General features: G+C 41.5%; 2 protein-coding genes across 4 annotated transcripts; both read right to left on the bottom strand.

Moving 5' to 3' along the window:
* Positions 1-4,325: 4,325 nt before the first annotated feature.
* meox1 (mesenchyme homeobox 1) lies at positions 4,326-86,092 on the bottom strand. 3 transcript variants are annotated; one of them, XM_039787757.1, is made up of 8 exons: positions 85,745-86,092; positions 16,977-17,010; positions 16,533-16,620; positions 14,745-14,857; positions 14,241-14,304; positions 12,223-13,231; positions 7,750-7,922; positions 4,326-4,491 (listed from the first exon to the last, which is right to left on the bottom strand). In XM_039787757.1, the coding sequence occupies exons 6-8, from the start codon at positions 12,710-12,712 to the stop codon at positions 4,369-4,371; spliced, it is 786 nt and encodes a 261-aa protein (XP_039643691.1). In that variant the 5' UTR covers positions 12,713-13,231; positions 14,241-14,304; positions 14,745-14,857; positions 16,533-16,620; positions 16,977-17,010; positions 85,745-86,092; the 3' UTR covers positions 4,326-4,368. The 3 variants fall into 3 exon arrangements, with proteins under 3 accessions (XP_039643691.1, XP_039643692.1, XP_039643693.1); XM_039787758.1 differs by lacking the exons at positions 14,745-14,857; positions 16,533-16,620; positions 16,977-17,010; XM_039787759.1 differs by lacking the exons at positions 14,241-14,304; positions 14,745-14,857; positions 16,533-16,620; positions 16,977-17,010; positions 85,745-86,092 and having other exon boundaries at positions 12,223-13,722.
* A 22,321-nt stretch (positions 86,093-108,413) lies between these two features.
* On the bottom strand, positions 108,414-113,757 carry sost (sclerostin). Its single transcript, XM_039787760.1, has 2 exons — positions 113,269-113,757; positions 108,414-110,448 (listed from the first exon to the last, which is right to left on the bottom strand). The coding sequence occupies exons 1-2, from the start codon at positions 113,540-113,542 to the stop codon at positions 110,051-110,053; spliced, it is 672 nt and encodes a 223-aa protein (XP_039643694.1). The 5' UTR covers positions 113,543-113,757; the 3' UTR covers positions 108,414-110,050.
* Between the last annotated feature and the right edge of the window lie 30,422 nt (positions 113,758-144,179).

Below are 144,179 nucleotides of genomic sequence, written 5' to 3' on the forward strand. Positions count from 1 at the left end.
GGACTAAGACTGTGGAGTGCACTCATAAAAATAAAGTACATAACAATTTAAACTAATGATTAAAAGCTCTGCAAAAGTTCTGAATGTGACAATAACTGATTTATGACATTTTAACTGAATTATTTGATCAAAAAATAAATAAAGGAGGAAATAAGTTGCAATTGTTGGGATGTCCACTCACGCATTTTCTTGGATTTTCACGCATTTTCAAAAATGTCCTCTCCTTCTTTTCACAGTCACATCTCAAATCCATTAGAGCAGTGATGCAAATAGGATCTGCTGTACTAACTTTTCATGGTGCATTTTCAACAAAATATAAAGACACAGAGGCTAAAATACAACTAACCCACATACTCACGCGGCAACATTATTCTTACTGTTATCACGGTGAGAATAATGCTGCAATGTATCACTCGAAGCATGATGAGAACCCTAGTGGGAAAAAAACTCAACGTTTACCCCAAAAGGAAAGTGACACAATACATAAAAAGTTGCTTTTTTAGTTGTTGCTGTTTTTAAACTACAAGTTTATTTATGTCCCATCAACATAGTTATTATACAGGAAGCCTTAAACAATGATATTCCTTCAACAACAGTGTATATATGCAGGCAAAAATCATATAATAATATGTAATAATATGTAAAGTACACTGCACATGTGAAATGACAGCTTTGCCGAGTGTTTCTTAGTGTCTAATAAAGTCACTGTGACTGCAAATGCAATGTTTAAAAGTGAACCTGTTGTGTTAATGATACATTTGGGTCATATGAGCTTTTATATTGTGAAATGAATCATAACAACCGATATATAGACTGTATTGTCAACTAAAATAAGTTTGAATGCTTTGAGGTTAACTGTAGGCACACCAACTTTTTTATTATTACTGTTCCATCCAGATGAATGATTCACATTGAAAATGCTTTAAAAATGGAAATGGTGTAGCGCAGCTGCTCATGTAATGTCCACAAATGCACCATTTTTAGCATTGTGCCGGTGACGTGGTCTGCTTGAGAGCCTGCTCGCTTAAATCGAGCATTTGGCTGAATTCTCTGGTAGTCTGTGCTTTTAGTGGCAATACCTTCCGTATGGTGAAAGCTTTTTTATTTTTTATTTTTTTAAAGAATATTCCTGTTGAGTGCTGAGAGTGAAGTCACCGACTGCTTCCAACTCTGACGAATGTTTTCTTATTGCTCTTCGCCCACAGAGAAGGTTGCATTCAAAGACGAGGAGTTATTTCAAGAATGTTTCCTGCAGCTGAATTTATAATCACAGCTCGGGAGATTTTACTGGGACTACATCCATCCTTACTTTCGGTCGCTGCCACAGAAATGTGTTCAACTTCAACTTGTACTTCTCTGTCTAAATCAATTCATCCAAAATCAATAAAAATAGAACAAGGTGTTCACAGCTTATGGTGGGGTAAGAAAAGTGAAAGGGAAACCTACGTTCTCTTGGGTGTTTTGGCATGGTCCAACATCCCACAATCACAATACCACCAATTAAATCTAATCCTGAAATTTGGCCACCCCCGTGCCTTAAAAAGGAACCTCTATGGTGGAAGAACAACATTCCAGTTTCATTAGTTTACACTGCTGATATTAATACTATCATTACAGTTGGACATGGTTTATTTTGACTACTATTACCACTAATACAATAATAGACCCTAATAGAGGCTGAGCGAGGGGGGGGAAATGGGCACAGGATCGACTTGGAGTTATTCCACCTCCAGCAGCTGCAGCAGGGGCCCAGAGAGGTCAGACGTACAGTAACACTTGACCCCGACTCTGTGTGTGTGCGTGGAACAACCACCCCACCCTCCCGCCAACTCGGGTCCCTGCAGACCAGCAGAAAAGGGCAGTAACCTCTGAAGGCTTTGTTTGGTTGGCCGGAGTCTGAGCATAGGCCCACCATTGTAAGTCTGGGGACTCCTATGCTCAAGCTCTTGTTTTCTTTGGGAAGCAGGAAATTGGATGACTGGCTACCTGCTACAACAACATCCTGTACTTGAGAAGCCGTCTTTTCACCCATACCCACCTATTATTTCCCTTTTCTATCATACGCAAGTGGTCAGCCAGCAAGCTTCTCCCCCCCCCCCACCCCCCCTTCTTCTTCCACGGGTCCTGGGGGCCCTGTGCGTGGGTTTGTCTAGGTTCCACTCAGGTTGAGATCAAATTGGCCCCATCCAGATGCTTCCGTTGAAAATAGTGTGCGGGGGCCAAATACTTTAGCTTTTTGGAGCCCGACTCCACCTTGTCAGGTTAATGGCCCTTTGTGGGCTGACAGTGGTGGCAAAAATGAATGTTCCTATTCAAACGCGCGCACACACACACACACACACACACACACACACACACACACACACACACACACACACACACACACACACACACACACACACTCAAATCTACTTATAGCTCTGTCAGTGCCTGTCAGGTCACTTCAGACCAATGAGAGTGATCTGCAGGAGACCACTTGCCATTGCGAAAACATCCTTAAGGATTATGGTGCTACAGACAGGATCTGGTTGGACGTTGATGAGTTCTGATTCCGATCTGACCTCGGGGACACCGGACCGCCATGTGAGATATTAATGGAAATAATCATGGCATCATCGGAAAGGGATTTTGTGTGAAGCTTGCTCTGTCGCAGGGGCTCTCGCTCAACACCCACATTACACATTAGGGCTGCGTAATCCCTCCTGATAAGATTTTGTTGCTGCGACCCCCAGACAGGAAGATTTCACTGAAGCGTGTGACCTGGGACAATGTAGCTTTTAGCCTAACCAGACAGAAGTGCTGTTAGGGTTTCACGTTATTATTATTCAGTCTGACATGATGTTCATGTTAACGTCTGATATTTGTACAGAGGGGGTAGTTATGTTGCCCTAGCCAATCAGACGCACTCGTGTCATTTTCAGTCAACACGGAAGCTAAAGCGATAGCGGTTGCTACGGGCAGTTACCATAAAGATATATGTTACATTTCTGCATTAAAAGGTCTAAAAATGACTACACCTTTGTTATATATTTTGTTGAGTTGTGTACTTACATTATCACACACACACACACACACACACACACACACACACACACACACACACACACACACACACACACACACACACACACACACACACACACACACACACACACACACACACACACACACACACACCCTGGAGACGCAGCGTTCAGTTTTAAACAAACTCCCAGATAATTGCAGGTCTGCTGCAACTCTGTTCTTTTAAAGAAAGAAAAAGAGCTTTCAGTTTCTGTTTCCTTTAATGTGATCAAATAATTCTCACTTTCTTACACTGCACTCTAACTTTTATTCTTGGATTTTATACCTGTCTTAGTCTCAATTCTCTTGGCTCTTTCTTTAGGTTTCAATTGTATTTAAAATGGCTTTTTGTGGATGTTTGTATCAATGCATTTAGTTTAGTTTTATGTAAAGCGCTTTGAATTGCCTTGTTGCTGAAATGTGTTATATAAGTAAACTCGCCTTGCCTTACCTTTCGATGTCCGCTGCCAACATCGAAAGCAAATGGGAGCAAACTTCTCCTCAGTTATCGTTTTCTAAGCAATTCTAATGTCTGACCGAAAGATCTGGACGTGATGAAACCATCAGCCAAGAGCAGATACACTACCTATACTGTCCAATATTAACTCATTTGTAGCGGGTGGAAGAAATTATCAAGATATTTTTCCCATTTTGCAGCAGATGATTTATTCTATTTGCAGAAACAGGTAACATCTGTGTTTTATCAATAACATTCAACACGTATAAAAAAGAATAGTAAAAAAAAAGTTGCTTGACGGATAAAAAAAAAAAAAAAAAAGGAAGTATTTTTTTGGGAAAAAGAAACTGACATTATGAAAAAAAAATCATCTGATTCGGAGGCACTTATGGCTTGGCAACTCTTGTGCAGTCTGAGTTTTCCCAGGTGGTTGTAGTCAAGCGTCAAAGGCCATGATTACGATACTGGAACCAACGGGGATGCACTCAAACACAATCACATCACGCTCGTGTGTCATCACTGGCCTGAGCGCTTCTGTCTGGACTTTGTCACTGATCTACAATGACCAGAAGTATCACCTCTAATATTTCAGTCAATGCAACAAGAGATTTATCAATATTGTATCAAAATGCAGTTCATTATGGACATATATCAACTATTTACAACAGCAAAGTAGATTGCTCGCTTTCTTGATTTCTTCCTGGGTATTTAAAAAAATAAAAAATAAAAAATGTCTTGTTTGATTCCTGCAGCTTTCCAAAGAAACGAGTGAAGTTGCATTGTGCTGCATTGGTGTCCAGTTGACCCCCCCCCCCCCAGTCTCTGTGTGTCGTCTGCTTTTCTTTTGTTCATTCAGAGCTGGGCGAGGCCGCCGAGTCTATGTCGTCATTTTCCAGGTCGTTGGGCGAAGACGACTGTCCTCCCTTCACTCTCTTCCACTTCATCCTCCTGTTCTGAAACCACACTTTCACCTGTTGTACAGGAAAAAAAAAAGCTTCATAAGAATAAGCATCAAATTAAAAGCGTGTTTAATAAAAGGTCTTGATGTCATCTGCATTACATGGACATCACTGTTGAGGTAAATGTGCCTCAGCCATTTGCCTCTTGGTGTTCTCCCTCTGCAATAGTTCAAGATTAATATTGTTGATTTATTTATTACTGGATCAACAGAAAATGTATCTGCAGCTACTTTAATAATTTACTTAGTAAGTTAAGATAAGAAAATGTGATTGATTGTTGCAGCAGCAGAAAGGAAAGAAAAAAGTATGGATAAATAGAGTAAAAAAATAAGCATAACTATACAAGATCAATTAAAAACAAGATTACAAGGCAGAAGTGACAGTAGCAGCAAAAGTAGACTTATATATATATATATTAAGTAAGTTTGTCTGTTTGTCTGTAATTATAGTCCTGAAATGAAAATCATTAGTTGCAGCCCTACTAGTAAATAACAATGCATACTAGTAATTAGGTACTCCGTATAAGGAGTTAAAACAATTAGTATACTTGATAACCCTCACAGACAGTGCAGAATGCATTTTTTCCACCGAATTTGAAGTTGTAACAGGATCGCTGTGGTTTCTCTCTCCGTTTTGACATTTGTTTTTGCAAAATGTTACAACACGGTCAGCAGAAAAATAGACAAATAATCCCCCACAAATCTCCCAGCGCAGTGTATATACATTGGCTCAGTTTGCATTGGCCTTGCAAGGAGCACGAGTTGTCAGTACAAAGCTCTCAGTTCTGGCTCAAAATCCTCCGTGAACGCAGGCGGAGAGTATCGTATAGACACTGGGTCAAAAGAGTCAACTATCAGGATGTCGGCCTACGCAGGATGTGAGTTTACAGTGTGGCTAGTGCTCATCTGTATCATTGCACTGCTCTGAAAATGATATCATGCTTCGACTGTCCGGCCACGAATAGAGGCAACAACATACACTTCCTGAAATTACAGGGAAAACACAGCAACAACAACTGAGGGGTGAACACTTGTTAAGCCTGTGATTAAGAACATTCATTCAACATTCAGAAGCTCATAAAATATGCTTACAGATACCTGAACTGTTTATAACACCAGGACAAGCCAGTCCAAATAGACATGATTCATTAATACAATACTGATTCAATGTCAAATTAAATCTGGGATAGTCGAGCCATTTTTTGATATAGCGGATGAAGTGATACGACTGTTTTATTAACTGAGAATTAATTGGTTGTTTATGGGTTGACACGATTAGGCGGGTGTTATTCTATATTTTTCTTATTGTCAACAAATCCCCAAAAAACCAATCCAACTTAGTATGTCTGTGGTTTATCAGTCTATTCGTTCCTAAAGACTTGAATCTTTAAAATGGGTCACTGATATATAGTTTAATTTAAAAAAAGAACAGCTGGTCACTGTAGTTTTTAGCAAACGTTACAAAAACTGGAGTGCATCTGTTGGGGACTATTTTCAGCTGCGGATTAATACACATTTGGTGCTCTTGTAAGTATTTACAGCAGCAGGTTGTTGTACGTGGTATTAACTCAAAATAAAATAGTACCAATGTTCGTCATAGTGAAGGAACTATGTGCAACAGTGTGGCTGGTTGATGTGTTTTTAATAGTTTTTGGACAACAAATGGAGCTCTAAGGCAGAGAGGAATAAGATATACCAGTCTTTAGACACACAGGTTGTTAATAGGTTGTTAGTATGATGTTGTTGGTTTTGGTCACTTTTTTATATTAATACCACCCATTAAAACCAGTTGGATAATGTCAAAATGCTGCGACACTGAGCTCCAACCTCTTTTCCTCAGTTCAGGAAACCATTTTCATGAACTCATGAAGTCATGCTTTTCGCAGGACATGAGGACGATAGATTTAAAACTAAGATCATGCAAAGTGTTGAACTAAATCCAAATTTGGAGACGACTGTAGCAGCTCAAGGAATGAGAATGTTTTAGGTGACCTCTGCACATCCCACACAGCATTCCCACCTGCAACCCTGGGATTCAAATGAATCTGTTCCCACATCCTGCAGCTTCTTCCTCTCCGAGTTCCTCTGCTTATCGAGGCTGATTGAAAGGACGGCGAAAGGCCAAAGCATGTAGGATGAGATGGAAAAAAAGCCGACGAGCAGGACCAGCGGGAGCTCCGAGTGAAGATGGAACCCCGGCTGTGTGTGTGTCTGTCTGTACAAGTGTGTGTGTGTGTGTGTTGCAGAGGTCTGGGAAATAGATTTAGGGAGCAGACGGCAGTATGTGTGGTCACTGTGGCACTGTGGCCTCATTAGGAGGAGCTGGAACACTGGGCCTGACAGGCAGACTGGGGTTTTCATTCAGCAGCATTGACACATGTTCGCCCGATTTCATCGAGTCTGGAGCTGCCGCCCACTTATTAAAGCTGCATGTCATTCTGCGAGAACCACAGGATGAAAAAAAAATGTGTGGAAAAACCGTTTCATTATAATCTAAATGCATCTATGTGTGTGCATTATTATTATCGTTACAGAGTGGAAGGAGACATTTAGAATACCGTGGATGCCGTCCACTTTGAATTAAGTGATGATGACCTTTTTAGATGTATTTGTTTGATTTATTTTGTATTGCATGCCTCTGGAAACCAAGCTATTTGAGTTATTGGTGTTTTATTTTTCTGTTCTTCTTTCTGGTTAAAACCTTTCGGGAATTTTGCAATTGGAAAAGCATAACCGTAAGAATAGAAAAACAATTGTTAGCCGGTCTTTCTGCCCAAATACATTTACTGGTAGAAACAAATTTCTTACCATTTCTTTCAGTATTTGTAACATAAACCTTTCTGCTAGATTTTGTATTTAGTTTTTTTGCGGGGCGATTCAGAGGATTCTTTTAATAAAGGTCCAAAGTCCAAAATCAGAGATTTGTCTTTACGTAAGTGAGTCACATTTAACTCTGCAGAAATAAGAATGAAAACAAAACTCTCACTTGTTCATTTTTAAGATATTTGAATAATGAATGATACAGATTGATCAGGGGCGTCGGACTGGGGGGAAAAAGGGGACTGAGTACCCAGGGCCCTCATGTGAGGAGGGCCCAAAAATATGCTAGAATGAATAGCTGTGGATGTGGGGAGGGGCCCATAGAAAATGCCTTTCTACAGGGCCCAGAATTCTGTGCTACGCCCCTGAGAGTGATGATAATAGAATTATTCTATATTTTCTTTTTTTTGCTCTACTTGGAATCAATCCAGTGTGAGGGAGAGGGGCCTACCTGTCTCTCTGTGAGGTCCAGGTTGACGGCGATCTCGTAGCGGCGGAGCCGGGTCAGGTAGTTGTGGTGGGTGAACTCAGCTTCCAGTTCTCTCAGCTGCTCCTTGGTGAACGCTGTGCGCTCTTTCCGGGCCTTGCAGCTGGAGTCCACCTTAAAACTGGAATCCTGGATATCTGGAGGGAATCAGAAAGGAAATGCATTTCGTGCAGTTTGAGGCGTGTGTTTTGCTCGCTCATGTATGCTGACAAACGAACATATTCTTAGCATTATTTTAGAGGGCCTACTTTTCTCATCACATTGGTTTAACTAGGGGTGAAATAATAATAATGTGTATTAGATATGATACATTTTCATCTTTTATCCCTCTATTTTTTCTACATAAAGGGTTAGGAACCCAGTTAGTCCGACATGACGTGATTCTACCAACACAGCCTTCTACTTTCATTTCATTCACGGTTAATCCTCATTTTTGTGACCAGCCTCTAGCTGACTATTAACCAGGACTTAAGGACCTTTCCAACCAACAAACCACAACTCCAAAGACCCTTTAGTGGGAGGCCCCTTATATAGTAAACACCAAAACCAGCACTGTCAAAAAAGACCACCCTGACCTGAGCATACGAGTCCTGTTCACCTGCAGCGTGTGTGCAGTGAGTACGCACGTACATTTCTGTGTGCTTGCATGTGTAGTTTTTTTTGTTGTTGCATGCCTTCTGCCTTTATTTGTTCGTTCACGCGTTTAAGTACAAATTCATGCTTTTGAACATTGATTCATGGTGTGTGAGTGGGCATATCGGCAGAGGGCAGGGCCCACCAAACCAGCCACAGAGGGACTGAGTTAGGAGAGGAATGCAGCGGAACATCGTTAAAGCCTCTAACAAAAGAACAAAGGTGCGGATGTGTCCAGGTCTGACTGCTACGTGTGTGTGTGTGTGTGTGTGTGTGTGTGTGTGTGTGTCAGGAGATTTCCCTCTGGAGCACTCAGTGGGGAGATTCACATTAACTCATCTCAACATGACAGCAAAATACATCAGGAAAAAGCCTGAGATATCTCTATGAATGTGGCGGTCAGTTGTGAGGGCTGACCAGTACATTTGAATTTCAACTACACTGACATCAGTTTCTGTGATTATCCAAACTTTCACGAGACAAAAGTCGCAGTTTATTGCAAAGATTTATAGATGGGAAATGGTTGAATTTCAACCCTCATTTACCAGGATAAATACACATGAAAGCTGATTGATTTAACTTTCAGTACAATGTATGAAAGGGAAAGAGTTTGGGGTAATATTTGTGCATTGGTAGCGACACTAGCAGCTGATGTAATCTCTAGAAAATGGTTCCAATTTGTCAAAGTGAGAAGTTTTGCTCGGTGTTTGCCAGAGCAGCGGGCCAGAATGTGAAATGGACTGCTGTACCCGGGCCAGATGTGACTGGGCAGACCAGGACATGTGTATGTGTGTGTGTGTGTTTGTGTGCGTGTGCACACGTGTAGTCTGTGCATGTGTGTGCAAACGCCCGATGTGTGTGCTGGAGGGCCAGCGTGACGTGCCAAAAAGCCTTCTTATTGTTGTTTAAGTGTCATTAATGACGCGCTGCCCTGAGTGTGCCGACGCTGCCTGGCCTCGGCAGGTCTGGTCTGGAGCTGTGTCAAGCAGGTTTCGTTAGACTGAACACCTGGCAGGGCACATACCGGCTCTCACTAAACAGGCCCCCAATAAATATCTTGCACAGCCAGAGACCGTAAACTTGCAGGGAGAAGGCTTCTGCACCCAGCAGGGTCCCAAAGACAAACAGCATTTGGTGGCTTTTTGGGTGGATGGCGCAAAAGTAGTTTGTCTTCATCAGGACTGAATTAAAGCGCTTAGTGATTGTTTTTAAATAAATAAAAACCCAGGTGGAAATTACAGGTGTGACTGCTCACATAATTTGTGTGTGAAAGTAGGAGTATTTGTAAGCAGATATAAGAATATTTTAAGAGTTTAGAAGAGTGAATAGGCAGTTAATGTATGCTTGATAACATAAATTACTGTATTTCTGTTTTGTTCATATGTGTAACCATGCATGCATGTTACTATACTATACTCATAATTAGTAACAAATACATTAATAAACATTTACAAATGTCTGTAGCCAAAGAATCTGAATTTTAAAAAGTCCTAATAATTGCTATGTTTATTATAGTGAGTTAGAAACCATTTTCTTAGTGTTTATATTCAGCTAATAAATAATATATAATAATAAAAAAAATTAAGTGTAACTGTTGTGATTTTATAATGAAACATAACTGAAACGTTTTAGTCCTCAGATTTTTAGCCAGTGTTTACATCAATGTTCCATGTCTATGTTACATATTGTGACGTATTATAAACATAACTATTGGTCTAACTTTGTATTTAAGTCATATCAGATGCCAGCTTGAGTTTACGGTTTTGGAAAAGTGCGCCATATCTGTAGAAACACACACAGACTGTATCGCAGCTCTGTGTGTAACGCGAAAGCCTTCAGGCCATTTTCCTAATATATGCTCTTCTACCAGATCGTCAATACAAGACTGAATGGCTCTTTTCTAAAAACCAAGAACTGATGTAGTGGTCAGACATGTTGCATGCACTCAGTGGGAGATTGTGTTACGGCTTAACGACAGGAAAATGTCAATGGATAAGAATGTAAAAAGTGGGCTCGCAGGGAAAGTGATTTTACCAGACGTGGTCTGGCATGTTTTCAGTGTAGTGAGTGGAGGTTACAATAAGGTAAGAAAGGGAGGGGGTGATGGGGTCTGTACTCCCCCACCATTCCCTTCAATTGGGCTGTTGCAGACATTGGACATGTATTTTTTTTTTTTTTTATAATTATTCATGCTCTTTATAATCAGATATGGTATGTTTGGACAAAAAAGATAATCACAACGAAGCAGTTGATGACAGTATCTTGAAGTGTGACTGTATGATGGAGCCAACTCCACCCAAAGTGGATTAAAATAAACATTAATCACCATAGCCAAATCTCAATCACAATATGTACAAAAAAAAAAACTCTCTTTAAGCTCAGTTACACTAGAAGCTACTTGATTTTCTTTTATAAAAATGTCCAGTATTTCTTATTAGGTGTAGAGGGCAAATTTCCAGTCTCATTGCATGCATCATCTTTGTGATGAAAACAAAGTAAACCGGCTGAAATTCTTCAGTTTAGAAAACGGTTTTCACAGATTGAAATGTGAACGTTTCAGATGTGTTGGACGTGGTGTTATTTTCATTCAGCACTTCAGCACATTCAAACTTTTACACCTTCAGATTCAGTTTAAATATACGTAAACATTTACTTAAGTTTGTCGCTCTCGTTGTTAATGTTACGCGTGAAACTTTTGGGAATTAGTTCGTCATGGATATCAGTTACTTTTGTTTCCTTTTAGCAAGTGTGGAATCTGATAGGGGGAATAAATTGCACTATAATTTAAAAGCATACGATGATACTATTTCAATGCTTACAACACAACTCTAAGTATATATACAGTATGAGGATACATGAACTCATTCTTTTGTGGCAAAGAGTTCTTTAAGCAGAGGGCATTACTGGGAATAGAGTAATATGAATATTATCTTCTTATTTTGGCTCACTAGAGTTTGGGAAAGTTTTTTTACATGATCGCTTTTTTCCTCTTCGATAATTTTAGTTGAAAAAGTTCTGAATTTAACGATAATTTGCCGATTCCCAAAAACCTACAGCAGGATTGCGTATCAATTAATTTCACTAATTCACATTTGAGACTTATGAATCTATAATTAACAGTAAACAAAACAGTCTGAAGCACCTGTGACGCCTAAACCACTTCTTCTCCACAGAAGCCTGATGTCATATTTTAATCATCATCTTGAACGTGGACATGCTGTTCTAAAACAATGGTCTATTTCCCACGGATACAGGGAGCAACGTTCACGTCCCATTAATCGTTTCAGCCTTTTGAACAATAAGAGGATGCAACTGCTACTTAAAGTGTGTGTCTTGAACACAAAAGTCTTGTCACCTTCTCACCTTTCACATAGCGATCTGGTGAGAGTGCTGCTTTGAGATGGGTTAGGTGAGGAAATAAAGGGAGGATTTGTGGTCACTGCCAGCTGTGATACAGGGCAGTGAAGAAATCCCTAACCTTGACATACTCACCAATTGCTACACTTTAAATGGAGCAACAATGGCATGACTTTTTTTTACACCTGTGTGCAGAGGTTTGGAAAAATGATCATGGGGTTACCATAAATCTTTCATTTTTGCTGCTTCCCTGGCACACTTCCATGTTTCCACCACCATATGCACCAGTGTACAGTAGAAAAAGAGGAATGTGGACTATAATTTTTAATGCTCCCAAATGTGCATTTAATTTTTTTCTAAGCCTCCTGCGATTAGTTTTCGGATGCTCTTATTTCCCTTTAAAACCCAGCACGCCCCAGCTGACTACCATCTATCCCGCTGACTTACCTGTGACATCTCTCTTCCTCTTATTGGAGCTCTTCTTGTCTGAGTCGGCCGACGCCACGCTCTGGGGCGAGTATTCTCCCTCCAGGCACCCGGGCACGGCCCCTGGAAGCCTGTCTCCCGCCGCACTGTCCAGCTCAGGCCCTCCACCTACTGCTACGGGGGCGACGACGGGCAGGCAGGCCTCGGGCGCTCTTACCCGTGTCTCACAGGGGTTGAACTGCCAGTCAGCTCTCTGGTATGCCCCCTGGCTCTCTTGGTACAGTCTGTCGTCGCGGGGGTAGACTGCGTGCGGCGCAGTGGGCACCAGGCAGGAGCTGGAGAAGTCTGTGTAGGCCAGGAAGTCGGGCTTCTGGTGGAGGGAGAAAGAGGCCTGCTGGTAGGGCGACTGCAGATTGGCTCCCGGGACCCCTGAGTGAGGGTTCCTCATGCAACCCCAGATCGGGCTGCTGGGGTGGGCGCTCCGCATGCAGCTGCTGGCTGGCTGATCCATAGTGACGCAAAAACACTTCACACAGTCTTGATTAATGTCTTTTTACAAGGGTTTTCCTTGTAGAGGAGTTGGAAACCCCTTCCCCCCTCCCTCAAAAAACAAATTAGGACTGGAAATTTGTGTCTCTGTCAGTCTTGAGAAACATCCACCGCAGCTGACTAAATGCACATCATCTTCTCACTGCATCCACTCGCCCAGGAATACTCACTTCTGTCAGAGGCTGCTGACTCTTCCACAGGCCACAGCGCGCGAGGATAGACGCCTTCCTGTGACAGCGCGTTTCCCTTTCTCTCTCTCTCTCTCTCTCTCTGGTGTGCGTGACGTCCTCTGGAGCCTCTGGTCCTGACACACTCTCGCACACTTTCCCCGTGTCTTGCTCTCACACACCCTCTCTCCCGGACTGATCTGACTGGCTTGTGGCTCGGCGGGAGAGCTGCATCCGCAACTGCATGACTCCCCTTCTCGGGCTGGCTGTTTTCACAACTCTTCTAAGGCATTCTTGACAAGTGAGCCCTCCTCCTTTTTAAACATATAGGTGGGAAAGAGTGGCAAGTTTATGGAGTGTAACGTGAAACTGCAGAGGAGGAGCCCTGCCGGCCACATGTTGGTAGTACCCTCCAACCAACCCTGCCTCATCAACTATTAATCACGGGGGAAATTTTATATGCACATCTAATGGGCTTTCCAGACATGGGGCTTTTTAAAGGGACATTGTCTGTCGAATATAAAGCGAGCACCCACCCACGTGAGAGCTGGGGACCCTGACTTATTTCAGCTCTTTAGCAATATCTGACACCCAATTTGGTTCCTTTTTTGACACCCTTTAGAGGAAAGTTAACCCTAACCCTTTCCCTCTGCACCCTTGATCCCCGCCTGTCCTCTCCAATCTGAGAAGTCTTTTTTTCTTTCCCTGTTTTTATGAGTGTGTGTGTGTGTGTGTGTGTGTGTGTACATTCATTCTACACACCCAAATCCACCTGGCTGTACTTTCTTTAACGTTGAGGTGATAGAGGGACTGGATTTGATATTAGCTACGCAGGCTCCCACACCTCTTGAGGTTTTCTCACTTTAGTGAAAACACAATATGAAATTTCAGAGCCATATTTCAATAAACACAAGCTAATATTTTCTCTTCAAAAAACACTGTGACTGAGGGATTGGGCTAATTTTTTGTGTATGGTCTCTGTGTGGAGCCCTTCTTGCTTATTATGTCTGAGATATTGAGCACTTGTGTGTGACAGCAATCGCACGCAGATTAACCACATTTCAACGTACAGAGATGTGATTATTCAATTTTCTGATCACTGACTTTCAATCTGTGCAGGCTACTCATAACGGAAGCCACTTCCTCATGAAGTAATGTCTGTAATACCATTAAACCCTTTTGACTAAACCAAAATTTGGACTCAATTTCAGCGTATCCGTTACCCAATAAACCTACTGAACCACACTTTACAAAAATGCACAGTTGTTCTTCAATACTGCTCATATTTGTGAGCTGAGGTTTGCCTTCCTTGTGTGTCCTCACTTTGCTCCTGACCTCTCAGACAGGGGGAGGTGGATCAGACCTCCATCCAGAGGAGAGATAGAAGCTGTAAGAGAAGAAAGAACAACGGAGATAAAGAGTTCACCTCAGAGAAAATGAGAACTTTTTTTGTACTTCTGCTGGTGACTATTTCATAGCCAGAAAGAGAAACAGAAAAATGGGCTGAAAAGAAAGCTTAAATGACCCTGTACCGCTATCGCTCTCTGGATGCTACGATATAATCGGACCCTCTTTTGTACACAATGCACTCAGTTGCAACCAAAGAGAAAGAGAGATGGAACGAAACTCTAGAAAGAAAAGAAAGAAACAAGTAAAAAAAAAAAAGAAAGATCTGAATATCCACTGCCCCGAATGTGAAGGAAAGAAAGAAAAAAAAAAAAGCCAGCAAAAGTAGGAGTGGACGAAACGAAAGAAAAAAAGTCAGATCGAGAAAGAGAGTCACAGAGGAGAGTGTCTGAGGTCACACACCAAAACCTTTCCATTTACCCAGCAAATTGTTGAGCCATGAAGCATCCCCTCGCTTTTACTGGCAGTCTGAGCTCTGGCCGCACCGCAGGGAGCAGAGGTTACACTGCATTTGTGGTCAGAGCAGGGGCCATCTGTGTGTCAGTATAAATTAGAGTGTGTGTGTGTGTGTGTGTGTGTGTGCGCTGTGAAAATATACGTCACTGAGAGTGTGTGTGTGTGTGTGTCCACGTGTCTCACTGAAAGAGATATAGGGTGTTTACGTGTATTTCTGTGAATGTAAAAGAAAGTCCCAAACAAGCTTTTGGACATTATTAAAAGGATAAAGGCACAGCAAAAATCAATCTACAGGTCTTTGCAAAATATTTTGTTCTTGAGTTATGTTGACATAGTGACTACGTTCAGGGCTGGTTGGTACTGTAGCTGGCAGGATAACTGTCACACGCTAGCCAGCAACAATAGCTCTCCAACCTTTCTATTTTCCCTGGCATTTTGTTCTCATGATTGCACATTATGTCATTCAATAAAGAGTTTAATTTAGGACGGGGAAAAGTATACAGAGCCAACAAGCTTGTTAACAGACAGTTAGCAAACTAGCTTGGTCACTAACAGGACAATGAGTTCACTCAGTTAATTATACCATAGACTCCTTTCTCTTATAATGATTTACTTTGCCCCCCGCAAGCAAATCCCCCAACCACAGTGATTCCATTGCAATTAATTGATTTCGGCGGGAAATGTTGCCGTTTTAAATGCTGATGAGACCGGGTCTTAAGGCCGTTGATATTAATTTTTTTCATATTGTCAAAAATTCCCCCCCAAAAAAGACCAAAACTACAGTAATAGGAGTGTAACGGTACACGAAATTCAGTATGTACCACGATTTTGGGGTTACGGTTCGGTATATTTTTGGTAAGACGGAAAATTGGCCGTAATTAATGCTAACAGTTAAGGCCATCGAAACAAAAGGGCACTAAAATACCGGAATATTGTCAATAAGAAAAAATAATTAACACAAATGTCAGTAATGCACCATCATAAGACTCTGACCTGTTGATAATTCCTGTCCTGGGCTGCAGCTTGTGCTCGTTTATACAGGACAGAACACAGACAGAACACTGTAGCCGGGCTCAAGCACTGGCCTGGTCCGAATCTGCAGTGGAAAGCTTCCAGTCTGTTTTTGTTTCGTTCTGCTAATCAACCCATTCGGGTGATGCCGTCGTAAATTAAATGTTTGAAGTGTTTCCACAGTCAGACCCGTCTTCAGCTGAACAATGTCGGCATACAGTTTAGAACAAATCATTGTCCAATGAGCCTGACTAGTAGAACCAACTGTGGACTAGCATGCTACAGCTGATCCCTGGGTCAGCGACTGAGTTCCTGGCAAATACACGGTTTACTCCAATTTCAGTTAACATTTGGTAAAAACTACAGTGCCCAGCTGTTTTATGACATTACGGAGCCTTTCATAAACATTAAGCTATATATTTGTGACTGTTTTTTTTTTTTTTTCAAGGATTATGTTCTCAGTAGTAACAAATGGGCTTCTGGCTGAGCGCCACAAACAGGGTGGAGAAGTCAGAAAGCCTTGAGAGACGGACTACAACACTAGGTTTTGGTCTTTTCTTATCCTCTAAGAAGCAGTGATGACAAACTTTTTAGATCTTTCTCAGTACGTTGCTAAATGTTTCACACGATGGTAGTAATGAGTGTGTGTGAGCATTTCTGCTACCCCCGTGTTTGTAAAACTGTAAGAGTGTTTGCTTAAGAAACTCGGGAGTATGTGAACTCTCACTCAGTCATACACACCATGGATTGCAGATAAATGAGCTGGACATGAGTCACATCTCCCCTCACCCTGCAGACAACCTGTTTCTGTCAGTCTAGCACTATGTGTCTATGTGTGTGTGTGTGTGTGTGTGTGTGTGTGTGTGAGAGAGAGAGAGAGAGAGAGAAAGTGGAAGTTTGAAATAAGGAAAAACAAAGTAAGATATTGCATTTACTGTATGTGCATATGTGTAAGTTTTGTACACGGTTTCTCTGTTATATGTTCATGTTTTCACGCTTCCCAATATATTTGAGCATGAATGTGCGTGACCGTGTGTGAATGTAAGTGTGTGTGTGTGTGTGTGTGTGTGTGTGTGTGTTTTCATCTGATCCATCTTCGTGACACTGGCAGGATTAGGGCCCTCCATCAGTCTTTTGTGTCTGACAGCGTGACCCCCTGTGACCCCACGTTCACCTGGTTCTTACCGGACAGTGGGAGCCCCTTATCTCTGCTACTGTCCTGGGGATGAGCCGGGGATGGATATGAGAAGGAGGGATGGGGAAAAAGAGAGCGGCAAAAAGAAGGACAGAGAACCAATGAAGCTTTTTTTTTATTAAATGCAGCATTATAGGCAAATGTTAATTTCTAAGATTCAGTGAAATCCATCTAAGATCTCTGTAGCCTCATGTTAAGTTAATTCAATCCACATTTGTGTACCCAACAGTGCCACTGAGATGGTATCTGCTGCCAAGATGACAGACAGACAGGAGCCAATAAACAAGACTACTGGTTTAACTCCTGCTGGTGCAGCCAAGAACCAAATCACAGCGACTTCTGTGCAACCAGAGGATGCAAAAGTACCACTCAGCTCCTTTACTTGAGAATCAGAAGATAAATTATACCGCATTAACAGTTAACCCACAGCATTCAATATGTTGCTCAGTTAAAGTTCGGGATGTTAATAATTGACCGAGACGCACGCAACACGCAACCACACGTGCCTTTCATTGGAGTATCGTTAGCTCATTAGTGAGCTTTTTAGTTACACAAGCAAGTTTGCTATTTAAGTTCTTTTTTTTTCCCTGCAAAGTTCATGGCTCTCAGGACCAACTGCTGAACGGCGCTCACAAAGGAGAGCTACGTGACACAAGTTAAATCAGCCTTCTACTAACACAGGGTATGCCAGGCAGACACGCAGCTGACACCCTCACAGCTAAACTAGCGGTGGAGACATTGAGACGTGGCTGCACGTGTCCACGACAATGCACACATCGTCACTGTGCGACCGGTAAAAGTCTGCAGCTTAGTCGCCCGGATAGCTCAGTTGGTAGAACAGGCGCCCATATATAGAGGTTTACTCCTCGACGCAGCAGGCCCGGGTTCGATTCCGACCTGCGGCTCTTTGCTGCATGTCATTTCTTCATGTTCGGTCATTAAAGGCCTAAAAATGCCCCAAAAAATAGGAAAGTATGTCTGAGCCTCCCACACAGGTAAGCTGGGACTTTGCTTGTTAATTAACAATTAATGATCGGTTTGCATCCCTATATAGTTAAAGTACATGCAGTAAAAATAATAACGCATTAAAGTACTCATTCTGAGAGCAGTTCCTTTTAATAGTTTTATAAATGCATAATGTCTCACACTATCAGCGTCTTAATGTTGTAGCTGGTCTAAAAATGCTAGCTAGTTTATACTCGTCATCATTCTCATTATAGGTTGGGCATGTAAAACCTTACAGGAGCCACAGATTGCATCAATATAAATACAAAACTATCATTTACAGCTTGTAATTATATAAAATGAAATGTGTGATGTTTTTGTGAACCATATTCATTATGTTCTGTCTTTTATGAGGTCTACTGAAAAGAAAGAACACTGAGGAATAGCTGGAAGTGGTTATTCATGCCCAACCTGTTTCAATAATAGTTTATAACACACAAGAGACTGTATAAAGAGCTTCAGGCATTGAGAGATGTGGGTGAAATGGTGTGTACTGTATTCTTTAGTTTGCCAACACTATAACTTAAAAGTCATTAGCAGTGTTGGCTAAGTGATGGACTGCTGGTCTGACAAATGGACTGGATTTTGAGCCTGCTTAGCCAAAAGAGAAAGGTGTACCAGCACTTCTGACTGTGAAAACTGTGTTTATATCCTCTGCGTGAAAAAGTCAGCCATCATGTTGGACAAGCCATTGGTGTTAATTGATTAACAAATGGTGGATATACACCAAAAAAACAGCACCAAACAATGAGAATTCTCTGAAGCAATGTAATGCCTGGCCACAACAGTGCAGCTCTCAGCATTTTTACCAATGGGTCTGTTGCAAAGACTTGGCTCAGAGATTTATATAAATTCTCTGGATGTCTGACTGACTGACTGATCCATCATAGCAACTATTTGTGTTCCAATATTATACCAATACTAGGAATAATATCTGCTGATTGTGCTTGAAAACGTATTGTCTGCTAATATTACAGCATTCTAAGTGTGTGTGTGTGAGAAGGTGCAAGAGAGGGGGTGGGCGGGGGGCACACACGTGCTAATAATCACATATGATCACATATGATTGGAATCAGGTGTTGGCAACAGTTTCTTGCTATTGTGAGGTAATAATATAGCTCTCTAAGGCTTTGTCCTCTCATCATCTCCCATTGTAAAGTTATTAACCATTTTTCAACGGTTCGATTTTCAGAGACTATCCTACAAAGTTAAAGCCAGTTTATACCACAGTATAGCGGTCATGAAATCCTAGGGTTTAGATCAAGTTTAAAAGTCACTAGAGAGAGCATGGAGGTCTAACAAAGGCAATGTTGGTCAGCTGGTCAGTTTAAATGGCTTCTGTCTGTTTAGATGTAAGGCAGTGGTGTTTCTAGGATCACGGCTCTGCTCTTGCGAAGAAGAGTGAACTAAAACATTTATTTTTCCCAGACTAAACTTGCAAAAACTAACTTTGTGGCCACTTTACTGAGTGGGTTTTTAGGGCTTTTCTGCCAGCTGCGGCCGAATTCGACACTACGAGAGCGATGAGAGAACACCAAAACAGTAAATTTTCAGGCCGTTAAAAGGAAACCACGAGCTAAAAGACACTAAAACGCTCCGTAGATCTGAGAGGAGTTGCAGAGTTTGGTTATAATTCTCTGCGGGTTCATCATTATGAGCAACACCTATCATATAAAAGTAGTCATGCAATCCATTGTTATTATAAAAGTATTGATTATAGCAGCTGCTATGCAAATTTATAGTGGAGAATATGATGAAACCAAGCTCCCATGTCTCTAACCCCACTTTCAGTCCTTTAGGAAAAGGTGTGAAACATACGCCCGTTTTCTTTTAGTAAAAACAAACATCAAAATGGTCTTTCACTGATCATCACAAGATATTTATGATTGAAAGAAAGGGAGATACTGTATTTGTTTTTATAGTGAAACTTTTACCTGAGTTAGTGCAAAGTATGAATTAAAAGTCCACTCAGATAACAAATTAAAACATTTCTCCTGAGGTTTGTTTATACAATAGCTGGGAAGGTATTCTTTTTTTATGGCAAATGTTTTAAAATGAAACAAATATGTGAAATACTTGAATTGAGAGTGAACTCTGACAAAATGTGGTGGTTCTAAGATCAAACTGTTCTTCTTGTACACCACTAAATAAGTTCAACTTCTCAATTCTCAGTGAACTGACCCCAAACATGTCGTCTAGTCTCATATTATAGCTTCCATGTTGTCATGTTTCAACAATGAAAACAGCTAATCTTTACCTCACCGACACTACACCACAAAAACTAATTTCCCTGCTGCCACAATACTACCGCATACTGTATAATATGAGCAGGGCCAGGCTGGCCCTCACTGTGGAAGCCACGCTACTGATTTCATTGGCAACAACATCAGACTTTAGTTCCAGCCACATTCTGACTCAGCTGTGGGCCACAGCATGAGTTAATACTTTGTCCATGGAAAATCGATTGAAGACTGCTCTCTAGTGGCTTTCAGTTGGAACAGCTGATATACGCCCAAACCTTCACTCACTGAAGAGTCAGTTCATCTCCTGAAGGACACACTGTCAGACAGTGATTGGATTATTGGCTTTTATAATTCCCATATAAATGTATTTAATACAGAAGCACATGCTTTTTTTTTTACCTTGAATCCTGGTTGTTTGTATTATTCATCAATAAAAAGCCAGTCATCAATCTTTTTCTGAAGGGTAGGGCTTGTGTGCAACAGCTTAGCAGCAGGATGTCACATTACTGCCATGAATAACAATCAGATATATACACTTTCTTCCAATAATGTGCTAATGTGTGTCCAACTGATGTGCTTTTGTACTTCTTTGGCCAGAGACAAATAAATCAATCTGGCTCCAAACAGTAACCTCCCATCCATCATGTCTGAGTGCATACCAAACTTCAGGTTATTTTAGAAGGTAAGAAGCTGGCCACAGGGCTGCGTGCTGCTATTGTGGCAAAGCTGCTTTCAGCGGTGACCTTTAAGAGTATTTGCACGCACACACACAAAAAGCTGCTCTACAGGAAACCAGAATCATCTACCCCGAGCTGTTGGTGATCACCTTGGCTATTTAACAGCATGAAACACAAGATAAATCAAGCTAAATGTCTGTGGGGTTCAAGGAATACCCCTGCTTTTGTGGGTGTCAGGAGGCACTGATCGGATATGCTTGTGTGCTTGTGTGTGTGTGTGTTCCTGTGTGGACAGTAGCACTATTGCGTATTCATGGCTATTACTTTCTTTTTTGTGTGCCTCTTTTTTTTTTTCCACCCCCCCCGGGCTCGCTTTTTTTTTTTGGGGGCGCGTTTTCTTTAAGGCCCCCCCCCCCCCCCCCCTCCTGTGTTTTTTTTCGCCTTCCTTTTCCCACCACACACCCCCCAAAAAACCCCCCCCCCCCCCCCCCCCCCCTTTTCTCCAACCCCCCCTCCCCTTTTTTTTTTTTTCCCCCCCCCCCCCCCCCCCCCCCCCCCACCCAACCCAATGTAGATAGTTCCAGCTGTGCAGAGGAATGGAGCTGTTCACACGCAAGCAAGATGACAGCAAGAACACATGTGCGCACATACTACCTGAAGCATAGACTTTAAGCATGTAAAATAACCTTTTCATACCTCTATGCAAGAACACACAAACACACACACACACACACACACACAAACACAAACACACACACACACACACACACACACACACAAAAGAACCACACTCTCATGTGTGGGTAAAATGAATCTAAAGACATAAACACAATAAAAGGGAAGGGAACGTCCCTTTAATTTACAGCAAGGCACACATTCATAATTTCCCTGCACTTCCCTTTAGCTGCAGTGATGTATTTCACCAATGTTGTGATTTGTGTTTACATTTTTTTTAATCTTTCCTCAGTTATTCCTTTAAAAAGGAGGGAGGCAGGAGGATGACAGAGGGGGAGTAGGGTCTGAACTGCAGCATTCTGTTTGCCCTTTTAAGGAGTGTTTTGTTTAATGTGTGTACAGTGTTGTATGTGACTGTGTGTGTATGTGTGTTGAAATGATTGATGCTGCAGGTTAAATGCTGCACCTGTGCAGGTCCGTTTTATATTTGTATCCATATGGCTGGGTCTCTGGGTTTTATATTTGTATATATATTTCTCCGTCTGTTTGTCTCTGAGTATGGATGGACACACATTACTTTTTCTGTATCATTCATATTCCCTGGAAGAAAGGTGACAATATATAACTGTTGCACATACAAAAAAAAAAAAAAATGAAATAAGGACATGCAACAACTGTCTGGATTCAAACCAGCAACATACTGTAACAATTACACTGTCAGCATCTTAAACCCCTAGGCCCGATGCCTGGCACAAATATATTTTATACACTACAGAACTAGGAATTTTGAGTTTCATGCTCTTTGCAGTAGTTCACAGCAGACCAAAGAAAATTCACCAATCAAATAACTTTCCAGATTACCACCTTAAAAGTCATTGTTTTAGCAACATAATCCATTTGATTACACAAATTCAGTGGTATTATTGGTAACTGTGTCTTCAAAATCTATATAATATGCAATTAAAAAATAATCACTTTGAAATGAATTTGCATTGCTTGTGAAATTATAATAATCTACAACCAATACCAAGCAAGAAAGTAAATTATGTTCAAAAGAATGTCAAATTAGATCACTTTTATTAAACTGCTTCTAACTGGGATTATTTTAACAGATCTGACAAGGCCATTTCAGAACAAAGAAAAACTTCAACCATATCAATGTGTAGTAGTTACAGTCATGAACAGCCAAGGGTACAAAATTAGCACCATCCACAGGCCAAATGCTGGTAAAATATGCAAGTGGCTGGCAGATTGTCTTCACTCACCAGCCAAAAAAGCAATTGTAATCGATTGAGTGGCTGATCAAATTTGAAAGTTCGCTAGCCATTTGGCTGGTGGACAAAAATAATAATTTGCACCCTGGTCGTGAACAGTACTGTACTTAGATAAGTATCTTCGATTACACCTTCACCATATAGGACAAAAAGAAATGAAGTCAAACTCCAATTCACAGAAGCAAGAAAGGTGGAAGACACCTTCATTTTGTGAGTTATGAGATGTATTTAAGTACTGAACTATAGGTCGGATCACTGCAGTGGAAATAATTAGAGCAGCATATATAGCTGAGACAAGCCAAAGCATATTATGGATTGCCACTGACATTATCCACTCTATAATGACAATGTGCAAGCGCTAAATTTCTTTGGGGTTTCAGTCAGAGTAATGTTAGGGTTAATGCCCCTGTCTGCCCTGTCAAAGCCACAGCAGACGAGGGTATGATAAGACACAAAGTATCTACGATGTGAGATTAATTGCCAGTGACAGCCTCCATTATGATAATTACCCTGTGTGTACATATATAAGTGAAACCCTATAGGGGTTCAGTGTGCAGTCAAGCCAATAGCAGAGTAGGGCATGATATCATGTGTGGTAAAATATGCAGTGCCAGAACAGGCACAAGAAAACAAATGTCTATATTTAGCTGGCTGACGCTTTTACGATGATGGATACTGTACCGAGTGAGTCAGCCCTCAATCAAAAAAGGGGGAAAAAAGGAAGAAGAGGAGGAAGAAAATAAAAAAGGAAAGGGAGGAAAGAAATTCCAGATGTCAACAGTAAAGTTTGTCCAGCTCCGGTTTGTGGCCACTGGAGCTTTGTGTACCTGCCCCTGCTAAAGCCATTACCTCCGGCTGCTGCGCCGGGGAAGCTGCACAACAAAGCCAGAGAATTCTCGGAAGCCCTTCAATCGAGCTCTCCAACATCATCCACGCACTGCTCCCTCTCCCAAGAACACACTGTTAATTTGACAGGGTGGAAAGGAGGAGGACGATGAAGGTGTGTGCCCTTATCCTGCCGTATTGTGTAATGTGTGAGCGTGTCCCTACAGTACCTCGTCAGATAACTAGAGTGCGTTTCATGCATTTGTGTATGTGAGTGGAATGTACTGTGCTGTACTGTAGTACAAACTTAGGTACTTTACTATTTCATGCAACTTTAACCTCTACTTCACTACATTTATGATGTACCCTTTACTGCACTACACTCTTTTCATAGTTCCGGCTACTAATTTCCTGCAGATGAAGATTTTACATGAAAAACTCATGATGACCTTATGAAATACATGATATGGATAAAAGTATGTAGACACCCGCACATTACACCCATATGTGATAGTAAGGTCTGGCACTATGCAGGCCAGTCAGGTTTTTCCACAACAAACTGGGAAAACCATTTCTTTATGAACCTGGCTGGCTTTGTGCACGGGGCGTTGTCATGTTGAAAGAGGAAAGGAACAAACGCAAACTGTTGCCACAAAGTTGGAAGCCCACTTTGTCTAAAATATCGACGGTAAGATGTTAAAGGTGCTGTAGGTAGGATTGTGAAGATCCAGGACTTAGCCCAAAAATTTGAAAATTCACAACTTCTCAGTCCCTCCCCCCTTTCTGCTAAAGCCCATGAGCAGTGATTGACACGCAGTTAGCACTGTTTCCTTTAGGATTTTTTTTAGCAGTGGGGGCAGGTCCGAACACCCCCGCCCCCCCGCTTTTCTGCCGAGTGACCGCGCTATTCTCGGACATGCACTCTAACAATACAGCCCTATTTCTGATACCGTGGGCGGCAGAAATGTTGCCGTGGGGGGCCGCCATGGTCAAATCAACATAGAGGAAACACTGAGTTAGACACCAACCCTGGCCCTGATTGGTGCATCTGAACAGGGAGCGGAGGATTTTTGCAAATCACACTACAGGCTGTAGGTGGTGCCAGAGGAGCCAGATTTTTTTTTTTTTTTTATTACCTGCTTCATGTAGTTCTACTGGAACATAGGGTCAGTTTCAGCAAATATGACAGAAAGTTGGTTTTATAAGGCTTACCTACTGAACCTTTAACATTATGATTTCTCCTAACTGGAACTAAGGGGCTGAGCACAAACCATAAAAAACAGCTCCAGACCAAAAGTACACCAACGTGTGTCATGGTGGCCATATAGTGTATAATGCAGTATAGACCCAATCGTGATGTTTGTTTAAAATAACTTCTGGGTAGAAAACTAATGGTCCAATACATACAATTTAACGGCGCTTACTTAACAGGGACAACTGGACATACTCTCATCTCATTTATCTAAAATGCATGTTTAATGCTTTCGAATATCAACACTTTGAGTGACATTAGGGTTGGAGATAGTGCTGCACGATATGAGGAAAATATGCGATATGCGATACCGTTGTTGAATGTCGTATTATAATTACGACATTGAATAAACATTATTATTACTTGCAATGAATAAACAGATATTAAAGTGTTCCCAGTTCTGCTGCTTTCAGTTTTCTGCTAAAATACAACAGATTGCTTGTTGAATTTAAAACAAATGAAATAATTTCTAACTTTTTTTTATTGAACAAATGTAACATTCTGAGATTCAATATAAAAGGCACCACCAAAAAATAATTAAAATGAATTTACATTGCAGTTTTCTGCTGATATTTTCTTTCAACTAACAAAAAATCCTGAGTGTCTTTTGCAATGTCGCAGCTAGGGGTGGTACGGTTCACAAAACCCACGGTTTGTTTCGTATCACGGTTTTAGCGTCACGATTTTCGGTTCTGTACGGTTCTTGTTATTTTTTCTTTTAATCTTTAACACTCAGCATATGGTATATAGCTTAATTATCCACAATGTAGGATACAGTATTAAATAATTATATAGTTATATCATGTAGCCTAATCATGCACAAACTGAATTTGACTTGACTTTAACCACATTATTGGGACCATCTCTGAGGAAAGCGAGGTGAGATTTTGATACAGCAAGAGGGAAGACATGGATGATTTCAACAAGCTTTACATTTATTTGGCAAAAAAAAGGGAGAATGTGTATTGGCATCTACAGGAACTTATGTGCCTTTTAGCACATGAAGATTGAAATATTACAGAATATCAATTGAAATAACTTGCTTTTATCAAACTGCCAACTTCAGTGTAGCTCTGGCAAAAATGTATCCTTTAAAAGAAAAAGAGAGGAACTCTTAAAGCTCCGTCTTTTGAATAAGTCAGAATACGTTAAACATTAGTTAGTTACCAACACACGTTAGTTAATTTCCTGTCCTGGCCTGGGCTGGGACACACATAAAGTTTGATAAAGTACTTCTTGGACTTATCATTGCACTTACAATAACGAGCGTAGCTGTCAGGCCCTCCTGTATACGTCTCATCTCAGTTTTTTTCCTGCATCCACCGTATGTGTTTGTGTATGTGCTTGTGTGTGTCCGCGCGTCAGTCGCGGGGAGAACTGAGCAGCCCGGCCCGCTGCAGAGACCCGACAGGATCTAAACTGCAGCCGCTTCAGCGAGTGAAAAAACGTTACAGTACATTGATGTTAAAAAGTATTCAGGTTGGCATGACGGCCTGAAATGTCTTTCGCTGTACGTTTTGTTGGTATCTTGTCCACCCCTCTTCTTTCGCGTGAAAGGTAAACACACTCTGAGGTCACATACGGGGCACCTGACGGGCACGAGGCCACCTTGTGCATGCGTCGAACCGTGCGGCACACACACGTTCCGAACCGAGACAAGCGGACCGAGCGGTTCGGATGTTTTTTAATGAACCGTACCACCCCTAGTCGCAGCCTTTCGCCAGTTGATATAGCGATGACGATAAAAAAAACAATATATTGTGCAGCCCTAGTTGGAGAACTAATTTAACAGTTGGGCCACAGACAAAAAAAAAGAAATGACACCACCCAAACTAGCAGTTAGATTTGTTTATCAAAGACGCCAGCAAAGCAACAAGGTGCAAAAAATAAGCACAGCAGAAACGTCAGGTCGGACCACAGTGATTAACTATAAATCTTTAAAAGGTCTTATGACATGCTGCTTTTTGGATGCTTTTATATAGGCCTTAGTGGTCCCTAATACTGTATCTGAAGTCTCTTTTATATAGACCTTAGTGGTCCCCTAATACTGTATCTGAAGTCTCTTTTATATAGGCCTTAGTGGTCCCCTAATACTGTATCTGAAGTCTCTTTTATATAGACCTTAGTGGTCCCTAATACTGTATCTGAAGTCTCTTTCCCGAAATTCAGCCTTGGTGCAGAATTACAGCCACTAGAGCCAATCCCACAATGAGCTTTACTTAGTATGTGCCATTTCTGTCTGTAGCTATTGAGGAGGAGAGAGGGAGGGGTGGGGGGGAAGGTGGAGGGTGGGGGTGTGGCCTTGACCAACTGCCATGCTTCGCTCGTTTCGAGCCATGATGTCTCTCTCTTTCTCATGGGCGGGCCACATTCTTGGGTGGGCAAAGCAGAGAAAGGGGAGGTAACCTTTCCCCTTATGACCTCATAAGGATCAAGATTCCAGATCGGCCCATCTGAGCTTTCATTTTCTCAAAGGCAGAGCAGGATACCCAGTGCTCGGTTTACACCTATCGCCATTTCTAGCCACTGGGGGACCATAGGCAGGCTGGGGGAACTCATATTAATGTTAAAAAAACAGTCATAGTGAAATTTTCATGTCATGGGACCTTTAAACGTTACAGTTACGGCTGAAAATGACAACAGAAGTAAACAAGCCTGCCAATTTTACATAGCTCCACAATTCAAATCAACTGCCATTTGTCTAGCAAGTGATTTTTGTGTAAGCGAGACGTCACGGTGATTCAGTCTATATAAGGTAGTTTAATAGTTCACCAGTTCCAACAGTAACATTTTTCTTACGGGTTGGTACATTATAACTGTTTGGTAGATCATGATATCATTAAAAGTGTTCTGGACAAATGTCTGCAAAATCAAAAATCAAATAATCCAATTGATGTTTATGTAATGAACTGTGCTCCGCTGTTATAAATGACATCAGATGGAATTAACACACATGTAAATCAAGAAATTCATGTTGGTGGTTTATAATTAAACTTTCTGAGAATCCTTAATTTTGTAAACCGTATGTTCCTATAATCACAATTGAAAAAAAAACAATATCGCCAAGCTCTACTCAATTATAATTCTGTTATTATTTTACACTCTGAAAAAGGTCATTTTGCATAATAGGTACTTTTACTTTTGATACTTACACTTAGATATATTTAGCAGATAATACTTTTATGTACAGGGGCGTAGCACAAAATTCTGGGCCCTGTAGAAAGGCATTTTCTAGGGCCCCTCCCCGCATCCACAGCTATTAATTCTAGTATCTTTTTGGGCCCTCCTCACATGAGGGCCCTGAGTACTCAGTCCCCTTTTTCCCCCCAGTCTGAAGCCACTGTTTTTCTATGTTAAATGCAGGACTTTTACAGTAAAGTACTTCTTTACATTGTGGTATTGCTACTTTTAATTCAGAAAAATTATCTGAATACTTCCACCACTGATGATTTGTATTACAGTGTAACTAATTAAAAATAATTTAAAGTAATTTTTTATTATTATTTATTTTTCTTTGTCTTTGTGACCATGTGTGTGGTTGTCATACATAACAGATTTGGGGGTTTTCAGATTGTGGTTTCCAAAATCATCATCCTGTCCTCCAAAGTCCTGCTCAGTTTGCTCGTCACCTCTGTGCATGGACATGCTTAATTTCCAAGATTTTTCCATGTTCTTCTTCCCATGGCCGCGCTTTAACCACAATCAACCCCCCCTCTACCACCACCACCACCACCACCACCACCCCCCTACTCCTCCATACAACTTCACTCCTGGTCCCCATCACTTTCACTTTGAATTGAGCTGAACCAGACGTTGCGCGCCGAGTGTTGTATAATGTGATGATGAAGCCTGGGTGGCTCTCTCATGTATCTAATCTAACCACGGGCTCCCTCGGGGGGTTTCTCTGAGATGTTTTGCAACCACGAAATAAGAGACAACTGCCAAACAAGCCCGTGGAAATATGATGCTTCATACATTGCTTGTTACAGCACTGACTGCCAAAGACATTAGTGGTAATCATCTTCACTGTTTTTGTTTCTTTAACTTACCCTTGTGCATACAAATGTTACTTAATGACATGATGGTCTATTAAAGCTGGGATAGGCAGTTTTCAGGAAAAAGCAAAAAAAAAGAAAAAAGAAAAGAAAAAAAGACAGAATTTGTAAATCCAGCCCTCCTTCTGCATAGGGCTGCACGATATGAGGAAAATATCTAAATGCGATCATTTGGGCTGATATTCCGATATGATTCACAATATTGGAGGGAGTGATCCTTTTTGTATCATTATTCTCATTGTCATTGAAATTATTAAAATGCTAAGAAATTAAAATGATTATAGTGTGATTTTTGCGAGGATCTATACCAAACAAAGATTTTTTTCTTTAGTCTGTAGGATAAGATTTGTAGGCAGGGATGTCTCTGCAGCACCACAATACATAATTCAGAATGGTTTGACACATATTCGGCCATTAAAAAATATTGGGCTCGCCCCCGTGATTTGGATATTGCACTAGTCCACATTGCGATTTCGATACATTTGCGATTAATTGTGCAGCCCTACTTCTGCAGCTCTCCACTCTGTCCTCAGCCCCTCCCTTCCTTCAGTAACCTGTTCGAGGACTAGTAATTCATTTCAATCATCCTCAACGTCATTTTGATCCCGATGCCATTATATAGCAGCAATTATGTGAGCATGGCTGTACTGTTTTCTCTGTAAAGCCCTCTGAGATGACATACTGTGATTCGAGGCCCTAGGTTCTTCATAAACATGAACTTGAATTAGCCGCAGCCGCGAGCCTTTGGCTACGGTTAGCAGAAGGCTAAACTTTTAGCAACACCTTCTCTCCATCTCTGAAATGCCAATATTGACATGTTTTATGGCATTTATTGTCAGACTCTTTTAGACACTTTTTGAGAAGTCTGACTTCCTTTTCTTTGGGTTGGTTTGCAGTGTTGACAGTTGTTGCCAATGCTGGAATAGCAACTTTTTCTGCAGGATTTTCTTCCATTCCGCCACCGTCTGAAAGGATGTGCACATGCATCTGCATTTGTAGAACAGTCAATAGGAATGGGCTCTCTCTGAAATTACCTTTGATTGGCCAAAGTCTCTTGTCACAGGCTAGATTTTCTAAAGCCTGTAAAGAGAACCAAAAGGAGGTGCAGAAGTCTAGTTTTCTCTCAGATTAGAAAATATATTGTCCGTGGTCACTACCAAACTTCACGTTAGATTATTTCTCAGGTTAAAATGCCTGAAATCATGCTTATTTAATCAGCAGTGTACTGTATACATTCAGGGTTTTCCCTGCCATTATAAGGTATAGGTGCAGTCCCTGAGCCATTTTGGGCAGCACCTAAGCCAGATGTCACTAAAAGAGTTTTCTCAGGTCTAATGACTGTAGTTGATGGTAGTAGTACTTCTTAAGCAAGTTTTGTCTTTTTGAGTGTTATTTATTTATGGTCTGCTCTAGCTTTTCCAACATTTTAGACACAGATACACTAGTAATAAAAAAAATTCCCAAATGATGTGAAAGAGACGCAAAACTACCACAAAGGGACACAAACCAACTACAAAGAGACGGCAAATGACCACAGAGACCCAAAACAACCCCAAAGAGAACAAAAATTACCAAAAAGAGACGCAACATGACTACAAAGATACGCAAAGCTCACAAAGAGACACAAAATGTATGGGGAAATTGAATTTTTTTTAAATTGAAAAACAACATTCCCTTGAGGAAGGATGCCTAAATCCCTGCCAAATACGCGCACCTATCTTCCAAAAAGCTAGGGAAAACAGTGTCATTTACCTTATAATAAAATTGTTTGTAAATGTAATTAGCTTTTCCCTTTTTCGCTCAAGGTTACACTTATATATACAATTTCACATCCCCTTCAATCTACATTTCAGATCATTTGTTGCCGATTTACACACATGCATAACTTTAGCTTTATCGCCAACCTGTTTTCTCCATGTGTTCTTATTTAAGAGCATCTATGGACATTATTGGTCTAATGGAAAAATCTGATGGCTAATTTTATAGTCACTCTTGTTATATATAAATCTAAACGTGATAAAGGCCAGTTTGAACCTTAATGACAGCTCAAGGACCAGTGGAGGAGAATACCAATACATTTACAGACGAGTGCCTCATCATGGCTTTTACACAAGCTTTGATACAACACTGCCCTCTAGCTTACGTTGAAAGAGATTCAACGGTGTGTGGGAGAGCATCTTTGACTTTGCTCTCACTCGGCACAATATGGCTTTTTTTTTACAATAACGGACTTGAAATAAAAGATCCACTGATAAAATGTAGTCTTGTAATAGTATACTGCAGTTCAAGTGTGTTCTATTTGTGGCATGGATGTCACTTCATTTACAAGCATTGTAGGATCATTTTGAGGTTGAAGCCTCAGACACGTTTGTGTGACTGCTGAGAGATAATTTAGGCACAATGCATTTCTTTATACACTATAAAGCATATTATACATTTTCAGAACCATGTTCTTAAATAGTAAGCAGCTGTTTAAAGTCCAACAGACTGAATTAAATGTCAGTCACAAAGAATTCAAAATGTGTCTTCCTTTATGTCAAATCTGCTGCTTAACATGGCTGTAAAGATACATTTTATAATAACAATGTGACAATGTGAAAGGGGTCACTCGTAGTGATGGACCTACACAAGTTGTCGCCAAAATGTGCAGCTCCCCTTATCTTTGTGGAGCTTTATTGTGAGTTCTTAGCTCATTACTGCAATGTTACTGTTTTGGTTCACTCTCAAAGCAGGCAGCTGTTTTCAGCAAAAAAAAATCCCAGCTGGATTACTAAGATTTTGGAAGGGCTACGAAGACACCGAATGACTCTATAGAAAGGTCTAGCTCTTGGCTAACAAGCTAGAGCTACGGCGAGACAATTGGTCCAAAGGTCGCAAAGCAAATGGAACATACACAATTTGATTTTTGGATCCATAATTAGGATTTATTCATGTTACAAAGACACCGTAATTCCGTGATGGATTAAAAAAGCTTTTGAATGGTCTACAACTGTCAAAGGACCTCATTGAAACGGCACATTTCTCTGCTTCTAAACAACAACAAAAAGTAAGTCTCTACACTGCACTGATCTGGAGATATTAAATAAGACATATAAAGTCTTATAACGTTACTGTTTTGGTTCACTCTCACAGCAGGCAGCTGTTTTTAGCAAAAATAGCCCTGAAAACCCACTGTACACTACCTGCTCAGCACCAAACAGCAAATAAGCACAGTTAGCTGGTAAACTAGTGGAGCATTTAGCAGCGGAAGAGACATATATTCCCCTCGGGAGTTGTTAAAAACCAAAGGTAAACAAGAGTGAATGTAGGACATACAGTATATTCATTAGCAGGGGCATTTCTAGGACTTGAGGACGTTCGGGGCTTAGCCCAGACCCATTTAAACAAACTGAATGTAATGCACGCAGAGCAGATCACAAAAACGGCGTTTGGCTTGCCCAGCTTGTTAATAGCCAGTAAATGTTCATTTCAGCTGCCCAGTTTGTAGATGTTAGTTAGATGACACCAACATTTGGCCTAATCACATCTGGCCTGTCAACTCAAAAGGCCAAGGTTTTGTTTCCAGATTTGTGGGGCCACATGTGAGGCGGGGGGTTTTGAGCATTAAACACTTAATTGTCTGCATTCTGGTGAGTTTGTATGCACCTATTTCTACCTTCTTCTGAATCAATTTATGCAGGAAAAATCTTTATTTATGTAAAGGGAAACATTGGTGACAATTCAAACAGGGCTGCTCCTTCTTAGTCGATTAGTCGACTAATCGGTCGTTTTGGTCTCAGTCAACTTAGATTTCTTTAGTCGATTAGTCGTGTTTTATTTATTTTTTTTCATGCTGAATGACTTATTTCGAAGAAACGTACGAGCACATCTCTGGTAAACACAAGAGGCGCTTTTGCATAACTCTTTGCGGAGAAACTCAGATTTACAGATCTGTCGATTAAATCAACTAATCGATTAGTCGATACAATTGAACGAGTGTTAGTCGACTAAGGATTTCTTCAATCGAGCACAGCCCTAAATTCTAAAATATAAAAACATAATGATATATAATGCAGTAAGGCTCTCAGGCATTCTGTATTTCTTTTCAAATATTATTTCTCCTGTAGATCAACTTCTCATTTAATTAGTAGAGTCAACACACACGTACAGTAGGCAAGATCTACTCCTCCCTCCTCTTTTGCATCTGTTGTTGATGAAGTAACCTCTTTAAATGTGCATGTGGCACTTTTTCATGTGAATGATAAAGTGATGATGATGAGTAGTTATAAAAATAGAGTCACAATATTTCAGGAAATAACCCACCTGCACCATAGTCTGCTGCACATTGCGTTATTGCTCCACTGATATGGTAGATCTCAAACACAGAGCCCCCGTTTGAGATTGAATGAGACAAAGTTTAGGGAAGCGGCTGAACGCTGCTCTACATCGGAGGTGGATAACCGAAACTATGGCAGAAAAACACAGAGCAGAAGTGCGACACGTCTGCCGCAGCATGTCCACAGCAGAGCGCGTCCATTATGATTACCTGAAGCTGCAGAGACCACGGAAGCCGCACTGCTCACCTCTATTTTTACAGAGAGAGTGGACACAAAGCAACGCACGCGTCTGCTCCGTGTGTTTGAGCCTGAACCAGAGACTGTTTCAAACAAGATGTAGCAATATTTTTGCGCATTGTGTTCACAACTTTTTTCAGCTGCCCCCCCCAAGTTGCCAACAAATATTAAAAAAATCTGTTATTGCAGGTTTAAGTTTAAAAAGGCTATACAATATTTACAAGCAACTTTTGGAGGGAAATGTTGTACAATCCATTGTAAGGAAGCAATCCTGTCCAAGAACAAGAAATAATAATGCACACCCGTAAGGCCACACCGGCTTCAACATGTTCAGTACATTAAATGTAATAACCATTGTTCAGAAAGGTATGGAATTGGATGCATTTATATTGAATCACCTTGCAACTTTGCAGCAAATTCAGCAATAATTGACCCTTTGGCACAAAAAGTAGACTTCTTTCCAGTGAACTCTTCATTTTAATGAAACAAAAAGATTGTTAAAGTTTGTGGGACACTGGGGACATCGGTCCTGTCCAGTGCTTTGAGTTGTTCTTGCCAGGTAATTTCACAAGCCCCTGTGAAGACAGATCTGACAGGAGAGAAGGGGGACGAGAGAGCATGGGAGAGTATAAGGAAGAGAGAGATGATAGAGCGCCTTAACATGTGCCAGAGAGAATAGGAGTTCTTCTGGAGGCCAGAACTGCATGTTGCTAAACCTGAGCCAGAATAAAGGCTTCGCTGTGACCTTTCTGCTCCCCGCAGGGAGCGCGAGTGATGGCTGGATGTCAAAAAGAGAAAAAAAATGAGTAGTTAAACCTAGAACTCCTTCTCCAACTCCTGCAGGTCAGGTGCAATGTGGGGCCTGGGGTATGTAGATTCATAGGTTGAGCCTGAATTGCGCAGAGGCTTCTTGTTCTGCCAGACTTCTGTTGACATGCTCGTCCATGCCAATAGAAACATTTAAGGCTCTTTTTTACTGACCCCATGATCAGTGACCCATGAAGTTTTTTTTGTTCCAAAAAAGCATATAAAGCAAAGCAGCGTAAACAGAAAAAGGAAAAGCCACCGACAATTCTTTCCGGCCAACTGAAAAGAGCTCTATCGTGGATCGCCAATTCTCGTTCCGCAGCTGGATGCTGAAACCTTGTTCTGATTGTAATTGAAACTGGCAGAGGTAATCATGCATCACCTTTTGAGAAACTCCTCAGTATGAATGGAGTTTGAAGCTTTTTGGAAATAAAATAATACCTTCTTGCAGTATGCAATAGAAATGATAGATTAATAAGACAGAATGAATGATGGTTTACTATACAGTATATCATACCCTCAAAAATACAGATGCGATATAACAATATATATGCTGTCATGCTACGCTAACCTCTTTAGGAGCCGCCATTGTTGTTTTGAACGAACACTCGCCCAGCACAAACACGCCAGCAGCTCATCCCAGGCCACTGATTGGCCAGACGACTCTGATCTGGACACAAATGCATTACTTGAAGTCTGACAAGATGGAATTTTGTGTGATATGTGATATCGTGAGAATCCAGCTGCCGTGCAAGGTAACTCGCTGTAAACACAACATTGGCACTACCTCTGCCAAAGTGGTTACCTTTTTGATGTGGTTCATCTGTCTATGTTTGTTTGATTGTCTGTCAGCAGGATGATAGAAAAACTACTGGCCCGATCTCCATTAAACTTGCTGAAAGGGTGTAGCATGGGCCAAGAAAGGGTGATCATTCTCAATTTCGAGCGATAGCTTTCAACATCACATGTAGTCATTTCACCTATAAAAAATATCTAATTGCGATTATTTTGACTGATGTTGCGATTGCGATATGATTCACGATATTGGAGGGAATGATCGTTTTTGTATCATTATTCTCATTTTCATTGAAAATTATTAACATTGAAAGAAATTAAAATGATTATAGTGTGATTTTTGCGAGGATCTGCACCAAACAAAGATTTTTTTCTTTAGTCTGTAGGATATGATTTGTAGGCCGGGACATCAATGCAATACTTAATTCAGAATGGTTTGACACATATTTATAACATAAACATAACAATATTGTTTTATGCATCTTTAGATTCATATTTTGTACAAGCTAAAACGTGTGTCTGCATTTTAAAAGGTCCCATGGCATGAAAATTTCCCTTTATGAGGTTTTTTAACATTAATATGCGTTCCCCCAGCCTGCCTATGGTCCCCCAGTGGCTAGAAATGGTGATAGGTGTAAACCGAGCCCTGGGTATCCTGCTCTGCCTTTGAGAAAATGAAAGCTCAGATGGGCCAATCAGGAATCTTCTCCTTATGAGGTCATAAGGAGCAAGGTCACCTCCCCTTTCTCTGCTTTGCCCGCTCAGAGAATTTGGCCCACCCATGAGAGAGAGACATCATGGCTTTCAAACGAGCAAAGTGACAGTTGGTCAAGGCTACACCCCCACCTTGCCCCCCCCTCTCTCCTCCTCAATAGCTACAGACACAGAAATGGCACATACTAAGGAAAGCTCATTGTGGGACTGGCTCTAGTGGCTCTAATTCTGCACCAAGGCTGAATTTCGGGAAAAAAAATTCTGATACAGTATTAGGGGACCACTAAGGTCTATATAAAAGAGACTTCAGATACAGTATTAGGGGACCACTAAGGTCTATATAAAAGAGACTTCAGATACAGTATTAGGGGACCACTAAGGCCTATATAAAAGCATCCAAAGAGCACCATGTCATGGGACCTCTAAGAAGGCAAAAAAACGGTTAACACAGTGTATCCTCCTGCAGTAACGCCTTCTATTTATTGAATATTTTGTTATGGACCCCAAATTTGGCAACATTTCCATTCAGATTTGTATAAAATATGTTACTATATTTTCAGTCGTCAAGAGTTCTAAGTAGCTGACGTATAACAAGTGGTTCATCAAAGTGTAAGTCATTTGTTCTTGTGAATAATGTCCAACATTCCAACAAAAAATTGTTCCCGACATGCTAGAAAGCAGACAAGATGAGCTCTCTTGTGATGAGGCTCACCACATTGTGAGAACATGAAGTCATGCTGTAACATTCAGAGAGTCCAACCAACACAGGCGAGTGCAAATATAATGCATAAAGGTTTATGGTGTACAGAGATCATTTATCACCTATCATTATCATTCCATCTGTTTACACTCACCCTACGGTCTCATTAACCACATCCACATCTGTTAGGCAGGTGCTGGCATGTTAAATGCTATTATTAGTACAACTGCTTGGTGTCTTATTCATGAAAAATCAGAAAACGAGCACTTTCAAAAGGCAGTGAAGTCATGGCTGTCGCTGACCCCTGGCCTGTACATATCAAACATGAAATCTTAGAAACGGTCTAAACATTGGGCAAAAAACTAAGTCCTTATTTATGATATGGTTTATGATGGTATGCTTCCAGCAAAATTGTGAACTTAGTTTATTTAGCCTATTTGTATTTTTATTTTACTCCATAAAAGACATCCTCTGAATATACGTAAAGCTGTTGTATGGTATGGCAAAATGTGTATTTCTGTGTTTGAAGGCAGCTCAAGCTTCCTTCTTTTTCTTTCATTGTAATTCTGATGTTGATGTTTTGTGTTTTTATACAGCAGCAGTATTTAGTATTTAGTATGTATTATTTTCTATGTGGCATATATTGATGTATCTCTTATTTCCCTAATAAAAAGACAAATAAAAGTGCACACCATAAAAGTTAGTACTAACCCAAGGTATATATATATACACACTGTATAAATGTACACCTTTCAGTTGAGTTTACAATTTTAACTCAAAGGAAAGAAACTGTCTAGTCTCAGTCCGGACCTCAATGTGTTCTTTAAAAGCTGCTCTAAGCGATGTCACGCGTTTTTTAGGCTACAACATTTTTTGTCACATACAGCAAACATCTCCTCACAATCCGCGAGCTGCCGGTCACCTGAACACACTGTAAAAAAAACGCGGTCTCTGTAGACAGCCTAGGGTCCACACACGCCAAGAAAAACAAAGTGGTCCAACCTGGACGATATGACACAGAAGGGAGGGAACAGGATGAGGAGGAGCGAGCTAGTCTTCGTTTTGTTATACTTTGAACGTCAACAAGATGCAACGTCACCCAACATCGCTTAGAGCACCTTTAAGACCTAATATTCCCTGTTGTTGTCAATGGGCCTCATTCACCAATATCTTCCTAAGTTTTCTCTTAAAGGTCCCATGACATGGTGCTCTTTGGATGCTTTTATATAGACCTTAGTGGTCCCCTAATACTGTATCCCGAAATTCAGCCTTGGTGCAGAATTACAGCCACTACGAGCCAGTCCCACAATGAGCTTTCCTTAGTATGCCATTTGTGTGTCTGTAGCTATTGAGGTGGAGTGTGGGGGTGTGGCCTTGACCAACTGCTCCTTATGACCTCATAAGGAGAAGATTCCTGATTGGCCCATCTGAGCTTTCATTTTCTCAAAGGCAGAGCAGGATACCCAGGGCTCGGTTTACACCTATCACCATTTCTAGCAACTGGGGGACCATAGGCAGGCTGGGGGATGCATATTATGTTAAAAAACCTCAAAGTGAAATTTTCATACCACGGGACCTTTAAATATGTTCTTTAGAAAGTCCCTAAGAAAAGTCTATGTCTGATTCATGACGTGTTCTTAAATAGCAGAATTGTTCACAGGTCCGTTGATGAATCCCAATGTCTTCGTAAATTGAAAGCTCGTGCCCGTTGCTCCTATTTAGCATAGGTACACGCCCCGTTGATTCCCATAAAAGGGCACGAGATGGCAGGGCCGTGTCGTCTGCACACTTAGAGAAATGTCCAAAAGACATGGCGAAGACGGTGGAGGCCTCGACTCCAAAGGAAAGAAAAACTGAAGTGTAGGTACTGCTGCAAGAAGATAACGAAAAATGATCGTCGACGATGATCAATGAATCATATTTAGTAGCGTCAGCAGCGCATACTAAGCAGCAAACCAAACCGATGCACGTAATGCTGTTACTCATGTAGTGAACGCTGTATCCGGAGAAGGACGCAGAACCGATGAAGTAGAAAAGAAATGGTTTGATCTGAAATCTGAGGCAACATTTTTTTTATTTCAAAACATAGAAGATACTCTTGGCGTATAAATAGCGTGATCAATCACTTATTATTGGATGGCCGGGTTCACCATTAACATAATTGATGTGAACTGAAGGGAAAGCAAGGCAAGTTTATTTATATAGGCCTAGCACAATTCATACACAATGGCTATTCAAAGTGCTTCACAAATGAGCAGTAGTTTGTATTTATTAAAACGAACAAACTAAAATAATGAAAATAGTTTCAAAATGGAGAGAAATGTTCCATTTTAAATTAGAACGGACGAAAACCTTATAGCTACTTGTTTTGCGCAAACATGTCAGCTCTAAATTGTGCGTAAGAGTGCTCTTGAGTGTGCGTAGATTCTGTTCTTACTCAAGAACAAATGCCAAATAAGAAAACATTGGTGAATGCCAGAATCTTTGTGAAAACTGCGTAAGTGTGGTTTAACAACACATTTGTTCTTAAGAAGGTTTGGTGAATGAGGCCCACTGGGAGCAGCCACGGTGACGGGCCACGGGATGCTCCGAGAAGACCCCTCTGTTTGCATTTGCTTGTCTCTCCCCATGTCAGGTTGACCCAGATTGCGCCACCCATGCTTTGCTTTCTCTCCCACATCTGTCTCCAATCGACCGCAAACCAACCGAGACCGTGACCACTCATTATTCATAAACGAGTTACTTTCGTGCTTTACGCCAGCCCAGTTAGGTCACATTTGTTTATGCTGTTTGACAACGAGCCGCTGTCGACTAAGAAGGCCACATTGTGAAACATTTCTTGAGGTTTATTTCCCAAAATGGGCTCCCTCTTGAGTTAGGTTGTCATGATTTACAAGGAAGTAATGGCAAGTGTGATTTCGTTAGATCACTTTCATTTGTTGTGGAGTTTGTTGTGCTGAGGGGCAACAGTGGGTTTACTGCATCTCTGAGGGCCTGTCATCTGGACAGAGAAGGCTATATTCTGTCTAACCACAAGTGGGAGCTGTGTGACTGCGTACTCCACTTCATGGTCAGCCATCTCACCTGAACCACCTTTACTCTTATCTACAGAGAAGAAAAAAAAATAGAAATGATATTTTCTGGCAAAACCCAGCTCATTAATCATGTATTTCCACAGATGTCAAAGATAACTAAGTGCATTAACAGAATCCAACCATGTTAAAGACAGAATGAATATATATTCACTATTTGAAAAACAAACCTGCTTCACAGGTGCCTTCTGGACTTCTGTAAAAATATAAATCCACTGAATTTCATAGAGAACTTCGGCGGGCCTTTTTTCACATCACAGTGCACAGATGGATTGCTGTAGCTCTTGGACAAGAAGACGCTTGAATCGATCTAGAGAAAGGACTGTGGCGGGGCCTGGTCAAGCTCTTACAGGACCGTCCCCAGAGTGGACTTGGACTTGTGTTTGGATATGTTTCACACGAGGTGCAGTCTGTTTTAACACTTGAGAACCGCGGTGCTCCTCGCTGGAGGACAATTTAACATCCGACTCGATAAACAGGAGTCACTGGTGTGTTTGCACGTGCGTGCAGAAGTGCATATGTAATTGAGGAGCGGGAAGTGTGCGTAATGTGCGAGTCTGACAGCTTTGTGCGCTTGTGCAGTGTTTCCTCTGTGTTGATTTGGAAATGGTGGCCCGCCACGCCAAAATATCTGCCGCCAGGGTATTAGAAATAGGGCAGACGCACAATGTAGTTGCGTTTGCATTTTAAGTTATCCTGCCTGTTGGAAAGCCCGTCCACGCCCCCCCGCAGGTGGACGGCGATACTGCAGTCTGATGTCGGTTGAGTGAGCGGCACTGCACTTTGATGTCTGTTTTAGAGAGGCGACGGACTTTAATTTATTCCTTTTCTTCATTCGGTCTGGTCTGTGCGTTAGTGAGGAAAACGTGAGTATTGTACATGTGGAGTTTGTTGTGTGACACCATACAAATATATCTGTATAGTTTAACTATTTAGATCGAAGTTAGGACAGGAGTTGCCATGAAAGCCTTATTTTCCTTTCTCCACGGCACACTCGTTAGTCTACTTAGCTAATCATCGCCGTTAATATAATGGCGGCTTATATCACACTCTGTGTGCGCTCTGAGTGTTTATATGTTAAAGCAACATGGCATCGTGACTATGCGTAAACATACACGCCACTTTCCTAAAGCCAAATGGCGTGTTATCTGTACGCATTTTGAGCTATCCACGTGTATGTCTACGCTGTATACAGCGGATGTAAACATACATATCGCGAGAACGTGCGGTACTATCGCGAGAACAACGCGTAACTGTAAAAAAGGTTGGGTTTAGGAAAAGAACATTGGGAAAGGCTTTAGTAACACAAAAAAAACACGACAAAAAACACAATGGTGATCAACGTCACACGCTTAGGAAAACAAACGCTTGGGTTTAGAAAGAAACATTGGGGAAGGCTTAAAAAATAATAATAATAAAAAAATTTAAAAAAACGGTTGAAAAACTCCACACGGTTGAAAGTCCTGTGTTTTACCAATTCATCACCCCAACCAACCTCCCTCCGCGGACTTACGTCCTTTCATACTACTCGCTACGGCGAAAATTCACACGTAACGTAGGTCAATGGCGGCCGAACGGCGTTGATAAATACGCAAAAAAGCGATTATGCGTCTTGATAACACGCCAAAATGGCCTACGAATTGGCGTGTCGTACATACGCCACTTTATGAGATCTGTTTAAAGTTAACTTTTATAATATAGTGTAGGAGGTTATTGTGAAGTGAATCTCAGTGTCTGTGCTCTGTAGGATATGTGCATTCAACCACCTCGTGGTTTATTCAGCGCTCCATGTCTGTAGCCTCCTTGTAACATTGCTAACAGCTACAGCTAATAGCATTGTGCACTGTAAGTTTATAGCTGCTGCTTCTAGTTCACTTAGGTCAAACCCCTCCATTTCACTGCCGACATAATGCACTCCCCGTCGTTTGTGTTGCAGTCAAGTGTCAGTTCTGTTTCATACGTAAAACATTTGGCGGGGGTGGATGTTGTTTGATGTTGACAGACCTGCCCACACTGCTAAAAAAAAAATCCTAAAGGAAACACTGGCTTGTGTCATATGAGGGACGGTGCACAGTTCAAGCCCTAGAGCATATCTTGTTTAGTTAAGCATCACAGTGTCTCTGTGCTGCTATTGTGACTCTCCCTCCCTCCCTCCCTGCTGCTCATCACTCCGCCGCTGCTATCAGGGGAGAAATAAAACTGACTGAGACGCCCACACACACCAATCACACTGGCAACCACACTGTACTTACAGTTTATATACACACACACACACACACACACACACACACACACACACACACACACACACACACATACACACAGTCTGTCATGACAGCTCCCCCAGCTAAATCATTATCCTCTACGCTATTGAATGGCAGTCAGAGTATCTAAACAATTCTCAATGTAACGCATCCGTTTGTCCTGAATCGGACTAATTCTGCAGATATGGTACTCTGCCCTGATACTGTATGATTGATTAAAAAAAAAGAACAATTGCATTCATGTCAGAATCACAATGTTGCCTTTTTTCGAAGCCTCAATCCTGCATATGCATTGTGACTTTCTTGCCATATTATTTTATATGAATGATCTACAGCTTAGCTCCAATAAACAGAAAAGGGTGAAGTCAATAGTGCCATTTACAGTGCAATTTGGTAGGTGAGTCTAGCTTTGCCCTTGCCCTTTCTCTACCCTACCTACTTTCCATTTGCTTGCAAAATAAACACACCACACCACAGGAATGTTATCCCCAACCTACTAATTTGCCTTGATTACATTAATATTTTTTTTGGTTGAAATTGCCCTTTTCCCCTTCCTATTGCCGTTGTTTATTTTCTCCCCCCCAACCCCCCCTCCCGCTGTGCTCCTCCTTTCCCCTCCACATGCATTGCTTTCACTATTAGCACACAATTAAGGGTGATTAGTTGTCAGACGGATGCCCTGTATTTCCTGTGTGTTGGGGTATTTATAGCGTTGTCTGTTTATGTAATCATGCAACGAAAGTAAAGAGGCAAACATGGGCTGATCATATAGGATCTACTCATGAGGTTGAGGAAAGGAGCGAGCAGGAGAAAATTGAGAACTCTTGCGTGCGCCAGACATAGTTATACTTTTACTAGGTGATTTACACAGTACTGTGTATACAGTATTGAACCTATATGCACTGTACAAAATAGATAAGATATTTACATCACACGTTCACTCTCTACAACTCGCTTTGTTTATGTACAAATCTTTACGGGACTTAAGACTTGTTTTGAGGCGGAAACTTATTGCCCTTAGTTGCTATTTATTGATGTTTGTACATATAATGAATCCTCATCTCAAAATCAAAGATAAGAGCTTCTGATCCCAGCTTGTTGGCCCTCATATAACCCATTGCTCATAGATGGAAAGGCAGAGATAAGATGGAAAAAGAAACATCAGTTGGGGAAAGCACCACATCGAAAACATCTCTGATCTAAATTTATTTCCGCGTGTGGGAGGTGTGTCTCACAGTACAATATACTCTTTAATGGCAAAAATCCAGCGTATATTACCACAGAGTGCGGACCCAAATCCATGACAGTGATGGAAGCGCAACAAAGCCCACATGGATCTGCAGAGAAGCAGCAGAAGGTGCCTGGACGTATTAACAGCCTCTGCCGGCTGTAAAGAAATGACGGCCCAATCATGTTTCAGATACTCCGATGTCAGCTCGACATGCGTCATGATTTTGCGAGGCCGTGAATCCCTTTATTGCTATTTGTGTGCAATGAAAAGCCTCCGCTGGCTCGCGGAAGATATTAACAGGTGTTTGTCTGTTTTGTGAATCTGTTGCAGCTGCGTCGTGTCAGAACACTTCTTTACATTTCCACTCTGGTCGTAACACTGCTGCTTTTCAGCATCGCTTGAAAACATATGGTGTTCACAGCCTTGACCGATACCTTATATACTCGAGTAGTCCTAATTTTCCCGATGATTATTTATACAGATTCAGGATCACGACTGCTGCTCTTGGTGAAACCAGACAGTCCATAACTCACTGGGCCTGAGAATCAAGCTTTTAGTAGGTTTTTTTTTTTTTTTCTTCCTCTTATCGTAATCCCATTGAAATTCACATTGATTTATTGTGTTTTGAATTATGCTTTGCTTGTCAGTTATGTCATTGCTCAGAGGAAAATGGCAAACGGTTTCAAAGCGTGTCTGTGTTCCTCACTTGCACACTTGCTGGCCAAAATACAAGGACAGAGCTCATCATAAAAAGCCGATCAGAACCTCGACCTCAGTAAAAGACGAGAAACAATGAAATGGTGGATTAGTTAAGAAGCAACTTTGCGACACTGGGGTCAGAAAGTGAATATAAAGACAGCAACTCCGGTTTGTTTGCACGCTGTTGAAGAGCAAGAGGCTTCTTTTGCATAGGGGCTCGGAGACATTCTTGCCTTTGATGAAGGGGGTGGCATTCGAGGCAGAGAAATAAGAAGAAAGGAGAGAGGGAGAGCAGAAGAAGAAGAAGAGCGAGAAATTAAGTGTGTGGTTATTCTGGCAGAGAGCAGAGGCAGGACGCCAACAGAAACTCTGCACAAAAACTTCTACGCACGCATGCACGCACGCACGCACGCACGCACGCACGCGCGCACACACACAACACACACACACACACACACCTCTCTAATTGTGCAACTGTTTGTTCATAGAAATGTCTTAATAAATAATAGACAACGTAATACAAATTATTTAATACACAAGCCTAAATATTTGGAAAAATCAATATGGCACCTTTACAAAACTAACAGTGTTGTACAATAGGTTAGGTCGTTTCACCAGTCCTAACAATATTATGTTAAGAAGCGATTAATATCAAAAATAATGTTTAAACAATTGAAGAGACATTTAAAACAAGCTTCAAGATTAAAATCAGACTTCCCAGTCGAGTTATGTTTGCAATTGAAACACCCATAAACAGCCCTTCCTGAGTATGTCTGTATTTGTACAGCAAACAATTACAAAGAAAAATGGCATTTTACCCATTATGGTAGGATTTTTATGACTTCACTGTAGCCCACAGCATACAATGTTTTGTTTGAAAAAAAACAATCCGTGATGAGTAGGCCTACAGGCAGTCATTTTAACCGATCGAGGTAGCAGTAGACAAGTAACTCTAGTGTTCTGTGAGGTAACGTTACTGTTTTTAATTACCTGCTGTCCTAAACTGGGGGCCTGTCGACCACCATCTACTGTAGGTGATACAATGACTATGGATAAGTACCTCATACAACCCCACTTCAAAAAATCTGAACTATCCCTTTAATAAACAAATGAATCATCCCACACTAATAACTGGATTTTGTTGAGGTCGTAATCTATGGTACCAGCAGGAGTCACTACTGCAGCTACAAGAACATGATCCCTCACCGGCCTCCCATCAGCAAACTAATTTGGTTTGTTGGACCTAGAGCTGCAGAGATTAATCGATTAATCGATTAGTTGTCAACTCTTAAATTAATCGCCAACTATTTTGATAATCGATTAGTCGGTTTGAGTAATTTTTTTAAGACAAAAAAAGTAAAAAAAGCTTGTTAAATGTGAATAATTTCTAGTTTCTTCTCTTCTCTGCGACAGTAAACTGAATATCTTTGAGTTGCGGACAAAACAAGACGTCTTGGGCTTTTGGGAAACACTGATCCACATTTTTCACCATCATTTATAGACCAAACAACTAATCGAGAAAATAATCAACAGATTAATCGACTATGAAAATAATCGTTAGTTGCAGCCCTAGTTGGACCACATGACCAAATTGGAAGTTGCCATTTTTAGCGCTTACTTAGTCTGCGGTGGTTTTAATAAGAGTTCCTGCTGCGTAAGCCATGCTATTTAGGGAATATGTGAATCCAGCATGATCTCTCTCTGAGTGAAAGAATGCTGGGAGACAGGACTTGTTTCTGTTTATGTAGTCTGCGTGTGCTGTGCGTGTGGAGTTGCATTCACAGAAGCCTACGGGGGATTTGCTTATTGGGCTAAATCGTGGCACTCTTATCCCTCCCGTTTCGTTATCTCCAACATGGTAATTGCTGACTTCCAATCACGCTTTTCCTTCTTAGCAGTAAGTTTGCTCCGACTTCCCTTCTGAACTTAGAGCGGCCCCACCTCCCCACTGACACACAAGGAAACCCACAGGAACACATGAACACGCATAGACAGAGACAGACACATTCCCGTATGTCCTCTCTGTTCATGCCAAGTCTGAGGGAGAAATCATTGACTTCTACTGAACCCATTATAGGACACCGTATGTCCCACGGCGACTGCAGATTGCTCATTATAGTCGGTACTGTAAGTGAAAAATATTGCACCCTTCACAGTATCAGCAGGAGGCTTGCATTTCTTGCATAAAAACATCATTAAAGGGGATGTAATCTGGTTCAGCTTCATCTTTGGTTAAAGCCAAATGGTGATGCAAACACATAGCAGTGATAGTGTATATTTATGTGTGGCTCTTTGTCAGCATCTTTAAAGGAATTCCTCATCCTTAAAAACAGAAACTTGTTCTTGTCTTGTGTACAAGCGGATCGCATTGTTTGCTTACCATGACCTTGATACAGAAATCACCACATACACACCCTCTGTGAAACATCAGCCAGTATGTCAGCATTTCTTTTCCTCCTCTTTCTCCCAGGAACACACAGCCACAGCCCTGCGGTCCTTGGCTTCCCTGTGCTGAAGGGGGACTGCGCCACATGTTGTGTCGCGGTTAACCGAGGGCCGACCACTTTAAAAGAGCCCAAATTGATGCAAACCATCTTGAACTAATCCTCTGGTTGAGGATGAGAGAAGGGGTATAACCTGGTGGATTACCCACTTCACCATATATATGATCTTTGTAACCTGGGCTGGTAACATGGCGGTAGACCGCAATGATCAGACGCCACTTGTGTATCGTAATCGGTGGTATCTGTTGGAAGCGGTTTGGTTTCTGACAACTTTGTTCTGTTAGAAAAGGCAGACTTGACAATTAAGGCCAAACAAATGCACTTAAAGAGCTAGACATTTGACACTTGAAAATCAAGCAACAGGACAATGTCCACGGTTAAATATAGGGCTGTCGTCTACATCGCAGGATGTACGATGTTAACACTACAACTTTTTTGCTGCTTGATAGAAAACTAAACTTTCACCGTTCTCCTTTTACATGATTGTTACCGGCCGACCCTTTCCCTTTAAAGGAACACGCCGACTTATTGGGAATTTAGCTTATTCACCGTAACCCCCAGAGTAAGACAAGTCGGTACATACCCTTCTCATCTCTGTGCGTGCTGTAACGCTGTCTGACGGCTCCAGCATTAGCTTAGCCCAGCACAGATCCTGCAGGTAACTGGTTCCAACTAGCCTACTGCTCCGGTAAATGGTTCCAACTAGCCTACTGCTCCGAATTGTGACAAAAGTGACAAAATAACGCCAACATGTTCCTATTTACATGTTGTGATTTGTAGAGTCACAGCGTGTACAAAAAACAAAGTAGCATGAGACATAATAAGCTAAATTCCCAATAAGTAAAAATAAAATAAAAATTCTGCGTGTTCCTTTAAGACAGGTAGCCATGTGGGCAATGTGTGTGTGTGAGGTAACGGGGTTTGTCACGGGAAGTGAGGCTCTCCCAGGTGTAGAAAAGTAACGTTACCGTAAGCGGCAGCTGGCGCAGACACAGTGGTGCACATGCTTTTCCAAGGGCAGCGAACATACAGTAGTCAGTGTTTTATTTATGTTATCACGACGTCTCCCGGTCATTTTTCACCGCAGTTGCCAGAAAGCTGCCAACAGCCACGCTAAAGCTAATAAAGTTCGAGGGGGGTCTGTCCCAACTAACGTTACGGTTCGGAGCCGCGAAGCTGGAAACATAACACTAATCTACAACAGTCTGATATAACGTAATTTACATTGATTTAAGTGTTTTTGGATACACAGTTTTTTGCTAGTGTGTGCCCTCTTGATGCTCCAAAATGGACGTTAGAGGCAACAGAAACATGGCTGCATGGGACGCTAGTTAACACTAACTGTAGACTACACTTGGCAGCAGGTAACGTTGATGTTAGCCCACTGTTAGCAAGTAGCTGGATAAAACATGGTTAAAATGCTGACAGCTTAACGGAGTAAAGGTGTGACTGTATTTCACTGTAGAGGATTCCAACACCGTGCAACAGTCTGCAGCTAAAGCTATGAGCTAAAAGACACAAACTAGCACTATGGTCACTGCTGAAAAACAACACAGACGGGGCTAATGTTGCGTTTACTTAAAACTGGTAAACCTCGTGATGCATTCATAGTTATTGTAAAATACCCTTTTCTCATCTGTTTTTGTCGTTTAACAGCAATCTACTGGTGAAAGAAGTTACTATTGTCAAAAGTTATTACATTTTAAATAAACCATTTAAATTGCCCACCTTTTTTTCTGCTGATCCGAAAATGTAACTGATCCGTGACACAAAACCTTGATCTGAACCGTGAGATTTGTGATCCGTTGCACCCCTAGTTCTTTCATTCATTCATTCAAACCTTTATTTAACCAGGAAAAAACTCCTTGAGATTACAAATCTCTTTTACAAGAGGGTCCTGGCAAGTGGCAGCAATGTTCACATGTATTTTTTGTTATAGTTATTTTTAGTTTAAGTTATATTGAGATGACTTTTTTTTATATATTAAGTTCTTGGTCTTATATTGTTTTGTGCACTTTTTGGGTAAATAAAAACCCACTTTTTCTAACAAACTCCTGTTATCCTAATTGTCTTACTGCTTGGTCCCTGACAATTGGTTCTGTTAAGATTAAGAATTTGTCGTCTCGACTTTTCACCCAATAAAAGGAAAAGTATCGATGACGGAATCAATAAAGACTTGGATCGTTAAGCAGATACTCTTGGTATCGATGGCAGGGCTGGTTTTTTTCCTAAGACGCGGAAGAAGAAAGAAGGTGGTGCAGTGGCGATGGAGATGGGAATTTGGCCACGCCACTGGAACACTTGAGTTCACAGAGAACAGTGCCTGAGTGTGATTAGCTGAGCGGCAGTGAAGCCAGTTCTCATCTGTGTGTGAGAAAAAAAAAAAAAAAAAAAAAAAAAAAAAAAAAAAAAAAAAAAAAAAGAGGAGAGTGAGAGTTTGAAAATAAAGGAAATATATAGGAAAAATAAAGATATATAATGTATGTGCACATGTGTACATTTTGTACATGGTTTCTCTGTTGTTATATGTGCATGTCTTCACGCTTCCCAATATAATTGTGCATGAATGTGTTTGACCGTGTGTGATTGTGTATGAGAACAGTGCCTGAGTGTGATTAGCTGAGCGACAGTGAAGCCAGTTCTCATCTGTGTGTGTGTGTGTGTGTGTGTGTGTGTGTGTGTGTGTGTGTGTGTGTGTGTGTGTGTGTGTGTGTGTGTGTGTGTGTGAAAAAAAAAGCAACAGACTCCGAAACAATAAGACCAGAGAAAAAGAGAAGGGACATACTGTAGGACAACTATACAGGATTGGTATGTCTGACTGCCATTTGAAAGTGAAGCGATGTGTGGCCCGGCACCATGGTTTCAGAGTTACACCCAATACAAATAAACAAAGGGGTTTGGGCAGCGTGTGTGTCTGTGTGTGTGTGTGTATGTGTGAGAGATTTGCAACCTCCGTGAAGCTCACTGTGGCACACACGTGCACACACACGCACAAACACACGCGTATGTGTAATGGATGGATCTGCCTCTTAAGGTAGCGATGACACACGGCTTAGAGAAATCTTGTGGCGTTACAGTTCGTTAGGAACCTCATGGAAACGCGTTCATCACATTCCTAACACTCAACGTCAACGTGTCACTGCTTCCACTGGCTGTGACGCAAATATAGCATCTGACATGATTGTGTCTAATGTTTTGGAAACTCAGGTACAAAGTCGCCAAGGGAGGGGTGTATATAGTCGCGAAAGCACACAAGGGTGTCAAATTGATGCCAGAGTCTGTTTATAATGTCCCTTTGATCAAATTAATTTGATCAAATTAATTTGATCATTTGTGTATATAGTTTCTGTGTTGGCACTTGCGTGAAGTATACAAGCAGTGTACGTATAGGGTTATTGTTTTCCCTTTATTTATTTATTTTTGTTTGCTTCTCTATTTATGCTGGGGCTGGGCACTGGGACTTCTTCATCCTCTCCAGATTTTTCGTCAGCTAAGGTTTCGGGGGTTAGCTCATATGGAAAGCTGATTCCAGAGCTTGCTTCATCTCACATGGTTTTAATCACCTTTTCCTGACGACCTCGCAGGTTCTAAAAGGCAGACCTTCGCTCCAGGACTCCTCGACCTGGACCAGGCCGGGCACTGGGGAGCAAGGAAATGAGGAGGAATGTAGAAAAGAAGGCAGAGGAAACAAGGAGGGAGGAGGAGAAAAAAGGAAAATGAGTTTTCACACTAGTGATAGACCGATTTCATCGGCAGGCCGATATTTGCATTTTTACGTGTATCGGCCGATACGCAGCTGCTGTGTTCACCGATAGTTTTTTCCCGGCATTATTTACAGACCGGGATCCACAGGCAGCGCTGTGTAGCTGGAGACGCTGCAGTTCACGTGCAGACCATGCATGGAAGGCTTCCAGCACCATCAAATCAAGCACTTTATTCCAATGGCTACTTTTCAGGTTTATGGTTTTCTTAAATTATTTAAATGTGTTGACAAAGGACATTTTGTGATGACCTGATTATATCTGTCTTATAATATGTCAGCAAGCAATGCATCATCAAGGCTGTGTTGTAGATGTTGATGAAAGCCTTTTACCCTTGCACAGTTATTACTCATATGCAGTGCACTCATCCGTATGATGCACATTGCACACATCATTTGGGTGATATGAATGTAAGAGGATTGCAGAAGTGACACTGATCTGTGTTTTTGTTTATTATTTTTAAAGAAATGGCAGAGCAGATTCTGAAAACAAATCCAGTGTGGCAGGGTTTACGTTTTTAGGATGTAAATTGAGGGAGCAAAAGCGGTATCGGCTACAAATATCGGCTCAAGAAAATCGGTCATCGGCTAAGGCTGATGAAAAACAAAAATGAAAAAAAAATCTGTATCGGCACTAAAAGAATCCATATCTGTCGATCCATATTTCACACCTCTGTGCTCCTTTTCTTTCTTCTCATCTAGACTCATCTCCTCAAGTCTCGTCTTCTTTTGTCTCATCTTGTCTCCTATTGTTTCCTCTCATTCAGTCTCTTCCTAGAACATCTCCTCGTCTTGTCTCTTCTCATCATGTCTCATATCCTATGGTCTCTCCTCGCTTTGTCCTCGTTTCTCCTGTCTCGTCTCATATCCTATTTTCCGTTCTAGTCTTATCTCTATTTGTTTATCTCCTCTTCTTTTCATTTGTCTCCTCTCTTCTCATTTTCTCTTTTTGATCTGGTCTCGTGTCACTTTTTCTCCTCTCATATTTTCTGCAGGTCTGTCTCCTCACCTCTCATCTTGTCTCTTCTCCTCTCACCTCAGTTCTTCTCATCTCCACTCCTCTCACCTATCCTCTCATCTTGTCTCTAGTTGTCATATCTCATTTTTTTTAATATCTATCCTCTCTATCAGATTACGATTGAAGCTGACTCATCTGCTGAAATATCTGCTTTCACTCTCTATTTTATTGTTGCACTGGATGCTTTATTAAGGGGTTTCACCGTTACGTTGGATCTGTATTGTTGAAGGCAGACAGTTCCAAACTCGCTAGATAGACGGGACAAGGGCAGGAAAAGGGACGCCAGTCCTCGTGTGTTTTCTTTGTCTTCCCAAAGTAGCAGCCCAAGAGGAAGTAGGCTTGCGCTGGCGAGAGAAGCACATGAATGCAACCGAGACAAAATTAAACAAACGAAAAAAAAGGCATTTCTTTCTCCTCTCAATTTGCTGGAACTTGCTCTACTACGAAGAGGTTTCCCTCAACACCGCTCTTTGTGTCATCGGCAGGATTCACGGAGGCAGAGTGTGATCCTGTGGCGAGGAGGGGCAGCCAGGGGTCACCTCAGGTCACTGGCAAGCACCGCGGGAGGATGTGACTCTGCAGCCTAACAAGGGTCTGCTGATGCGGGCCTACACATCCCATCTGTCAGTGCAGCTATTCCTCCTCACTGGCAGGAGTAAGCTACATGCAACAGTAAAGATATGAGGGAGAGGCAGGGGCGGCTTCCTGAGGGAGGAAAACGGCGTGATGGCCAACGAGGAACTGCGCCGAGATTCCTCCTCCTAGTCATGTTTTCATTCTCGTCGGGGTCGGAAGTGTTATTTGGGTTAGTATTCAGAGTGCTGGTTTATAAACATGACTTCTGTTTGATGGGAACTAAGAGTCTGGTTGACACATTTTTGCCCTTTCTCTGTCTTTTTCTTCTTAATTCATTGTGGATGTCAGAGTATATAAGTACTGTACTACGACAGCCGGTCCTGCCGGTTTAAAAAAAAATAAAAATTTAAATGATCTTGGCATTTAGCTTGTCTTTGTCATTTGGCTTTCAGTTTAACAAATATGATCTAATCACACTTGGGAAAAGCAGCTCTGCATTAAAGACATAATACATCACTTAAACCGCAGTCTTTCTTGCCAGGTGTAAACATGTTTAATAAATTTGTCTCGAGAGAAAGAACCATTTAAGTTCACTTTAAAGGAAAATTCCAGTTGATTACAATTTGGATGTTCTTTTTTATAGTGTTGGCCATTGTTTCTGTTGCTAATAATAACACTGTACTTGCCAAGTTAATCGCTGGGATCTGGGAACGCAGCAGCAGTGCTAAAAACAAGTGGCGGTTTGGATTACATGGACCTAAGTGGCACATTCAAAGAATCAAGCGATGTTACAGGTTATGTATTTTCATATTTTAAGAATGCTCCCGGTTGCGTTTTGCAATAATATATAACATTTACAGTCCAAACTAAGTCAAATGGCTACGTCAAACCTTTCAAAACATAATTTTTCAGGGAAAGACCTCTCTGGTTAAACATTGGTTACAAAATGCAAGCCTAAAAAAGGAGAATTCCGGTCGATTTCAACACGTAGGGCCTAGCTCTGTTGTTTGTAAATTTGGAGTGCTGTCAGTAGCGAGAAAAACGAATAACGATCGGTGCTGCCTACACCGTGTTATCCTCCTGCTAGCGTTAGCACCCAGGAGGCTGAAACCGGGCAAGTTTTAAACGTGCTTTTAGCCTCTTAACATGTTCGAAATGTCATTACAAGGGCCTACCCATGTGAAGTGATTCCTTCTGAGTGAACACAGTGAATCTGACTGCAGTAGATGTGAAAGAAATGCATACAATTTGTGTTTATTCAGCTCTGTTTAGTTCCGGTGTTGAGAGGGCAAGACGAGTGCTTAGGGACCGCCTACAAACTACAATAGGCATATGCTTATTTTTTGTGCTGTAGTACAACTAGCAGGAGACAAGTTATAAGTGAGGTAAAACTACCTTATTTAATCATTAAATTAATAAATATTTTTGTATCTCTTTTCGGTGTTGTAGTTTGTAGACGGTCCCTAATCACTCGCTGAATAAACACAACTTTTATGCATTTCTTTCACATCTACTGCAGTCAGATTCACTGTGTTCACTCAGAAGGAATCACTTCACATGGGTAGGCCCTTGTAATGACATTTCGAACATGTTAAGTAGGGCTGGGTACTGAACGTCGATACTATTATGGCACCGAAAAAAATACTCCTACGAGTATCGAAAAATGATTTATCTTTCGGTGCCAAATTTCGGTTCCAAAAGCGTCTGAGCGCGTAAGCTCAAGCAATCTGTCCTCTCTGCATATTGACACAGAGCGGAGCTCCGACCGACACACACACACACACACACACACACACACACACACACACACACACACACACACACACACACACACACACACACACAGAGGTGTGGACGGAGTAAACTGTCTGCAGTTTTGTTGAAGTCACAGAGAGTCACGGTTGGTTTCAAGTGTAGTTACAGTTTTTTAAACTTCACGCAGACAGCGTTTGCTGCGATGTGATATTAATGGCGAGCCAAAAGCGGTCGCGGTGCTGTTGAGGTTACGCTTCCTCTTAGACAAGCAGTCACAACGGTGGTTTCTCTGCCCTGATGACTGACTGACAGGCTGAGCTTGCAAGGCAAGGCACTTTTATTAATGTTACTCTGAGTGAGCAGTGTTACCAGAATTTTTTAATTTTGATAACTGTTTTGATTCACAATTAAGGTGGAAAATAAAAGCTTTGTGTTTAATGGATTTTTGTTGATGTTGAAATGGATTTTAAAACATATGGTATCGAAAAAAAGTATCGTTAGGAACCGGCATCGAAACTGAGGTATCGAAATTGGCACCGGAGCGAAAGATTTTGAACGATACCCAGCCCTAATGTTAAGAGGCTAAAAGCACGTTTAAAACTTGCCCGGTTTCAGCCTCCTGGGTGCTAACGCTAGCAGGAGGATAACACGGTGTAGGCAGCACAGATTATTTTTCATTTTTCTCGCTACTGACAGTACTCCAAATTTACAAACAACAGAGCTACGTGTTGAAATCGACCGGAATTCTCCTTTAAAAAAAAAAATAAAAAAGTCTGCACTCGGTTTTACTGTCTGCATGGGCCAGACAGGTCAGTTGGCCACGCCGATAAAGATCTGCAGTGGAGCTGCATTCTACAACAAACAAGTGCCCCGATAAATGACAGGACGGGGTGGGGGTTTACCCGAGGCAGCAGACATAAACACAGCAACACTCACGGATGGAGGGAGGTCATTTAGATATACCACCACCATTAGCCCAATTAGGGTTCAATGCCTATGAATCCACAGGGCTTTCCCTGTTCGCCAGAGACACAAAAGGGGAAAAGTACACCACAATTACATGTGTTCAACAAAAATGGCAACAGGGGAGGAAATGAGAGAGGAAGCCAAGGTGAAGTCTGAGCAGCGGCGCTTCTCCTCAGCTGTCTGTAAGTCGGCCATCGAGGTAGGGTTGCATCGGGACTCGCCAGGGGGCTTTGGTGGAGCGTGCTGGCATTTTTGACACCGATCCTCAACCGACTTAACAGAGATAAGACATCTGGTCCACTCCCTCTCCGGGTCATATGAGCAAACTTTTTCTTTTTTTTTTTAAGTTCAGTCTGATTGAATATCACTTTGTCTTTGACAGTGGATGACGACTCGTATGCTCTTATAATCCTTGATACGCAAGGTTAGTTTGAACAGATTTAAGGTCTGCTGGCTCTTTTTTGCTCTTTTAATTTGAGATATTCTAGATCTTTTATGAACTTTATGAACTGTCAGGCACTTTGTGCAAGTTGATCCCAAATTATCCAGCAGCTTTGACTTTTCGTCACACCTCTAAAATTCTAATAATTCGAGATTTCCATTTATTGAGATTACATTTTTTTTCTGTCCACTGGATTTTATCAGTTGTTTTACAGAAAACAGACAACTGGGGTAAACTGGTCGTCATGTTCAAATGTTGCGGCTGTGAACCAGTAAGTCCTCAGGCTGCTTTGGCGTCTGATGGAGTTGATCCTTGAAGGAGCCAGCCCCGATTTTAAAGGACTGCCCCGGCCCCAAATCTGCCATGACTCGACGCAACCATACAATGGGAACAAATGAGGGAGAGGGCGAGGGAGGGGGCAGTGGAATTGTAGAGGCCATGCCATCATGCAGCAGAGCGATTTTCCTCCAAGCTCGCTACTCACTTGGATAGATTGTATCAAAGACTTGAGCATAATAATAGCCTGTATTTGTCGAAGTGGAGTGGAGCTCAGCGAGAGTACAAAAAGAGTACAAAACGGTTTGAAATAATTTTGATAAATAACATCCCGGTCAAAGGTCACAATTGGGATAATTCAGAACCAACATACTGAATCGCTCAACACGATAATGGTTATGGTGTATGTCACGCGTTGTAATTACATGCACCGAGGTGTAATATAAATGTTTAGCAAAAAAGTGACATCTTATTAATTTATCTGCGTAAAACAAAGCGGACACTCGGGTTGAACTTCAAGGAGCCTCTCTTCTTTCTCCTCTCCTCTCGTTCTCTCTTTTCTGTGAAGATGCTTATCCTGTGGCCTCATTATGAGAGCAGGAAAAGGCCGTGGCCCTGTTCCTTGTATCACATTTTCGGGGGGTTTTAAGGGGTTGTTATGGTTTGCAGATGTCACCCTGCATAGCATTTGGAGAGAGTCATTCGCTGGTGCTGTCAGGCAGGGACCCTCCTTTGCTCTCTTGTCTTCTCTCCTGGGTGCGGCGTCAGGGAGGGGTCTGTGCAGAGAAACCCCACAGGGTGGATACGAAAGGGTAAAAAAAAAAAAAACGCTCACAAACGCACAGTACTTGCACACGCTTATTCTTGTGTAAGCATACCTGAATGCAAAGAAACATGATGACAACCATTCTTGTGATTGCAGAGATTGCACGCGTTTGATAATGAAACCCTGGCAGGCTTTCAAATTCATGAGGCATCGGTCTGATTTCTATCAAATTCTCATTTTCTGCAGGCGTTCTTGTCACTGTTATGTCTCATGTAAACATTTATGTAGGGGAATCATGGTACCGTAGGGGATGTAGTGGTCGTTAACTCATCTAACCCTCCATCCCTGCCTTAAAAAAAACATGTTTTGCACAAAAACGGATGCTAAAGCATGTGTAAACGATGCAAAAATTTGAGGGAAAAGTCTCCCTCCTGTCAGCCCACTCAACCAAAACTTCACACCCAGCAGAGGCCCTCATGTCTCCCACACCTTCCCCCTCATCGGTCACAATTTTGGTTTGACCGAAGGACCCATTGGTCCCTCCACTGCGGTTGACAAAAATGTAAAAGATGAAGGGAGGAGTGAAAAAAAAAAAAGACATTGCTTCTTCATATAAGTATTTCCAGCGTTAAAGCCACAGTACAAGTTTTATTTTGAGTCGAAGAAATGCACAAACGTTTTATGTGGTTTTACGCTGGGAAATGAGCTCCTGCAATCTTCAGCTTCCAGTGGTAATTGAAAACAAAGACATGTCTTATCCCTGGGTTTGTAAATAGCTCCAAAATGCAAGTTAAAAGCAAAGTCTGGGTCAGTCATTCAGTCAAAGAATGTCTTTAGCAAAATGACGTATGCTATAACAAAGCCGGCAGGGTGATTTTAATGATGCCGTTTCGATTCCAGCTTGGGCCTTTAAGGGAAAGCAAATGTTCATGCACCACTGCATTATAAATGGATTTGATTTTGAGAAGTACTTAGGCACAGGACCAAACTAGGCTGAAAGGCCCAGGGACTGTAAACTAATATTGGTTTACAACACATGGTCCAGATTTCATAACCGACATTAAGACTCAATCCTGGAGGACACTCCTGTGGAAAAAGGATGATTGATGAGTGTAACGCAAGGTGTGTGTGTGTGTGTGTGTGTGTGTGTGTATGTGTGTGTGTGTGTGTGTGTATGTGTGTGTGTGTGTGTGTGCGTGTACAATGTGTGCGTTACTGTGTGAGCACAGTTGGATAGTTGGATGCTAGCAGGTTAGTAAGAACTGATCTAAAAGCTCCTTCTGTGCACTGAAAACTGCTGTGGTAGCACATTGTTGTTTCGAGAAGTGCCAAACTTGGCCGGTTGGCCGTGCATTAAAAGGAATAGTAGGACATTTTAGGAAATACATGTGTTCAACTTTCTTGCCTGAGAGGTACATTCTATCAATCTTCTCATCTACCTTTCAGCAAGAAAGCGAATAATGTTAATATTATTATTTCCCTTGTCCCCGAAAATGAAAAGCAGATCTACCCATCTTTGATTGTACTACCTGTCCCTTATGCAAGGATGCTTCATGTCCTCATGGCCTAGCACACACCTAGGGCTGGGTACAGAAATCAATACTTTTTAGGCACCGATCGAAATGCATGTGCGCACAGAGACGGGGATCACGTAGTAGGAGCTGAAAATAAATACATTTGGTCCGTAATGTTGTAATTGTAAATTTGGTATTGAAAAAAAGTATTGTTTAGGAACCAGTATCGAAGTCACGGTATTGGTATCTGGTTTATTATATTGTATTGGTTCGTTGGGTAGATATTAGGTTTTCAATTTTGGGATTTGGATATTCGTTTTGTTTTTTTGCTGAATGTAGGCGATCAATAAAGGCGAACTACAAAATACATTTTGTAAGCACATTCTTGTACTACATTTATACTTTATAATTGCACTGTCAAAATATGGAAATATATACACCATCTCATGTTGGGCGCCTGAAATTCCTTTAATTCATCTTAGCTGTTAAAGGGAAGACAAAATGCTGCACCGCTACGCAGTCCATCTCCGCAACATGGCATCATGACTTTGCGTAAACATACACGCCACTTTCCTAAAGCCAAATGGCGTGTCATCTGTCATTTTGAGCTTTCCACGTGTATGTCTACGCTATATACAGCAGATGTAAATATACCCACCACGTGGCGTCGCCACGTTGCGTGTTATCGCGAGAACGTCACGTACTATCGTGAGAACAACGTCACACGTGTGTAAACGGTTGGGTTTAGGATAAAAACATTGGGGAAGGCTTAAAAAATAAATAAAAATAAAACACGCAGGACGTGATCCTGGCTCTCCTGGGTGAAAGTCCTGGGTTTTACCCATCCGCCACCCCAACCAACCTCCTTTTCTACTACTCGCTACGGCGAAAATTCATTCGTAATGTAGGTCAATGGCGGGCGAATTGCGTTGATAAACACACTAAAAAGCGATTATGCGTCTTGATAACACACCAAAATGGCATACGAATTTGCGTGTCATACATACGCCACTTTATGAGATCAGTCTGATCTCCGCCGAGAACGGACAAATGCCCGGCCGAGTCCTTTCCCGAGTCATGCTTCAAAAGCTGCAAAAATTGAGTTCCTCCTCCCTCTTTCCTATTGCCTTGCGAGCCAGACAGCACCACTATTTCTAAGTCACGCTGCATGCCTGTGCACCCAGTAAAAACTCAGACTTGGCCGTGTTCCAGGCTCTGGCGATGGGTATCAGCATGAGACATTATAGTAGTTCTGTAAATAGCAACCCATCTAAAAAGAAAAAAAGATCTCAGATCAAATCAGAACACAAGTATGTCTCTCAAACTGCGTCCCAAACCAGAGCACACACACACGCACACACAACCACACGAATAATGAATGTGTGCACACACATTACAGGCATCAGATTTTTTGAATGCCTCTTCTTTTGAGGATTAAAGGGCTGCTGAGATGCTAGTCTTTGTCCACGACATTCAACCTCTGGGATTGCTCAGTTGCCGACGGAAATTCCACAACAGCTAGCTAGGTAAATCTGTCCAATCTGAGTTTTCTGTTGCACGACTAAAACAACTTTTGTACGTACACATGTTCCACCAAAACAAGTTCTTTCCCGAGGCTATTTTGCAGCGGCACCGTGGCTCTGCCCGGTGCTTAGTGCCGCCCGTGACGATTGCAATTGGTTTAAAGAAATGCCAATAAACCAGAGCACGTTTTCTCCCTTTCCTAACTGCCATGTGGACTAGCCAGACCCTCTTCCGCAGCGCTGTGGAGTAGGGTCTGGCAAAGCGAGACCACACCTTTGCTAGGATCATGTTAACAAGTACATCTTATCAAACTGTTGCCACACTGCTTTATTGCCAGTTGAAGGAGAATCACAGTGGCCTCTGTTGACGTGTCCTATTCACATATTTTGATTTAGATTCTACACCGGATGACCAGTGCTGTGGCACTACTCTGTATTCCCCGCAGTCGATATGTTTCGCTCAGATTACAGACTTTCCGCTATGTGAGCTCAGCATGTCAGAGCACAAAAATGAAGAAGTGATCAGTGGGGTCTCCTCTGGAAAGGCTCCCACGAAATGAGTTGAGATACTACAATAACTTCACAACACACTTCCCCCGGGCCCAGAGGCTACATCCAGACTACAGTGTTGCTGTTAATCTTGATGACACAGGATACAATGGCTCCGCTAAGGCTGCACTGCTGACTCAAATCACTTTTTCCCCCTCCATTTAGGTGACATGCATGTGAGATTTCATTTGTTGTCTTAACTAGGGTTTATTTACCTAGGTCCAAACTTTTAGATTTTTAAACAGAGAAGGAAATGTCACGTGCAAAATGGTTTAACTCTAGAAATTGGGTAGTCTAAATGGCTGAACATCAGACTTCATGTGTTTTTTGTTTTTTTTACTTGTTCAGATCAGACATGCATCCAGGCAGTAAGATATTTCATTATAATAATTTGACATAAAATTTATAGATATGGCATGAACGTGAATTTCTCCTCACTGAGAAAATAAATGGGAAACCGCATGAAAATGATTTTATTAAGAGGCCACAAAATGCTTAAAAACAGATGTGTGTTACCATGGAAACACAGCCTCAGTCCTATGGGTAACATGTCAGGTTTACGCTCAGTGTGTAAATGTAGCCAGTGACATTTGCGTGCAATGAGAGCGCAGTCGTATGTCATTTGACTTTGCTGGAGGTTCTGTTCTGATCCAGGAATGTGTAGGAGGCCCCACAAGGAAACATCACCCTCTTCTGTACGACTCGCTGGAGCTGTAATGATGAACACTACCAAGCATCGTGGTCATGAGCTTTTGGTCTGTCGATGAAGAACTCAAAGACAAAATTACGCAAGAACTAGCTAGTGGCAACGACCTACAGCACAAACCATAGTGCAAAATCATCAATCTAATGGCGGTTTATTGATCAATACCAGCGACTTCAAAATCACTTAACTAGACTACTACATCTAGGTCATTACCATCTCCTCTACAAATTAATGTGAGCCAGACCAGATATAACAAACTCATGCTCATGTACTGTAACGTAACGCAGTCTAATTTAACGCCACCAGCACAAGTACAGCCACAGAACATACCACAGAACTGAAGCATCTAAAGTAGTAATCTCAGCTACTCAACAGGTAGTATACTGTATATTGCAGAGCATAACATCATACAGGCAGATTTTTCTAGTCACTTTTTGGTCACCCTTGTGCAGTAAATTAGCTCTTTAATGCGCATTCTTGTGGATGTTATTGTGAAAATGAAATGGGTTATTATCTGCCAGATAATTATGCCAGAGGAAATAAGTAGGGCTGTGCTCGATTGAAGAAATCCTTAGTCGACTGACACTCGTACAATTGTATCGCCTAATCGATTAGTTGATTTAATCGACAGATCTGTAAATCTGAGTTTCTCCTTAAAGAGTCATGCAAAAGCGCCTCTTTAATTCTTGTGTTTACCAGAGATGTGCTCGTACGTTTCTTGGAAATAAGTCATTCAGCATGAAAAAAAGCATAAAACACGACTAATCGACTAAAGAAATCTAAGTTGACTGAGACCAAAACGACCGATTAGTCGACTAATCGACTAAGAAGGAGCAGCCCTAGAGATAAGCTTTATCATAGTTGTTGTGAGTCCTACCGGTCATTGTTAGAGATTGATAAGGTAATAAAGTACTTCATGTCCCATTAATCTTGAAACGTTACACTTTCCTTTTGTAGCCTAGTCCCCATGCCTCATGCTTAACTTAATAGTTGTAGTTTAAGCAATATAAAAGTAACATTTAAAAGTAAAAAAAAAATATTGTCTCGTGTTCTAGTAATTCTGAAAATTGTGACTTTTATCAAACTATATTATTATAGCTATATTATCTTCTTTTAGTGTTCTGTTTTTTTTTTTTTTTCCACAGCAGGTGTTTGGAGCAAACAATGTAATCAGACAAAAAGCTATTTCAACAGTAGTTTAGAATCTGTGAAATACATTTTGTTAAAATTGAAAAAAACATTGTTTAGCTACCAAAGAAGGCAGTAACAAATATACTCATAGTTAGGGTTGGGCATGGTTTGGATTTTAACAATTCTGATTCCGATGCCGATTCTTCCTTTCGATTGCGGTTCTTATCGATTCTTGATTCCGATTCTTTGAGTGGTTGAGTTGAAACGGGTCACATGCTTATTTCACAAAAAAAGAGGAAAGTTTTATTTTGATTGAATGGTGGTTTGCAGTTTTACCGGGCGTAAAACAAAGCCAGACTAGAGCGCCGCTTACTGTGCTCCATGGCTGCATCACAACAAGCGCCTGGCTGCTATGGAAACCAAAACTTGCACGTGTTAAATTTGAAACCAAATCCTCCAAACGATTCCAATAAAGAAACGATTCCAATTTTTTGAACGATTCCAAGTAGGAATCCGTCCTCGATGTCCAACCCTACTCGTAGTATCAACATCCTGTGCCCATGTATGTGTGTATGCATTGCAGTGTGCATGTTTATTGTAGCGCAGAGTATGACTCTGCAGTGGTGGTCTGTGTCTGTGTGTGTGTGTGTGTGTGTGTGTGTGTGTGTGTGTGTGTGTGTGTGTGTGTGTGTGTGTGTGTGTGTGTGTGTGTGTGTGTGTGTGTGTGTCATTGCTGTGGTGGTCTGAACCCTGAGCTGGCTTCCTCCCAGCGACTCCGAGGCAGAGGCGAGCCCCGCAGCCAGGCCTGGCCCCACTGTGGGAAACAGCCTCTGTGTTATTGTACGCGCAATGAATCGCTGATGACGCATTTGTTTATGCGCTCACTCAAATAATGGGAACATTAAATATTTGGCCCAAATAATAATAATCCATTTCCTTGCCACCACAGAAATCACATGACAATAAAAAAAAAAAAATTAAGCAGACAGGCCGTCAAAACGTTTGTATTTTGGGGATATGATGAGGACTTGTCTGCACACACCCTTCATGGTGAACATTACCTCAGATGTATGTGCACCATTAAGGGGATCCGCCCTATACATTAATGCAGCCGCACATTCCTCTGGAAAATCTTTACGTTTGGGCGAACGATTGGAAATTTGGCAACGCTGTTTTGAATTCGAAATAATGTCTGCAAATGAAGACACCTTGTTGTGTCTTCAGTAGAAGTATGGAAATTCTGATTAAAATTCTGAATCTTTGTTTGGCCGCAGTTTTTGGCAGTGACAATAATGCCCGGGGTTGAATTAAACTGTGCTGCATGTGTACCCTCGAAGTCAGCGTCTTCGGTGGAAACTCCAAACTCCCGAGCAAACCCTTCCATCTAATACAGAGAACTTTCCTCTCACAGTGAATCTGACCACAGAGCTGTTATTCCCTTGTGACAGATATTCCTCTGTCAAGAACTATTACACTCTCCCACAGTGATTCTCACACGCTCCTCGCCTCACAAATGCAGTGGGAGAAAATACTCTGAAGAAAGAAAAAAAAAAACTAAAAACCAGGACATGTGAAGATCAAACACAGGAATATAACACTATAAACATCACACGAAGGGCTCTTTATGGGCCAGCAGCTCTTGACTGACAGGCAGCATGCTGGTTGGCATGTAAAACGAAAGGGAGGTCAGGTCTATTCACTGACTTTCCTGTTTATATGTGGCGTGATTTGCCTTGGGCTGCATTCGGCGGCTGAGCAGGGGGAATGTTTATAAATGGCAGACTGGCACAGGGGAGAGGGAAGAGTGTGAGAAGAAGTCTAGAGGAGAGAAGAGACAAACTTGGCGAGGTCATTTGACCTAGTGATGTTTGCCTGTGAGGGCAAAGGGTGGCGTGTGCTGTGACAGCCGTACAGAGATGAGAAGAATAGCAGAAGGATGGGGTGTAAGGTTTACAAATAGTGAAGCATAATGGGAAGGTCTGCAACAAGGTAGGCCACCTAGGCAGACAAAAAGTAATGTTTCCAGTAAAATGTTGCTCAAGTTTTAAACAAATGTTTGCAATTTTGGCTAAATAAAATGTCAATGTTTCCATCAACAATCTTTCTGAGCAGGGTCATAGTCAGAATTATGGAAATACTGAGGTCATGAGTCCAAGCTACTAAATGCACTCCCCACCTCAGAAAAATGATGATTAGGAATCAAAAGTATTTAAAAAAAAACAAACAAAAAAAAACATTATTTTGATTTTTTAATTTTATTTACAGGGCTGACTGAAATATAAATGTTACATTAAAACAGATTTCTTTAAACTATCTCATTGGTATCTCTTTGTGGTCTACATGAGTTTAAATACCAACTACCAAACATGAAAAATATGAAAATATTCTCATAAAAATGATGCAGTTGCTTATTCTTTTAACCAGGGACAGAGCAGTCAAGTCAAGTTATAAGTAAACTTTTCTACAGGAAAACAATGTTTCTGATGTAGTAAACTTCATTAGGTGCATAATTATTAGAACAAATACTCAATAAATATACAAAATATTCACTGATGACAGTTGCGTAGTTGCTTTTTGGCCTTAAAAAGTAGTCCCATTTACATATAGTGTGCAAAATTTGGAATCAGCCAACAAAACACTCACTACACTCACACACTCATGATACGCTATGATATGGCTGAGTGCAGACTGCGATATTCCCACAGCTGATGCTAGGACTGTTTGAAATGATCCTGATGCCAATATTTGTAATGTAGCGAGGAGTTGCAGATAACAACTGCTGGAATGGAACGTGAACGCTGAGTCGGAGAGTCAATGTCATCTCTGATTTCTTCCAGTAACTGTAATATTGCATGTCTGCTTATTACTACAGATTACTATTACTATTAATGTAACGCATAATGATTTCGTGTTCACTCAACTGAAAAAGTGTGATTCTTGTGGCAAAAATCCTTTCAGCTCGTCTCCTTGGCCTATGTCTCCGTCTTGCTCGGATTACTGCTGCCATTTCACCAGGAGGCATATGCCAGGAAACCCGCTTGTGGCTGGTTTACACCTGCTTAAGAGGTGGAGAATTTTCACCACAAAATAGAGGCAAGCTTTCACAGGCGGTTTTTTATACATACCGCGGAATACATAATTAGGCGCACTTTGCACTTCCTCTCCCATCTCTTTATGGGAAACTCCCACTTTCCCCTTCACCCTCCCGTGACACGGAAAAGCGCAATTTGCCATTTTCAGTTCCCGCGACAGTTTACCTCAGCGCGGCCTGTTTGTACATACCTCGCCATGCTTTTACGCGCACGCTGCGAAACAAATGGGTCTGAAGTGGGCGCAAAAGCGTTAGTACATCTGGCCCTCAAACTATTTCCCACAAACGTTCTTGTAGCAACTCCTTAACAGATGTACAGTATTTGTTTTTCTTTGCAGCTGTTATTTATCAGTCGATGGGAGTAAAACAAGTCGTCTTGCATGCGTATCTTTCTCATACATCACTACTGATCAGCCGAGATCATTTCGCAGACCAGACTGTGATGAAATATTCTAAGTCGCATACAACATCCGCAGGGACAAGATCATGTTCATACTTCAGACCGCCTGGAGAAATAACCAGCCTGATGCATTGTGAACAAAAAGTGCTTGATTCATCAAGCTTGGCCTTCTTTACCAAAACCCCCCCCCAATTTATTTTCTTGGCTTTTATGTTTAGGTTATAAATGCATTGGAATTTGTACTCTTCTGCCCCAGAGAGGAATAGAAGAGGACTTTAAGAGAAGAGGACTCAGGTTAGGGACCTATCTTGCCAGACATTACTAATGAACTCAGTTGTCCGGGGACTTGCAATGTCAGCCTGCCTTCCGGCATTCTTATCATCACCCACACAAAACCCCCCCCACCAATCAAACTGGATTCTGGAGAGGAAGTTGAAAATGTCAAAGGCTATTAATTCTGCTGCGGCCCTCTTTGTCTGCCTCTCAGAATACTAATCGAGGAGTAAGAGAGGGCCAACCATCTTTTTTTATAGGTGTTCCTGTGAGGAAGAATTTGAATGAGGGCGTCGATTACAAGGAAAGTGAAAATCTTTGAAAGAAAAGCGTGGCTACAACCCACTGCCTAGGGGAGTGAGCAACATGTAAAACCCTGTTATTTTAAGATTCAGCTTTAGACCACCAACACAATGAGGTATTCACATTTTAATAGCAGGTTGTTGGCACTGGTTAAGCCTAGTTTCCTCTTTAATAGTAATGATATCCTGTTCTGCACACTTTCTTTCAAAGTAGCTCAGGTAAAGCATGGGTGGGACCTTCCGTTTCATGACACATTTTGTCGAAGTGATGGCTTTTCTTTGTGCCTGTGCAAAGGAGCTAAATATACTCTTTCATACAGACACAGAACCCTTTAAAGAAACTCTAGATACGTTTTCCTTGAAGCAGTCACACTGTCTAAAAAGGTTATCCTTGCTTGAGGATACAGTACTTTAACAGCACATGTGCCCTGCTATTATTACATTACTTTGGTTTGTCATTTACTCCAAAAAACTAAAACCTTACTTGCTGGAGTTACAGTAATTTATTGAATTTTGTTATCTCAATGTAGCTTGCCTCGGATGACAGTAAGCATATGGCTTGTTTTTTTTCTTAGAACAATTGTTCCCATACCCCACACTCACGTATTGGAAGTAAACATATTTGTTAGATATAGCATGTTTTGAACGCACTCCAAAGTGGACTCTATGTCAAGAGCAATTTTGCTTTGTTGCTTCTACAAAGCCAATGAGGGACTCTGCAAAACATATGTGATGAACAGCCTGCAATACTTTATTTAAAGAGTACTATCTGCATCATACAGTGTATCTGCATTTTGTCTACAGCAAATCATTTTTTGACATTTTAATCATTTGTGTGTATTGTTTAAAACCAAACCAATATTTTTTTATTGAATTAGTAGCAATTTAAAATGGTTTTCTAGCCAATCCTGGGAATGGGACTGGGAATGAATTAAAAAAAGAAAAAAGAAATTGGACTAAACTAAAGCTAAAAGTCATGTAATCATTTGACTCCAATTCATCGGTGGATAAATAAGAGGACTCCAATGGGATGCCCCTGTTTTCTGTCTGCTGGTCATGTAAATACAGTAGATAGTTGATTGCTAACAAGCTAGCAATAATAACTTGATAAGTCGATTGTATTTAAAGGCCTTTTCTGCCCCAGAGTGGTCAAAATTGCCTAATATAGCTTTAAATAAGTGCAATATTATGCAATCATATATAAAAAAAGGTTAACCATATCAACAGTGAAGAAGAAGACCAAAGGAAAAGTGACCATTTTCCTTAAATCAGGGACAGTTGTGTTTAACATTTTCCTTTCAGTGAGACAACACAAAACAACTTTCATTGCCAGTTCTAATTAAAGAAAAAAACATTTCTGTTTCCAAAACGTCTTTATTGCAATTGTAATTCAGCCTTACTCATCGCCAGATCATAATGCATATTTAAAAAAAAAGAAAAAAAAAAGAAACTGGCAAAAACATCAAAGTCCAATGACAGGGAAAGAATACGGTTGATGTTGACTTGGAAAACAAACACAATTAAATGATGAAACAGGAAATCTTTGTGTGTGCCTGTTCTTTCAGCAGTTTTTGATCTGAAAATCTGACATCTTCATACCATTTAAAAGTAGTTTTTTCCCTCCAGTTTCTGTGGTTGTGTTGAAAACAAAAATCATCTGTTTAAGTGGCTGTCCTCCTTTGGACCATGTGGCCAAAATGTAGCCAAGAGTGGAGGCTCCGGGGTTGGTGACTAAGGCTAGATGTAATGCTTGGCATGAAGACACAAGCTCTTTTTACCCTTCCTCCAAATTCCCTCACTTCGGGGTGTGCTGGTGGATCAGCAGGCTGAGGTGCAAACTCTTTTTTGTGCGATGTAAAAACGTTAGAACTTGGCTCATGAGCTTTTGTTCTTATTTTTCCTCTTTCTCAATCATCCTCCCCGATGCTCTGCGCTGTATACTGAGCAATAAAAAAACTAAACAAAGAGCATATAAACCTCACATGTTCCTTCTTTCCTCTCAGCCAACCCTCTTCGCTGAGCTTGTTGTCTAGGAGCTGGAAAGGATGATGGGAGCGTGCTCACCAGACCTTAGAGTGTCTTAAAATGGACATATGTGTAGGAGCTTTGTTTGAGCATGAGACCTCTGGCAGGGTGCGCCCGTGGTGGCGTAGGCGTTCAAAAGACATCCAGGAGGTATATCAATGAAGTCATCTCTAACAGTAAAAAAATCAGTTCCAGTAGAAAGAAATAACAGGTCAAATGCAGGGGCGAAAGACTTGGATCGGCATGGTTTACTTCATTTACTCCACAAAATCTGTTTTCCGATGACCTCATTTCCTCCAGGGCATCCCGCTGGACGTACCCTCTTGGATGCTGATCAACCACTCCGGGCTGAATGATAGGGTGTGATATGAATGGGCAGATCCATGAATGTTTTGCACATCATTGTCCTGCTGACAGCATCCATTAGCCATGTTACCTACACTTTTTTTTTTTTTTTTCCCCTGGTCCAATCCAAGCCAGACGTGACCACACTGGACCAGACCAGGCTCTGTTCTGTCCCTGGGTAAGAGATCTGTTTGGGGCAAGGTGGTTTGGCGAAAGGTCCTTAGGGAGGTTGATATTGGCTCCACGCAGCTTGTGTGCAGACTTCCGAAGTTTCAGTTCATTCTTAAAGCAGACTCTGTAAATTTGAGTCGTGTTTCTGGCCACCAAATTAATCTACGTCCAGTTATTAGTCTCCTTTTAGCTTAACCCGCCCCATCTCAACCAACTCCTGACAGAAAATATCCAATTTTGTTAGCATCTAAGTTTCCAACTCTTTTCACCAGCTAGTCGCTAACTTTGTCTGTTTGACGTTTAGTGCTGATCATATAGTGGACAGTGTGTTTCTGACAGCTGCCATCTGTGTCTGAAAACAAGGTTGATGACTGCAAGCTGAAAAGCCAAAATAATAAGCTTAAAGTGGCGATAAAGAACTGCTTCAAAATTTAGTGAAAATTCTCTGAGTTCGTCACTATGTGCGACACATTTCACATTACACACAGTCCTTTTATTTGTTGGAAATATAACACAAAAAATAAATGCAGCTTTAAATTTAGAGTAGTGCGAGTTTAACATTTATGTATATGTAAGGTTACCCAATTTATTTAGAAGGAGCTAAAATGGAGGGAGACAAGAGGTTGTTGTGGTGTTCTGAGCCCATGGTGTGGTGTTGTTTCTGGGTATGGTGAGATTGTTTCCAGAGCTCTTGAACGCTCCATTGCAGCCCAGTGTATGGAGGTATCATACCACTGTGACAGCCCTTTTGTGAGCCAGTGGAACATATCAAACCCGGCTCCGCCCAAGTTGAAGAGCAATGAAAATATTTTTCTTTAAAAATGAAAATAAAAGAAAAAGAAACAGGTTTACACCTCTGTCTCCTCCTCACTCTCTCCCTCTCTCTCACAGCAGCAGCATATCTCTGCATCTCCACTCATCTTCATCGGCCGTTACCTGATACACGTTGGCCCTCAGCCACAAAGCACTGCTTTCGGGACCAGGACAATAGCTTGCCCTATGAAGAGCTGATAAATCCATAGGGTGGTGTGGCTGTGAGTTTACAGTCAGCTATTGTTGGCCGACACAATACAGAAGCAAATCTCCTCCTTCACACTATTACGGCAATTGTGCTCCAAACACACATTGTGGGGCTATTCCATGCACCGAGGTGATTTCCGCTTGCAAAGTATCCTTTTTCAGCTTATTGATGTCTTGTTTTGTTATTGGAGGCTTTCACCCAGAAGGTCAATGGTTCTTTTGGAACAGGTTTTCCTCTGTGTGTGTGTGTGTGTGTGTGTGTGTGTGTGTGTGTGTGTGTGTGTGTGTGTGTGTGTGTGTGTGTGTGTGTGTGTGTGTGTGTGTGTGTGTGTGTGTGTGTGTGTGTGTGTGTGTGTGTGTGTGAGAGAGAGGTGTCTAGGGAGGAAATGCTACAGAAACATAGGATGTAGTCAGCTTTTCACCTTTATCCTTTTGCTCATTTCTCTTATACCCCTCTTTTGTTTTTCCTGTCTGCCTGTGGGAGGATAACGTTTTTGTTTGCGACGCAGAAACTTTAAGGGCTTATTTCAGCTCTAATTCCATTGACGAATGAATGGATTATACACTGCCGGGGAGTAAAAGTAAACATTTTCCTGAAAAATGTGAAATGTGTTAAGTTTCATGTTTGAAAAGAAGTAATTACTCCACTAGTTTTAGCTACTCTTACCTCATTACAACGCAGTCTATCAAGTTTCCATTGTGAGTGTATGGGAACTGTTTGTTTTTTTTGAGAAGGATCATTAAGTGTCACCATGTCATTAAATGTCTTTGACATAGTGCATGTTGGCCAGTAAGGAGGTGACTGACAAGTGGAAAGCCAGGTCAAATAGCTGCATCGTCAATATGTTTGAACAGCGAGAGCCTTTGACCTGTGATCATCTGTTCCCACCAACCTACTGCTACGGGTGTCACTCATGCTACGATGTACTTAATTGGTCTCAAACGCACCCAAGTCCTGTGTCTAAAAGGATAATGAACAAATCACACACACACACATTTAAAAAAGGTGTCTTACAGAAGTTTGACCATTCATAAGGATTTACTGACCCATCGTCAGCACCCTTCCTCACATTAAAGCTGCTCTAATCAATATGGTCATATTAACAATGGATCAAATGACTACATGTAATGTGTAGAAGGTCCATTGTAGTGACAAACCCACAGCAAATTATCACTTGACTTTGCAGTTTCCCCATTACCTTTAAGTTGGTGTTTTTCAGCTCGTACAGCCTGCAACTTGTTTGAGTTCAGTTTCAGCGCTCTCATCACAACCCCATTGGTTACTGAACCTTTTAATAGCCTAGGTCCTGCAGTTACCTTGGAAAAAAACCTGTACTGACCACTGGGAGAAGCAAACACACCTTAAGCAACCACTCATTTAGTTCTATTTACTTATTCATGAGGAAAACACACATTAATCAACATTTCTTTCAATGTTTTATCGTTGGTCCGCCAGCAAATTTCAACTGCAGTCCTTGGGCAAAATGTTCTAAAACCAGGGAAACTGAAGAAGAGCAACTCAAAAACGTAGAATAATAGGCTCTCTCTAGTGTAACCAAAATTTTTCTGATTGCCACGGAGCAAAACATTTGGAGGGAATTGGGTTTATGTTCCTTGCTCAAAGGCAGGGAAGAAGGATACTAATTAGGGCTGCACGATATGAGGAAAATATGCAGTATGCGATAACGTTGAATATCGCGATTATGTTGAATATCGCGATAACGTTGAGTGTCGCGATAATAATATTACTTGCGATAAATAAACAGATATTAAAGCGTACTCCGTTCTGCATTTCTGCTGCTTTTTAGTATTCTGCTAAAATACAACAAATTTCTTGTTGAATTAAAACAAATAAAAAGGAAATCATTTCCAATGTTCTTTTATTGAACATTGAATTGAATATCAAAAGGCACCACTAAAAAAGGAATGACGTGCGGTTTTCTACTAATATTTTCTTTCAGTTTACACAAAAAATATTTTGAGTTTCTTTTGCGATATGTTGCAGCCTTTCGCCATATGGTTGATATTGCAATGACGCAAGTTGATATTGCAATGACGATGAACAAAAAATGATATATTGTGCAGCCCGAATACTAATTCAATGTTAAATGTGTTCAATTGAATCAATATGTCCAGAGGTTTTAACCTGTGTCTTTCTGTGTCACAAGCCTGCTTTTTAACCTTTTAGCAGCTGCAGTAGTGTGAGAAATAGTTAGAACATGCTTTTGACAGCACAAAATGTTTTTATTTTCCCACTTCAACATCATTATAAGTAACTAGTGAAGTCCGTGGGTCAGACATGAAACATTTTCTTGCACGATGGGCAGTTCCAACCATATGCGTTTGTGGTTATATCTTTTCTTGTAAAATAAGCCATTCATGTACATATAACTCTTGGATTTATACCACACTAAACCAAAGCCTTCCTCTTCAGTCACATCAAAGTTAGTATCCGAGGAATGACTTCTAATCTGTGACATGGCCAAATAGTTTCTGGTGTTTACTTGGGTGGTGGTGTAAACATACGAGAGCTGGACCATATTAGAAAAATGTATTTGAAAATATTTGGAAATTCATGTGGAATCGCTCATTTAACTAATCTTGCAATGGCTCATACGGCTTTATGGCTCCTCGACCGATTTGGAAGTCAACCTTTCATGTCTGGTTGTTCACATATTTGAAGCCATTTAGGTTAACAAATATTTTGAAAATGTGTTTTGAACAGGCCTGTAACATGCCATTCACTGAGAAGAGTTTTGACCACACACCCACCCACACACACCCACCCACACCCACACACCCACACCCACACCCACACCCACACACACACACACACACACACACACACACACACAGTCTGAGAACCAGCTGGCCCTGGTAACCTCTGGCAGCATGGCACTATGACTTGGGCCTTGTAGCATTGACCCCCAACCAGCTAGAGACAGCCCAGGGAGCCATGGGGACCAGTAATTAAAAAATGGGGGGGCTTCCCATGAACCCACTCGTGGTCCCTAATTAAACAGAATCACATTCCTTTAGCTGGGATAGCGCTGGACTAGGGGGAGCATTTGGGAGAACAAAAAATCATCCCTTTGAGTTTATTTTCCCACAAAGTGTTGAAGGCGACTCCATCTTCACCTCGGCAAACAAAATATTTACAAGTCTTTCAAAGTGTGGGCAAGACCATTATCTACTGGAGTTGCGATGTTGTTGAATCATTAATATTCTGAATTCCTTAATTTGGCCATGTATCTGAAAGCAGAGCAAGGCTGACTTAAGCCATGCGGTTTGTTTGGTTAACAAACACAATGGGAGAGGGGCTGGTTCCATCCTCTAATCTTGCTTTAACAGGGGCTAAATGTCTTGACATGGGGGGGAATAATAATAATAATAATAATAATAATAATAAATATATTTTTTTTTTTAAATGTGTTGATTTTTACCCAAAAGATACTGTCTCCAGACAAGTACAAATCAGAAAACAGAGTGACTGAAATAGGATGGGATAATGGACAACAACTTAGAGTTTAGGCAAGAGTGCTGAAAAAAAAAACATACAAAAATGGCCAAAAAAAAAAGAAATATATATATATATATACACACACACACACACACACACACACACACACACACACACATGATCCAATAAGACATACATAAAATAATTAGGCATAACACATATAGGCTGTTCATCTACTTTATCACATTACATCTGACCACCTCATGTTTCATGTTGTAAGAAACCAATGATCCACCTTTAAACCTGACTGGGCCTCTGACATGGGAGATTACTGGGAGAGAAGTCGACTTTCACAAGCATGTTTAAGGCTTAAGCATGGAATGACTACAAAACAAAAACCTCAGTAGACTAAACATTTCATTAACACTTGTGTGACAAATATGTCAAAATCTAAGCTTTGTCTAGGAAGTGATTAGCAAACTCTGAGTAGCAAACTCAGATTTATAAGTATATTTTTAGAAATCACGCATGGAAATTTACATTAAAAAATTGTTGCATCGATAATCGGTTTAGAATCGAATCGTTGGCCTCTGAATCGTAATCGAATCGTGAGGTGCCAAGAGATTCCCACCCCTACTTGACATTGCTGAGCTTCTGAGAGACGCAGCCCTCAATTAAGATTTACGGACACGAAGCTTTGGATGACCTCAAGTGATTCAGCAGAGAGATCTGTCAGTAAAAAATGGGAAAGGGATGAGATACTTTCTTCTTTCAAACCAAGAGCTCTGTGATGTTGAGAATAGAGCTGGGTACCGAAACCCGGTTCCACTATGTAACCGGTAGGAATCGGACCGGATTACAGCGCAAATTTCGGTTCCTCATTTCATGCGTCAACTGAAATAGTTTCCCTCTGTCGCTTTGAAACGGACGTAAAAATATTCCACTTTCTCTGTAGTCTACTGTTAGCTAGCTACCGTAAATGTAGCCTACTTTTAAAATGCCATATTTTTCCCTCTGGGGTCACCAAAACAGTCATTTTTCAGGTTTTTCCAAGAATCGGTTTAGGAATCGGAATCGTTTTAAAAGTACCGGTTCGGAATCGTAAAAATCCAAACGATACCCAACCCTAGTTGAGAATAATGACTTTGTGGTGCAATATCCTTTTTTGTGGAATTCAATAATTTCATAATTTCAGTGAGATTTGGTTTTAGAGACTATTTCAGCAGTGTGTGTGTGTGTGTGTGTGTGTGTGTGTGTGTGTGTGTATCATGACATGATCATGAATTAAATCTACCAAAACCAGCCATGATTTGTGATCATTTGCATACAAATTATAAAGCTTTTTTCTTGGCATCTGCCATCATACAGATTTCATGGGAAATCCCTCCGAGAGGTATAGTCCAAAAGGTGAAACTGCAGGTGTGGAATATTTTTGTATACGCTGGAAAGGGGATAAAGATTTAGTAATGCTCACATCCAGTATTTGAAATGAGGCGAAACATCACCAGGGATCTACTGAATGACTAAAACTGTATGGTGAAAACTATTGTACCGTTTACTCAATTATAGGCCGGAGTTGCACCAATGTAAACACTGGCTTGATGAAAAAGGGAACACAGATTCTTGACAAAAGACCTTCCTGTGTGTGACCTGCATATGGGTTTGTTTTGGCTGATGTCCATGGCTAGTTGCCACTCAAAAAGCACAGGGATCTCTAAATCCTCTTTCCCATTACACTACATACAGACCACTAGCACCTCCTGTATCTACATGCACACATGTGGCCCTTTTTGACTGCTGGGGAGAGGAGACCAGTCAGAGAGACCTGGAATCAGCAATTAGAAGACTAAGAGTATAGAGCCAAAAGCAGGATCAGAAGATGTCTTAGCATCTGGCACAAATTCACATACAACACACAACAAACAAAAATTGAAAATGAAAGATTAAAAGAAAAATAAAGGATCACAATACACACAGAAAAACGCTGTAATCTGTGCCTTTAGCGCATTTTTAATAACGTATATCCCACACATCCCAGTGCCTAAAATATGGTGGAAAAACAAGAAGAACCTTACCGTAGGAAACCCTCACAAAGTTCTTAAGAGTTCAGGATGTGGGAAGCTACACAACACTTCTAATAACTTCATAATTGCCATGCAACTACACTTGCACTACTAGTTGCAGTGGATGTGTACTTTGTTGTGCAGAGAGTTGAGAAAGCTTACAGATTTTACAAAGTAAGGTGCATTTCCAAAGCCACTCAGCAGTGACAGAACAGCACACATGCACACACATATTTGAACGTGTTCACACATAAGTGAAAGTAAACATGCACGCATGGATAAAGAAGCAGAAGAACTCATGCAGACAAGGATGCCTAACCCAGGGCAGGGACGGTAGACTGTTTATTCATCACCGGGGCGGGTCAAGGAAAACAAACACAGCCTCAAAACACAGGAAAATGTGATACAGGTGTGTGGGGAGTGAAGGTATACAAAGTGCAGCACAACAGGCATATGCACTGGGCTGTGGAAACATTTCTAATTCTATGAGTGGGTGAGAAAGACAAATATCAGGCATCCGGTCCTGGGTGTTATCTTGGAGAATGAAGAGAAACAGAATAGAAGAGGATCAAGTGGCATTCAAACATTCACAAGAGGCAACAGGGTCATCGTTCCCGGTCAACAGATACTCAGAAAAGGAGCTGTTGTCTACTTCGGTGAACTATAAAAGTCTGTCTCTGAGTGCTTTTTTAGCAAAGACCAGAGTCGTTGTCAGGTTGTTGGTTTTTTTACATCAGTGAGTGTGAAGTGAATTGTTTATGTGCAATTTTGTGTGGCATGACATCAGCTGCGTCTGTAAAAGCTGGCTTTCAGCCCTGATTACAGAAATTAATGCAAAGCATGAGCAGCGTCAACTATGTGCCAGACTCCCATAGCGTGAAACCATGTGCCATTTTCCTGGGAGGGCTTCTATACCCCTTCCACCCCAGTCCTTCTTCTAATGTTAAAAAGCCTCTTTAACCCGGGTAATCATTTTAAGATGTCAAAAAAAAAGAGCACAGCCTTTCTGGGCAAAGTATCTATCACAATTGATGTCTGCGGCATTCAAATGGATGTTAAGCTAAAATGATAAAGGGGCTAGTTCAAAGCACAACACCCCCTTGTACCTTGAAATCTTTAAAAAAAAGCCCTCCTCAAAGCCTGTACAAGCATCTCAACTGGGCACCACCCTTAAATAAATTTGGCTCCACTGCCGGCGACTGCCAAGAATGTAATTGATGGGGGCTGACCAGTAATACTTTGAATGCAAACACTTTGGGAGGATTGTGATGGTTCAACAGCATTTCTAGGAAGGGCCCTGGGTCTCTGGGCAGTTTACTGGCTCTCTGCGACCAATGGGAGAGGTGAAGCAGAAGGCTGACATGTAATGCACACTGACAATAGACGCTGGTTTTCATTTGGACCCGCATTTACTACATTTTCTGCCATTAAGTCTCAGAACAACACAGAATCAACCTAAAGCCCCTATACTGAAGCAGGGGACTAAACATTATACATATTTAAACATACAACACTGCATTCAGCTGATGCATAGATGAGGACGGAGTGTTTACTGGCATGCACAACCGACGGACGGTACAGCTTCATAACGCAGCTTGAATTTATTAACCCAGAGCACCTTAAAAAACGGAACTAAAAGCTCAATCTGTCAGAATAGAATAACTCTCAACACACGTAAACCCTGCAGGTACATACAGCCAGTGACCAGGGTGACCACTACTCTAAATATTTAGGCTAAATGTCTATACACTGTAATCTACTGTAGGAGAATGTATGTGGTTCATCTACGCTTGTATTACGTTATGCTTGTGTTTTATGCTTGTACTGTAGATCTATGTGGGTCAGTCCCATGTTGCTATGCCAGCCAGCACAGGGTGGCAGCTGAAGAATTTGGCCACATTACCTGCCTCCCTTGCGCTCTCATTTTTCTCTCAATCCAATCAATCAACTTCCAAAACTACAAACCTCAAAACTATCACTTAATCACTGATTATAATAATGGGCACAATGTTGAATGAAAACAATTCTTATTTATTTTCTTTTAAATGTAAGTATTCAAGTAAAAACAATTTAAAGACAAAATACGAATACTATACTAATACTAATTGAACTAGTGTAGGAACATTGAACTCTGAGTAAACATTCAGTTCTACACCTCTGTTGTAATGTAAATTGTGCAGCATACAAGCAAGATTAAATCATAATAATAAAGGGCTCTGTTCTGTAACATATTGCACACAACCATGTCCTTATTGGAAGCAGTCCTGGAGCTGGGATAGGGTAGTGTCAGGCCACGTTTTGATAGTCCTACTTGGCTGTATAGTCCTTCTGACCGGGACTTATGCTGGGATCAGAAATAGTTGGATGTGACCTGACTGGCCCAGGTGAGGTAGAGGAGCAGTTCTGCATGCTATGTTAGAGTATACATGGTCTAGTGTGTTCTTCCCTCTAGTAGCACAAGCTGCATGCTGGAAAAAGCTGGGGAGTACAGACTTTAAGGACGCCTTGTAAAAGTCCCCTACTATAATATGTATCCCCTCCAGATGATCGCGCTGGAGTTAGTTCACTATGGTAAGCAGTGAGCCAAACTTGTGCTAACGTTAGCATCGGGGGCTATGTAGACGGCAGTGTGCTGTTTTCGTGGTAAATAAAATGGCCTGTATATTACCGACAGGGCTCCAGGTCAGGTGAGCCGTGCTGGACAACGATCCTGCGTTTGGTACTCCATTCATTCTGCACAAAAATGCAGTCCTCCGCCTCTGGTCTTGCTGGAGTTATGTTCTCATCCTGCTGGTAGCTAGCTCGGCGTGCTAGATGCGGACAACAACCCACGCAGCACCCGGTCTGGCTATGTCCTGCGGGATGTTATGAGCCGCCTGGAAGGCTCTCGTAACGTTTGTGTTGTATAGTAGTCCTATACTGATTAGTTCAGTGTGGCTGTACTTGTATAAATATACACAGACAGGAGAGCTAGTAGCCGCTGCACAATAGCGCGCCGCCATCTTTGTTGACATGAGTGAATGTGTAGCGTTCCAATCGGTTCCAATGCCTGTTTTGAAGTATTTTTTTCTAAGTAATTTAAATACTCGATAATGTCAATTTGCACATCGTTAACACAACAATGACGATATTATCGTAAACGATATATATCGCCCACCCCTACTGTGCACGTCTTCTTGTCTAAAGAAAGAGAAGCATGTTCAGGCTCTTGTCAGAAAATGTATAAAATAATTAGTTAGAATCCAATTAATTATTCATTATAAATTATTAGTATTATTCATCCCCACAGGGGATATCCGGAAAAATTTGAATCGTCGTTAATCGTAAAAAAAAGAAAAAGAAATGTGCTGCTTCCAGCTTCTCAAATGCTTTTTGTCTCTTCAATTTAATTTTAAATTTATATCTCTGGGTTTTAGACTGTTGCCTGTTAAGATGTCACCTTTGGGCTCTGGGCACATTTCTCCATACATTTATTTTACGGGCTAAACGATTAAGAGATTCATTGTAAGAGTAAGCAACATATCAATAAGTAGTGGAAATATTTACAACTAGAAGGAATTTGCTAGTTAAAAAGAAGATCAGTAAATGTATTATGGTCATTACAATATAAGTAGGGAGCCAGATGTGAAAGATTCTGCCAAAAACAAAATAATAAGCACAAGAGTGGTTAAGTATAAAAAGTAGGATTTTATCTATTTGGGTATGTACCACATGTTTGTATGCACATGCATATGTATTTTGAAAACAACCCTATGATTGACACATGAGCAGCAAAATCATTAACTGCCAATCTAAAAACAACCAATTGAATTCCAGCTACACTCTGCTTTTATCAGATGAAAACACAGTTGAGGGAAAAACTGTCTTTACTCCCTCCTGATTTGTAAGTCTCCTCTATACTCCCAAGTGCTGATAGACTCAACATGCCCTTATTTAGAGAGCCAGGGGATGATGAGTGTGAGAGACTAAGTGACGGAGGGATGGTGGATGGTGGGACAGGGGTATGAGGGAGTATAGATAGTGAAGGTTTATTGGTTCGGCCTTGACCCAAGGGCTTTCCCAGGTTGTAAGACTGTCCCAAGGGATGTCGGCGCTGCAAAATGCAGAGATGGAGCCCAGTGATAAGGCCTCTAAGACTCCACCCTTTCCCGCTATCTTCATCCATAACCACCACAAGGGGGGTAACAAGGGGCACAAACTCCACGCCCCCACCTTCCCTCCCCTTCTTTCTACACCATCTGCATTCCTCTAATGCCCAAGGGATAGGTTTAGTCCTTTTTCTCATATGGTTGCATATGTTTCGCACATGTATGCCACAGAGCTCAGTACACAGAGACACCTTTACACACGCACAAACACAGACGCACTCGCAGGCACAATCACACTCTGATCTCAGATTTGATAGATGTATGAGGCCCTCAGTAAGTGTAGAACATGTGTGCCATATGAAGCTACAGTCCCGAAGAGAGATGACTCAATCACTGTTTGAGTATATACGGACAGCTCTAAAGTCGCTGTCCATTTAGAAAAGCTATCAGCTTTTTACTGTGGTGATGAGGTTAGGGCCCTCTGCGGACAGCCCATGATGCATTTCCCCACATCTGACTTGCATTTGTTTACATTCATTTATCAAAGCATTTGATGTAGCCTGATGTATTTGCATGAGCATTTTTGTTTGTCCCAAAGGAGGTTTTGAACAAAAGTTTGGAGTTTTATGAACAAATACTTAAGCCAGCAACATGTATACGAGACGTCCACAGAGGCTGGTAGAAAATACTGTGTTGGCTCGTCAGTGACATTAATCTAAAAAGCTTTTGAAACATTTTTTATGGACAGTTTGTCTATATTTATAAATCATGTAGAGATGTGCCGATGACAACTTTCTAGGCCGACTCCGATTTTCTTTGAGTTAGGCCAGCTGATACCGATTTTAGCAGATTCCGATTTCATTTTTTCTAACCACTTTACATAGCAGCAAATGCAAATATTTATTTGCTATCTTTTCTTTAATAGAACATAGAACATTTTTTGAACAGATAATGGATCACTATAAAATAGAACTATATAAATTACTCCTGGTGTGGGAAATTCACACACATCTAAAAGTGCAATGTTAGAACCATTTCCTTCTTTTCACATCCAATATCCAACAAAAAAAAATGTGATTTTGGTGTTGTCCCTCCACGCCCGTCTTTTTCCTTGCAGGTGTTGCATTATTGCAAACTTGTTATCTTCTGCACACACGCTGAAGAATTTCCAAACAGCTGACATGTTGCAGGTTAATTCACGAGGTTCCCTACATGTGCTTCACACCGCGAGCGGGTACGCGCGACACACAGCGGAAAAGTTGAGAGAAAGGAAAAGGACTGTGCTGTCATGTCCGTGTGTGCGTGCCTTCTTGAGAACTCTAACTCGTATAACTTATGTTTTTAGTTAATTGTAGCATTGACCTGCATGAAATCGGCATATGTCAGACTGACCTGCCGGTCGCCGGTCATGGCCGAGCAAGTGAAAACCGGCCAATTCCGGTCACCGGCCGGTCTATCGGTGCATCTCTAAAATCATGCCATTCCTAATCTGTTAGATACTGAAATAACAAAAACTGTTATTGTTAAATATTATTGCAAAATGACTAACAGTTTAACACAACTTTGAACATTTTTAATTCTCTGTAAATCGGACAATTCACCGTTTCCCCTTTTTATCCTAAAAAAACAGAGTTCAACGATGAAGGGAGTAAGGCTAAATATAATAAGTTAACACTTCACTCGGCTACAAGTCGTGCCTAACAGGCTACTATTTTGACCCTTTGCCATACTTCCTTGTAACACATCCTGCTGCTGCAGGCTGCAGGCATGATGGAGAAAGACAGCAGCAACACAATTCTGAATGGCGCTTTTTATTTTCCAAAACTCCCGGACAGGTCGAAAGCCGAATTAAAATATCACGAAGCACGTCAAGCTTGAGTTACCACCTACGAACTAAGCATAGTAGTACAGTTAACGTGACTCAGGTTGATGCTAGCAGGCTCAGGCAAAGCACTATTTGAGAGAGTGCTACTTGCCGACCTGCGGATGAACCAAATCCCAAAAAATTACCTACCTGTCAGCATCGTAGAAGACTCGGGTCTTAAAGACTACGGTTGGCATGTTCTGACCCGTCTTATACGTTGCCGTCGAGGGGGACAGTAGTTTCACGCAGGCATACGCAGCCTGTACGACACGGAGAAAGCAGCCAAACTGGAACTGCTGCAAAGTGATGCACGATGATCACTGGACGTGTTTCCCAAAAGCCCAAGATGACGTCCTCAAAGGTCTTGTTTTGTCCACAACTCAGTGATATTCAGTTTACTGTCGCAGAGGAGAGAAAAAACTTTTAAAATAAAGAAATTTTTCACATTTAAGAAGCTGGAATCAGAGAATTTTTACTTTGGTCTTAAAAAATTACTCAAACCGCCTATTCGATTCAAATCAAAATAGTTGCCGATTAATTTAAGAGTTGACAACTAATCGATTAATCTTTGCAGCTCTACAATTGTTAAACATCCAGTGGACACATAGTAACATTAGCATTCATTTAGAGTTGTGTTTCTGTCAACCTGATCACTTTTAGTCCAATGTTCACTCTCCTTTTAGCTCGGTTTTGGTCTTCAACAGAGTCTAAGAAACATTGCTGGCTCTATAGCTGCTAAATGCTAACTTTGTTAACAACCTAGTTGCTAACTTCTATCTGCCATTTGGTGCTAAGCACATTGTATTTAGCGGGTTCTTCAGAGCTTGAACCCCTTTCACATTACACCTCATCATTTCATCCATTTTTAAAATAAAAACAAAATTGGTTAGAGCAGCATTACGTTTCAGAAGGACACAGACAACATCCCAAATGTGTTTTCCAGAGCCACAGCTTCACATGCCAATGACGCAGGTGCCTGTAGCAGGTACCGGCGTACACACACACACACACAAGTGAACCTGCTGTAGGCCATGCCGTGCTGGAGGGGGGGGGAGGGTTGATGCTGGGCGATGATAACTCAATTCTTCCATGGAAAAGCCTGAGTCACAGAGTGAACATCCTCTGTAACATGTGTCTGTTGGAGGGGGCCGCACGTTCATGGTTATTAGATTACGGCTGTACCTGCTCGCCTTGCATCCTCCAGATGAAAGTGGTTAGGACAGCCCAATTAGGAAATTATGCTTGATGTTTCTAATCAGGCACTCGGCTAGATAAAAGAGAAAGAGACTCACCCTGGCCCATGGGGCTGGAGCGCATGGATGTGGCCACGGGTATGTGTGTGTGTTTATACGCACATGCAATCTGGATGGGCCCCAGTCCCTTACCAAAATAAAGAACATTAGTTCAATCATTCTACTTACGCAGATATACAACATTACTCCCCAGTGCGTCCCTATTTTTCCCCCCAACAATAATTACAATTCTTTGGATAAATATGGTCTTTATTAACTAACTGCAGATTGCACTTTAAGTATGACTAAATATCATGGTCACGGTTGTTGTTGAGTTGTCCAGAAGGACCTCTCCGCAGGTTTACATTACTTAAATGCCCTAATGAAATAGAAAATATCATGTTCGACCACAACCATTTTGCATGAATTGCACTGCTTTGAGCTTAACTATTTTTATGGACTAAAAAGTTCAACCAAAGTGTGCCACGGTTTTCTTTTGACCCAAGTTCAAGGAGAGAAAGGGGTGATTTAAAAAAAACCACAAAACCCAACTGTTGTTTTAACCATTTAAGAGAGAAAGAGAGATTTTGACCACAAGCCAGTGTGCTGTAACAGTATCCACTTTTATGTGCTCGTAAAGCCACTTTTTCACACCACCGCGCTGCCCGTTTGTGAAAACACTGGAAACAGAAAAGCTTTTGAAGTATTTTCATCAATAGATGCACAGTTTAATTAAGTGGTACTTACTGTAATGCATGTCTGTAAAAAAAAATAAATAAATGTGAATGATGGTTACTTTTCATGGTGATCTGTTCAAACTTTTTTACAGATGACAAATGCAGATTGCAGTCAAAATCAAAAGTAACTGGCCAAGTTTTTTTCCATTATGCTTTAGGTTAACACAGAAACATGAGCATTACACCAATATTTCTACGGCGCATAGAAACAATAATAAACAGAATTAAACACTGATTTAGCCTGTGATTCCATGCTAATGCTTCTGACTGCAGTATTGCTCCAAGGCAGTTGTGCTGTAACATTATCACAATGTAAATGTCTTTGGTGGGGGCGTTCATGTTATTGTAACCACATTTGGAAACCTTGAATAAATTTACTAAAGTACAAAGTTGGAAAAAAACTGAGTAAATAGAGCAGCGAGGTTGTCCATGGGTCACATTATGAACATGAGGGGTCACTGTTAATATCCTCCGTGGGGGAGATCACATCACTTCAGAGGGGGAAAGGTTTGGCAAAGAGCCATGAGGCGTCAGTTTGTCATTATTTCATTGTCAACCTCTCAGTTCACTCTTCCAAAGAAAGGAGATGTTAGGGAAAAAATTCAAAGCCAAGTTAACTGTACTCACTGCATTTAACACAACAGTGCTGTCAAGTTGGGTGAAATATCAGACCCATTCAGTCTTTACCTCCTTTTCTTGGCTGCTTTTTCATCCTTTATCATCAGTTCCTGCTTTTTTTTTTTTAACCATGTCAGCTGTCTCCCTATTTGTCTCCCAGGAGGGCAAAGTGCTGTTCTAATGAAATTGTTCAACTTGATTTTGGAAGCACATTAAAGGAAGGGGTGGACAACTGTTAATGCTGCTTCAGCCAAGACGAACAAAAACGGCCAAAATAAGTATTCTGCCCCCTTGGATGCTGAGCTCAGATACATTCACTTCAGGAAACACACAGTCCATCTCCTGTCTGCCGACACGTAGCATTTATCTTTCTTTTCGCCTTGTTTTCACAGTTTCATTCCAGGATTTTTAGCTAGTGGTGTGTGTGGATCTGGAAAAGTTGTCTGTTGGTCCATCACTGGTCGAGACTGAAATATCTTGGCATCCATGCATTGCCATGAAATTTTGTACAAATATTCTTGTTTCCCAGACAATAAATCTTAACGAATTTGCAGATCCTCTGACTTTACATCTAGTGCCATCATTATGTCAAATTTAATTTGTCCAATACCTTGGCTTATGAAAAAATACTTGCAAAACTAATGACATTCCTATCATCTTGAGCTGCACTTTGTCTTTGTTGCTTTATAGCAAATTTTAGCATGCTGACACATAGAACTAAGATGGTTAACATGGAGCTCAAAGCATCGCTGTGTCTAAGTACAGCCTCAAGGAGCCTTAGTCTGGATCTTTTCTGTTTAAGGTGAAGCATTCTCATAAATCATAAAACCTTTTCAGATTCTAAATGTTGTCAGGGTGCAGCAACACATCTACATACTTCCATTGTCAAAATAACCCACGATCTGTGTTCCTTTTTATTGAAATGCCTCTATGTTTCTTGCAAAGTTTTATTTACAAAGAATAGAGGAGGCCCAGTGAGTGAAGTCTGAGTCATGAGGCTTAAAGGCCAGTCGACTTCTCCCAACTGGCTTGTTTGAGCACCGCGAGCAATGGGGTGAGTGTGATGATGTTATGGGATTATTTTTATAGAACTGCAGCATGAGGACACTTTGCCTTTGTTGCCATGAATTATTCAACCCCCATCTGCGTTGCTGGAGAATTCAGTGGGTTTTTTTTTGGGAACTCTGCGAAAGAGAGAGCTGCTCTTTTTCAAGGAGAAGGGGATTAAACGCTCGCTGCCTTTTTTATATGACGCGTCACCTCAGATGTACGTTTGGCTGCCAATGCTTAGTCCTCAGTGAGAGCTGTTTGAATTCACGACAGAGCTGCCTGCTCCCACACTAGACGCCCTCCCCTCCACCACCATGCACACACTCATGTACCAGTGTGCAATGTGCCACACACACTCCTCTTTCTCTGCATGAAAAGCCACTTTGCCAGGTTTGCCTCCCTGCCAGGTCTTTCTCAGAGCACTTAGACGGCTGAATGCGTTGAAGACCACCAGGAAAGTGGATGAAAACCGCCAAAGAAGCAAAAAAGTTTGCTGGCTTGTCAGCTCAACGCCAAAGTACTAAAAACCCCACAGTGACAGCACACCCACATACAGGTATATTTCAATGCCTCAGTTGAGACCGAAGTCATTTGTTTCCCAGTTTTCCACAACAAAGTCTGAAAACCCTAGAAGACATTAATGTCATGCTTCAACACAACATCATTTTGCAATCTGAGGCCAGCTGTGGACAGGTGAAATTGCATGAAAAATAGGAATAGTCAAAAAGTAAGCTCAGGGGAAAGCCCTCGTTTTCCTTGCATCATTAAATTGAAATACGTCTTGGGAAACATAACTGCTTTTGCTACCACAGAGCAGCACGTCTGCCATGTCTGGCACGGGCCTTAAAGCGTGCATCACTATTTTCCAGCACTTCCATAGTGAAAGTGGCCTGATTGGGTGAGAATTAAAATGGCAGTCACAGCCAATAGTCAGTCTGCATTAAGTAGAACAGATGAGGGATTCTGTTGTGACTCCTTAGTCCCGTCTACTCATTCAGTCAACTCCCCACAAGAAATGCTCAGAAAGTCTAAGGTTACCACCAACTAAATCTCCAAGAGATGGAACACATTCACTCCCATATGTATTCACTCACTGGCATTAGGTGTCCTTATGTCTCAAAGCATTAGGAGAGTTATTTGGTAAGAACGCAGATTTCTAGCCAATAAGTCAAAAATAATTCCAACTATTAGATTTGTGGCACTGGGACTTGATATAATAAGCACTCTGGTCAATGTCAAATAATTTCCTTTGAGAAGATTGAGGACTGCAGTGGTTGACAAGAGAAAGAAAAACTTACACAGAAAAACCAACGTTTCCATTGCTATTTACAATCATTGAAATGTAACATGTAGCATCCCAACACTCTATTCTGAGTGGCAAACAGAGTTGCAGTAGGCTAGTTGGGTAAATGTAGCCTACTTTGTTACATTCCACCAATGTGTAAATCAATATAAAATATCAGTCACTGAATTACTTGTTTTGGCAAATCTTCACTTGAGTCCTCAATACAGCACACTAAATGTCTCACTGCAACAGTTAAATATAGTGAATGTTGACACACACACACACACACACACACACACATCAGATAAAAACATCACAGGCCTGCTGAAAGTACATAACGTTACCTCTTCATTCAGATAAAGTAAAGAAACGAAATACACAACTCACAGTTTTCTTTCAGTCCTGGGCAAGCCCGGTTAGGATGGCGGAGAGAGGAGGTTAACAGGCCGCTGCAGCAGAGGCTGAACTCTTTACCAGAGAAAGCCAAATGTTTGTCCACCAATGGCACCTGAACAGCCCGTCCAACATCTTCAACAGAGGACCCACGCATCTTTCCCGGTCACTGCGGGACCTGTCTGACCCTGAAGCGCCCGGGTCATATTAGCTAGTCACACTAGCTAACTTTAAGAGACCAACGTTAGCTAGCTAATGCCAGTCGTTACCAATGGTCGTTACTAATAGCATTAGCATCCTAGCATCGCGATTAGCATCCTTATTTCCGCTATTTTAGCAGCTAACAGATACACACAAGTACAAACTTCCAGCCAGCTTAGCTAACTGTGTCGAAAAATGTAGGGGGGGGGGGGGACTCGGATGATAGCCAACCTGCCGACCACTTCTCGTTGCGTTCATAGACTGAAATATAATGTAATGTTACAAAAAGTATAATAATAATAATAATGTAATATACAGTCTATGGTTACATTACGTTATTTGTTTCTTTTCCTCACCTACAACCAATCACAACAGCTGTATCTGACTGACCACTGACAGTCACCAATATACAACCAAAAGGGTCAAAAATAATGGTACAATTTGTTTTCATTATTATTGTTAGATTAAACAATTCAAATATGATCTTATTCAACATGTTAAGTTATACATTTTTATTTAAATTATTTATTTAAATTACTATTACTATCCATTGTATTCCCTTACAATAGTGGCAGAGTGGTGGATCAGATCTTTTTAAAAGTTGTACATAATACTACAGTGTAAAAAGTACTCTGTTACAAGTAAAAAAAAAGTTCTAAAAAATACTGGTACTCAAATGTACAAGTAGCCTACTTCAAAATTGTACTGAAGTACAGTACGTAAGTAAATGTACTTAGTTGCATTCCACCACTGGTCCATTTATTATATTAACACACTAAACATCTATTGTACCTCTCACCAGACTTCTTTTGCAGCCATAACTTAACAAATGTCAGCACCTGAGTCTCTTTACTGACCTTTGTCTTGTTAGCAAGTGTCATTAGTAATGTCAGCGAGCCTGTATGTAGCTACGGTAGTCGTCTCCGTGCTCCAAGCACCCTGTAAAACCATTATCACTTTTCTGTATTATGTTAACCACAGACACTGGTGGTAACAGACAGTCTATGGTTCTTTGTATATGTATGATTGGTTGTCTTCTATCGTATTTAAATATATTCTTTGTAATGTGTTGTATGGTGACCCTGATGGCCACCAGCCAAAACATGTTGGTCGCGCAATAAAGTTGCTCCTCACACTACAGGTGTTGCTGGAGTTTTCTTTTTTCTTTTTTGGAGCTATTCAACTTTTGAAATGAACTACAGTTGCATATTTATACATATATTTCAATCGGGGAGTAGAATTTTGTATGTATGCAATTATACTTTTTGATGGAAAAACCATATCAAATGCAAATTTTTATTCCAAGCACAGTATTTTTATGTCTTAAAACAAACAAAACTAAATTTCCTCAATCTATTCATGTTTTACTAGTTTGACATTAGAGTCGAACTAACAATCAGAGCTGATTTGTGATACTTTAACTCATTTACTCATTTGTTTTATTCTCCTGTGCAACTCTATACAGTACAAGTGTGCAAACATGACTTTTCTTGTATGACTACATAACATTTGCATTTTTTACAAAAAAGGTACTGCGTTGTTGTAAAAGCTTCGAACCGAGTGGTCACACATTTGCAAATGTGCTGTAATATCATGATGTCAACACAGAGCTTAACCTAAGCCACAAACATTCAACAGAACACACACCCTCAGGACTCAGCTGCAACAAAGCTACACAGAGAAAACTCAGATTGAACTAATTGTTGACTTGTGCATGCACACAAAAAACATCCAAAAGATGGTTCCCATAAAAACAGTTTATACATAAATTGATTGCAGATCATAAAATCGTATAATATTGCATTTTGTATTGGCAATACTTTTAATCATTTATCATTTCTTGAAACTGCTCTGTAATGATAACAGTCTTTCTTTCTTCCTCTTTCTCATCCGGTTTTGCACTCCATGACTGTACCGAAATGTGCACAAGCTTGGCTGATTTACTGAGTGTCAGACAAGTCGTGATCTTTGGACTTTACAGACAGCCAGTGGCAGTAAAACACACTCCCCATATGTAACCCACCTCCTCCACTAATGAAGCCCGTAAACCAGACTGTTTGACAAGCGGCAAACACAGCTGAGAGCGCAGGCCGTTTTAATCGGGCCTCTGGAGTGAGACCCACACCTACGGGGAGAGGAGCCCGGGACACGCCGACATACATCAGGCACGACAGGGAGGCCCGAGGCCCCATGCATGGTTTGAACAGGGACTGTCCCTGAGGTCCTCGACTGCACAGGTGCATGATGGAGTCACAGGGAAAGAGGTCAAGCTTCACTGCAACTGACTGTGCAGGATTGGAAATGGTTTTTTCGGCTCTTTTATTTTTTTTCTTCTGAGTCAGGTTGTGGAAGTGAAAAGAATGATGTCATCCCCAGTGCTGTTACAGGGAGGTAATGTTTTCTGTCCTTTTAGTCTGTTTGTTGTTTATTATCTTTTTTTTTTAAATTGTGTTATTAAAATAACAAATTCAGAGGATTGCAAAGCTTTGGCAGATTAGATTAGATTCAACTTGTCATAGTGTAGTGTACAAGTACAAAGACAGCGAAAAGACAGTTTGCGTCCAACCAGAAGTGCAAAAAAAGCAGTATTTGCTTTAGTTTCAGATGCCAGCTGTGATGATGATATTAATGCCCTCAGTAAATTTGTCTCTCCAGTTGGTATTTTATTTAGTGGGATGTATTACTTTCTCTTTTACGACTCTTGTGTTTAATTGCTATGATATTAACTCAACTTTACTACCAAAACATGGCAAGAACAGAGCATTTCAGACCAGACCAGAACCAGCCATTATTCATGTTTATTTAAACAAACAAGCTTATTCCATTTCATATGTTCCCAAACTTTAGTACACTGATAGTGCCTTAAGCATTTTTTTTTTTTTTTTTACTTTTCAATTATAAACTGGACTCAGGATGTTGGACACTGTAAGAATGAAGGTTGGTTCTGCTATTATGAAAGATCAATCATTTTCACATGGTGAAAGAAATCATTTGGGCAAAAAAAAAAGAAAGAAGAAGCTGAGAGTTCCATCGGAAAATAAAGCAACAGATGCTGAACCACTCCGAGACAGAGCCTGCCAACCGAGGGTTTAGCAGAATGATTCCCTGGCCGTTTTTTTCCCCCTGATCTTGCAAGGAAAATAAAAATCTCTCCTTGGCTGCAGATTAAGCATAGATAGAGGGGGGTCAACCTTGCTAATGCCTTTTCATCATAATTTATACTCCATCTGCCGGCTCAATCAGCACCTCAGAGACACCCTGCTTTATTTGTCCACAGAACCGTTATTCCTAATGGATATTGCAGCGCCTTTTCATTGACCACCGCAAAAACACCTACTCTTTACACACTTATCTGACCCATTCTGAGTTCATCCTGCTTTGCTCTTTAACCTATACTGTAGATACAAGAGAAGTCAGATGGCACTATATTTCTCAAGATGCATTTGTGATGGTTCCAAAAGGAAGACATTAACTTGCAAAAAGTTTTTCTTTCTGCCTCTGGCGAGCTCAGGTTTCGACATAACAGCCCAATTGGACGGCATTCTGTTGTTATTCACAAGAGGACGCATGTTTTTAATGGCGCAAACATCAGTGCAGCATTTCACTTCTCCCCCTCACTTGTTGAACTTGTAACATGAAGTCAAATGTTTGCCGTAAATGTCAGATAGTTTTGGATGAACAATGTTATGTATTATTTCAACTCGATTTGTGGTTTTGTCCCATTCACGGCAATACGTAATGCAAAAAAGTGTAATTATGGTTAAGATTTGTTAAATTGTGCTAATTCGGTCCTTTGGGTGTTTGTGATTTAGCAGAAATATGCCTCAGAGCAATGAAATCTCTCAGAAAATATTTGGATTGCAGCTGGCTTGAGAGCAAATATCCTCCCAACAGAGAGGAATAAGACACATTTCAAATGCAGACAGATCTCATGAATAACTTGTGAGCTGTTTCCTAGAGTATTAGATATCCATTATTGGACATGTTTAATTGACTGATCAATTGAAATAAATAATAATAAAACAGAAAACAGAAGTGTACAAGATTGCTTACACAGCCACAGAACAATAAATCAGAGTCAAAAGCAGATTGATTTACAATATCATGCCTATCCTTCTCAATACAAACACATATGAACAGGCTACACAGTCCAGACAATAAATAAACTTTGGTTTGACACATACACAAGAATATACATGCATGTACGTGCACACTGTATGTGTGTGCGAGCACACACACGCACGCACGCACACACACACACACACACACACACACACACACACACACACACACACACACACACACACACACACACATTACGTTTTTTTGCTTCCCCCTCACGTTACAGAGGCAAATACTAACAATTGACTAACAGCTGTAGTTACTTTACATGTTAATAATTTAAATACAAAACATTGGATCATGTTGTAAAATACAATACATAATTATTGATTAAAATACACAACAGTATGTAAAAAACATTACTGTAACATTAGCCCGACCTCAATCAGCTACAACTTTTAAATGCCACCTAAATGTTTGTGTATCGGTAATAATTGCAGATATGTAGCCTAAACATTGATTGCAGGTATTCGCAGGTAACGGTATTCTGCCACCAACACTTTATTTGTAATAACTGCCATTTACGTAAATTGTCATCCAAAATTATTTTCACTGTTTCACAATTGCCTCCAATAAAAAACTTCAAGACTGGAATATTAGACTGCGACAGTTATAGCATTTTTAACCTCCTCTCTGAACATTTCTCTGACAGGACAAATGGGTTATGGCAAATAGCATTTACTCTCTCATACCCCAGCTACACAGTTGTAAGTACCCAGACCCCCCCTTTTTTTTGCTTTTGCATTTTTGAAAAAGCTGTAATTTTCTGTTAACATTTTGAGTAGGTCTTTACAGACTCATTGGGACATTTGTGTTTTCGAGTGTTTGGTCTGTTCCTAACAAACCAAATTTTACAACCTAAGCCCAGTTGGCTCATACAGACACACGCCATGCCAGTGCCTTTATAAGAACTGTGTATTTGTGCGTGTGTGTGTGCGTGTGTGCGTGTGTGCGTGGACAGAAGTATTTCTGGTGTTTGGAAAGCCATGAAATGCACTAATTGTTTGTCGAGTTATTTACTTTTAATCACAGCCCTCCTGTTTTTGACAAATCGCAGCTGTGGAGGCATCAAGTGAAAGAGTATAGGCAAATCATTTATTTGTTGGACAGCTGTTTGACTGCAATAAGGAAAGAGTTCACAGAGTCCTCATCAGTACGCCTTTCCATGCCAGGTGATCAAATACCAATCAAATAATGGAGGATGAGATGACGAATAGGTCACAGGCCACACACACACACAACAGGAGAAGGAAAACATAAAAAGGCATCTTTTTTATTGTCATCAGCGTCAGTATTTCTAAAAACAGTATCACCATCGTAGTTTTTGTTATAAAGGAATAGAACAGCGTTCTCTTTTAGATGAGAAGATCAATGCCACTCTCCCTTTACTTTGCTCCATGGCTACGCATCAGTGTCGACTTAAAATGACATTAAATTCGGGCAGCATCGGAGCCAGCGACACAAACAGACTGACAAAACTGATCAGGAAGGCTGGCTCCGTTATTGGCTGCAAACAGGACACATTTGAAGCTGTGGTGGAGAGGAGGTCACTGAACAAACTGTTACCTATCACGGCTAACCCCGACCACCCTCTCCACCCCACACTGGTCCAACAGAGGAGCAACTGAGGCTAGGCAAGAAATCATTCCTACTACAGGCAATACAACTTTTTAACACTTCATCACTGTGTGTTAGATAAGACTCATATACATCACAACTGCACTAAGTGCAAGTTGCACAATAGGTTTACTTACATCTTTATTTCAGTAATACTATTTAATTAAATTCCATTAAATTCAATTTTATTTATTGTATCAAATTCTAACAAGAGTAATCTCAAAGACACTTTACAGATAGAGTAGGTCTAGACCACATTCTATGATTTACAAAGACCCAACAATTCCAGTAATTCCCCCAAGAGCAAGCATTTAGTGCGACAGTGGCGAGGAAAAACTCCCTTTTGGGGCGAAACCTCGGGTGGTGAGGAAAACTTCCATTTAGGGAGAAACATCGGACAGACCCAGGCTCTTGGTAGGCGGTGTCTGATGGTGCCGGTTGGGGGTGCGATGAACAGTGGCAATAATAGTGGCAATAAAGATAATGGAACTATGACTAGAAATAGTAGTTGTAGTAGTTCATGGCGTAGCAGGGCATTGCAGGGTGTTACAGGGTGTAGCAGGGCGCAGCAGGGCACTGCAGGGCATAGCAGGACGTAGCAGGGCACCACAGAGCGCAGCAGGGTGTAGCAGGGTGTTACAGGGCATAGCAGGGCGCAGAGCAGGACCACGGCGACAGCTGCAACCATTTAGGTGTCACCCTAATCCAAGGAAAACTGCTGAGCGAAAAAAAAACATAAGGACTCCGGGGAATAAGCTCCCCAGAGTTAGTAACAAGCATTTCTGGGACATGGATGCATCTATCTATCTATCTATCTATCTATCTATCTATCTATCTATCTATCTATCTATCTATCTATCTATCTATCTATCTATCTATCTATCTATCTATCTATCTATCTATCAGGTACGTTGGTCTCTAGTGATTGGTTAGGAAAATCCAGTCCCCCTCTACAGTCAGACTGAAGATGGAAACAGAGTGTAATGAGTAACTGTCTGATATCAGGCACGTCCAACACTTAATCCAAAGTAAAATCACATCTTGCTGTCTTTGTTTGAATTAAAGTGGCTAGCTGTTTCCCCCTACTTTCAGTCTTTATGCTAAGCTAGGCTAACTGGCCCCAACTACACATTTACTGTACAGACATAGGAGTGTAGTCAATCTTCTCATCTAACTCTGGTCATCAAAGCAAATAAGCTTATTTCCCAAAATGTCAAACTATTCCTTTGATTAATTTCATCATAATAATAGCTGAAGCATCTTACAGGAGACCACCAACCAGTTTTCAAATCTGGCCTGCAGTGTATCTCAGTGTACTCTTGCTGTTGTACTATCACCAGAGTGTAGGTTAACACAAGTATGTTTTTCTCTTTGATACTTAACCCCTTCACTCACACACACATATGCTGCTCCTCTCTGTAGTTGTTGTCAGATGTGACATCTGATCTCCTGCTCACTAATGACTAAACATGGCGTCGTACACTAAGCCCCTCCATGACTGTGGAACATCTCACTGAGTGACGTGATGGAGCTGAGCTTAAAGACGATGCGAGACGAGACGTGACAGAGTAGGGGAGAAGAGCCATTTAGGGGCTTTTTTGGATGGCTGGCCACTCCGGCAGGAACAGGAGGCACCTGCACAGAGTCATGAGACAGCCTGCCAGGGGCCCCGATGGAGACTTATGGGTGCTGTCACCGGTCCAGGGCTGTGTCCTTACTGTCACGCCGCATGATGGAGCCCAGAGAGATGCTTTAAAATCTGCAGTGTATCTCTTACAGAGCAGGCACACTCCCTCATAGAGCAGGCAGAGTCATTATAAAGGAGGACAAGTTGAAAATACTAAACAGGATAGAAGATCATTCAGAATCAATATGTTAGTTAGTTAGTTAGTTAGTTAGTTAGTTAGTTAGTTAGTTAGTTAGTTAGTTAGTTAGTTAGCTAGCTCTGCATCTGTATCATTATTTGTTAGGAACCATTTTTTTGCTGGAGAAGAAGCTTAACATTTATAAATGCAGTCTTAATGTTTATCAGTGACTTATTAATATTCATAGCTGACTACTAGATCCAGATTACCCATTTAGCCATTAAGATTTATATCTGGCTTGTTTAAAAAACAAAAACTCTTGACCATTTGTCAGTGACTTTCTTAATGCCTTTATTTTCTACTACTTTGTATACTATTTCCTACTGTTTTATCACTCTTCAAATAAATGTGACTTCACTTAATTTGTGACTCAAAAGCCAGAGAGATTGTAAATAAAAAAAATAAATGAGAGAAACACACTCCTTACGGGTGTAAATCTTTAGCTTTTCATACAACTTGATAGCCTGATGCCGAAGAGTAAAAACAACATGATAATAAATGTCACAAAGTTCAAAGACACTGCAGTTGTTTGATGGAGAAAACACACTTAAGAAAGTCTATTCATCAATCATGCATCTGCTTCTGCCCAGTTGTGCGGTCAGAAGGAATCCCTGGTATGTGGAGTGTGTTTTTAAGGAGTGCTGGAAGCAGCCACCTCTTCAGTCTTGCTCAACAACACAATGCCGTCGACTCCCTGAACGATCCAACTTGACTCTTTTGGGATGGCTGAGTGAAACCCATGGAGACGTGGAGAGTCCGCGGCATTCTCTTTTAATTAATCGGGGCGAGGTGAGATCAAACGGCCTGCAACACTCCCACGACAGGGTGGGGGAAAAAATACTCAAGCTGGGGGAATTTGGGGAGAGAAATGTTTGTTTCTAGTTCTTATGATTATGTTTTTCATTTAGATTTCTAATAAAGTGATGATGATAATAGCCAAACACACACACACACACACATATCTGGGTCCTGCCCTCTCTTTATAAACAGAGGGCTTTATTAGTCCAGATGCATGCATTTAAAAAAGCTTGGGAATCTACAGCGCAGTCTGTCAATTTCAACACCTGCGTTCCACTCCCTCATAAAAACCACCTCGTTTCACTCCCGAGGGTGATCTAAGGGCATGCAAGACTCCCCTCAGACTCCCACTGCAGGTTCCACCGGCCTGCCTTCGACATCCCACAAGTCATCTGTGTTTATCGAAAGATCGCCGTCGTCATGGATTCTGAGGACTTTGAGATGACCTCACGATTACCAATGAAGAGTAATGATGAAAAAGTAGTTGTACAGACCCGCTGATTATGTTATCAAGGAGATTTTGATTTAATTAAATAAATGATTGAATTGCCTGAATTGTTGTAAAGTAATTCCACATTTATCTTAAAAGCTGTAAATTCACATTCACTGTCCGATCAAGTTAAGTTCAAACAGCCATCAGAGCTGATTCCAGATCATTTTGAACACCAAAGTCATTCCAGCTGTACTGTAATCCTCTTCTATTATAACTCCAAGCTGTAATTACTGTCACCTAAAAACGAACCCTGTCAAATGTCCTGTATGCAAACAATTACTTCAGTTGAGCAAATCAAAACTGCATTGACCTTTTGCTGTATATCTCAAACCCTACATTAACGCCCGTGTGACTTTCTGACGGAGGATGTTTGTGCCTCCATTTCTCCTATATCTCCTATATCAGCAGATTTATGTGCCCGAGATGTGCACTAAAAGTTTAAATGAAAAACCTGTTGACATGTCCACGGGGACGAGCGGAGAGCTGGTGGGACAGCGTGCTCTCTCCTCGGCTCAGCTGGCCCAATAGCTCGCGGGCTGCCATGAGGTGTTTAATGGCTGCGTGAAGTTCCCACAGGGGGATGGCTGCTGGGAACATGGATGAATCTATCCCCCCGCCTCCCTCACTCCCTCTCTCCCTCCTGCTCTACAAACACAGCTTCAGCCCGGTGATGGATGAAACAGGCCGGAGCCTACCGCGGCCTTATTTATGGGAGCAGAAAGCGCTCTCCTCGTCTGTCCGCACACGGCACAGTGAATGCCATTACATAGTGGGGGAGTAAAAAAAATAAATAAGAAACAACATCTGACATTGAAATGAACTATGCGCTGGTAACAGTTCTTCTGGAGATAGGAAGTGATTGCAGTTTGTAATATGGACATTCCAGAGGTGGAAGTGAGGCAGACCACCAGAACTATTCTGAGCTGCTGGTCTGCTGTTCCAATCAGGTCCATCAACGTCCATGGGTTGCTGATCCACATCCCCGGAAGGGTTGTCGACCTGCAAAGTGGCACTTAATTCAATTCAATTTTTATTTATAGTGTCAAATCATAACAGACGTTATCTCAGGACACTATACAGATACACTATAATTTACAGAGACCCAACAATTCCCCCAGGAGCAGGCATTTGGTGCAACAGCTGAGAGGAAAAACTTCCGTAGAACCTGGCTCTTGGCGGGCGGCCATCTGCCGCGACTTGGTGGGCTGATGAGAAAGGGTCAGTGCAGTATATTTATGTGCTGCCATAACATAGGGTGACCATATTTTGATTTCCAAAAAAGAGGACACTCGGCCCAGCCTCGAGAAAATCCAGACAGGCTTCTCAGAGGTTAATGAACATGCTTTATTATGCATCAATGGTGCAAAAATAACTTCTGTAATAAAATAAAAATCTGTAACAACCTGTAACAAAAAAATAGCTCTCTTTTAAAATACATAAATAATATGAAATAATGTTCTAAATATGACCTCTTCTGTGTTAGAAACTCCAGCTTCAACAAAATATCTCTTAATACCTTTTCAATGTAATAAGATAAATAATAAAGACACTGAAAATATGTGCCAGCTTTGCACATGGTGCCTCTGCACTACCTCTTGCTTTCTAACAAAATACACGCTTTCAACTGTGAAGCTCACTAGCTACGGAACTAGTCTTTTGTACGGTTGTCCAAGCGGTCCGGATGCAATGCACTTTTGCCACCAACCGTGCACAGCGATGGCTGTCTTAGCCAGCCGCTTTTGTGCGCTGAGCCGCATGTGTGTCGCCGGTTGTGTGTGTGTGTGTAGTGTAGTGTGTGGTGTTAGAGGGTATAATAGAACAGGAGATGGAGGCGGTGCGAGCAGCACTCTAGAGTCATAGTGAGAGAAACACTCCCCTGTGTTTTCTGACCACGGTGGGAAACCTTTAGCAGAAAACGCTTCGGGCATTTTGTGTGCAATGCTGCTTGGCTGTCTGCTCTGGCCCCTGTCTGCTCTGGTCCCTGTCTGCCCTGGCCCTTACTGCTCTGGTCCCTGTCTGCTCTGGTCCCTGTCTGCTCTGGTCCCTGTCTGCTCTGGCCCCTGTCTGCTCTGGTCCCTGTCTGCTCTGGCCCCTGTCTGCTCTGGTCCCTGTCTGCTCTGGTCCCTGTCTGCTCTGGTCCCTGTCTGCTCTGGCCCCTGTCTGCTCTGGTCCCTGTCTGCTCTGGCCCCTGTCTGCTCTGGCCCCTGTCTGCCCTGGCCCCTGTCTGCCCTGGCCCCTGTCTGCTCTGGTCCCTGTCTGCTCTGGTCCCTGTCTGCTCTGGCCCCTGTCTGCTCTGGCCCCTGTCTGCTCTGGTCCCTGTCTGCTCTGGTCCCTGTCTGCTCTGGTCCCTGTCTGCTCTGGCCCCTGTCTGTTCTGGTCCCTGTCTGCTCTGGTCCCTGTCTGCTCTGGTCCCTGTCTGCTCTGGCCCCTGTCTGCTCTGGACCCTGTCTGCTCTGGTCCCTGTCTGCTCTGGCCCCTGTCTGCTCTGGTCCCTGTCTGCTCTGGTCCCTGTCTGCTCTGGCCCCTGTCTGCTCTGGCCCCTGTCTGCTCTGGTCCCTGTCTGCTCTGGTCCCTGTCTGCTCTGGTCCCTGTCTGCTCTGGCCCCTGTCTGCTCTGGCCCCTGTCTGTTCTGGTCCCTGTCTGCTCTGGTCCCTGTCTGCTCTGGCCCCTGTCTGCTCTGGTCCCTGTCTGCTCTGGTCCCTGTGTATGTGCACCTCCCACAGGGCAGCCTCTTGGGAATTACGTCACACAACAAAGTACTGTAGTATTGTGTGCAAAGCGCCAGTCAATTTACGTACACGCTTAATGGTCCCATGAAAAACAGTGAAAACCGGACATTTTCATGAATGTATAACACCCGCCCCCTCCCCCCCCCCTCGGACGCCCCGGACAGTAGGTAAAAAGTGGACATGTCGGGGCAAAAGAGGACGTTTGGTCACCCTACCATAACAGCCTCCAGCCGTAAGGCCTAGTCACAGCAGAAAGTGGCAATGCAAGATTCATCCTTTGCAAAATATTTGGTTTAAACGTGCTCTGGTTTATTGGCATTTCTTTAAACCAATCACAATTGTCGTGGGTGGCGCTAAGTGCCGGACAGAGCTGCAGTGCCGCTGAAAAATAGCCTCGGGAAGGAACTTGTTTTGGTGGAACATATAAAAAAAAAAATGACATCTGTTCGAAAAAGGTGACATCCTGCAGAATTACCAGCGGTAACGGAGCAATCCTGGAAGTGGAACATCGTAGATATAGAGTAAATTAACAGTAACATCCCCCTGGCACTTTGTTCTTGAGAATGACCATCATTTCATTCAATAAAGAGTTAGTGAACAGGGGAAAACGGCTCTGCTAATGAGCTTGCCAACTGACAGTTAGCTCGCTAACTGTACAATAAGTTCACACAAGTTACAACGTGTCCGTATTTGTACCATTGACTCACAGAGGTGGTTAAATAGAAGTGGAACAAAGCTTACGAGCCATGATAGCTTCCTCCATTTTGGACTCTCTGGCCCTCTCTGGCCACCTTAAAGTCAAAGTTAACCATTTACAGTACTTCCCTAAATCCACTGATCATGACAGTTCCATTAAAATGAATTGATTTCATCAACATTTCGTTTTAAATACCCAGCCTTTATGATGAAGGTTTTCCACAAGATTATGGATGCAGGGATTTCTTCCCATTCAGCCACAAGCACGTTCATGAGGTCAGGCACCAGTGCTGGGTTCGCAGTCGGTGTTCCAGTTTATCCCTAAGGTGCTGGTTGGGGTTGAAGTCAGGGTTCTGTAAAGTTTTGACATTGCCAGGAGAAAGCCTTCCTCAAACTGTTTCCACAAAGCTGAAAGCACACTATTATCTAAAATATGACGAGCTTTAGCGTTAAGGTTCCTCTTAATTGGAAGGGACCCAGTCAAAAAAACAGTCCCAGACTGAGAGGTGTCCACATACCTTTAGCGAGTGTATGTATGGGTGGCGTGCTGGTTCTGGGTGGGCTGTTGGTGCCTCAAACTGTGACCTGAGCTATTTCAGACCTGGAGTCTGGTCACAGAGGCTAATGGGGGTCTGGACTGTTGGCTTTACAAGAGGGTCTACACAATAGTGTGCACAAGTGGCTCTCCACTCCTGGAATTCCTTCCACACAAAAACAAGTTTTGTTTTTATGAACATTGCAGGGTACAAGATTACAAAACACTTCAAGTTAATCAGATTATAAATTGTATTGTATTGCACTTGCTTATGTGTTCTTTTAGTTTCAGTTCAACACTTCGATAAGTTTTTCATCACCGTCCAGACTAAGACAACACATCATTTATATCACAGAGATTGGAGGGAAAACAGCAGGGTGATTTACTGTTGACACAACAGCAATCAGGTTTTATTTATTGCATGCATCTCTGAATGTGCTTTGTTCTCGCCAAGCCGCTGCAAAATATGATCGATCATGTCATAAAAACCTCATTCCCATTGATGCAGCCATTTTTGAAGAAGGTGTTTGGCCTCGCTGTCTGGCACTCGTATTTCATTTGGCGTTGAGCGTTGTTATTCAAATTTGTTGGAGAAATAAAAGCTTGATTTCTGTAAGCAAAATAGTGCAGAGACATGCAAGTTTCCCTCCAAAGTCAATGATACGCTGTGAGTTTTCCTTCAAAGTGCTGTTTTTTTTTTTTTTCAGTGATTGAGGCACCATACACAGAAGCCTGAGATGGTTTTGTAATGCATTTAATTACCTATATTCTTCTAGGTCGCTTGTCCGCAAAAGGGCCCAGAGGCATCTGCTGGGTGAATCAACTCTATCCCCGTCTATTCCTCTTCAGCGGAGGTATAAAACACACGGTTTGCCCCGTGGTCCTTCCTGCTGGGTCAGATATGCTGACTAAGGCACTGCGATAACGGCATGAAACGAACCAAGGCCTCTCCGAGCAACAGTGAAATTCAGGCATGTGAATTCTGCTGAACCAAACCGGGAAAGTGTTTTGTTAAAGCGATAGCAGCACATCAATTTAGATGTTGTCATAGACTGAGTTACATATCATCATTATTATTTTATTATCTGTTTTTGAGTCCTGTCCCAGGCTTTTAACTGAGCTCGGTGAGAATTTGGAGATGATGCAAACGTTAATGTTTTAAATGGAAAATTTCTCCGCGCGTAGACAGTTGGTAGACTGTGAGTCATAAAAAGAGAAACTTGAAGTGAAGTATTTCGTGAACAATTATCTTTAGTTGTCAGGACATTAATAATCCTGCCCACGCCCCGGTATCGGACTGTTCTGCTCTCACACCACACATTTCCCTGGGAAGACCATTTCTATGATGAAAGCAAATACGGCATGCCCAGCTATCAATTATGCTGTTGTTTGTCCAGCAGAGTGAGGGCTGACAAGCACAAATTATATTTTTTCTAAGGAAAATATTACTTTCTACTTGCATAAGGGTTGACGGATCCTCCCAAATTCATCTGTTTCACACGTAAAAAACTAGATGCACACAATTCATTTTTTGACAACAGAAACAAACACACTTTCAGGGACTTTCTTCGCAACCTGGGTCAAGACTAGTACACTTACAGTTCCAGAGGCTCTTTGACATCTGATAAGGGCTAGAGAGCTGAATTGATTCCGATCTTAAACTCTCCTAAGCTGGGGAGATTGTGGAGATATGTGCCTTAGCCTCTCCTGGGTCCTGCACCCACGGCCACACGGCTAGGAAGCAATTTCCTATGCACTTGGAGCTGATTGCATTGAGCTGGTCCAAAGGGGTCAGAATAAAGCAAAAAAAAGAAAAAGAAACTGACGCCTGATTAATCAGAAGCGGCCCTCGGAAATAAAACAGCTTCCATGTGGGGAGACATCTGAATTTACAGGCTGTTTATATCCGTGTATGTATTAGAGGAGTATTATCAAGTTCAGGGTGAAAGACGCAGGGTTGTGACGCTACGCTAGTGCCCCGAAATAACCTCCTCAGCTGAGGATCTGACATAAACATACAAACAAGCACAAAGGCACCATCCTGTCTGTGGAAGTAGCCATGAACCCTTGGGGAAAAAAACTTCCAGTTTGTTGTTCTGGGAAGGAGAATACGCCACTGTTTACTTCTCAATCGTGCACAGTCTATTTTGCAATGCCAGTGAAATGAGCATGGTGTCTGTGTTTTTTTTGTTTTTTTTTTAAGATACACTAGATACGATATCCTCCTCGAGGGAGCATGGACGGATTATGAGACAATTGGCCCCTGGGCACAGACAGACAAAAAGCCCCATCATCTTTCAGATGAGACACAGACTTCGCGATGCCTTTTCTGGGTTTTTTGCCTCTTTTTGTTGTTGTTTTGGGTCTCTTTGTGGCAGTTTTGTGCCTCTTTGAAGTCACTATGCATGTCTCTGAGGTCGTTTTATATTTCCTCGTGATCACTTTGCATCTCTTTTCGTGGTCTGTGTGTGTCTCTTTCGAGTGACATTTTGCAGGTGAAAGGGCCTGGTCAGCCCGTTCAGTAATCCATCCATGTAATGTCAATCTCACTTTCATTTGTATAGCACCTTTCATTACAAGTTAACCCAGAGTGCTTTACCTTAAAAACAGCATACACATTAAAGCATAGATAAAAAAAAAGAATACAATAAACAAGACAATCAACAAAAACAAAGAAAAACATTCAAATTCACACACACACACACACACACACACACACACACACACACACACACACACACACACACACACACACACACACACACACACACACACACACACACACACACACACACACACTGTAATTAAACAAATGCCTGAGAAAATAAAAGGAGTTTGAGTTTGCTTTTCACTGTGGACAAAGTTATGATGGACCTCAGGTCATCAGGCAGGTCGTTCCAGAGAGCAGGACCACAGTGACTGAAGGGCCCCCTCACCGGACCTGGATCTAATTCTGGGTACAGCTAGAAGGCCTCTGCCTGATGATCTGAGAGGCCTGATGGGGTTGTGATCAGTGAGCAAGTCAGAGATGTACTGAGGAGCTAAACCATTAAGTACTTTATAGACCATCAGCAGGATTTTGAAAGTGATTCTGTATTGTACCGGGAGCCAATGAAGTGATTTGAGTAACGGAGTAAAGGGTTCAGACTTTTGTGTACGTGTAAGGATTTCGAACGAGTTGGAGGCGTTCTACTGATAGTTTGGATAATCCTGCAAATAAAGCATTACAGTAGTCTAACCTGCTTGAGATGAATGCATGCACCAGTTTCTCAGAGTCAGTTTGAGAAATGAATGCTCTAAGTTTTTTTTTAATATATTTTTTAAGTGATAAAATGCTGTAGGCTATTGGTGATATTGGTGATGTGTTTTTCAAAATCAGTATCGATTTGAAGCAAAGAGAGGCTAGACCCATTAGCTGAGGCTGCTGAGCCAGTGCACCGAGTAGTGATATATGAATTTAATTCAAACAGGACAGAGATGGTGTTGTCATTGGCTTGCTCCTATCCAGAGAGCTTTGTCATGTTCAGAATCAACTGTGATGCACCAAATAATGTGTGAGTGGAAGGGAGGGGACGGATTACCAGACACGGTCTGGTTGGCACCACCACATTAATACAATGAGCATCACTGCGGTTTGCAATGATGACATCAAGAAAATTGGTTTGATTCACTCTCTCTGCGTTTCTTTCTGTGAGGTTTCAAAATGCCAGGGGAGGTTTTGGTTAGAGACTGACTACTGCCTGTCGTAAATCTGTTTCTCATGGACTGCATAATCCCCGACTTGCCATGTCTACAGTACCACCCACACAAATACTTTGCTCCTGTTTAAAAATCATCCGCAGCTGATCTAATTGTTTCTGTGCGCTGGTAAAGGAAAGTCAAACTTTAACGATCCCTCTTCTCATTCGATTTTTCAGAAATGCCTGCTGAATTAACTCGCCTTATTAAAAACATGCTTTAGCTCAAGTGCTTTGATCAGCAGTTTTATGCAACTGTGCATGGGTGTGCCAGTGTGCATACATGTACAATATGCAGCTAAAATTGAAAAGACAACTCTCTCCATTACTCAATGAATAGATCCGCTCAAAAACACCATCTGGACATGACATGGCTGATAGGAACTTCTGAATGCCACAGAATGAAACAGACATATTTTGGACATGATGAGCAGCAGCAAATTACGGTACTTTGAAAGCCATTTTGTGCTCCACCCTGGGAGTGAGTGCTGGGCCGGGCCTGTCAAGAGCTGGGTCACTTTCTTTGGAAAATGACCAGTTGACAGAGAGGATTTAAGTGAGTCAGCTCATTTCTTATGGATTTAAGCAAACTGATTACATGTGTGGACGTTAAAGAGCAAAATGGGAATTTGTCGTAACTGTTGAAAGTTCTTGAACATGTTGTCTGTGGTTTTCTTCTGTCAGCCTTCATTTAAACCAGCATATTGCAAGAGAGTGTTCATTTCCTTTCATTTAAAAAAAATAAAAAATATCTAATCAGGTAAAAGTCTGCTTGCTAAGTGAATCGAAGGGTTGCTAATGCTGCTGGACTGGCTGAGATTCAATCCACCAATCATCTTTTTGTTCATCAGTCTGTCTGTCTGGATGACATGAAACGACTATGACTAGCAGCTCCAAATAACAGACAAGCCCAGTGTTCGCTCTCTGTCCAGTTTGAAATGACAGTGGACTTACGTAAGTAAATGAGTGACTGTTAAGGAAAGGGTAAGATTCAGCAGCTTCTTCAACAATCTAGAGATATTTTTCTAAAAACCAAACCAGCTATAAATGTTTTACATCGGTTACTTTGTAAGCAGAGACAAAACTCACATGAAGATTCACAAGTGCAGAGCCACGGTGTTCATCGTAACTTGGTTCTGTCAGGATTCACCAAAGCTCTAAAGAAAGTCATTTTTCCAAGTATATAGCAGTAATCTCTGCCATTCCCAAAACAAATACCGCATTTAGTCGTAATTCCGGTCTGCAGCAGCCAAAGACTTTTTTCGATCAACAATTTCATCCCCAGTTTAGCTTTCAGCTTACAGCTGCTACAGGCAGCTGTTTTACCGACTTAATATTTTCCCATATTTCTGTCTGCTGCTTCCTGTTGTCTACTCTTGTTCTGTCGTCGTATTGCCTGATGCTGCTGTCTGCTAGCTTCCCTGCCCGATGCTTGTGTGCTAGACTGCACGTCATTTATGTAGGCTGATGATTGTATGCAAGTAGTGGCGTGTTGAAAATGTTTGGATGTGAAATGCTTGCCTTGTAACCTTTGACATTTATGTGTTGGTGTTTTAAAAGGGTTGGGGACCAACAATACTAACAAACAAATTAACCGATCGAGGCAACGGTAGACCAGCAACTCCCGGCTTCTAAACGGTAAAATTACTGTTTTTATAAAGTGGCTTTGACGAGAGCATAGATATCAGCTCCAGTTCCCCCCACGTAAACTTAAACAGGGCTGTTTCACAGCAAGGTACTGTACAGCTGTGAAAATAGTCTAAACAAAGTGTACGATAAACAGATATTGATATTTTTAGGTGGGACTTTTTTTAGGTGTTTAAAACACATTTAGCCGTTGCCCCCATCCTCCTGTCTGCTTCTCAAACTGGGACGTGCCTAGCGCCGTCTACTGTAGGTAATACACTGATCATGGAGACGTATCTCATTCAATCACACTTCAAAAAATCTGACTTTACGGGAAATTATGTTTGTTGAAGGCAGCTAACAACAATAGATCGTTTTTCAAAAAAACTACTGTCGTTATCTACACATATGAAGCGAGCCACAGCGGGACATAATGTTGAGAAAGACTGGATTTTTAGTCTTTGTTATGAATGTCGATGGGATTGTGAATGAGCTTTTTCGTATTTCTGGAACAGAACCCAGAAGCCTCTCTATATTAGCAGGCGGAAATATCTCGGCTGTAAACCTTCACTTATGCTTTTCAAAATGAAGATTTGCAGTTTCACTGTTATGTGTAAACGTCATAGAGGTTTAGAACTTGTCAAATGTAAACAGACGTTTTAATTGCTTTTGTGTGTGGAGGAATCGACCTTGCTCATGTCAGCTTTCCTCGAGTCGTCAGTTCCATTGACCCTTAAAGGTAATTACCGAATGACAGGTTGTGTAAACTCTTGAAACAACACGTGTTAGATTGGCCTTTACATCCCCTTAGTCATAGACAAAATAACACCACAAAGTGTACAGCACTTACACTAATTCATCTTCATCTCCTTAAATGGTCTGGAGAAGTTGGTAAGTTGACGCCGAACTTTTGCAGTATAAACAAAAAGTATCAACAAGCAAAACACACAAGCACTTAGAAAGAGAAATATCTTAAATGTTTCTGCAAGATGCAAAGTCCATAAGGTGATGATTAAGCAAGGAAATGCATTCTGCCTCCACAACCTTGGGGCTCGCTGTGGTTGTTTAGAATTGTTTGTTGACAGCCCTGTTTCCTATCCTCTGCACCTCCTGTTGTCCCGAGCACATATGGTTGGCTCGCCTCTCTACATGCCTGGCCTCGGCTGAGAGATTGAGGCTTACATGGCTCAATGGAAGCCCCTGACCCGTGGGGTGCTACTGTCCAATCCTTGAAAAAGTGTCACCTACTTCTACATCTGTCTACTGATACAGAAAGAGTCATTCAACCAGAACGGCAAATAACATGACATGAACCACTTACTAAGATGCAGTCTGCATGCTGAAGTTAACATAGGAGGACATCTTTGGTCTGGCCTCTGTCTTGAGCCCAGCTTCTCCCTTCCCTGCTGAGGTTTACACTCTCAGCTTGCTGGGAAACACGATCCATCTTCCAAAGCCTGCGTCGTTTGTAGAACACAAAATGAGTTGAACTTTTCCGCATTCCTCTTTCCTTCCTCTTCTGGTTTCCATTTGTTTTAAGCTATTAGCACACATGACCTGATAAGGGAGTGGTTGGAGGAGCGCAAACATCCGTCTCCGACTACATCCGTCATCGTCCACATGTGTTTGACTTGAGCAATAATATCCGCTCCTGGAAAGATTTGAATCGGAGGGCCCGGAGGTGAAACTACCGGGGTGTAGAAGCATTTATGTAATCCTTGACGAAGGTCTGAAAATGATGTGTTCTAGTAAGTTCAGTAAATATATTCCATCTCAATAAACGTCTTGGACAACCTACAACATTGTTAAGCAATTCAACTGTGCAGGCCAGAAACACAACACTTTAAAGACTTTTATAGGGATTAGTTTTTGGCATGTGGGAGAAAGTGCTCCACATGCTATGAATGTCACCTCAAGTCAGTTTCCACTGGTGGATTTTCGCAGTCAACAGAAGAGACTCGCTTGCTTTCGTACCACTGGCAAAAACACACTTCAGTTAAGGATCTCTTTATTTGCAGATGATACAATTGATTTTGTTTGTCTCTTCTGCATTTGGAAGAACATCAGTTAGGTCTGTGTTGACACTGTCTAAGCCATTTAAGTGGCTGCCTTCTCGAACAACTTTCCAGCTCCATGCTAAACAAAAAGCGTGCTCTGCACAAAGCTGAAATTAGATATTTCACCGTTCTGTTATGGGACCTCAAAGAAGCATTTGTGAGCAACATTTATTCCACGTAGGTCTTTTCCTACGTGGAATAAATGCAGATTCTCACTGCACTAAGAGTAGGATAAAGCTTCGTTGGGAAACTGAAGAAATTGTCAGCTGAAAGATCAGATTCACATAGAGCGGAACAGAAGGTGTGTTCACTCGGATTAAAACAGCGTTACTCTTTTCCTAAAGCGCAACCCTATCATTTCTTCTCCCACAGTGGGACACCAGCTATCGTTTATTGTGGTCAGTATGTCAGTTCTATAAATATTCTTTAAAAAGGCCATGAGTCAACTGGGAACTGTTTGTGAACTCTTGGCATTGTGTGTACCTCATTGTTTCTTACACTTGTAACAGAGAACAGATCCTCTGGGACTTCCGCACCTGGCATTCAAAACTTCCTCGATGACACTTCCATCGGGGGCCTGAGCGAAGTGTCGTAGACTTGTTGCATTTGGTTGGAATAGATCATCCCTGACTTCTCGTGCACCTCCGCGGGTCTGCAAGGGTCACTTGCAGGTCGCCGTGTATGCAGTAACACGGGGCAGATGCTTTGTCAGCATCAATAGAGTAAGGTACTGTTCACGTACTGCTCTTAAGTATGTGTTCTTGACTTTCTCGGGAAACTTCTTCCATGCTAGTTGCCTGAGGAAAAGCATGGCATGTCTGTTCTCTCTTGGAAAACAGGGCTTGAAAATGACATAATGACTGCACATTATGGATGATGTAGTGAAATTTAATATCTACTGTTCTCCATTGGCACGACAAAAGACGAGCTCTGAGCCACAGTTGCCACAGTGATTTTCTGTTTTGTGTTTACGTTACGTTTATTTGGCGCTCTAAGGGAGCTCTTGTCCCGGTAATTAGAAATAACATTCGCAGATAAAACTCAGCATAAACACCTCATTTTGTCTGGTACGCTCTCTGGGCCTGGATTGCATAACTCCTGTTTGACTGCAAGTCCAAAGTTTTCAGTGAGCGCTGGTATAGTGCTGTTGGCAAGTGCGCTCCAGATATGACAAGAATCCACAGAGAGCTCAAATAAAGCGAAGAGGGATGAGTTTTGAACTCTCAAACTCGCAGCGGATCAAGCCTGAAGCCATGAGGGAGGAGAGGCGCAGGGGAGTGATGTTGAATGATGGCTGTGGCTCATATCCACCCTCATAAACAAAGAAAAGTTGGAGATCTCAAGAGTGAAGATTCTTCTTTTGCTAAGCTGCAAATCTTTACTTCTTAAATGGCTTAATTTCCTTGCACAGACATCAGACAGACACCCTGAGAATGCACGTACAAATAAAATCCAATATTTAGCATGTATATGCACTATTTAAGCATTTAATAAATGGTTTATAACACGCTACAATGCAGTTGTGAGCCAATATATTGTACATGTTTATTAATGTATAGTATTTTATCTTCTATGAAGACATATTTTAGATTTACAACTGTTCTATATTATCATTCATTATCATTTTATATGCTGTATACAGCCTCCACTTATTGACAGTGGTGGAAGAACAATCAGATCTTTGAGTAAAAGTAGCAATACTGTGCCACAGAAAAAAGCCCTGTGTTTAAAACTTTAGTTACGTAAAGTACAGAAAATATTAGCAATAAAATATACTTAAACTACCCAAAGTGAAAGTACTAATTTTGCAAAATGGACAAGTGTTTAAACTGCAAACTAAAACTAACTTAAAGCTGTCAACATAAATGTACTGGAGTAAAAAGCACAATATTTGCCTGCAAAATGGAGTGAAGTAAAAGTATAAAGTAACATAAAATGGAAATAATCAAGTAAAGTAGCTTTAAATGGTACTTCAGTACAGTACCTAAATGCAAATAGTAAATTAATTTAGTTACATCCCAACCAGTGTTTAAGGGTGCCCAAGGAAGAAGTTATAGTTGTCGACAAATGCATTAATAAACCCTTCTATCTGCTTACATTAAGGTGTGTTATAAAGCATTAATTAAATGTTTATATACTGATAATAAATGCTCCATCAAATAGGAAAGATAACAAATAAGCCAGCTCTTTCAAATATATCTTCCTTTACTTTATTCATGGTCTGTACAGTATTTCATTTCCAAAGTCTCTATCATACTATACGACAATAATGGCTATCATTTACTACAAAAAAGGTTGCATAAATAATTTAAATGTGGAAATAAAAAATAAATATGCCGTTCATTCTTTTACAACAGTCCTTCTTTTGCGTCTGTAGAAAAACAGCCCTCGCTCCCTCTTTAGTGAGGGCACCACTGCCATGGACCACACAGGTATGATATGTACAATCACAGCTCTCAGCTTCCAGTTGCTATTTCAAAACAAACATTTAGGAAAAGAAGCAAACATTGTCAGTACAGTTTAGACAAAAAAAAAAAAAAAAAAAAAAGATATGAGCGGAAAATTGACACAGTGCTGACAATATGCGGAAACATTGTGAATATTCTTCATGAAGTACAGTCCCATTGCGGAGGAAGGAGGTTGTGTTGTCTGCGGTGACAGACTGGGGCCAGATTTTATCAGTCAATACGCTGAATTATTGTTTTCTTTGTGTTATTTTTACTCCTATCTTTCCTGTTTGAGCTATTTACAGCATGGGAGCGCAGAGGGTGTCTCGAACACAACGGATGGATTTTGGCTGCGGATGGTTGATCGCTGCTCTATTTGGCCCGGTACAAAAGAATTCCGGTGTGGGCGTGCTGGAGAATGCTCTGCCCTTAAGTAACAACACAACCACACTCAATTTTCTGATGACTCCTCCTGCACACATGTGCACCTTTTTTTTCTGTGTGTGATTCCAGCAAACAGGAACTGGCTAGAGGAAATGGCTTTTTATGACTCAAATAACACAGGAATGAGCTCATTTAGTAATTAAGAGGAGTCACAGGAATGCCTAGTGCCCTCGTGGTGTCAAAACTGCAAACTGCCCCCCCCCCCCCAAATCTCTGTCTCTCCTGACTCTCTGTATCTAGTCATGGGAACTACTGTAACTGACAGGCCTGGTTGGGGCTGCTGCAGCGTGGAGAGTGCAGTGGGGCTGTCCTGATGAGCGAGGCCTTTGGTGGGCTGTCAGAGAGCTGCCTGGACCGCCGTACAGGTCAGGGCCTCTCAAAACCTGTCAACATCCCACCATCAGAGCCCCCAGTGCTGCTGCGATCTCCTCCACACACACACACACACACACAGCCAAAAGGAGATGGATTACAACCACTTTGGAGCGAAGATACACCTTTTCAGCTTTAAAACAAGGCTGTGTAGCTCTGCTACCGCTGGATGTTTGTACAGATGGGGCTCGAAGCCTCAGGGAGGACTTCTCATTAAATGAAATCTGTTTGAGTGAAGGGCAGAAAACCAAGCCCAGGGAGCAGTTGGGGCGACCATAAACTTGTGCTACATCGCCTGACCAGTCAAAGTGGCGGCAAGCCCCTGGCACTCATGCAAATAAGCAGCAGAGTTCACAAATATGCTGACAAGTGGCTGAAAAATAAAGACTGATGACTTAAAACCAGCCCAGCAATTAGCTTATGAATTCGCTCTCTTTGAAATTTCTTTTGCATCTCCTCCCTATTTGAAGGAGATATGTTGTGTGTTGTGTAACGTGTGTGTGTGTGTGTGTGTGAGGGAGTGTGCTTTGGTGTCTGTCCTTCGGATGCTGGAGAGGAGCATCAGTACGAGTTGCCCAACAGTGTTGGCGTGTTGTTCTTGCTCCGGCTGTTCTTCTTGTTGCGTTGCGTCTTCGGGACCTCCTTGGCCTCTGATTGGTTGTGGTGGGGCCTGAAGCGCTTGCACTTGCAGGAGGTGATCACGCGGATTTTGTAAGTCCGAGTGTTGCCGTTGGGACAGTGCAGCTGGACCCTCCTTGTCCGGGAGTGGGCCGGGATGCAGCGGTAGTCCGAAGCGCTGCCCCTCCACCACTTGCCGCGGCCGATGGAGTTGGGCATGAGGTGTGCCGGCATGCACTGGCCCGAACACACCAGCTCCTTGACAGGCTTGGCACTGCGGCAAGACCCGTCGTTGATGTAACGGGTGGAGCGCAGCTCCCTACAGCTCAGCTCCGAGGAACCTGGGTTGAAGAGCAGAATATCACAGTTACACTCGTGGCTTCAGCCCAAAACAAACACTTTGAAGTGCTGCACACTGGAAAGGACATTCTGCAGGTTAACTGCCTCAATGCTGCAGCTGTGTCTGACTCCAATACGTGCTAATATCTCGGATTCTGTCAACATGAACTCACCATTTGTGTTGCTGTGTGTGGAAAAACAACACAAGTAAGATACAAACTGAGCAGGCAGCCCATTTCATTCTGATCCTGACATAGTGTGAGACGCAGAAGTGCAGCCGAAAAATGCACTTTTATAAGTTCAACTTAATGCAACAATTTGTACATTTAGGTAAAGATTTGAGAGATCATATCAGAGCCTCTGAATCTGATTCATGGTCTGATCATTAGCTGACGACGGCGCTTGACAAAGAGATCCAGCTGGCAGCAATCAGCTGATAGCAAATCCAGACCAGAGGGCCATTAAACAGCTCAATCAAACCTAATGGAGGTTTGGGCTGGAAGAAAAAGCTGGCATAGAGAGTTGGCCCTCAGGAAATGTATGTGGTGATGGAGGAGTAAATAGCTGTCTGGTTATTTTAAAGCAACTGTACAGTTTTGAACAAACTGGACATCTGCCAGACTGATTTGAGACAACGCACTCAGCCTGTAATCCCATGTTTCAGCCGCAGCTTTTTAACAGCCTTACGCATGAGTTATTGCCCCGTGTTTTTTTTTTTACAAGCAGTGTGTAAAAAAGGGGCAAAGGAACGGTTGGTTAAGAAATGATACATTCAGAGAGGGATCTGTTTTCCTCTGTGGCTTTCTTTGCAAAAAAATAAAATAAAAAAATGGGCTGAACAAAGGATTTATGTGAAGTGACTTCCTTTTTTTTATTTTCTCCCCATGAGAACCTGATCTAGTGTTATTCTGTGGCCGCCGCTGAAGGGACCACAGTAGTATACAATGCCTACAGCATGCACTGGGCAGCGGTTTGCACCAATTGCCACTGTATCCCAGAAAGTCAGGTTGTCTTGTTCAGTGAGAAATTTGGTTTAATCCAGTCTTGCTGTGCCTCCCCCCCCTACATTTCCTGTCACTCCACTCCACTGTCAGCCTGAAAAAAGCATTACTAATGATGGTGGCCTGCACACGAGACTACTGTACAGTTTTCGTGAGCTGTTCTTCTCCCCCTGGGAGAGGACCGGAGGGAGGCCAGGCAGTGGTCAAAGCCTCTGCTGTGACCCCGCAGGGACCAGGAGCAGGCCGTCCCAGGACGAAAGCTGAGCGATGGATGAAGACAATAATCCAGGAGATTTCGGTCTCCCTGTGTGAACCTCAACATGTGCATATGAAAACAAAGGGGTGTGCTTTTCCACCAACCTTTTTTTGGAAGACAAAATAATAATACAATAATAATACAATTAGCATAATCCTGTTTAATGTGTGGATTTTGTGGTCCTCGACAGACAAAAATCAGTCACACTAACACATCCCGACTTCCTAATTCCCCTTTGTCAGCTGTTTTATCTTCTAATCTAGCCAATCAATCTCCTTCTCCTCGAGTGCCCGTGATTAAATGAAGGCCAGTCTGTGAGAATATTGCACCACCCAGCACGAAATCCACGAGCGTGAGATTACTCTACATGCATCGCTCGATCAGAACATACAACCTTTTACTGGCCACAGGTGGGAATCATTCTCAAAAGGCAGTGTTGCATTTAAAAAGCAATTTCCAAAAAGAAAAAAAAAATAACATCCCCTGAAGAAAAAACTGCAGGGTTTGGGGAGACATGTTGTTGCAATCAAATGGTTATGGCGTACTGCAAGTAGAGCTTGACTAATAGTATAAAGAGAGAAGGAAATAACCTGAAAGACAACGTGAAAAAAAAAAAAAGCCCTGATGTCTCTCTGAATGTTCCACTTCAGGATTGTGTAGGGGAAGAAACCACAAGAATGTGTGTGTGTGTGTGTGTGTGTGTGTGTGTGTGTGTGTGTGTGTGTGTGTGTGTGTGTGTGTGTGTGTGTGTGTGTGTGTGTGTGTGTGTGCCGCTCTCACCACCCTCAAACTCTGGCAGCAGATTAAGCAAGAAAACACTCTTCCCACACAATCAGGGAATCAGTGTAAGAATGAAGTCAAATGAAAAGGAAGGTTGTCTTAGTGCGGTTTAAAAAAAATAAAAAATTAAAATAAATAAAATAAGTCAGATTCACTGATTCTATCACCAATTCTTAAAAAAATGTCAAAAAGGTGGATCAAGTCTAATTAAACAATTTAGTCCGTTAGAACAAAACCACACAAGTAATAACAGGTACACTTATCAAATGTATTACATATTTTTTAGGTTTTAAATATTATTTAATAATATTATATAGGCTAATGTTTGTGGGGTCAACAGGACAGTCTGAGCGCACAGTCCACATAAATAGGGCTACAGAAATGCATTTATTTAATCAAAAAAATTAATTATATTTCTTGTAAAAAAAAAAAAAATTTAAACATTAAGTATGAAGTTATTCTATATTAAATGATAGATTTTAATGATCTCGAGCACTTGTTCACATGCGGTCGCTTGCAATGAAGTTCCGGCTTTAACTGACACGTTAGGCTCTAGCTATAATATGATTATATGTTGGGTTTTTTATGTTAGTTTCCTCACTTTTACGCATCAAAGGCTCAAATGAAATGACCCTTTTGAGGAGGGCCTGGGTCATTATTTTTCGATATTACACCAAATGAATGAATAGGCTTTCATTTTGATTTCTGTCTAAACGCCTCAAACGCTCCAACTCGAATTGTTCTTCCATTTAAACATCTAATGGACTTAATAAAGGAGTACTTACTGTAGGAGACTGTGTTTGCGGTCCTTCCGCCGTTTTTCGCCCTGTTATTCAAAGTGTTGTTGTTGTTGTTGTTGTTGTTGTTGTTGTTGTTGTTGTTGTTACCGGACGCCGGTGGTGTCGCCTCCTCCTGGGGTGTCCGTGCGTTCTCTCTGTACTCCGGTAAGATCTCCGTGGCTCCGTTCTTCAGCAGCTTCCAGCCCCGGACGGCGGTGCAGCATCCCTGGAGCAGCACGAGCGCCGAGCTGGAGACGAGGAGGGCCAGAGACACCTGCATGATGGTCGCGCGGTCTGCGGCACGGATCGAGCAAAGGACGCACGAGGAGAATTTCAAAAATGAAAGCCACACACACACACACACACACGAGACAGAGAGAGAGAGATACCCGCTTGGACAACTTGTTCAGTTCCTGAATGCACGAGGCGCACACGGTATTTAAGCTCGCGCGAGCTGTCGTCAAAGCTGACAATTAAGCGCTCACGCGGAGTGGGAGGGGTCGGACCTGGGAGAGAGATTCATTGAGAAACCAGGAGGGGGGAGAGAGGAGAGGAGACTGGAGGAGTGGGAGAAAATTGAGAGGAGGAAGAGGAGGAGGAGGAGAAAAAGAGAGAGAGGAAGAAAGGAGAGGGAAAGAAAAGAGAGCAATGTTGGAGAAAGAAGAGAAGATGAGAAAATATAATAGTGGGAGAAAGATGAGAGGTGAGGGGGGGCGGGTAATGTAGAGGGAAAGTGAGAGGTGAGGAGAGGACATTGGAAGAGTGGGATAACAGGAGAGGAGGAAGAGGAGGAGAAGAATAAGAAAACAGGGGGGGAAAGTGAGGAGAGAAGGAAATAGACAAGTGGGAGAAAGAAGAGAAGAGGAGAACATGGAGGATAGGCGAGGGAAGAAAATAAAGCCGAGGGAAAGTGAGAGGTGAGGAGAGGAGATTGGAGGAGTGGGGAGAAAAGAGGAGAGGAGGAAGAGGAGGAGAAGAATAAGAAAATAGAGAGGGGGGAAGTGAGGAGAGGAGAGAAGAAGAAGAGAGAGAGGGAGAGAGAGGAGAGTGGGAGAAAGAAGATGAGAGGAGGCAACAAAAATTGAGAGCGGAAAGTGTGGATTGGGAGAAAGAGAGGTGAGAGAAGTGAATAAAGAAGAAAGGGAAGTGAGGGGTGGGAAGGGGGCTAAGACAGAGGAGAGGGGGAACAGAGGAGAAGAAATGAAAGGAAGGAAGGAAGGGGAAATAGCTATAATGAGGAAAAAGAGGAGAGGAGAAGTCAGAGGAGATGGAAATGAGAAGGTGAGAGGCAGTGGTGGAATGTAACTAAGTACATTTACTCTAAGTACTGTACTTTTCTTTTCATGCCACTTTCTACTTCTACTACCGCTACATTTACAGAGAGAATATTGGACTTTTTACTCCACTACATTCATCTGACAGCTTGAGTTACTAGTTACTTTACACATTGAGATTTTTGCACACAAAACACATACCGTTTATAAAATATAATTAATATATTAATACATAAATTAAACGATGATCAGCCGGTCAAACACTTAGTTGACTGACAGAACTGTTTCCAGTTCCTAAAATGGGTGGGGGGGGATTTTTCTGCTTTGAGTACTTTTACTTTGAATACTTTTAAGTACATTTTCCCAATGATATGCACAGATTTTTTTTGCTAAAGCAAATGATCCGAATACCTCTTCCACCAGAGGAGAGGAAGAAATGGGAGGGCCGACTATGAAGGGGAAGACAGAGGGGAGAAGGGAGGTGAGGAGGTAAAGAAAAGAGAGGAGAGAGGAAGAGTGTTGAATGAGACAGCAGTTCTGCACATCTCACTGTGTTGTTGTTGTTGTTGTTGTTGTTGTTGTTGTTGTTGGGCCCTAAGGGGACAAACCCATCTTCTCCTCCTCCTTTAACGATTTCCGCAGCATTACGTGTCTGAAAAGCATTTAGGCGTTTTTATTTATTTATAAATTTTTTTTTGAGGTGGTTTATTTTGGACACAAGTCGCTCCGTTCCGCCGCCGCGACACGCGCCTCACTCTCGTCCTGAGAGGCCTCATCCTGATACAAGGCTGTACACAAGTTAATCATTCATTCCTCCCGTTAATTATCCATTATCACAGCTCTCTGTGGAGACGTTCAAACTATAACGAGGGGTCCAATCTCAACTCCCTCCTCTACTGCAATAAGGACACAACTCATGTGTCGCTTTGCATGATTTGAATCTGATATTCTTTATCCTGGTATCTGGTTTGAATAACATTATGTGGACGGAGCACTGCATGTACGGTGCGCTCTCCTCCAGAGTTCTTGGCATCCCTCACATCCCAGTGATGTGATGAGTGCTGACAGATGGAGGCTCTTTCATTCAAACACTGCCCTCTTGAGGGGGAATATGCAAGTCTTGTGAAGGGGAAAAGGATATAGGATTATATATTAGCATCACAAACAGTTGTTTTTTTTTGTTTTGGATGTCCAGAGGCAAGTTAGAAAAGCAGCTTGTAATAGAGGAAAAAAATAGAATGAAGCCATGTCATATGAAGGGGAATATCCGTCATGCCGTGGTCGATATCACTGCTTTGACACATCTTGTACCCGTTCATTTGAGGGACAGCGATGCTTCCATAATAACACACACACTCCCCACGGTCCATCTACTTTTACACAAGCCTTAAATCAGGGTTTGTACATCTGTAGCCAACTGGTTGTCCATCGCAATTCAAAATGGTGGACTTGATTGGGGATAACACTAAATTAAAATAATGATATTGGAAGATGAGCCTTAAATAACGCCATCGTTGTTTTCTTCTGTAAAGGTCCAGCGACGACAGAGTCTTTCATCATAAAAATCTCAGAAGTCAAAAGATTGTGGCCGGGTTGGCTCAGTGGGTAGAGCAGGCGCACATGTTCTGAGAGGTTTACGCCTCAACGCAGAGGTCCAGGGTTCGAATCTGACCTGTGACAATTTCCTGCATGTCTTCCCCCCTCTTTCTCACCTAGCTGTCCTGTCAAAATAAAGGCAGAAAAGCCCAAAAAAATATCTTTAAAAAAAGAGAAGCCAAAAGATTCTCTTGGGGAGTTCAGTTACCTTTTGGTAATCATTTTTATTCACAATAATACAAGGACAGTATGGTCATGTGTAAATGTGTCTTCTGTTATTCTACAGCCACAGTTACCTGCAGCCAAGTTTGTGATGTTGTCAGGTACAGGATAACGTCTGGAGTTGTTTTCTGGGACATACTTTATGGTTAATTGATTTGTTTTTGGCTACTTTAGGACACCCAAAACAAGCTTTCTTGACCCAGTGCCACCACTCCCTATTATTTTAATCAAGCAAAAAGCAACACTCATATATAAGCACCCTACTAATAAATGTCGCCATTTTTAACGTATGCTCATACAACGGTTCGTATTATATTTTACAAAAAGGTTATGCACAATCTTTTGTCTGTAACTGTTTTTGTGCGTTTTCCTATGAAAGGACTTCTACACCCTTAAAAAGTGATATTTTGTATATGAAATACTCGGTCTCCTGGGTTTGTTGCTCTTGACACTACGCCAACTGACTTTGTCCTTAGAGGCAGCCGTGCACGTCTCGTGGGTTACATACAGATGAAGTAGTGAATTACTTTTCGTAGATAAGAGAGCAATATTCATCAGTAAGAGAGCAATATTAGCATTCTTTAGGCGTCGTGCGTTTGACCACATGATAAATGTAAGTCCTGCTTTCACTCTCTTTTCAGCTCTGTTTTGGTCCCTGGGGGAAATATCTACCTCTTTAGCTGCTAAATGCTCCCCTATGTTGACGAGCTAGTAGCTGACTCTGCCCGCCTGTCGAGCATACAGTGGGGATATCAGAGGTTTTTTTAACCCTCCTGTTGTCCTCGGGTCAAATGTGACCCCAAGCGGATTGCTCAAAAATGACACGGATGGTTCGATAGAAACGCCCTTCGAGTATAATTAATGATAAGTTCACTACTTTCATTTTGTTTTATTCGAGTTTATAGCATTTGGAGGGAAAAAATTAAATTGTTTCAAAACGGTATCCTGACTAAAGTTTGACACATACCAATCTGTGATTCTCTCAACATATGTTCTTCTAATTTTAACTATTAGTCAAAATAATTCATAATTTCAGCTTTTTTTTATTAAAAAAATAGGTTTCATTTCATATAAATGAGATTTATTGGTCATGAATTCCAAAATTAAGGGTAAAACTAATAAGTTGGTGTTAGTGGTGAATCCAGTGGTGAAGAAAAAAAGAAAGAAAACGGAAACAAAAATTTTTGAAAAAAAAAAAAAAACGATTGAAAAGTGTCGGAAAAAGGGACTAAAAAAATGATGTCCGGGATTTTTATCCGGGAGGACAACATAAGGGTTAAGCTGAAAAACAGCTGCTGCTTCTGGAAACCAGGTGGATGAGAGCGGAGATTGCAGGCTGGAGAAACAAAAAACAAATCAAAACAAGAGCTTAAAGCCTAAAGAAGCTAAAACACTTTGTAGAGCTGAGAGTAGTCTCGTATTGCCACACCTTCCTCCACGGCGCTGCGGAGGAGGGTCTGGCTAGGCCACACAGCATTCTGGGATGGGAGAAAAACGTGCTCTGGTTAATTGCCATTTCTTTAAACCAATTACAATCGTGCTAAGTGCCGGAACAGAGGCACGGCGCCTCTGCAAAATAGCTTCTGGAAGGAACTTGTTTTGGTGGAACGTGTACGTTCAAAAGTTGTTTTAGTTAATGATTGTCCACCGCTGTTTGAATCTGGGAAAGGGTTGTTCATGTTCACAAGTATTGATAAGGGCCATTGTAACATTTACAAATACCAAAGTCAAACTTGATTCATAAGCCAAGAGTTCTTAAAAGGTCCAATGTGTGAGAATTTCTCCCATCTAGCGTTGAGATCATATATCGCAATCAACTCTCCCGCGCCACGCAGTTCAAAGTACCTAGTCTCTTGCTCTTTTCAATATCCTTATTTTTTTTTCTGGGCGAAGAAGAAGACTCCTGTTCCTGAAATTTGGATGTTGAATGCCTGTGGTCCTCCATGTTTCCTTCTTCAAACTTTTCCTTCTTCAAACTTGCCGGGAAGCTCCGATACCCATTAGCAGCATTAACAGCAGCTGTGACTTTATCATGTGACAGTGAAAACGTGAAAGGTGGAGCAGTATGTCCTGTATGTCCCTTACCGGCTAACGTATTTCAAGATGGATATGAAGCGTCTACCCCAGTTTATGTAAAAATGCAAATGTAAAATTTCAAGCCAAAAGGAATACTTGGAATTGATGGTGGTGGTAAATATTCATGAAAAAGGACAAGTTTGTGAAAAGGCAACACCGATTTTTGATAATGAACAACTAAACACGTTACACACTGGACCTTTAAAGTAGCTAGAGCAGACAGTCATGTCCTCCTATTGTGTTCAAGCCTACAGCTCTGAGGTTGTGCCAGAATGTTTTTAGTGAGCGATGGATGGTCCCACTGTCTACACACAGCCAGCTCTGATTACAGCCTTCTCGCCGACGTCGCGACCAATGTCAGTCCCAGTCTCCATTTAGACCTCTCTGGGTTTCTTTATAGAGCTCTTTGGCCCCAGCACAGTGTTTAAAAAAATAAAAAAATAAATCATAACAGTACAATGAGCCCCAAATAACAATCAGATGCTCCCCAGATTGCAAGAAAGCCTCGAGCACTGCAGAGGATGGCGGAGCGTAATTTTTTATGGAAATGGAGAAAAACTGTGTTTTCGGTCCATAAACAAACCATCTCAGCTCCTCGTGTTCGGCGTGTGCTCGCGTGATTCATCGTACAAGTTTGTTAACTACTTGATCACACGGGTCACAAACAAACTTTCCTTCCCCCCCCCCCAAAGCAATCACAGGCCAGTGAAAGTCAATAAGGAGATAGGGTTTCAGTGCCGTGTGCTCGAAACTCTGCAGTGTTTAACTCCGGGTTTGAGAGGGTGAATTATTCATAATGTGTCCACCACAATTATGCAAAGTAGGTTCAAGTTTAGCTTTCTGGCTTACCACATCGACCCCGAGAAAGACATTGCAGCGAAAGCTTTATGAATGCGAGCGAGAGTGAACGTGTGGAGCAAACGGCGACACGTTTCTGTGACCCTGCCCCATTTCATAAAAGTCAAATTCTAATTTGTATGATTAGCACTGAGTCGAGCTTTGTAAAGAAAGGTCTGGTCAGATTTTGCCATTTCCATCATCTTGATTACTTTTACAGATTTAAATCAACCTTTTGCCAATTCTAGACTATATGGGCAAAGTTATTGTACAACTTTTATAGACAACATTTCAGAACTTTGAGAGTTAAGTTGTAGAAACACGTTTGTATTTCTCACACTATCTAAAACATGCTTGTTTTGGTATTAATACCGAAACTAATGCACATTAGTACTGAAACATTTCAAACTGATTGTTACATTTATCACATTATTATTTCGAAAAATGACAGAAATGAATAATAGCCAGTCCTCCAGCACATATTTTAACAAATCTGCAAAAGAAAATTCAAGTTAAAGGACATTCTCTATTTATTACCGTCATGTGAATAGTAGGAGTTGAGTCCAGTCAGGTGCCATTAAACTACAAAAGAATATAGCTGGGTAAAGGGCTGGCTACTGGAAGTGACAACTAGGAGCTAATGAGCGAATGGAGAACAGGTGAGTGGGGAGGACGAGCAGGTGAAGTGAATCAACTGGTGGGAGTGCAGGGTCTGAAATAACAGCAGACTAGAAGTTAAAGTATAAACAAGCAAACGGGGGGGAACAATGATGAATGAGCAAACTGAAATACAAACCATGACCGAACTTTTTCAAATGTGAAAAAATGTTTTTGCAATAATTATGTCAACCTTTTTTATGCGCAAATTGGAAATGTACAATTTAATAATGCTTGTTAAATAGAAATGTTATTGTAAGTAAACAAAAATCAATACAGACATTGTTAAAAAAAAAGAAAATAAGATAATTTATATACTACATGTGATACTCATTGCAAGATCTACATATCATGCAGAGTGCGCCAAAATCTGTATGAAATGAAATGTTAATTCCATTTGAAAAGCTGTCAAATACTGTAAATCTACGAAGAAATTGGACCAATTCCTAAACACAAAATCGGCTTCAAAAGAACAAGAATGTATCACTTCTGACAGAACAGATCTAACAACACCGATTAAGTTACAAAATCTGCCATCATATTCAGTACATGCAGATTTTTATCAGTGTTTGTAATGTAGAGTGTATCATATCTGCATTTCAAGTAGCTGCACATCTGGATATATTTAGCTCTATTTATAAACGTATAGACAATGTGAACCACCGCCATATCACATAACAGCGCTGACTGTAGTCCTACTTTTAAATCTGTTTCCGTTTGTGAAAGCAAATATCTTGTCATGACTGACATTTTACAAACATGTTTTCTCTCCTAACCATGCATTATTCTTCAAACAAGTCTTCCACACATTACGACGATGTAGAACGTAATGTGACCCGCGGGCATTAGCCTGGATGCCAGCCGAACTTAGCCCCGCCCACAACATTTGAGGTCTGGAAGTTCGGTCTGGACTTGATCCGTTGTGGAGCAACTATGCTCGAACCAGAGCTGTTCGGACCAATCAAATTGTCAGGGCGGGCTTTATACGATGATGGACAGATGATCAACAGTAACGTCATCAACCACGTCACCAAAGAGCGCTTGGGTTGAATTTGTTTACAACAAAGATGGCTGCTGCTGGAGAATTGAGATGTGTAGATTCCGCCATCGAGAAACGCGATCAAAGCATTTGTTGATCGGAAAGATGTTTTTGCCATCCTTCCTTTGGGATTCGGCAAAAGTCACATACTCCGTTGCTCTGATTGGTTGTAGGTCTACCCAATTGAGTGCAGAGGCATTTTCTTTCCTGGTTTGGTTGAAATACGTGCCATAATCACAGCCCAACGGAGCAGTATCATCATATGTCTATATTATATAATATTCTGACTAGAATCTGAGTATGACAGTGTCAGGCTACACAGGAGCGCTTTTCGTCCTCATATCTAAACCTGAGAACCTAACGGTTGCGGCTTTAAACACGCCGTTAACGTTGTGAAACGGTTTGGTTGCAGGTTGGTTAGGTTTAGGCAACAAAACTACTTGGTTATGTTTAGAAGGCAGGCACACACTTCGCACGCTTCTCTGTTCACAGCACTGCCTGTCGGGACATTTTGCTTAACATGGTTTACCTCAACAACGATCAATGATCACCAAATTTATCATGGCCCTATCTTGTAATGAACACTTAAGCCTGTCAAAAGAACTAAATCGAAATCCAACGATTATAAGTTATCTCACATTAACATTTTCTTCTTCATTGGCGCCTATACGGTGAGGAAAAAGCTTGTACCTAAACAATGATCAATGATTACCAAATTTCTCTCTCATATTGCTCCTCATAACCACTGAAAATTGTCAAAAAATCTAACCAGAAATGTGGTGATGATTTAGGTACATTAAACCACGTTCAGCTTTTTCACGTTAGGACTTATAAAGCCTATGAGAACCGTTGGGAGTCAACCCACAGCCGCTCCGCCGCCCTGCTGAAAATGTGAAGCAGAAACGCGTCAGATGTCAGATAATGTCCATAATAATTGGACTTTGGGTTCGATTTTTTGACAGTTTTCAGTGGTTATGAGGAGCAATACTAGAGAGAAATTTGGTAATCATTGATCATTGTTTACGTACATTAAACCATGTTTTTATTCATTAGTAAGCTACAGGACAGCGTCTTTCAAACGTGACCTGCGCGAAAGAGAGAAAAAAAATTAACGTGTCATTGTACCCACAGCATTTCTGGAAATGTACTTCCAAATGCGTCTCTGTCCCCAGCACATTTCAAACCAAACGGACGCCCATGTAGGCAACAAAACTACTTGGTTAAGTTTAGAAAAAGATTGTGGTTTGAGTTAAAATCATACACCGTATGGTTAAAATCTGTTAAGTTACTTCACTTCTGGTTATGCACGTGACGCAGAACGTGATGTAGTTCCATTTGTTCGGTCTGTTCCGTAAAGTCAAAAAAAGGCCCGGTTTACTTTTATTTTTAAACGGGACATGAACCCAGGCCCTCTGGATGTGCGCCGGGTTTTGAAGCAAATTTAACATAGTGGCCGAACAGTGGAATTACAACTCCCGGCTGTCATGTGATGCTCTCTTGGCCCAAAAGGTGTTTCACATTGACTCACATGGCAAAAGTGACGTCTGTGAATCAGCGGATGAATTGTTTTGAGCGTCACAACCCCTGCAAAATGACGATCAGAATTTGATCCATTCGATTCAATAACATATGGAAAGTCCAGAACAACATTATTTAATCCCCATTCTAGTTAGTAGAGCGCTAAAGCTGAAGCAGTCGGCTTGGCTGGCGGAGGTCTCTATAGGCCTGCTCTATTGGCCGCACCATGCAGAAGCAGCGCCGATCATCCTTGTAATTTTCAGCTCCATGATGGCTTCGGTGTTTAGTGTTTTAAGCCCCCAACATCGTCTTCCAGGCAGCGCTGCTTGGAAGACACTAGGATTAGGCAATGGTTATGGTTAGGGTTAGGTGCCTTGAAGTCGATGGTCGCATCGCTGCTTTGAAGTCGAAGTTTGGTGCTTAAAACACCGTTGAGCGATGGCTTCACTCTACGACCCACAGAAGCGTTTCATAGATTAGCGCCCCTAGCAGTGTCAGGAAATAGGACCAACAGAAGCGTTTTCCATCCCTTTTTCACTTCCTGTTACACATGTGACGCAGAACGTAACGCAGTTCCATTTCTTATGTTTTGTTCTGTAGTAAAAACTAACTTGTTCACTTTTATTTTCAAATGGGACACGAACCCCGGTGTTCTGGGTGAAAGTCCTGTGTGTGTTTGGCTCTCTTATACTTCGTCACCTTAAAGTGCCCATATTATGAAAAAAATCACTTTTTCTGGGATTTGGGGTGTTATTTTGTGTCTCTGGTGCTTCCACACGCATACAAACCAAATCCAAACAAATCCATCCATGCTGTTTTGAGTGAGATACGGTTTCTGAATGTGTCCTGCCTTCAGTCTCCTGGTGAGCTAGTCAAAATCTGCATGGCTTTCTACGTCACAAGCCGAAACGAGCTGACTAACCGCAACCGTTAGCATGCTAGCGGCTAACGCTAGCATGCTACCTCGTTCTCAATAGCAAAGCACTGCTACAACACACACAAGTTCACCCTAATCTACAAAAGAACTACTTACATGTGCGCCCTGGTTTAGAAGAAGCCTCCCAGCTAATCCTGCCTTGTAACTGACAAAAGTTGGAGAAACGACTTTTCTTTTACTGTCTATGGAGCTAGCTGACATGATCTACATCTGAGCTACTGCACACGTGCGAGTGCAATCAAAGACAGTACAGAAGAAGAAGAAGAAGAAGAAGAAGAAGAAAAGAGGTCTCACTCTGTAGCTAAAACAGAAACCAGGTGAAAAGAGGATCTGCAGCAGTGAGAGAGAGCTGTGCAGTACAACAAAAATATGGTGTTTTTTGAAAATTAAACCATGTAAACCTATTCTGGTACAACCTTAAAATACAATTATGAACCTGAAAATGAGCATAATATGGGCGCTTTAATTCCTCCTTTGCTGCCGTAAAAATGCACTTGTAAACGTAAATATGAGTCGTAATTGCTGCTTGTAAAAACAACTTATGGGGGCGTTTTTCGAGGGAGGACAGTCTCTGTTCTTCATAATGAAAAACTCCCTTACTGGAATTGTGAATGCAACAACAAAAAAGGTTGTTGCGTTGTTGCTGTTGGACATTGCACTGATGATTCCTACATGTGTAAGGAATCTCACAATGACTACACTAGTGTGCTGTAATTGATCAATGGCTTTGTTATGACCCTTGGATGTATTTGAAAGTGTTTCATTATTGACAGGGGCTCTGGTCTGTATCACTTTGTATATCCCACTGTAGAGAATACCAGAGCTAACTCGCTCTCCAACAGCTCCGACAACTGATTTATCAACTGTTCATATTGTACACACACAATTCTTTCCGAACCATATCTGTACATTGCCGCATAATGACAATAATCTATCACAGTGCAGGTGAAAAATAGTGCAAGAGAATAAAGTAACACTCCTTGTTTTCATGCACCGGATTAAACAGAAATGTGGACGTGAGAAGAAGAGAATGAGGGAAAACACTAAAGACTGTAAAATGGGTTATAGGCCTGTATCTCAGGATTCTGACTTCCAACTGTAAGAACAAGTTGTTTGCCTGCTGGCAGCTGGATAGGTTTCTTCAGGAGAGCTGGAGTTCACTTGGAGGTGACCGACTGAGCTGCAGCCAAGACACGATAAGCCTTCAAGTCCAATGTGGGATTCTTCTTCCACTCTGATCGTTTTATGTGGTTTCCACGCGCGAACACAGAAGATTTAACCCTGGCTGTTATAAATTAGCCTCCAGCCATGCCCATTGTTTGTCTTTGCTCTTTTTAGAGAAACATCAAAATAGAACGTACGCCCATTGAAACAGCCTTGCAGCCAAGTAGTAGGAACTGTGGGAACTAGCCTGGCTGGACCTCAGAGACCACACTAAGCTGTTTGCTGACCACCGGGGTCCTCTCAGCACGCCGCTCACCACCAGCACGCTGCCTGCCAGCCGGCTACAGGTGCTATTCTTAGCCCCAGAGAGGAATTACCCAACCAATTATTCACTACGCAAAATAGACTGCTATCTCTCTGTGTGCGAGTCTCTCTCTGTGACATACATGCACACAATACGGTGTTGTCTGCTGGCATCCACATTAGTCACATAGAGGCTACATCCACACTACTACTACGATCTTCTTTGTCTACACGAGCGTTTAGGCTCCGTAGCAGAACTATTCTCGGTCCATGTTACATCTGACAACGGACAGCAGACAAACAGATTGTCTGGCGTTACTCTGCGGTTAAAAATCATCAAATGTATGGGTTGAAAATACAGAAAATACAACAATGGCGAAAAGTAAGACCATGGAATTGTTTGCTTGGACCGACTACAAGGTGGAACTGTTACTGAAAGGTACGTAGGCCTACCTAACCGATAAGGTCTGCGTTTCTGCCTGTCCAGACTACAAAGCAACCTGGGAGATTTCAAAGCAAAACGGGGTCAGCGGCATTTCCAAAATGTCTCTGTTTTAGGGACTCGGAAATGCGGCAGTAGTGTGGACGTGAGGCACAAACAGGAAAAGATATTTGTTTTTAAACCAAAACGTAGTAGTGTGGATAAAGCCATAGTCCGGCCCTGTTCAGGCCAGTTTTTGACCAATTTGCAAATAAATTATTGAATATTTAAACCATATATAAATAAATGTGTAAATGCAACCAAACCTAAAACAAATACTTCAACACTTTTGCAGAGAGTTATATGAGAAGAGTGATACCACTGGAGTTAGTTGACTTGTGTGTGCGTTAACTATGGAGCTGGAGCCAAAAAGATTTAAGCTTGGCTTAGCATAAAGACTCAAAGCAGGGGGAAACAGCATAAAAGTGTATTTCCTAAAAAAAAATGTAAGCGTTCCTTAACATTTAAACACTACTTTGGCTCAATTTGAGCCTAAACTCTTTAGGCTATATTTGAACCTGCTTTCTACAAATAGCTCCACAAAAAAAAAAAAAAAAAAATGTTTATCTAGAAGATGGTCATACACCCACAATTCTGTCTTTGCAGGATGAAAAAGGGAAATTAAATTCATGATTCATGCGTGCAACATCAACAATGTTTTGTGAAATAAAAGTTGCAGGTTTACAAGACTGTACTATTAGTGTCTGTCTCTCTTCTCTAAATGAAGCATTCTGCTGACTGAGCAACTCACACACATCTTCACATACTGTACCAATCTAAACTGTATATTGTCAAACAGCATTGCCATAAAAAGTCTAAATATAAACCGCGTAGCAGACGTGGGAGCAAAGAGGGTAATTAACACTGTTGCTAAGGCCGGGGCAGATGAGCGAATGTTTGTCTCTGGTCCCTTTAAGTGGCTTAACATAAAGAAGCTGTAATAAACTCAGCATATAATTTGTAGACTAACTCTTCCTAACCAGAAACACACCTCAGATACCCTACGTGCGCTATATTCGGTTTTATATTTTAGCTGTGTATTGTGAACTACTTGTCTTGTGGTGTATGTATATATCCAAAAGAATAGTTTGAAAGCCTCATAACATTTCCTTTTACAATTAACACTTGAAATGACAAAGGCACTTGCAGATGACAAGGTAGTCCAAAATGTAAACTGGTGTTTCATATTTTTGCTTTATTTGTATAGCGCATTTCAATTCAAAGTGCTTTACATAAAACATTAAAGAGCAGTTAGAAGACAATTAAAAACAATTTAAAAACATTAATAAACAAATTAAAAACATTAAAAGACAAGAATAAAATTGATAGTGCAGTATAAGAATAAAAGTTACAGTGCAGTATAAGAAATTAAAGTTAATAAAATCGATTATTTAAAGAAAAGCAACATCAAAAAGATAGGTCTTTAGCTTAGATTTAAAAGAACTGAGAGTTGCAGCGGACCTACAGGTCGCCTAGCCTTGCTCTCTCCAAGTTCAAAGCTACATCTCCCCGCACCTCCTAAAGTTCACTAATTGACTAGATTATTTAATCCACATACAAACAGAAATGTAAAAGAATTACAACGTGTGGTTGTATGGGACGTGCTTTAACTAAACCTCAAAGTAACAACACCAAAACACCCTTTAAATCCAAAAACTGTTATTCTTACATTACAGAATAAAGAAATAAATTAGTTTAGGAGGTCTGTAGGCGTATTTCTTTAATATTTTTTAACTTTGGACAGAGCAAGGCTACCCGTTCACCCCTCGGCTTCCACCCTTTATGCTAAGCTAAGCTAACAGCCTCCAACTAACCTCTCCAGCTTCATACAATGGCGAGCTATGAATCCAGTCAGATTCAACCCTTTAACTTTACATAATACAGAGTTCAAGTCATCATTCGTGCATGCTGTAATTCATGATTATTAGAAACATTATAGCTTTTCCAGTGTTGCATCAGGTGCCAAGTGATGACTGACAAGTGTTTTGGCAAGCTAAAAAAAAATAAAAATAAAATCAGCTTATGAAAATATCAGCAGACGCGTACTGAGATATATGTGGGTGGTGAATGAAAAATCTGGTGCTGCTTCAGCGCAAAAGGCTTCCTGACTGTCAAAACCTACCAGAATGCTTTGCAAGGTGTGCTTATTAAGCATGAAAGTACAAACAGGCTCAGCTGCCTAGGACCAGCTCTCTGTGCACAGAGATGGTTATTTTCAGGGAGAATCACTTTTTTTTTTATAAGTTTAATAAAACAAGATAACAAGCATGTGAGAATAATCCGCCACTCTTGTATGTAATCCAATAAAAGCTAATTAAAAGCAGAGGTGTTTAAAGAGGTCGTGCCTCAGCTTGTCACGTGAAGGTGCTGCAGCTTTGCTGTCAGTTCCAAGCCCACCCACTGTGCAAGCTTCCTGAGTAAGTCCAGCCTTTGTTGAACGCACAAATGTTGCTTTTCCTGCACCTTTTCACAGAGCACGACTAAGTCTGAGACAGAAATGGTTGCATGCTTTGTAGATATGATCACTGTGTGGTACAGCTAAAAGAATATTGCAAGAAAACGTGGTGTGCGACTGCAGACTTCGACACAAACAGGGTGGAGTGCTGTTGCAGTGTGCAAATACTGAATGTGATGTAAGAATACATAAAAGGTGTATTTTGCAGTTGTGCGCATAAAAAAAAAAAAATCTAGTCAGGTTTTTATGATTTCTCATGAACAGGATGTCTTCACTTCACTTCCTCGGAAATCTAAAAAGCTGCACACACAAAATAAACTGACTGACTAAACTAAATGACTCAGATGAGCTTATTAAAAACATAAACCATGCCTTAAACTAAAAATCAATGTCTTCATTCATACATATGTCCTCATTGGTGTAAAATTACCTCTGCCAATGATCTGACTTATCCTCGTAAGCGAGGAATTTCTTATCTGCATTTAATTGGACGGTTAAGTCCAAGGAGGCTTCCATGTCGTTCCGCCATTTTGAAAAACTATAATCGCTGAGAGGGACATAAAGTACTAGCAACGCGTTTTCGTTCTGAGCCAGCGTCACGTGACTGAAACCAGCTGAAATGGAGAAGGAGATCAGCGAGAGGCGCTTGTCACCGCCCCGGCAAATTTGAAAGCCTGCACTGCACTTTAGTTCATAAATGGAGGATCGTACTTATGCCGAGCCACAGGAGAAGGAATCCTCGTCGCCAAAAAAGCGGAAAAAAAGGGAATTAAAAAGGCAACGTGACCGGCGAATTCAAAACACGAGGGGTAAACATCGGGGTAGCCTTTCCCAGGTGGAAAGAGCTAACGAAGGAGAAAGACTTTCAAAGGGACGGTGAAGTAGTAGATAACTTTATTGTCCCCGTGGGGCAGTTGGGTTTGCGGCACAATCGCAAGGCACTTCATGACATCAGACATATGATACAAACAAATAATTATTATATCAGACACCGACAAACAAAACATGAAGAATATACATCACACACTACAATACACTATACACCCTTGGGTATGATCAGGCCAGCTGGACGACTAGCTTATTTTTAATGATTTAAGGCTTTTATGGCTTGTGGTACGAAAGAAAATTTGGATCTGTTCTTGGTCAGAAGGGGTAGGCAGGAACGACGCATAGATGGCAGTAGTTTAAAACGTTAGTTTAACGTTAGCAAACGAAGTTGCCGTCTTTCTTCTCGACAGGTAAGTCAACGTTACGGTCTACCTCATCGAACCTCATCCCCCCCCCGAAAGAAAACTCGATGAATAGCTTCTTGGCACATAGCGGCTACCGTAGTCGCAACACGCATTTGAAAAAGCGAGGCGCTAGAGAGCACTATTCGTTTGAATGCAAAATACAATTTCACCGCTAGATGGGAGAAATTCCTACACAATGTAACTTTTTAAAAAGGAAAAAGAAGCACAAAGACTCGTTTAAATGAAGCGTACACTGCTACAGTATAAAGCTTGAGTAGTCATGAATATGAGGAAGTTAACTCTGAGCAGGTGACGCTTATTGAGTGGCGCAGCCCATCTGGAGCTGATTTAATAAAACATATCACTCAAACAGCACAATAGCGCATGGATGCAGACACCGTGCCAACCCAGCCTGCTGTATTTGCATGCTTATAACGAGCGGATATATTTAAAAAGGTAATGGTTTGGGGAATACTTCATTTTGATTCAGAGTGCCGTGCTTGTGCAGTAAAATACTAGGCTACTTCATGGTGACACAATGGGTTGATATTGAACAGGCCTTTGGAAATAATGTGGCAGCAAAAAGTTTTGAAGGTAAAAAAAAAAAACGAGGCCTGCGTTTCAACAATGTCCCCGACTTCTTTCCAGGACTATTAAATGTCACTCTGAAAACCGCAGTTTTTTACGATGATGTTTTGGTTTATGGGTATTGTTCTTCTCGCAGCAATCAAGTGGTTCCGAGTGTTTCCCATCATCATTATCACCAAGTGTACCTCTCTTTTTAAGTATCACTTCAAATTAAGCAGCAAAGTATTCAGGAAGAGAAACATACGGATTCGTGTCACACAAAAGTGCCTGTTAACTGTCTTTCCTTAGGCCGGACACGGCAGCTTTGTCTTCTGTGTGTTTGGTGTATAAACACTGGATCAACATACAGCACAGCAAGTGCAGTAAAACAACAGATGAAACGAGCAACACCACCACGGGCAAAGGCACTTGGAAGAGGATCTGAGGATCGTTCAGCTCCAAAGCCCAGTCTCTCTTTCTCCCCTTTCTTCCTCAAAATTTCCTAATAATTAGCGCTGCGCCACAGATGTGCATTTCTCCCTCTTCACCCTGCTGCCTTTCAGTCCTCTGCCTGTGAATGTGGGATACCGGGATGACGGATTTAAAGAGAGCATCATATGCTTTCTATTTCATAAAGCCACCATTAAAATTGAGGACGGAGATGAAAGTCGAACAGCCCATATGAGGGAAAAAAAGCTGTGGAAAATTAAACGAACGTGTATTTAAGGACTGCAATCATATTTTAAGTTGTATGATGAATCCAAACATATGAGGGATAAGAGGAGAAAAATGCAAGTGACTTTGGAGGTTTTGAAAAATCAACTCGCTGGACTTTATAAAGCCGGAGGGAAACGGGATGGATGAGTCAACTGGCAATAAAAAATATTCAAAGGCGGCTGATCATTTTATTTTGTGAGATTATGGGAGAATATTTCATCAAAGCCAAACGTATCTGCAACTGATTGGACACCCTGTTTCTCCCCCAATGAATCACTTCCCCCATAAACAAGTATCAAACCTAAGCTTCCACCCATATTGCTCAGACAGACGTGATGAGTGGCTCTGAGTCAGGTACAAACAAGACAAGTGATTCAAGACAGTGCTCACTTTCATCTTTGGAAAGGGACAAGAAAAATGGGAGTTTTTCAGCGAAAAACATGGCATTTTATTCTTTTATTTGAATGCCAAAAACAAACCTGAAACCAAATCCCTCTTGAATTTAAAAAAAACAAAAACAAAAACAAAGTCCATCCTCAGAGTCACTAATTAAAGTGTCACCAGCCAATGTGACTGAATGTCTGCTTTGATTCCGGCTTTTAGCTATAAACATTTCCACGCTGCAAAAAAAATAAATATATATATATATATATAGCTTAAATAAATGGCACTTCATCACACCGGAGCCCGGCGCGGTTATTGATGAGATTTCGGAAACTAGCATCCTGGATTCCTTCAAGTAAGCGGCAGAGAGGGACCTATAACCTGCTGCAACACATAATCCCTCCATTTTTACTCCTGCTACTTCCTGACCCTTCGGCTGTCCCTCATGAATGCTGTACCTGGCATATTTCTCCATCAGACACCCTGGAGATTTAGAGTTATGGATGCAGGCTAATATGTATTTTATTTTTTTTTTATTTCTCTAACAAAAATTGTAACTGTCTGTCTAAGCTTCATCAGTAAAAAAAAAATAAAAAAAGTCTCCTTTCTTGCTAAAATTCTCAACCTGAGAATACTCTACAACCTGTAGTGATAGTTTTAATTCAGCCAGAGTTGGGAGGAGGTCCCTGGTTTACTGGGGCCCCTAAGGGACCACACAGCTGGTGTGCAATAATTGCTTGTGCAAGCGACCGTGGAGAGAAAAAAAGTGCAGAAGGCAGAGAGAGAGAGAGTTACCTCCAAGTGGTTTGAGCCTCCCCAGTAACCCTGCTGTGTGACCAGTCCATCCCAGCTGTGTCGCTCCAGTCTTGTGAAACATAAAATAGTATTTGCATCAACACTTGGAGACCTGGAAGGATTTATCTTTCTCTCTCTGTCAACGTATTCCCACTCTTGATGTCATTCTCCCCCCCTCTGACTTTCTTGCTTTCTCTCTCTGTTGCTCTATTTTTTTTGTCATTTGTCCTCACTGCTGCATTTCAAATGGAGTTTGAACAGAGGTTTGCCTCCACCTAGTGGCCTTAAGCCCTGTCTACATTTTGAAACCTTGCAGACCTTGACCACCAGTGAACCCACTTGAAATCCCCGCTCCTGCTAATCAGTCACCCTGCTTCCCCCCCCCCCCCTCAGATCACCTGTCCCTCGTTCCTTCATTAAGGCCTCTGAACACCCACGCAGCTGATTTCAGTTATTCTGGCTGATTAGACTCTGCTCAAGTTGAAGGTGGGTCGGAGATTAGGTGGGAATTTATTAGGATTCTTTCTACCAATGGACCTTTCTCACAGCAGACATTTTGGACTTGTCATATTAGGAAAAGCACAGCTGAAATTGATAACCGTAACGATGGCTCCATTCCATCAAATGTCCCAGTAAGCTATTTCAGTGAGTCAGCATGTACAATACCAGGGCCTCTCCTAAGTGGAATGCAGCCATCAGTAATGGTTTTGAATACACCTGTGCTTTTCCTACTATGACATGTCAACATGTCTGCCGTGGAAAAAGGTCTATAAGAATGATAAAGGTGTTATTTGGCCGGCCCTAACAGGTGCAACAAAGCTAACAAGAGACTCCGGGCTACGCACAACCACACAGTCCTGGGAAGAGGTCCAATCAGCTAGATTAACTGAAAACACCTGTGTGGATATTCAGGGCCTTTAGGCCCCGTCCCCCCCTCTGTTCCTGTGTTGGATACACTGAGATCATGGGTCAAAGTAATGACGTTCTCTTCCAATTACTTTTATATCCAGATATGTTCACATTGTAAGCCTGCTCTAAAGAAAATACAATAAAAATAATACAAACAGAAATACAGAAATTACATTTCATTACACAGTTAATGTATTTGTTGCAATAAATGGAACATAGTAGTTAGGTTGCCTCTCTCACCTTTAGTCCTTTGAACTGCATTCACCCTTTTGTTTGGTTTGAGTTACCTTTCATTTTAGGTAATTTTCTGCAGGTTTCACCAAGTCAAATATAAAGACTTTTTTAAGACCATTATGAATGAAATTTAACACCTATATCACAACATCAACTAAGCCCTAAAGTAATTTTTTTCAGTATCGCTAAATGTGCACACAAAAATGTTGCTTTATATCTGTGTTACAATCCGAAAGAGACTCGCACCAATAACACGAAAGCTGATTGGCTGCAATACAAGTTGCATGTTGGTCTAATTTGTAGTCGTGATACAGCAAATTATATTTGGACTAGGGAAAGAAAAACTACAACACCTCGAAATTAAAAAAAAGAAGAGCATCAGAGGTAGCGCTGCATGGACGTAGGATAATTAAGACCTGTTGAGCGAATTTAAGACATTTTAAATGTGCAATATATAATACTGACAGCTAGTGTTTAAAATAGTTGAGAGAGTTGAGAGTCGTCTCCGCCGCCCCCTCCTCCCCAGAGTCATGCTACATTTACACGTGGCCGGCTATTTTCATAAACGGACATTTCAACCTCTCGGTTTTCAGAAAAGTGTTCGTTTATATGTACCCGTGTATATATGCCGTCAATGCAGTCAAGAGCACGCCAGACCTGTAGGTGGCGGTGTAACAAGAAGCTCAAGCCCACGTTAGCCAGTCAGAATCCCGACAATGGCAACAACAGCAACCAATCACATCCTCTTTCTCTCTCTCGGCTGCCTAAACCTCCGTTTGTCTCAGTTTACATGCAAACGAAGATTTCAAAAATCTCCACTTTGGCCGGAGTTTTTAGAAATAATCGTTTTCTGTGATAAAAACGGATTTTTCGTGTAAATGAGAGGCCAAACCGCAGGAAAATATCTGCGTCTTCCCTTTGTGTAAACGGGGCATCAAAGTTCACGTTGGTTGCCAGGCTGAGACCGGAGCATCCACAACAATGTTGCTAGACGCTTGTCTCACATAGTCAGACATTACTTCACAGGCCAGTGGAGTAGCTAACGTTAGATGCTGGCTATATTGACAGTCATAAAAGCCTGTGCTCACGCGGAGCTCTGTACCCAACTGACAGACACACTTTTTCGGCTTAGAATTAGCTACGATAGGAACCCCTAAAAATACTACTACCTTGCCGTCCTCTCCACCCGACTGAACACACTTTATTTGCTTAGAATTACGGCAACAATCGCTAAACACGCTGCAAACTCACTGTCCTCTCTTCCCGATTTACAGCCCACCTCTCTTGGCTTAAAATAACTCACAGTTGTCGGCTATGGTCGCTGAACAGGCTACGTGTTGTAAACAACCATGGCCCGCTTGCCGTAATGTTAGCTGTTAGCAGGGTTAGCATGGTGGTGTTAGCCAGGACCAGTCGGGATCACTTTACTGGCTGGGTCTTAATTGTTTTTGCAAGTAACCAACTCGGGTACTCTAGCTAGCTATATACACTCACCTAAAGGACTATTAGGAACACCATACTAATACCGGGTTTGACCCTATCCTATCAATATGGGCCAACATTTCTAAAGAATGCTTCCAGCACCTTGTTGAACCAATGACACAAAGAATTAAGGCCGTTCTGAAGGCGAAAGGGATCCCCCACACTATTACACCACCACCACCACTAGCCTGCCCAGTGGTAACAAGGCATGACGGGTCCATGTTCTCATTCTGTTTACGCCAAATTCTGACTCTACCATCTGAATGTCTCAACAGAAATCGAGACTCATCAGACCAGGCAACATTTTTACAGTCTTCAACTGTCCAATTTTGGTGAGCTCGTGCAAATTGTAGCCTCATTTATTATTTATTTTTAGTGGAGATGAGTGGTCCTCGGTGGGGTCTTCTGCTGGTGTAGCCCATCTGCCTCAAGGTTGTGCGTGTTGTGGCTTCACAAATGTTTTGCTGCATACCTCGGTTGTAACAAGTGGTTATTTGAGTCAAAGTTGATCTTCTATCAGCTTGAATCACTCTGCCTATTATCCTCTGACCTCTAGCATCAACAAGGCATTTTCACCCCCCAGGACTGCAGCACACTGGAGGTTTTTCCTTTTTCAGACCACTTTTTGTAAACTCTAGAAATGGTTGTGCGTGAAAATCCCAGTAACTGAGCAGATTGGGAAACTCAGACCAGCCTGTCTGGCACCAACAACCATGCCACACTCAAAGTTGCTTAGATCACCTTTCTTTCCCATTCTGACATTCAGTTTGGAGTTCAGGAGATTGTCTAGACCTGGACCACACCCCTAAATGCATTGAAGCAGCTGCCATGTGATTGGTTGATTAGATAATTGCATTAACGAGAAATTTAACAGGTGTTCCTAATAATCCTTTAGGTGAGTGTAATTCAATTTGAGAACACGAATGTTGAAATGACATAAAATGCCCGTCCCTTGTAGCTGTGATAAATTAGCCTGAAGCTAATGCTTACCTGTTCAGGAGGAAATTAGCCAACACGGCGTCCTTTTGGGATCAAAGCTGTCTCCATCTTTCAAATACATCTCCAATATTTACCCGGGGTTATTTGAGTCTCTGGTCATGCAACTGTTAGAAACATGTTTTGTTTTTTTAGGTCGGGTAGAATCTATCTCCGTTGATCCTGTTTGTTAGTTTGCTGCTTTCATGGCTGTACTACCGTTACAGCTGTAGCGCGCTGGGTTTACGTGTTTACAGGTATATCTGGCAACCCGGCCTGGCTGTCAAACTGGGCCGTTGATAACAACACACAGGCCATAACACAAACACACAGGAGAAAATACTGGCATTAGCATTGTTGTCAGAAAAGCTAGTATTTCAACTTATTAGCAAGTTTCCTTAATATCTGATGACGCATTGGGGACATTTTTGGATTTATTACAGTAAATATATTACATATTGGAGGTTTAAGGCTTAAAATTTAGATTTTGAAATTTTAGACTTTTTAATCTTTTTAAAGTCTAAAGAAACCCTGTGTGCAAATATGTAGAGCTGCAAAAACACTTGCATTTAAGAATTATAATTGGTTTGTGATATAAATGTTAAGTTGCTTGGCTACAGTGTTTTCTTTTGTTGTCAACAAAAACTCTAATGTAATTATTTTATAAAAACAAATTTGCTTGATATATTGGATTCATATAAATGAGTACATGTGTTTAAAATATATTACCACATTATCATTATCAAGTTATTATTTCAGAACAATTGAAGCAGCAAATGATATACGTATGATAGACGATATATAAAAATACATACTTACAGTGTAGCAAAAAACTGACCCATGCTCTGTAGAAAACAGAAAACAGAGGAGAAATGACATGCACAGTACATGTATGTACAGTGTGTATGCATACATATTTACAGATGAGTAGATATTGATCTCCATCTTGCAGAATACACACATACATTTTGCCGGTGGTCAAAATAAGAAGCCACTCATGATAAGATGTTAATACCTCAGCCATTTATTTCTTAAACATAAGAAAGAAGAGACTTCTCCAAGGTAGGAAAAATAACATTGCAATTTAAAATCAAGTGCACTTCAACAATGTCTCATCCTGTAAGGGAGCCGTCCCTTCCTACTGTGTGAAGTGAGATACACAAATTGAAAAAACAATCTAAAGAATCAATCTTTCCTGTAAGGCCTTGGGTGGGGTGCTGTGTTCGTCGAGATGTCAGTGGTGGTGACGAATATATATGTGGATATACCTATAAACAGCCAATCCAAAAATCCCAACAATGTCCTCCGCGACATCTTCATACAAACAGAAATGTTACAAGGTAAGACGTCAACTGTGTAATGGACTCCAGGAGAAGTCGGGCAGTGGGCTCATTTGTGCTAAAACTCCTGCTTTAAGCTGTTTATCAGAATGGGAGCAAGAGGAAGAAGAATATGGCAGCTCTGCACTTCACCTGGGCCAAACAGTATTTGTAAGTAATTTCCGGTGTTTGTTTGAACACTCTCAAGAGTACCAGATGGATGGAGTTTATTGCATCGTGGACAACTTCGATAAGTTCAGCCAGATGAATTTCCATGATGTAAGATATCGACTGTCAGTCACAGAGGGTTTAAACGTCTCAGGTTTTTGCCTACTTCAGCGCAGATGGCTGAGATACGCCACATGGGACTGCACAAAGTCAATTTAATGTACTTTTCTGTGATTAAAAAAAAAAAACACTACCTGGCTCTCTCCGAATGATTTAATCCTCCTCTCCACTCTGGTAACTCGTTCGGCTTTCAAAAAGCACTGTGAATAAATTACAATTACCGCCTGGTCCAGTTACCGTTATAGGTGACTCATCCAAAAACAACACGGATAATGACGTACTGTGTTTAGCTCAATGGTTAGTTTGATAGAAGTAGGTCACAATCACGTTTTCATGATTTCCTACTGTACAAAAAATAGCCTTCTTTATTAGCAGACAAAACATATTGAACCTATAATCAACTTACATCATTGTAACAGGACACATCTAAAGGAAAAATCAACTAAAGAAGGAAGAAGAAGGAGAGAAGAAGTCATCTGCAATTTCAACTCACGAGATCCAATGTCAAACAATGTCCTATTTATATAGTAGGCCAGTTAAGACGATAAAATGCAGCAATTCACAACTGCCTTAGTGCGTGTTACATACTCAGTATATATAACAATGTACATCAATGGCATTTCACATTTGACATTCTCAATAATACATAAAGTACTGTACCTGGAGTATAACCCACAAAACGATGCTGGTACCTTGTTAAACAAAACAAAGGAAATCTTGACATTACAGGGTTTCAAAGTAAGGAGTGCCGTTTGACAGAAAAAAAAATGGGTGGTTGGATTGTACCTCTTTATGATGTCAAATTATTAGAAAAGAACTTGTTGTTGAACAGCAGGTGGCAGTGTTTGTCTGTTACTCAATGCATAAAAAAAGAGGGCGAAGCCAGCGGCGTAGCCATCATAGACGCTTTCTTCTTTTTTAGGAATACTATGTTGCATCTTTGCTTCACCCAAAAAGGAAGAGCTGTACAATTTTGCCGTGTAAATAGTAGATACAAAATGTGACAGAAAACATCTACCATGGCTAGTTTGGCTAGTGTTTCTACCTATCAAGACTCTATCATGGGAGCCAACAACTGTCAATGATTATATCAATAAGCAGGTCGGTGTAGGCAGTTGATGCTATAAAGTACGTACCCTCATCCTGGACCAATTTTACCCCAATAATTCTCAAATTTAAAAAAACACATACTTTGATGCAAAAGTCAACAAGAAATACTGAAATTGCCTTTTGTGAATTCAGAAGGAGGGCAGTATTGTGGAGCAGATGTGAATATTTGTATGAGTGAAACCCGAGTCCATGTGAATGACAAAAAAAGCCAATCGTGAACATAGGAATAGACTTTTGGAACAGTACAGATTGTCTCCAACCTCACCTACTTGGCACAAGACAATCTTGGTGTTTAACGGGTTTGTGTGAGGTCACAGAGGTAAGTGGTCTCTCTGTCTTTTGTAATATAAATCTACTCAATGACTTTATTGTTGTGTGGTTTGGGGTTCATGACGAGGTGGTGGGGAAATGCAGTGTGACACGTGTGCTAAATTATACTTGAAAATGGTCTCAAAGTCAAGCTCGCCGGATGCAAAACAGGAAGCAGCGCTCGCAAGATGTGGGAAATCAAAGTGTGATGCTTTGCAGCTCTAAAACGTTTTCCAAGTGCATGAGATGACCAAATGAAGGGAACAACCTGTACGTGACCCAGCACTTGGAGCCAGAACCAGTGCAAACTTGTTACGTCGCCCCATGAGAGACATCACTGCACTCATGTTCTCACTCAGCAAAGGTTGAGACAGCTTGCCTTCACTTCTAACTCCCTGTGATAATATTCCCTTCTCAGACTTGTCCTCCAGGCCAATAACGAGTCAGAGGCTACAGCAACACTTGGCATTTCAATGCATGTTTTGAGATTGTATTTAAAGGTCGGATCTCATGATATCAGGCTGTATTTATTTATATTTGAGTCTGAAGTACCCCCACTGACCCTCGAAATCTTCACCTTGGTTAAACAGGGCTAACCAAGTAACCGCGTCAAACTGCTCAGCTCTGTTTACTCCGGCAGGACATGTTTTTCTTCTGGAGTAATTAAACAGTTGTGTCGACATTTTACTGTAAGAATTCAGCAACGAGCGTAACGATATAAAAAACTACCAGCAGCATAAAACCTCAAAATGACCTGGTGTGTAACGATACATCGATCTGGATCGATATATCGATTCAATCCTCAACGATCCAATATATCGATACAAAGTGAAAATATCGAGATCTTTAAGATGCACCCTTAGTTTGAAATTGCCACTTCATATTTATTCTATTAAAATTAGTAGTTTGTTTTTAATTTAAAACTGAAAGAGCTTAGTAATGAAATTGTCGAATCATATTTGAGTTGCTTTTTGTAAACATATATAAATGTAACTGACTGTGTTAAATGGACTTATGTATCGTATCGGTCGCAGGCCCCTGAATTGAATCAAAATCATATCGTGGCAGACTTGTGATTAGGGCTGCTCCCTCTTAGTCGATTAGTCGACTAATTGGTCGTTTTGGGCTTAGTCAACATAAATTTCTTTAGTCAATTAGTCATGTTTTATGCTTTTTTTCATGCTGAATGACTTATTTCCAAGAAACGTACGAGCACATCTCTGGTAAACACAAGAATTAAAGTGGTGCTTTTGCATGCCTCTTTGTGGAGAAACTCAGATTTACAGATCTGTCGATTAAATCAACTAATCGATTAGTCGATACAATTGAATGAGTGTTAGTCGACTAAGAATTTCTTCAATCGAGCACAGCCCTACTTGTGATATCAGTAAATATTGTATTATTGTCCAAAGAATGGATATAATATTGTATTGTGAAAAATGTGTGATTGTAACGCCCTGCAGTGCCCTGCTATGACATGAACTACTACGACCACGCCCGCCGATAGGGGGGGACAAACGGGTCTGTTGTCCCGGGCCCACAGTAGGGGGGGGGCCCAGAACTGGGGGCCCAGAACTGGGCCCTCATTAAATTATGGAATAATTGAAAAACAGTTTTTTAAATAGGCCTATTTGTGGAAAAAAATATGTAATATTTGAGTTACATAAAAGCTTTTTATTTGTTTTCTTCCTAATTGTCCTTGAAATAGTGGTCAAGAATCCCCCCACCCCCAACACAAAATGGTTTATGGTTGGCCACTTATCAAAAGTTGATGTTGTTTTCAGTAGATTTGAAGTTCAGTATGCTCAAAATGTCCGGTCAGCACAAGTCCGGTGCTCAGAAAAGGAAGGAAAAGAGAAGAAGAAAATAGAGGCCTTAGAGATTTTCTAAACAAATATTTTTAAAAAAAGGTGGTGACGGTGAAGCTGGAACTGTCAACGTAGAGCGAGGTAAGAAACAGCGCAGCCAACGTTTACGAGCCATGTAACGTAAGCCAACAGGCCAGCTCTCATGTTAACGTCCATTAGCTCGTATAAAAGCCTGAGACAACACGTTCTCTTTTACAGAAAGAGTTGAGTTTGGTAGCTCCGTCAGAGAGGATGAGACAGAGAGGAGAGAGATCCAGCTACTGTCAGGGGACGAGAGAGTGATGCGGGGAGGGCCCGCGCTGCCCCACGGAGGGACAGAGTCAGGCTACCGGTGAGAGAGAGAGAGAGAGAGAGAGAGATGCGGGAGGGGCCCGCTGCCCTGTCGGAGAGTCTGAGCAGGATGGATCAGAGACTGATCACATTAATTTCAGTGAGAGATGTGAGGAGAGGAGAGGAAGATCAGATTAGAGGAAGATCAGAGGAGAGGAAGAGCATAGGAGAGGAAGAGCATAGGAGAGGAGCAGGAGAGGAAGAGGAGAGGACCAGGAGAGGAAGAGCAGAGGAGAGGTACAGGAGATGAACAGGAGAGGGGAGGAACAGGAAAGGAAGAGCAGGGGAGAGGAAGAGCAAGGAAAAAGAAGAGATCTGGGCGCGGGGGGCCCATCTAAGCTTATCTCGTCCCGGGCCCAGGCAAGACTGTCAGCTGGCTTGACTACGACTACCATTTGTAGTCACTGGTCCATTATCTTTACTGTAACTATTATTACCACTGTTCATCACATCCCTAACCGGCATCGTCAGAAACCGCCTACCAAGAGTCTGGGTCTGCCGAGGTTTCTTCCTAAAAGGGAGTTTCTCCTCGCCACTGTCGCTTTAGCCACGGCTAATGCTTGCTCTTGGGGGAATTACTAGAATTGTTGGGGCTTTGTAAATTGTAAATTATAGAGTGTAGTCTAGAAGTACTCTATCTGTAAAGTGTCTCGAGATAACTCTTGTTATGATTTTATACTATAAATAAAATTGAATTGAATTTACATTTCGAAAAACAACTCAACTATGTCCTCACTGCTGCATTTACAACACGTTACTGCTCTCTCTAAAAACTATTTCCCTTCTTATTACTCGCTTCACAATACTGATAGCAAACCACAAATTATGAGCCAAGTATTGCTCTTTTTTGTCATTTGGTGCAACTGGTCAGCAGGTGTCACTGATTGTTATCATGGCTCTTAGGTGCCCTGGGGAAAGGGTGGCTAACTTTTTAGGCTTAAAATATGTCAGTCCAAATTGAATAATACTAGTCTAAAAGCTAAATGAAGGGCTAAGATCACAGACCAGTCTTAAAATAATTTGGTCGAACAGTACCTGAACAGATGCCCCTAGTGGAGAGTCTGCTGCCTGCTAAATGTGAATATATTTGAGTGATATTTGTGTTTTGCGGCTAAAAACATTGCATTGAAATATAAAGTGCAGCTGGAGATTAAGTTCATTCTCATGCAGAGAAACAGAAATACTGATCTTCACAGAAAACGTCAAACTTCTGTAAATGTTCTGCGGGATGAATATGTATCCTTGGACATGATGTAATATGCCGGATTATCCATATCCATCTTATGCTGCCACCTGCATCTTGCTGTACATTATGAATAAATTACCATGGGAACTTAAAACTGTACAAAACATTAGTAAACATGATGAGCACATGCCTCAGTATCCCAGCTTGGAAAAAAACCCTGCTAACATAAGCAAGTTTTGCACAATTGTGATAAGATACATCACAATCACACGCAACATTTTACATGTACATTATATTTGAATATGAATGTACATGTAATCAACTGTGGACAACAGAAAGAATGCAGGAGCTAATCCTTGATGCCATATAGAAATATAACATGACATATAAAGACTTAAGACATACTGACGATACCTACACGTTATAGACACATTGCTCATACATTCATATATGTCAACACTTAAATATGTATATACAGTATACATGTATATATTCATATGTATACAGATATATCAAAGGAGGAATAAATAGTGCCATTAATGGGGTGAGACAACCTAGTTTCCGCTCGCCTCTCTACTGAGACAACTATCGCTCTGGATTCATGCTAACATGCCCCGAGGCCATTTGTTAATATGCAATCTGATGTGAGGGACAAAGTGAACTCTTTTCTGAGTGATGCTGGTGGTCATCCAGCTCAACAGCTCTGCCTTCCCATCTCAAACTGCCTGCACTTTGATGGGAATTTGTCTCAAAAACAACTTTTTTTTTTAAACACTCCATTGCTGTCCTTCCTGGCACTAGGTTTAGTTTCAAAATGTATTGTTGAACTACTGTTAGCCTATATGTAACAACTACAGCCTGAAGAGTCGTATTTAGATGCGAGTACATTCTATATATCTGATGGGGGTATTGACATATATTGCAATGCTTAAGTACATACAACCAAAAAGTGTGATGTGACCCTGTGTGTGCATAAAGTCAGGCATTATTAATTACTGTATGACACACACACACACACACACTTAGGAGTGAGACATGTTGTGTATGGACCTCTGAAAAAACTGTGTTGATGAGACAGTGGTGTTGGATACTGACCGAATGGCTGTGTCAGGGAAGTGGCAGTGGACAACTCTCTGGCGTGATGACTGGAACTTTCAGTTGGAAGAGTTGGTGGCATCCTTCCCTGGTGATGCATCTGACTGTTCAAAACTTAAAGGCCTCTAGTTTGAAGGTGGTAAACTGGTAAAAATCGGGCTTTTTGCTTGGAAAACAATGAAAATGATTTATCGATTACCAAAATATTTGAGGACGCATTTTCTGTCGATCAACTAATTGAACATCCAACTATCATTGAGCTGTATTTATGTTGATTTTGTCGTCTCAGTGCAGCAGTGCAAGAAATACTGCTCAACCGGTAGCATTCATCAGCCATGATCAAATCTCAACTTTATGTTTATTCACCAAAAGACGAGGAACAAGAGATTAAGCGGCGTTCCTGCTGTTCGGGCCTTCTAGTGCGAGTCTTCACAAAATGTGCGTAAAAAGGCTTTTCAAAATTAGCTGGCTTAGTGGGGACCGTCAGTGTCTACACAGAATGTGTTCAGAGTAGAGGTGTGACGAGATCTCGTCCACGACATTAAACAAGATTAAAATGTGAAGGTTGGTCCTTTAATACAGCTGGCTTCGAAGATGAGTCTGGTTTGGACCTTTAAATTAGCATAGAAGACCCCCCCGCCCATCCAAAGTTGACTCTGAGTTGACTTTTGCAGAGCGGTAGCGGAGTCGCAATTGTACAAAGCTGCCGGTAAAACCCAGCGTTAGAATGTTAGAGGGTATGGCTGCTCTCTCTCTCTCTCTCACACTTGCGCCCGACACACACACCCACACACACACACACACACTGCAGCGTGCAGTTCAGTGTGGCGCTGACTCGCGCAGATCGCTCTCTTTCTCTGTCTTTTTTTAAATGAGTCGGAAGCAGAAAGCAAAACCTAACTTTACTTTTAATGATATTAAACAAAGAGAAATGTTCTCCCCTCGTCTTAAAATGGCCATAAATCGATACAAGAGCAGCCTACTTCCTTGTGTACTGCTGCAATGAAACACTTGGTGACGTTGGAACCTTGGTTCTCTGAGTAAAGACTAGTTTTTCAGTCATATTTCTTAATTGAAGTTTTCTTTAAAATAGTGTTGAAGTCTCGTCTTGTTCTCGTGAGCCGAGTGTCTCGTCACACCCCTAGTTCAGAGTGTAGGTCATCTGCGTTTTGGCAGCGTTCAGAGCCCAAAACACAATCAATGTAGTTACTTGTGTAAAACTATGAATGTAAAAACACACTGTAAAGCGTAAGTGGAGCCCAAGCAGCTATGTGGCCTGTGTAGACAGCTGGGCTGATTAAAATAGGATTATATCTGTTCTGTCTGAAAAGCGCCCACTGTGTAGACAAGCCGTACGTTTGTTCAGTCCCTTAACTAACTAAGCTCTGGAAAAATGTTACAGTGCTTATTAAAAGTGTTTCCCACTAGTATAACACTTGCCTCTAACACACAAACCGAACCAGCAGATTGTGTTTAGTGTATTTATCAACCTCTCCTTTTCTCCAGATAATGAAAGTTGGTGAGTAAAATGACTAACTAAATTATAATAACTTCAAAA

Source organism: Perca fluviatilis, chromosome 21 (assembly GCF_010015445.1).
Source record: "Perca fluviatilis chromosome 21, GENO_Pfluv_1.0, whole genome shotgun sequence".
Classification (NCBI taxonomy): domain Eukaryota; kingdom Metazoa; phylum Chordata; class Actinopteri; order Perciformes; family Percidae; genus Perca; species Perca fluviatilis.

Coding starts and splice junctions, on each gene's coding strand:
- meox1 (XM_039787758.1), bottom strand. CDS start 12,712: ATGGATCAGCCAGCCAGCAGCTGCATGCGGAGCGCCCACCCCAGCAGC. Junction 7,923..12,222: donor GAGGAAGAGAGATGTCACAG/GTAAGTCAGCGG, acceptor GATTCCCTCCAG/ATATCCAGGATTCCAGTTTT. Junction 4,492..7,749: donor TGGACCTCACAGAGAGACAG/GTAGGCCCCTCT, acceptor CCTGTACAACAG/GTGAAAGTGTGGTTTCAGAA.
- sost (XM_039787760.1), bottom strand. CDS start 113,542: ATGCAGGTGTCTCTGGCCCTCCTCGTCTCCAGCTCGGCGCTCGTGCTG. Junction 110,449..113,268: donor CGCAAACACAGTCTCCTACA/GTAAGTACTCCT, acceptor TCTTCAACCCAG/GTTCCTCGGAGCTGAGCTGT.